The sequence below is a fragment of the Vidua macroura genome, chromosome 9, assembly GCF_024509145.1.
Source record: "Vidua macroura isolate BioBank_ID:100142 chromosome 9, ASM2450914v1, whole genome shotgun sequence".
NCBI classification, from domain to species: domain Eukaryota; kingdom Metazoa; phylum Chordata; class Aves; order Passeriformes; family Viduidae; genus Vidua; species Vidua macroura.
Window position 1 is genome coordinate 27973269 of NC_071579.1, and position 137493 is coordinate 28110761.

The following is a 137493-nucleotide window of genomic DNA, read 5'->3' on the forward strand; positions in this document are numbered from 1 at the left end:
TATGAAGCACTTAAGCACTAAGTATCTACGTGAGTCTCTCCTCAGCCCCTTAACAGAAGAGAGTAGGGAAAGAACACAGTGTGAAAAATAATGAAAGATCTGAGTGTCAAAATAACTCTGGCAATCTTAAATGTCATAGTCTTACCTAGAAAGAAGAACTGTCACTTTCTCATTTGTAAGTGATATTAAAAGAAGGCAAGATGAATTTTACAAGTTTTATTATACAAAAAATGATCCAAACCCATAGGAACTCTTCTACAGTTCTAGAAGTTTTGTTCTGCAACTTATACTTCCATATGCTTTTCCAAAAAGCCAAGGTACAAAGCCTCATTAGTCCCACTTTCTTCTTAGCAAGAGTCTTGAAAAAACCAACCGTAGCTGCATCCAAATTTATTCTTTGTACTCCAGGAATTGCTGAAGTCTTTTCTTATGTTCTGTAGACACTTGTACAGCACTAGAAACAAATGCAGAATATTTTACATTAAAAATAATACAGCACAAAAATAAAGTCTCATGCCAAAATTGAGTGTACATTGAAATCAATTACACTGAAGCTAAATTTTATGAAAAACCATCAATGTTCCAAGACAAAGAAGCATATTAACCCCTGAAACTGTCAATTCTTATTCCCAACAGCTTCTAAAAAATACCTATTCCAGGAAACCTTGCCCATTTCCTTACCTCTAAACAGCAACTGATTAACGTGCAAGGATGATTTAGGTAAGAAAGAATCTCCTAAAATGATCTCTCCCATATATTCAGCACTTCGAAACTGAGGAATATTTCATCCCCAGAGGGAGAGATGGGCAGATACTACAGGAAGTTTCAATCCCACATATTCTAAAGCCACGTATGGAAGTTTGCCTGTTGGGAGAGTGGCTGAGGAAGAGCTGTTGGACAAGCAGGCAGCAATGGAATTTCATTATTTGGACCCTTCATAGGATTTTCTCTCTGCAGAACAATTGCCTCTATTTGATTTATTTTCTTTTCAGCAGCTCAGATTTATTAAATAAGTGGTATTCACGAACTGCTTCTAAGGAGTTCATGAAAAGTCACTAAGAAAAATTGCCCAGAAATCCATGAATAATAAATTTCGAAGGGAGAACCATATATCTACACAGGAACTTTTTAAGGTTCCACAAATCGAAAAATACTAAAATACCACGTTATAATAATGACCAGAAGGGATTTTTTTTTTCCATAAACTTTGCTTTTCACAGGTCCTACAATAACATAATTTAAACTAAATTTAACAAGGAAGCAATCATGAGGAAGTTCTTACTTCAAGTGCTCTCCAAAGACAGTAGTTATCCGGTACAGGGCTGTTTTCAGAGATGCTCTAAGTGCAAATCGTAGTGTTTTGTAGGATGTGTCCACCAGACTCCCTGAAATCCGGGGAGGTTTGCTAGAAACATGTGGCAGTTTGAAATGTCTGTCTACGACCTGATTGAGAAAAACAAACAGATTCCTGTCATCTGTTCAATTATTTAATAAGTAACTAATGACATGTTTGTGTTAAATAAAGCAAAAACAAAGTGCAAGTTCAGAAATTACACCAAAACACACAAAAATGTTTTGGAGACTGAGCATTTCCCAGCCATCAACAGGAACACAGAACCAAGTTCTGTGAATAAGATTCTCTATTACTGAGTTTTAAGCTAAGAACATCACATGCTGCAGAAGAAACACAATTCTGTCCTGTATTATGACTTGTTTCTTTCACAAACAAGGGCATTGGCTTTTTTCTCCCCTGGTGCCTGTTCTTGGAATGGATGACTTACACTGAAGAACTTTAATAACCTCTAAATTCTTTCCAAGAACCTCCATTAGGGCAGTGTAAAATGGTTATGTTAATAGGACATGGATAGCCTTGGAAATAAATCTGGATTTTTTAAAAGACACATTACACAAGCATCAGTAATTTGAGAATAGTGTCTTACTATTAGCAGAGACACAGATTTTATCTCTTGAGATTTGCAATGTCTCCAAGTGCTCCATGTTGAACCAGGAATTGTGTACAACCAAATAAAGATTAAGTTCTAGCTCTGCAAAAGATATTGCATTAGAATTGCTGTATCCCTGAAATAAACTCTTCAACTGAGCACACAGCAGCATTTCTTTAAAATTAAACATTCCATATTTTCTCCTTCCACATTTTAAAAAACTAACAGGGTTTTTATTCAGCTGTTTCATAGTATACATAGTGGCAACCAGCTGTTTTGGTTAGGTTAGCTACAGAAGAGCTGTTTTAGTGGCAGCAACTTCAATGTTATGACTAGTCAGCAAGGTTATTATCTAAAATCAACAAGATGACTCCTCTCCTAAACTTGCCTTGTAGCAAGGAAAAGTTAACAGTTTTACCTCCTGAAGAGTCAGTAATGTGTTCAGGATAGCTGGCAGTGTAGTTTGGACAACTCCAAACTGGTCTTCAGTGAAGGAGGCTGCTACCAAGTGAGACAGACCTTTAAAACAAAAAGAAATTTGTTGTAACTAATGCTTCAAAAGGTGAGAATTCAGTATCAAAGATCATGGTGTTGCCTAAGATTCCACTAGCATGTTGGAATTCCTCAGAACTTGCTGCTGCCAGCTGAAAGTCACCTCAGCTGTGGCTCAAGGACTGAACCACTCACTGGTTTGACAGGTGTACAATAGCTTGAGGTTGGTAAAGCAAGAGAGATTATATAAAAATTATGTGTGATTCCCATCTCCAGACTCTATACATCCCAAGCCATCACCTTCAATCTGACACAGCATGGCACATCTGCCCATAAAACACATCAGCAAGGAAACTGATCAACTTTGCACAGTCAAATGTAATAGAAGATTCTATCAATACCACTATTTACTCGTGATTTTGAAAGAAACAATAAAAATCCAAAATGTAGTTTCACACTGTCATTGTTCTTCTAATTCTCTGCAAACCATCTTTTGTTTATTTGCTAAGTTATTATCTGAGTGCTTCCCTCAGCTCTCTGATAAACAGAGAAAGACCCAGAGCCTTTAGTCAGAAAAGCAGTTGTAAAAAGGCATCATCAACCTGTCACTAGAAAAAATGTAAAAGTGATACATGGGTTCACATGAGAGAGAAGCTCCAGAAATCAACTTTAAGAATCTGTACAGAACATAAAGTAAGAGATCTCACATGGGATCTCAAAACTAACAAGTGAATTAGACATTAGTCATGTTGGTGTCTGAAATGCAGTTGTGTTTTTGTCAAAAGCATTTCAAAGTTTTTTATTGTTACATTTATAAAGCACAGAGCCCAGAGAGTTTTCCATGAACCAACAGAGTGGATCACCTGGAAATCACTTACCTTCCAAAGCCCAGATGTGCATTTGGGCATCACAGAAGACAGCCTGGATGGAAGCTTCTGGGTGCTGAGAAAGAAACCAAAGTGTTGTGTGTGCAACAACATTATTTATATTATTGCAACAACATTATTTATAAATAATATTGCCAAACTTCCAGCTTTCAGAACAGACCTGCAAGGCCAACAGATCTTGGGAAATAGCCAGAAAATCTGATCTAAAGAAGTAAAATTCTTTTTGAACAGGAGCTGCCCACAATGCTACAGCTGTAATTGTGGAGGGGAAAAAAAAAGGAAAAAAAAGGATACACACTAGCTAGTTTTAAAGGGCTAAGAATGTCTTAAGTAAAATGCAGTTTCTAACCAGATGAGTTTAAAAAAGCATTGTTATTCTTACTTTCTGTCAGTATGGGACAATCCTGCTGTGAAACCCACAGCAAGCAAGAAGCTGTACTTATGGAAAGCTTTAGATGAAAATAAAGGTTTTAAAAACATTACCTGTGTCTTAAACACAGGACCACCCTTACCTTGCTGAAGAAATACATTATCAATGCCCGTTTGGACAAGAAGTTTTTTATCTGAAAAGAAACAAAGATTAAATATATCATCTGCATTTATTTAAGGCACACACAGTTGGCCCTTCTCAACCCTACCACCTTCACACAGCATAAGGACACTGGGAGCTGAGGGGAGGATTTGTGGTATATAAGCGAAGTAGAGAAGGAAGTATTCATTCCATAAAGGGGAAAATTCTTCCAGAGAGGTATCACCTAAGCTGCACCCCCTATGCACTGCAATTTTACTCCACCTGTTCTTGCTTGTTCTGAAGCCATGTGTAAATAAATCTTGGCTGCACTGCCTCGCTGCCAGTTCTTGCAGCAGAGGGCACTGGGGAGGATTCATGGTGGGAACCATTCATTTGCTGATCTGCAAGAAAAGAAATATAGTATCTCCAGAAAAACTGCTGTCACTTTAATCCTCACAACACTCTCCACTGACAAGGCTACTACACTTACAGCTGTGAGGCTCAAGGGCTGTGGAAGAATCCCTACCTGAAACCGACGTCCACAGCTTTGGTCCCCTTCTCATGACATGGGGACTTTGGACTGTTCCATGCCAAGGAGACTTTACATCCACAACTCCCATCTTGTGACTTAAAGCAGGAGAGCTGAAAGGTGAACCAACATCAGAGCCAGGAGATGTCTTCACAGGCATCAGGGATGGCTTAACCAGTGGAGACATGGAGGCTCTGAGAACAATGTTGGACCTCTGTGACTGGAACGACATGTCTTCTATCCCAACAGCTCCTAGTGACAAAGAACACACTGCATGAAGACAACAGGCTGGCACAATGACACAGGAGATGGGTTTGTTATCTGACTGCAATTTCAACAACTTCTGTGTCAGAGCTATTATGAAAGGACATGGTTAGCACTCTGCTCTTGCAAAGAAGTACACATCAACATAAGCATGAAGTGTTTTCAAAGTTCATCACCTTAAAAACAGCAGGTGATGAGAAAATAAATATAAAATATAAATATAAAAATAAATTTAAATAAATCTTGTGGATTTATTTCTTTTACTCCTGCTAGCCAACATTACAGCACCCTGCTATATATGTACATAAAGTGGGCTCTTAGCATTAAGTACTAGTAAAAAGGGCTGTCCACAGAAGAATGAAAAGTCATTCTGATTGGCATGTAAGAAAAGGCATGTCTGTCTCCAAATCCAAGGATCAGCAGCACGAGAAGAAATTCAGCTGTGACATACCAACAGTGCCTGCTGTTTCCAGGGCACTGCCTGCTAAGGGATTCCATTACCTGGCAGCCTTGTGCTAACACAGCCGTGCTGCCAGGAATGATGCCCAAGTCTGGCATGTAAAACACTCAAAATGCCTGGAGGCTGCTCACAGCTCAGGAGTCAGACTGGGCTTTCTTCACTCTACAGTGATATTAGTGAATCACACAAACATAAACAGAACCTAATTTTACCATCTTAAACTAATCATAAGAGCAGTTATGCAAATTAGAGCATCTCTTGGCAAGACTTAAATTCTCCCTGTGCTGTGTTGAACCATTTACTGAAACTGTGATAATCAGACTTTTTTTATTCATGCAAGTATGGAAAAAATACCGTATTGAACATAAAATCATGCAAGTAAACAAACTGAGTAAACATGATAATTGCAAGTTTTCTAGCTATTTTGGGATTACTTCAACAAAACACTTAGGATTAATTAGGGGAGGATCTTTTTTGTCTGTATTTCTTTGCAGATATCCCCCATTTTCCTCATAAAACTTAATTGAGACTAAGGTATCTATTGCTACCTTCATGGTTTACAAACCTTTATGAGCACTTCCTCACATACCTGGAGTCTGTGGAGGTACTTTCAGCTCTCCCACTGGTGGCTTTGCTCTCCCATTTGCTGCTGCTGCTTCCTGCTGTGCAATCAGCCTCTGAGTCAGGTCACTGAGGAGACTCAAACACTCCCGGGATATGGCAGTCCAGTTGTGTGGGTGCCCACCTGGCAGAGCACACAAAGAGCAGGGTTTAACCCAGCTGCTGCTCCCTGGATCTCTCTGACAGTGCCCACGTGCTCTCTGGAGCTTCACTGTCACAGCGCCACTCAGCTTCTAAAACGCCACAGGGCATTTCCACTGTGACAGCTTGTTTGTACTGAGAGAAGATGAAAACATGGACAGATTCAATGGATAACTCTAAAAAGACTTCAGTGAAACCTGCTAAACAAGCAGGCAACACAGGCAGTTCTGCCCATCAGATCTGAAATCACTGAACAGCTAAAATGAACAAATACCAGTGGTGATGTCAACACAGTTTTGAAGCAGTACAAACACTAGAATTCCTGATAAGGTGCTACAAAAAGTTCCTGAAGGCTTCTAAGCAGTTTTAATTGACCTCCTCTGCCACATCTGAGTACAGCAAAAGGACTGTGCACTAACTGAAGTTGCAGCCAGTGTTTGCTCTCACAGCTGCAGTGGTGACTCAGTTATTTGTACCTGATTTCCCCTCACTCACACCTCAACATTCAGCTTCCATACACATCTGTTAGGTTACCCAGTCTGGACTGTCAGACTGGTGGGGTGAAGTGGACCATGCTTTCAAAATCCTAAACCTGTGTTTCCTCCTGGCTGTCATTTAAATCAAACAGACACCACAACTGGTTGAGTTTAGCAGGTGAAACAATATGAATAGAGATAATTAAGCAGTCTTTTGGAAAAGGCACCACAGGGAAGAGGCTCCTGGCTTATGCAGCATACCTTACAACATTACATAATTTCTAAGAGTGTTTGACTAATGATTTTAAAAAAAAGGAATCAACACAAAATAATTTTTATAATTACCTGGCTGACTAAGGCTAAAGACTTCCTGTCGTCTAACAGGAGAATACTGGGAAAGTAACATCAAGTCTTGTAAGGCTAAAAACTGCAAAGAAAGGAAAATGTTTTAGTGCATGCAAAATCCAATGTATTTGCTTAAAAAATATGTAGTTATCCATACAAAAATCAATCCCTACCAAAGAATGAGTTCACACTGGCTAAAACCAGTCATGTAACACAAAGAGAATGGAGGCAAATCCCCAAAACCACCCTGGATGGGGCTGCAGAGCTATGAAGAGCTTTAGTGATATGTCAATTCTCAGGAGTTCAAGATGAACACTTGTTTGATTCTAATAGCTCAGGCAGAAAAATATTAAAAAGTCTAAGAAAAGAACTATTTTTGCAAACCAGAACTCAACTACAGTTTGAGGGTCAGTGCCTTATGGAACCAACCTACCTCTGCTTTTTCTCGTGATTAAGCAATTAATGTGCCAAACTAAAAATAACCAGATTTCTCACAATATTCAAAACCCTATTAAAAACTGGACATTTTAAAGACATCTGAGATCATGTATTAGATATCCTGTTCCTTTAACTGTTTGTACTCAACTCTTCCCCATCTATCCTCAGATAATGCAGGAAAGCTTAAAAATGTATTGCATCATATTATATCTCCAGCCTTATCAGAAATCTGTAAAATCAGTAAAGGCAGAATTTGCATGTGCAAGAGAACATTCTTATCTTTATTTACATAATACCTCTTAAATGAGGTCTCCAATTTCTAAGTGTTATAATCAGTAAGTCCTATTAATGTTTACCATAGACCAAAATTCCTCTTCTTTACTCACAGGTTTAAGTAACTTTTTACTATTGCCTTTTATAAAAAAAGAAACCCAACTTCCAACCTAAGTATGGATATATTTTTAATTTCAAGAGAGAACACACATGTTAAGAGCTCAAATATATGTTGCAGGGACAAGATGTTTAGAGTACAAAGGTTTGAGAAAACACCTGCTTATGTGACAAGACTCAAAGTTGAGTTACAAAACCCTGAATGCCACTAAGCTGCTGGTTTTGCATCAGTACACACCATGACATTTCTGTTCCACACAGATCTTACCTGCAACTAAATGAATCTTCAGCTAACAGCAACAGCGTGGTGAGCACCAGCAGATGTCACTACTAAACTAATTTTCATTATTAAATACAACAGCCTGTGAGTGCTCTGAGGCAGCTTTTCAAGGAACTAACACCTCAGTGAACAGGAAGATGTGACTGGATGCTCTGAAAAAGACCTTTTCAGCACACACCTGTCAGGGAAGAGGTAGGAGTTCAATTACCTTTATGAGGAGGGGAGGATTGCTGTTTAAGATTTTAGGCAGGCACTGGTCTGTCTCCTGAGCAAATGTTGGTTGAATGGGAAAATGATGACTCTAAATACAAACATCAAAACTTATGTTATACAGAGGAAGGCACAAGAAAATCTCATGAAAGACCAGTAAACTGGCCCGGAATTTCTAACATAGAAACAAAAAGAGTTTACTCCTTTCATTTAAAATTGAGAAATCTTAGAAAATCCAGATATCTTTATCTTCAAATAAATGTGCTCATGTGGGCTAATCTCACAATTTCTTTGCTGACTTTTCAGTTAACAAATGCAAATATTTAAAAGCAACTTTGGAAGTTTTTTGGATTATTAAGAAAAAACAAAACTGTGTGGATAAACAAATCTTTTTTCATCAGCCAAAAGGGCAAAGTCATTTCCTACTTTCACAGATGGATGATTTCTTTTGTCTTCCACAGTTTTATAAGCAATACAGTAATTAGAGATGTTGACAAGGTGTTCACTGGTGCTTGTTATTATCCTTTGAGACAGGTTGCTCACACCTCAGAGCTGTTGTCATGCTTGACTCATTGTTGATCTTTTCTCAATGAAGTCACAACAACTACACCTTTCTAATTAAAGCTAATTAAACACCCCAACAGCACTGTATTTGCCATTTCATTCCATGAGTACTTTGCACCAATACATTGAGCCAGGATTTAAACCTCACTTTTTTTCTCTTTTATCAAGAGTCTCATAGTGTTTTAATTAACAAAAAATAAAAATCAAGTTAGATGAACAATTTTTTCCTCTCTAAGGAAATATCTGGAAACAGAAGCTGAGGAGTAAGAGGAGGAGGTTGCAGTAACAAAACATGAATTTTGTAAGGAGCACAGGTCTTGCTATGAGAAGAAAAGGAAAGTCAATTAATGCCAGCCCTCTCTTGACTATTTAGTTATCAGTTACTATCTGTAGTGCAAATTCAAGAACTCACAATGAGTTATTTCCTAGTAGAACTGCTTTTGAAATGAAAGAATTATCTGTGCCACACTGATGATGCAACTGGAGCACTGTCACAAGTACTGACCTCTGTGGCATAGATTTTGAAGAGCAGCCAAGCAATGTACCAGGTCATCAGAAGGAACACACCACTCAGCCAGGTATGGTAAAACAAGGACAGATCCAGTAAGCCACTCAGAGTGTCAAGAGGATGTAATTTACTGCAGATAAAAAAACCAAGAGGATATAAGTATTTTAGTATTCTCATTAAGAAAAATTAATGAAATTAAGGAAAATAAAAATGAATTAATAATGACAACCGTTTTAGCCAATTAAGGTATTAAGACTCCAGCTTCCCTATTTTCAAACAAACAGCAGTCATAAAAAAAATAAGAATGTTCTCCCTCCCCCCTCCCACTAAAAAAAAAACACCATAGAAAATCAGATAAAACTCATAGATGCAATCTGGAGTGTTTACCTTTTCTAATACTTTAGAGACTTTTCTTTAGAGAAAAGAAAATAAAAGGTGATTTCCTAACTACTATCTTAATGACAAGATGGTTCCTACAAGGGGATGCTGGTTCCTTTAGGATTCATTTCAGAAATGGACAGAGCTCCCCACATTCCTTGTGGGGAGGCAAAAACTGAGTCCTGCTGCCAAGCTGCACTTCCTCAGCAAAGGAACCTCTCAACAATATTCCAAGTTTCCAGCACAATGTCCTACACCTACCTGTCTGTACGAAGACCCATCGTGGTACATATCCATACCTTTGGGATATAACCTAGGGGTTCAAAAAGAAACTCTGAAACAAATACAACACTACAAAACACACACAGTAGGCCAAAAAAAAAGAAGACAAGAATAGAATTCATGCAGAGACAAGAAGAGACTGGTCTTGTAACTCACATGGGCAAGGAAACAATCTGCCTTTGGGGTTACTTTGTTTCAAAAAACACAAAAAAGAATGAACAAAGGGTTCAGGCTAGCAGCTATACACTGAGAGATGTACACCTCCTCTTTTATTGCTGCTTCTCAGCAGTGAGTTAATTGTGTTTCCTCACTAACAAAAGAGGGTTAATAGTAATTTAATACTAATTTTCTCTACAGCCCAGGCAGCAGCAAAGTGCTTTAAAAGACTTAATGGAATCTGATATAGAACCACCATACTTCTAATTTATCCTTTGATGTAAATAAAGGAATAATAATTCTTGCCTATTTTGACATCATTTAGGAGGATAATTACAGCTCTAACAAACAATTCCTGATTTTTATCAAGTCCAGTGCAATCATCTTCATCAGCACAGATTTTTTTTTTTATTACAGACCAAACTCCATTTTAATATGGGAGGGAGCCATCCTGCCTTTGTTTCCCAAGCTCCCTGCAAATAATATAGAGAGCACTTGAGAGTAAAGCCAAAGTGCTGATCTTTGCCTAAAAAAATGGGATGGTACAGCAACATTACACACAGTGAAGTCCTGCCCACTGCTGGAGTGCCAGGTTCAGCTCTGGGACACATCTCCACTACCAGGCAATGGAAGGAGCATCCAAAGCCTGATGGATCAAAGTTTTCAAACACAGGAATTGCAAATAAAAATACAGGGAATTCCAGGAACCCTTACCTAAAAAGTAGTATGTGACACAGAAGTTTTTAACAAAATGTAGTGATTCCACACAGCTGTGTTTTATCAGGAGAGGCAAAGATCTTCTGAAACGTAAATACTTGTATTGCTAAAACCAAACAAAATAAATAGTTTAGTATTCCACATTCAGAACTAATCAATGAAACAGTTAATAAAAACAATACAACAAAAAAAGGACAAGGTACTTGAAAGCCTGAAGTTTAGATAAATTAAAAACTTAATTCAAGGTAATTCCAGGTGTTACATTTATTAATTATGGTCCCAATCTTCCCTAACATTTTACAATAATTTCTAGTTCTTCTCCTGTTTCCTGCTCGTAGCAGTGAAAATGAAGAATGGGGTAGACTGACTCAATACACAAGGGAACAAACCAAAATAACCCTGGCTGATGCAAAATAAAGAAAAGGGCATATTTAATCTACTATATTTCATTTACATTCTAAATGTTCAATTAAAATATAGAAAAAATTTAGACAAGCCTGAGTTCCAGAGCAAGTAATCCTCCAAGCAGCCAAAAACAACATAACACTGATGCTTTCCTCCAAATAAATAAACTATATATGTTTCCAAATGACTGAAGTAACCCAGATGGCAAATGAAAGCATGAAAATGAAACTATGCAAATGCAACCAAAGTGATTTAATTTTTATTTTACTAGCTTGCATTAGGGAAAAAAAAAAGAAAAAAGGGAAAAAACCAAAACCAAAACCATAAACAAACAAACAAACCAAAAACAAAGAAACAACAACAACAACAAAAAAAGAGGATCAACAATATTGAAATAGATTTAAAAAAAATATTCTAACTACAGCATTGCCAAAATGCTGCTTGGTTTGCTGATGAACTGAATGGTCAGCAAAATGCAGCACACATGTTCTCCACTAATACAACCAACCTTGGTTAAAGACATCTCTTGCCAAATTGGTTGGACTGTATCAGTCTGGGAATCAGGCAAAGTTCATGGCTGCTGTGAGGCTGCAGTTACAGAAGTATTTTTAAGGTGATGCTTCACACTGGTACAGATTTCTGCAGGACTCCTCCAGAGGAATTAATGGAATTTCAGTTTCCAGAGTGCTACACACACAAAAAGGCTTTGGATGTTGAGCTCTAAGCAAGATTTAATGTGCTATTTAGACTTGAAGTCGGTTGTTTGGTTTTTTTTTTTAATTGTCAAGATTTTCAGCTTTTAGGCGACCCTTGTTGTCAGTTCCTGAAGTTGATACCTAGTTTGTGCACATTGTCTTTTTCCTGTAGTTCACCTGCCACCTCAGCCAGCTTTTAACAGGCATCAGAGGGCTGTAGTCTAAATGTGAAGAGTCACAGCATCCCAGTTTCTGTGTTTATGTAAAAGGAGCTGAGCAGGAAGGAGTAGGATGAACACTGCTGGCATTTAAAGCTGGGAGTACACTTCATCTGTCAGTGACAGCAGCTGCACACAGGCAGCTCCTGCTGCCATACTCATAAATTATCCAAGCTTTTTTGAGCACTGTTTCACTTATACATGTCTTTCTACAAAGATGCTTAAACCTCTTACCTGTATGATTGGAAATGGCAAATAATTCATGTTGTTAATAAGAAAGAAAAGGCTGTAGCTGTATCCCAAAAAAGCTCCAGAAAGTAGAAAGAAGAGGTGATACTCATTTAGGCACATTTGAGGAACAGCATCTTCTAGGCTAAAATAGAAAACTTAGAATCAATTCTGAGTTCAAAACAAAAAGCTGTTCAAGCCTTAGGAAACTCAAATCAGAAGTCTGATTTTACTTTCCTGATCAGTACATCTGATGATATCTCAGCAAGTTTTTTGCTAAAGTAGGAATACCACCACCTGTTTTTGTAATTTATTCATGAAACACATGCCATTAACTACAAAACCAGGACTTAGTTCAAGTGACAATCAACTTGTCATCAAGAATGAAGAATCCATTAAGAATCCTGGAAATGTAGTTTTTCTGGTCCAGTTCTCTGTGCATTGTAACATTTACAAAGGGGGGCATTTTTTGTCCTTTAATAAAACAAATCAACGTATAATTGGTGGGCTTTGAGAATACCCAAATTCTTGGGATTCTTTTTGAAAGAAACAATCAGTAAAGACATTTTACAATAAAAGTTCTTTGTTTATCTTTGACACACACACACACAATTACCTTTCTGAAGGTGTGCAGGACACAGCAAGAAACTGGAACCTCCCTTTTGTCATGACTGTAGCACACCAAGCAACCAGCATTCCCATGATAGCATGAACAAAGGAATGGATCACTTGCTGAGGGTGAATAATTTTTCCTATCAGTGCTAATCGAGAGCATGGTATCGATGGCACAACTGTAAATAGAAGCAGGGAAATAATTTTCACGTCTTACTAATAAAATCATTAAAATAAAAAAGAGAAAAAAAACCACCATTGTCACTAAAGAATTTCTCACAGTCAGGATCAGGCACTAAATTATAAATGATAATTCTATTTAATTTAGGTATCAAAGACAGTTCAACAATGTACACAACCCACCTGCATAAAATTCAACGTTGAAGATGCTTATTACTATTATCACCAAAGACATCAGGAAGATACAAAAGATGACATAAGAAGTATACAAATCATTGAAAGAATCTAAAAAATAAAAAGAGTATTGTTTGGAAAATTGCAGTAACACAGCAGCAACACAGTAAGTAACAGAAAAGAGCACTTATGCAATGGAAAATATTCCACGGAATGCTTAAAGGGAGTAATGGTCAATGGACTTTGTAATCCCACAGAATGTCTGCCCAGCTACACAAAATTTCTGCACAAAAGCAAATTTAAACTTCATAGAAACTATTTTACACCCCTATAGCTGGTTTTCTTATAAGTGAACACTTAGAAGTTTGTTTAAAAAAACCCCAAAACATTAAACTGTGGCACAAATACCACATTTCCCTTCATTTAAGAAAAGCTGCAGCTTTTCTTAAATGTCACACCAAAAAGGGAAGAAATTTCTTACAGAGTGGTTCTTTTGGGCTTTTCTATTTTCAAGGGAGGAAGGAAGGAAGTCAATTCAGTCTGCCTGGAGCAGCTCAATGATCACAGGCATGGAGCTTCCAGCTAAACATCTCTCAATTTTCACTGCGGTACTCAGGGGAAGTTATTCTCACCATGCAGAGTGGCTGCTTCAGGAATTTCTCTTAGGATTCAGTGCACCAGAGAGAAAACTGAAGCTGTTTATGGAAACAGCAGCTGCACAGGGTGGAAGGGAAAGTGTGGCCAAGGACTCAGAACAGACAACTAAAGCACTTAACCTGTTTCTTTTAAATTCTGTGAGGGATAGACTCACATGAACTTGCAACACTCATTCCTAGCTAGGCTGGACTGTGGCTGCTGCAGCTGTAGCACAGAAACATTTCAAAGGCCAAAGGCTATTCGAAATACATCGAGTGTAACACGATGCCACCGTCAGCTCCCGCTATCTCGTACTGAACCCAAAACAACAGAGTGCAGAAAAAAAACCCAGAAACACAAACACGGGAGAGCAAAACCAGGAAAGCGCGGCCGGGCACCTACTCGAGATCCAGCGCACCGGGTGGAACGGGTCGAGGCCGCTGAGCACGATGAAGGCCGCAGTGCAGAAGGGCAGCAGCAGCACGGACCAGGTCACGGCGGCGGCCACTCGCCAGCCCAGAACCTGCGGGGACACAGCGTCAGGGGACCGGGACCCGCCAACCCTGTGCCTGCACGCTGACAATGGAGGGGACCGGGAGCGAAGACCGGGACCCGCCAGCCCAGCGCCTGAGGGGCGCGCAGGGTGAGGGGACCGGGGCTCAGCGCCCCAGAACCTGAGGGGAGACAGAGTGAGGAGGCCGGGGACCGACACCATCCGCCAGCCCAGCGCCTGCGGGGAGACAGCGGGATAGAACCGGGAGGGGAGAATGCGCCGCCAGGGAGCGCAGGCTGTGGGGGGCGCAGCCCGAGGACCGACCTGCCGGAGCAGCGCCCGCTGCCCGCCCGCCGCCGCCGCCTCCATGGCCGCGGCCCGGCCGCCCGTTCAAAGCCGCCGCCCAACGGCCCCACGTGCCGGCCCCGCGACACTTCCGCCGCGCGCCCAGGCGGCAGCCAATGGGAGGGCGCGCACGCCCGCTCCCCGGGAGCGCGCGAGTGACGCCACTCGCTGCGGAAACTACAAGTCCCGGCGTTCCCCGCGCGGCCATGGCGGCCTGAGGGGGCCTGGGGTCTCCTCCGTGTCTGAGGGGGGCAGAACGCAGCCCGGGGCGGCGAGGAAAGAAATTGTCACGTTAGTCCACATTACGTCCGTTTATTTACACTTTGAAAGCCTCGCTGGCGGCACGGGCCCACCTCAAGGGGGTCCAGTGCTGTCACAACACCATGCCTTGGACCAAACCCTCCCCACAGCTTCAGAGCGTTAAGATGCTTTGTGCACTGAACCTACATCTCACATCGCCTTCAGAGGACTTTATTCAGAGGCAAACAGTGTGGCGAGCATAGAATTAAAGAAAAACAAAACAAATCCCCCCAAAAAGCAAAAACAAAATAATCCCAAGGAAAACAAAAACAACCCCTTTCTGATCTAGACTGGGATCAATGGTTCACTCTCCTCCTGGAACAAGCCAGTGTCCAGTAAGCATGGAGATGTCCATATGTCCATGGGACATCACTGTCTGTCCTGCTGCAAAACACGTCCTTGTCCTTGACGTTTCCAAGGTCTTCAGTGAAAAAATAATCTAAAATAAAACTACTGTCTAGATGGAGAAACTGGTGCTGTCACCTGAAAGAAACAAATAACTCCAGTGAATATTTCAGCTCCTCACCAGACGACACAACAGGGCACATATTTCAGTCTCAACACTAAAATCCATTACTGTCATATTGATTCTTATTAGGCATCTGGAATGAAAAAACTGATTTTGCAGGATCAAATTGATTTGCATGATTAGATTGTGCAATTTTTTATGTGCCTTTCACTAGGCACATTTGGCTATTTTTTATATTATTTATTTTAAATCTAATATAGCTTCTATTCAGTAAATGCCCTGATTTTCACAAACACACTTGTGGCTGGTGTACTTGGCGTGGCGTGGCCTTTCCATGTCTATTAGCCTGTTCCTGGACCTCCTCCACAGAATTATCCAACAGAATTCAAATGTCATCTGCTGCTGGCAGCAGTCCTGGATGCCAGGAAGCAAATGTTCAAGCTATCCCACAGATGGAATGCAGTCCAGAGGGATGGATGGCTCAGGCTCTGAGTCAGCCCTGCCCAGAGCCTACACAGAAGTCCCCACACAGGGCTGCTGCTCTGGAACACTGTCTCAAACATCAAGGGGGAAAAACCCAATCTGCTTTTTGTATTAAAAGGAAAGAAAAATGAGAGTGTAAGTTTATTGCTTAAGTTTCACTTGTGCAAAAATAATTTAAATAAATGCTTTGGGGTTTCTGTAAAGGAATGGCCTCTGGGACTGATTATATTATTTATTTAAATGTGAGTTTCTTTGCCAAGAGCAAACCTTAAAGAAAATAACATATCTGTTCCTCAGAGTCTTTTCAGTTTTTACATCTGTACTTAAAACTTACAACTGAAACAAAGTTAATAAATGTTACTTATATATAGACCCCCCATTTAGCAAAATTAGTCTGTTAAACCCAGACTATTCATTCTGCCATTCAACCACAGTGATGGGGAAGTTTCAAGATGTCTGTGATGACTGCAGAAAAAGGAAGTTTAGACAGGGTTCTCACCTTATTTAGTGACTCTTTGTTATTACTGTTGTTCCATTGTGAGCGGGGATAATAGGTGCAGGAATATCCAGTTCAGGGGCATCAAAAAAGTATGCCTACATTATCAGAGAAAAAAAAAATTATATAGAGAGAAACATGCAGTGCTGTCTCATCCTAGCTCTTTCTTTCCACATCCATCAAACACAGGTACAAACACAGCACTGAAATGGCAGATTTGAATCTTTTTCTGTTTTTATCAGATTAGAAACGGTCAGTTAAAATGGTGCTCTGAACTGTACTTTAAATTTTAACTGTTAGCAGCCAAGGTCTTTGAACAAGACCTGTACTGGAAAGGGCTGGATTGCAGATCCAGGGAGAGCTGTGTTTTGCTGTCACCTCCCTGCACACTGAGCTGTGGGGAACCAGATCCATCTCCTCTGGAAGCTGTGGAAACTGAGGCCTGGCTGACACCCTTCTACCCACTATAATAAGGAAACAAATAATTTAAGTGTTCATTGTGTATTTCAGTGGCCTCAGGGTCTTCTGTTTTCTAACACTTACTGTGTGTGAAAAAATGTGCTAAAACTCCTAAGCACATGCTTTATATTGAACATTTAATCCTCCTGAAGGACTAATCACAGTACTCATTGGCACAAAGTGCAACTGGATACTATAAAGATTGATACTTTGCTGATACTATGATGAATTCCAGGTAAAGTCAAGACCATGAAGTTGGACTCGATGATCCTGATGGGTACCCTCCACCTTGGAGATATTCTATGACCCCATAATTGAATTTATTACCAGCACTGTCAGGATCACACTGGCATCAATTTTTGCTGTGTTTAAAGTAACTGCAATTTTTACATTGGATGTTTTCCAGTGACCAGCCAATCCTTCCTTCCCTGTCCCATAACATGCCACGTGTCCTAGGAAATAAGAGATTAGGGAAAAGGAATGGCAGTGTCCCACCAAACATCCAACAGCCAGCAGGGCGTGCAGCAGCAGGATGGTGGCCACGGTGGCCACTGCGATCCTGCGGTTGTCGTCACGGACCGCGGGCCAGAAGGTCATCACCAGCACGGAGCCCGAGACACACAGCGAGAACACCACCAGCACCCAGCGCACCACCTTCTGTGGGATGATCCACAAGATCTGGAAAAGGCAGGAAAAGGCTTGCAAAGAGGCTGCGTGTTCTGTGACACCGTCATCACTTCCATTGGCGCACAAAGGAACTCACGCCTTAATCTGACACGTCTCTTATTGGAGGAAAGAGCAAGAGCAGTGATGAGCTTTACTCCCAGACACAAGAGTGAATCCCAAGTTACACCACTCCCTCCAAGGCCTGTCCCCAGCCAGGGAAACTTGTCCTTGGAGCCATCAGCACTGCAGTCCTGCACAGCTATGTGTTCCCTGGGGACACAAACATCCTGATTGCTGAGGCTGCCTCGGGCTGCCTGCCAGGCTCACCAGCAGCACCTTGCTTGGTTTTGCTGCCTCTGGGGAAATGATGTGTCCTGGGCTTTTCCAGCACCCACAAGACACCTTGACACTAGAAAAGCTTCAAGAAAAAGAGCAAAAGATTCCCCCCAGTCTCTAAAATTTCAACAAATATCAACAATATTATGAGAAACAGCAAACCTTCTCAAGCAGGACTTGTGAGAGGGGCACTCTTTAGCCATACGTACCGCTGTGGGAATGTAAATGAAGAGGGAGTAGCCATATACACACACTATCTCCAGGAATGAGTAGGAGACAATGTTCATGACTTTACTGTTCCTCCACATCAGGAATCCCCAGAGAGCAAGGGGAACAAGCCAAGCGTATGCATAAATCGTTGTAGCTGCTATGGACACTGGAAACACAACAAAGGGTTTAATGTTCTACTTTGGATCCTGCCAGAATCAAAGGTGTAGGAGCATTCAGCATGAAAACTAGAAAGCTACCTGGGAAGATACTTCCAAAAGATGAAGTTTGAATTATTAATAAACTGAGAACTTTGCATTTGTATCTAGTTTACACCCAGTACCCTGCCAGGACTTCAAGTTAGTTTAAAAGTAAAGACTTCTGAAAAAAATCTCTAGGCAACTTCAATTGCTTTATTACATCTGGGTACAAAATGCTGTCAGTTTCAGTTGGAAAGGAAAAGCCACAGAGGCAGGAAAAACTTAGTTAAAAATAGAAATGCACCTACTAATAGCTAGTGTCAAATCTAAAATTATTCAAGTGACTGCATTCCCAAGTGGCAACATTCTTCCCAGTACACTAAGGATTTTGGAAAAAAGGAGAAGCTGTGTTCCTCTGCAGGGACAGCAGCCTCCCTCATAATACAAAGACAGATGTAGACAAACTGGCTCCTCACTCTAGTTCTTTGTGGAACAAATCCGTTGAGCATCTTCTGCTTATTTTTTAATTTGCCAGAAGGTAACAACTTCCAGCCCTTGGTAGGTGATATCAGTGATAATCTGATCTGGTAAATTTCTGCCTGAGGCCTGCAGGCTCTGGGAGGCAACAGATCCAGGAAAGCCCCACCTAAGTACCACAGTGGCCAGCACTGGGCTTTCACTCTCTGTACAAGGAGACACACACTAAGGCTAGAAAATAACTAATTACTCCTGCTTGCTCTTCTAAAACCCTGAAACTAGCTTATGCTCTGAAGAAATGGTTCTGCCAGTCACAGCCCATTTTAAGGGCTGGTTTCACAGGTCTAAAAATTTAAAGACCGTGATCAATCAATCAAAAGACTTGTTGTAAATCAAAGCCATGACCTGGTTTTATATTATCTCATTTGCACATTAAAAAAAAAGACAAAAAAAAACAACAAAAAAAAAAAAAAAAAAAAAAAAAAAAAAAAAAAACAACCACCAAACATCCAAAAAAAGCCCCACAAATGACTACTTACAAACCTTTTCTGAACTCAGGCACGTAGTGGTACGTTGGTTTGCCCAGATGGATGAAAAAATTTGAGAGATTGCCACTAACAGCAATGGTGAACACGAGTGTAGCACATATCCAAAATGGACCTTAAAAGGAAACAAAAATCAATAGCACCTCCTCTGCTCTTTTGCTTTCTCAGGCCAGCAAGTAAAAGGTAATACAGACTCAAAATACTTAGCACAGAAAATAACTTCTCCCACCTCACACCTACCATAAAGGTCAGGATTGCTGCGGATATAGAGCCTTACAAAGTTCTTCCCAGGGACTGGGAACACTGACCCTTTGATTCTGTCCAGGACCTGTGAAACATAAGGATCTGTCTGACTGACAATGCAAGAAGGAAAAAAACCTTAATGGATAAGGCATAATTCAGACAACAGTTCTCCTCTGGAGCAGAGTATTAACCTGGTACGTGTCCACATCGAAGAAGGTCTGGTAGTACTCAAAAGTCCAGAAAGGGGCACTTTTCTTCTGTCCTGCAAGCAGCTGGATGGGGGGAAAAGCAACATGGAAAGTGTTACAAGCACACAATTTATGCATTACTAGCTTATTTACACAGTAGTCACATGATTTTGGTATCCAAACTGAAAACAAATTTAAGAGGGTAGTGCTTCCTATGGATTATGTGATGGTTTCCCTCTTCCCCTCCAACAGCTGTTGGAAGCCAGTCGCTTTTCTCCCTGTAGGCAGAACCACAGCCTGATGTTGTAAAGAGCAGCCTGCTACTACCTGCTGCCACATCATATGGAACACACATCAACATGACAAGGTCCTTCTGCTGTCAGAACCACAGAATGGCCTGTGATTGAAGTGACCTTAAAGATCATCTCATTCCACCCCCCTGCCATGGGCAAGGACACTTTCCACTATCCCAGGTTGCTCCAAGCTCCAGCCTGGCCCACAGCTTCTCTGGGCAACCTGTGCCAGCACCTCACCACCCTCACAGGAGAGAATTTCTTCCTAATATCCAATCTAAACCTCTTCTCTTTTAGTCTGAATATCCGCTCCCCCTTGTCCTGTTCTCTACACGCTCTTGTAAGAAGTCCCTCTCCATCTTTCTCACAGGCCTCCACCATAGGGGTGAGAGCATTACCTCTGTTTTATCAGAGTCATCAGTGCCCAGTAACTCATCATCCTCTTCCCTCCCTGTCTCCTGCAGGTGGCTGTGCTGATTCTTGGGGATTTCGACTGGTTCATCAATGCTTATGGTGGTGGCATCAGGATTTGCTGCAAGCAAATTAGCTGCATCGTCAAATTCTGCAAATAAGTACATTACAAGACAGGAGATGATCAAGACGCTAAAATTTTTGTTCTCATGACTCAAATAAACACATAAAGACCCTGAGACAGAATAACCACTAGCTTAGGCATGTTGGGTATGATCTGTTTCCTGAAGACTGACACAGATCAAGCTGAACATTTAGTCAGTCAATAAAGTGTGAGTCTGCTTTTCCTGCCAATCCATCTGCAGGATGTTACACCGGCACCACTGGAGCCTGCCTTCAGGCTGTTGCCCTGCCAACAGCCCCGACCCGGGGGCCAGCAGGTCTCTGCAAGGGGAAGGGAAAGCTGCCTCGCTACAGAAGTGGGTACTTTTTTAAAAGTCTCCAAAAACTGACGTGAAGTTTTTAATGAAGAAGTAAGGAAGTCTGAAACCGGGGCCTTTTGCAGGTCACAGAGCGCTCTGCCCCTTTCCAGCTGTCACTTGGGTACCACAAAGGATTTCAGCCCACGATTTCCGTCAACACCGGTTACATTTTTTATCTCGCCAGCAGCACAATTCCATCTCAGAAAATTCAGGATACCTGACTCCATCCTGACCCCACAAACAAAACTCCCAGGACGTTTTTACTCCGCGAACGCCCAGAAACGCACCCAGAGCCTCCAGCGCCTGAGGGCTCCCCCAGCTGGGGCCCGGCCCCGCGTCCGCACCTGCGACACCGCCTTTACCTTGGAATTTGAGGTCGTCCGCCGTCGCCATTCATCCGCCTGGACGAGGATCAGCTCCCCGGGGCTCGACCCTCCTGCAAGAGGACAGGGGCAGCGCTGGGACGGGTGCGGTCCCCGCCCTGTGCCAGCGCTGCTGTGCCCCGCGGCCGCGCCCCCCGCGCCCCCGCAGCCCGCCCGGGCCCCGGGCAGGGGCAGCCCCGCACCTCGGCACCGCCACGGCCCCGCAGCCGCCGCTCCGCTCCCTTAAAGGCGCCGCGACCGCCGCGCGGCCGCGGCCAATCAGCGGCGCCGCCGGGCCCCTCTGCCCCCGCCCCTCGGGGAGCAACAGCCCCGCCAGCGACGCGCCTGGCACCGACCAATCAGAGCCCGCGCGGCGCTTCCGCGTGCGCGCCCGCCCGCCCCCTTAAAGGGCCCGCGGCAGCCCGAGCGCGGCGGGTCGGGTGTGGTGGCGGCTGCTGTCTGCGAATGTACCGGGGCTGTGGATGATCGTGCGCTTATACACCTGTTACAAACAGGTTTTGGTAACTGAGAGTTTTATCAGAGAAACACAGAACGGTTGGGCTTGGAAGGGACATTAAAGCTCATCTCGTTTCAGCTCCTTGCCATGGCAGGGACACCTCCCGCCAGAACGGGCTGGTACCAGCCGCGTCCAGCCTGGCCTTGGACACATCCAGGGATCCAGGGGCAGCCACAGCTTCTCTGGGCACCCTGTGCCAGGGCCTCACAGGAGAGAATTTCTTCTTCATACCTACTCTAATAAACCTGCCCTCTGTTGGTTTGCAGCCGTTCCCCCTTGTCCCATCACTGCTGGCCCTTGTCAGTTGCCTCTCTCCATCTGTCTTGTCTCCCTTCAGGTGCTGGAAGGCCCCAGTTAGGTCACCACAAAGCCTTCTCCACAAAGGCTGACCAATCCCAATTCTCCCAGCCCTTTCTCACAGCATCCCTCTGATCTTGGTGGCCCCTTGAGGCCTGGCTCCAACAGATCCATGTACTTCCTGTGCTGGAGACCAGCTGGCTATTGCATATACTGCAGTATATATATACTTTTTATATATATATTATTTTTTTAATCCTTCAGTCCCAAAATGCCAAACGCTGGAGTGCAGCAGAGCCCCAGAGCAGAAAGAACAGGGCACTGTTTGTACAGCATCTGCATCACTCAAGGCCTCAAGCATCAGCACCTTAGTCTTTGCTCTGGGATTCAGGGAGAACACCCTGATCCAGCTCCCCTCATTCGTAAAGCACAGACCACATTTGTGGGTGGATAAGCCTCAGAGGCCTGCAGTGAGCACCACACACTCACCCTGGCTGCACTTGATGCCTCTGGTGCAGCTGGCAGGAGCACAGCTGACAGGATCCTTGCTCACGCAGGGGCTGAAGTGCAGGGAGAGGACAGCGTGCAAGGCAAGGCAGAAACTCAATCAAACACGTGAACATTTTCCCTCCCCCTCACCCTCTACCTTTGCCCCTGCCTCGCATTGTGCTCCCATCGCGAGTGGCCAGACCTCTCCACCGTGATGTCGGGCATCAGGGTAGTGCTACAGAAAATCCTGATCCTTCTGCAGGTTACTCTGTCTGTTGTTGTGGGCAAAACACTGATGATACTGTTCCCCAATGCCATGAAAAGATACATCCTAAAGATGGGAGAAAAGAGCAGAATGAACCGGAATCCAAAGTTCAGCTACGAAAACTGGGGCCCGACTTTCTTCAGCTTCAAGTATTTGCAATTTGTGCTGAAGGTGAAGTGGAAGAGGCTGGAGGATGAAGCCTACGAGGGACACCCTGCTCCCAACACGCCTGTGGTGACCCTCGGCGGGGAAGTTCGTCACCTCCTGGATTTCATGAAAGGTCAGTAATTGAGTAGCTGGGCTGGGTTTGCTGAGAGCGTAAACGAGGAGATGCTGCTGAGGGAGCAGGGACAGGCAGCTGGCACCGGAGTGCATCATGTGCAGACCACCAGCACTCACTGCTGGAGAAGATGCAGCACGTTTACTCCAGCTGCTTCTTGCTTGTCAAAAGTAACCTGCATTTATCACCCTGTCTATGCTATCCCTTCACACCACAGAGCTTTTGCAGGAGCTGGCTCTGCCTAGAAACACTTTTTGCTGAAAGCCAAGGTAATAATTTGTTTTAGGGAGAGAAGGCCCAGAACTGAAATGTGTGCAATGATTCCTGAGTGTTGGCTGTCGTTCCCTGTCCATACAGAAAATTCCACACCAGCCCCCTTAGCTAGCCTAAAGCCTAGAAAGCACACAGTGGGTTTTTCCAGATCTAAAGTGTCTGGGAATAAAGCAGAAGTAGCTGCTTTGTACTTTGTCCACTGCCTCCCACTGAGATCTCAGCAGAACGTGGAATTAATCATTAAGCTGCAGCCTCCATCCCCACGGGAGGGATTACATCTTTCTCTCACTCTGCTTCCCTAATTATATATAGATATTTATGTAGAAAATGGGCTGCAAATTGGAGAAGAGATATACAGTATCTACAGGAAGGTACCACTGTTATTTAATTCTTTAGGATGTTAGCAGCAGCTTTTAAGTTAAGCCATGCCAGAAAGGTCTTGGACAAATTTAACCAGACTAAAAGAGGTGTTTAAAAATCCTGCAAGCTCTCTTAAATCAAGGCTTTGCAAACACATGCCAACACAAACACGGTAGTGTGTTAATTTGTAAGCAACTGCAGATACTTTTGCCAGTGTAAGGTTAGTTTCATAATAATATATAACCAGAGTTCTGTTTAGACAGGAAATTGCAGAAATACATTGAAAGCATGAAAGCCTGTGATGTATGACTGAAAAGCCTACAGTTTCCCCTCGGCTCAGCTTGAACTGACACATCTGAAAAAATCTGGACATGAAAAGGCACTGGGACTCTGTCCTCAACGCCCACCCCTGAACCATTGTCCCTGGATAACCTTGCAGAAGGCCGTCTTTAGGATTTTTAAAGTTGCTTCATACTAAGGATCTCAAGGAGGCTGAGATGCCCATTTTGGATCAGTACCCTATCCCAAATATGTTGGTAACTTGCAAATTTGCTCTTGTGATGAGGAAAAGAGAAGCTGTGTGACTGCTTGTACTGGGCAGGGTTCCCTCAGGTAAACTCCTTGCTGGATGCAGCACAGATAGAGCCAGGCTAGGAAAAAGACTTTTATGCCTGCTTTGCAGAGATGCAGAGGTTCTGGTGCTGATTTTACTGACCTAGGAGAAGTTTATGAAGTCACTTCATATGTAGTGTTGTCCAGGAATCCCTGCACCAGAGGCTCAGTTCAGTGTATTTAATTCTGTCCTTCCTCCCTTCACTTAACCATAAAACTTTTTTTTTTTTTTTTCCCTCCTAGATAACCGACCTTTAATCCTGAACTTTGGAAGTTGTACCTGACCTTCATTTATGCTAAAATTTGATGAGTTCAACAAGCTCATCAAAGATTTCAGCTCAATAGCAGATTTCCTTATCATCTACATTGAGGAAGCTCACGCAGTAGGTACAGTAAAACACCACAGTTTCAAATGTGTCACTTCCTTTAGGGGGAAAAAGTGTGCTAGCAAAGGAGGGGGCTGCAAACAGGACAGAAATCTTCAAATCAAGTGGCAACACCACATCTAGGCACCAGTTTGTGTCCCTAATTCTCCTAAGATTCTACTTACACTTCTGACTTTACACTGAGTTACTCGTGTCAAGGACACAGTTGTAGCTTTTAACAATTGCTTCTCAATGTTAGTACAGCTCCTTTTGGAAAGAGGAAGAAAAGACATAGAACAAAAGTGTACAATATGTTATGTGTTAACAGAAAAAAAAATTGGTTTTAATATTTTCCAAGAACAGGATGCAGACTCCAATTTGAAAAATTTAGCAAGCAAGCAAACAAACCACACTTGTTTATCTACACTGGATTCTAAGTAACACATTGGCACTGGTTTTATCCCAGGATTAAATGTTTTTCTAAAACCTAACATTTATCGTTTTGTAGCAATATGTCATTTTCAACAACTGAGAATCTGTTAATGACTAAGTCAGTCATCAAACCCTTTTACTAGTTTCTACTTTATTGGGAGGAGTTGTGTGCAAGTGTTTGTTTGCATAGATCTGAAAAACAAAGGTGTGTCCTGGCTCACATTTCGCTTCTCACAGACCTGTAATTTTGGTTTATAGGCTTAATGAGTACAATCAAGCAAAATGAACAACACTGACAAACCTTACCCAATACATGTTCCCCACCTGGTGTCTTTCTAGGGTAGATCTATGTGGGAAAATTTCAGCTAAAATCTATCAAATATTTCTGAATCCAGGGCAAGAGGAAAATACAGTTTGATGAGGGAAAAAAAAAAACAAACCAACAGATCTTGGGACCACTTATTGGAAAGCTCTAATGCTGCCATAATTTGAGGGGGGCTTTCACTTCATGGCAAGTTTTGATGTAAAGAATAAACTGCAAGATTGTTTTAACCTAGTTTTGGGATACGACACACAGTACATACCCACCCTTGCACCTATTCAAAACCTTCACTGCTATATCCCTTCCTCATTTGTTTTAGATGGATGGGCTTTTAAAAACAATGTTGTTATTAAAAATCACAGAAGCCTTGAAGATCGAAAAATTGCAGCACAATTTCTTCAGAAAAATAACCCTCTATGTCCAGTGGTTTTAGACACTATGGAAAACCTGAGCAGTTCAAAATATGCTGCGCTGCCAGAGCGACTCTACATGCTTCAAGGAGGGAAGGTCATCTACAAGGTAAAAAATATCAGTAGCAATGAGCACAGTATATAGAGATTTTTAAATTTCAAGGTAACTTGAGACTGCTGTACATTTAACAGTCAGTATTTCATTCTGTTTGAGAGCTAAACATTTCACAATGCATTGTAAATGTGGAGAGAAATGAAAATGCAGCAAAACCAGTCTGGGCCTTTATAATGTACATATTTGATGTACACCTCAGTCTTGCTTAAATATTTATCTTTTGGCTCACTAGTAACCCAAGGTACATCTAAGCTGTGAAATCCAGGAACACTTCCCACCTCCAGGATCCAGAGATTGGCTCTGTCCCAGTGACACAGCAGGGTGTAACCATCCCCCAGGGATGGCTCCAGTGGAAAGGGAGCCCAAGGCACACCTGCCCACAGTTCTGGTGCAGCTCCTGTGCTCTGAAGGATTTCTGCTTGAGCATCACTGTGTCATTTTATTGCCTTTGCAGGGAGGAGTGGGGCCTTGGAACTACCACCCCCAGGAAATACGTGCCATCCTGGAAAAACTGAAATAGAAAAAGAAGAGGACTTTGAAGCAAAAACTATTTGGACAGAGAAGTTTAAAAATAATTTATGACAGACCTAAGTCTAAGGAACAAAAATAGAATTTAAAAATTAGCCATAGAGACAAGAAGAAGAATGTTGTATATGCAATGTATATGCATTGTTTTAGATGCAAGGAGCATCTGGTTCATTATGTTTGTCCAGAAGCTTTCAGTTCATCCCTACAACACCAACTTCTGTTCTGTAGTAAATTACTACTCTTATACCATATGCAGTAATGTGGGAGCTGAGCCCATTGAGCTCTGGATACCAACATTTACATTTGTAATATCCTGCAGGATAAACTTCAGGGTGGTGGCATTTGCAAGAGTCCGCTAGCATGCAGAGCAACTGATTTCACATTACTATACACATTGCACTTGCATATATAAAATGTTCCCTTTCACTGACTTCAGGAGGCTTCTGAGCAAGACAATCCCTATCAACATCTGTTTCCATGAATATTTGTTATGATGGTCCCAGCCTAAAGCACTGCCGGCTGTGACCTGATTCTAGAGAATATTTATAGAAACAAGGGATTGATGTACAATTATTAAAAGTCTATCAAAACACTTCATTTGGCTTCTGATGATTTCCATTCCTGCCCTGCCTCTCTCCTCCAGGTTATTTCTAAGCATTAGCAGACATTTATATTCATTCTAATAATCTCTGGGTTTGAGCTGATCAGAAAGCTAGCAACTTAAGGACTTTTGAAAGACTTGTTTGACAGTAGGAAGTAATACATCCCACTTAAGTAGCTCATACTTTTTTTCCTATTTAACTCAGAGTGCAAGGGAAACATTTTACAGGAAATTGAGTTATAATTAATGTATTTTGTAAACCTGATATAAATATACTACCTTAAATGGACTCAGTTACGCTCAGGTGTTCTAGGCTGACAGTTTAGGTTACAAAATGAAAGAGCTGTTACTACAATTAACAACTGCAATGTGTTGTGGTTGGACTTGATGATCTTAAAAGTCTTTTCCAACCTAAATGATTCTATATTCTTCTATCCTATTCCATACATTAAACCAACAAGAAATACATACCACATCCATACCTTCAAAAACCACTTTAATACAAGGTTCTAATAATAAACATTCTCTGCAGTGCAGCTATTGAAATGTAACTTCCTTATAAAAAAATAAAGTGGGGGCCCAAACTTAAGCTGGGCTCAAGTGTTCTCTGCTGTGCCCTCTGCCATCACCCGGTGCACTGACACGAAATGATCAAAGGCAGATTTGATGATGAAACGCAAGTAAGTGGCTTGGAACTCAGGAAGCTGCAGAAGGAATAAAAATAACATTATTGCATTCTCTGTAGTAACAAAACCACCAAACCACATTTGCAGAAGTTTGTTAAACACGAGGATCTGCATACTCCAGTGTTCATTTTTGAACTGCACATAAATCAAGTTCTCAGACCTGCAACTCAAAAAAAATCCCATCACCTCCTGAATTCTGCAACCTTAAAGGCAGCAACTGAAGAAGGGAAAATTGCCACATTTCTGGAAAGGGCCCTTGCACTTCGTTAGGAGCACTAGGCAGGTGCAATTTCATAGCATAATCTACAGAGGAGCTGCTGGGAAGTGCAATTTCACACCACAATCTACAAATTCCTCCCTTTAACACCAACTGAACAATAATTGTAAATAAAGAAATGTTTGGTTTTTTTATGGTTTCTCCCCACTTAATCCAGACATGTCATTTCATGAACCACTACTGATGTACATTGCAAATACTCACTATAAATTCTTCCATTTGGAGCTGTCCTTCTCTGTGCTGCAAATCTGGAAAATATATTTTAAGGTAAATAATGAAGAATAATGTGCAATGCAGTGAAGTTTTCACTGGACTCAGAGTTCAAGTGAGTTCAAGGACAATGAATTTACACTGCATATAGACATTGTTCTTTTTTATTTTTACAGGTGATTTAATACTTTTTTGCAATATCCCAGTGTCTGTGTGTATATATATCCTACTCATTATAGTGATATAAAAAGTCACCCAAGAGGCACTAAAAAAAGCCAATCCCCAAGCCAAACAATGCAGGAAATGGCACTCTATTATACTATGTAAGCCTGTTTTTAATTTTTGGAACATAAAGTGCACAAGTAGTGCTTTTAGCCCTTATACAGCATTTTACTCTCCGAACTGCTGCAGAGACCAGCAGTGCTAACAAAATTCACTTAAACGTGACTGTTACATCAATGTCTAATAAAATATCATCACCCCACACTTTACTCAACAAATAGATGAGGGGTTACAGCGATTCACTGAAAAAGACCAACACTGCTCCCAAAAAACCCACAAACTCAAGTCTTACCTTTTTCAACACACTGTTCAAAACCCACAGGGTCTTTAGATGTGCTTCTTTCAATCCTTAAGGTCCGCACTAAAACATATATCAATTCAAAATATCAACACAAGTTCTGATTCTTTACTGACACTGATATTTATTCCATCACTTTACAACTACAAAACACTTTCAGAGCATTAACTAATTTATTTTTTCTCTAAGCTATGGGGATTGTGGATACAAAGGACGATTGCTTTGTGAAAATGGATCTTCATGCAAAATTAAATCTTTATGTGAAGTTAAATGTTTATGAATCTCTTAAAAGTGGCTACATACAGACTATGACACTCCTGTGGGAACGTTTATTAAAGCACAGACACACATTTTAGTATAGCAATATTACCTACGGCAAGACACAAAGTCTTACCCAAATAACACTGGATGGCGACTTTGCTGATTTTTACACATTTGGGAAAACCAATAATCAATTCCTGTGGGAACATGCCCGTAGTCGTCCAAAATGTTTTGGAACTTCTGTAGAGAGAACAGGACAAAATCTTCAACTGCAGCTTCCATCTATAACTATCTTGAATTAAATATATCACAGAAAAATATGGAGGGGAAAGGAAGGGGGAAAGCGGAGGGGAAGAAAGGTGAAAAAGGAAGGGTGGATAAACATGGGGACAGCGAGGAAGGGGAGGGACGAGGAGAAGGAGGGGAAAGAGGGGGGGAAAAGGAAGGGGGATGCATTTTTATTTGGGGTACTTTCAGCAGTGCCCTGTGTAAGGACGGGGCAGCTCTCTGGAGGTATTTACACCGGGCGGCCCCACACAGGAGCGCGCAATGGCGGCGGGCCCCGGGCGCTTCCACCCTGTGGCGACTGCAGCGTGAGGGCGAAGCGCCGAGCCCGGGCCAGCCCCGGCGGGCTCCGTGCGGGAGGAGCCGCTCCCGCCGCCCGCGCCCCCGCCCGGCCCTCACCCGTCCGCCACGCTCTCGGCGGGGTGCTCGGCATCGCTGGACGTGGCCAGGACCAGGGCGGCCCCCGCCGAGCTCCGGCACCAGTCGGCGGCTCTCATCGCCCGCCGCGGGGCTGCCGCTCCCGGGCAACGGCGGCAGCTCCTCCCCTACGGCCGCTCCCGGTGCGGGAACCCGAGCTCGCCCCTGTCCGGCCCCGCTCCGCCCCGCCCGCCGCCCGCCCCCCGCGCGGCCCCGCCCGCCGCCCGCGGGCGCTGCGGGACGGGCGGCGGGAGCGCCGAGCCCCGGCCCGGCTGACGGCGCGGCCCTTCCCGGGGCAGGTAGGTGGGGGCCGGGGGGATCGGGGAACCAGCGGGATTCTGGCCTCCCTGCCCGGGCGGGGAGGGGCGGGCACCCTTCCCCTTGTGCCCCTTCCCCTTGTGCCCCTTCCCCTTGTGCCCCTTCCCCTGGCACCCGTTCCCCTGGCGCCCCTCGGGGCTGTGCCCGCTCACGGCGCGCTCACCCCCGGGCACAAGCCGGTCCCTTCACAGACCCTTCCCAACGTAGCCCGTGACCCCTCTCCGGGTTGGGCCCGATCCCTTCGCACCCGCCTCCCCATCCCTTCCGATACCCCCGGCCCCCCTCGGGCAGGGCCCGATCTCCCCCCGCCCCGCAGGACCCGATCGCCAGCCCCGCAGGCCGGGAGGTGAGAGGATCCTGTCCCTGCCCTGCCCCTCGCCATGGCAGCTCTGAGCTCTCCTGCCCCCCGCCAGGACCCCGCTCACCAACCAGAGCCCCCCGGCACCGGCTGGGGAGGGGCACCGGGAGATGCTCACCCTCCCCGGGAGGGAGGTTCCAGCAGGCTCCATTGCCCAGCTGCAGTCAGACATGTGCCCTCCTCTTCCTCCTTCTGCTCCTGCCTGCAGCAGAGCCAGGCCTGGTTGTGGGGGGCACTTCCCGCTCAACCCCAGCCGCTCTCCCGCTGCCCCTGTCTCCATCCCGGGCCTGGGATCTATCCCGGGCCTCTCAGCCAGCCCGGGGTCCAGCTCCCACTCGGATGGGCTGTGTGGTTTGGTGGCAGGCAGCTCACACCCCTGCTCCACACAGCCTGCCCTCCTTGCTACGTGGCCATGCTCAGGACTCTAAGGGGAGCTGCCAGCTTCGGGGGCTTCCCTAGGTCATGTTTTCCTCTGTGGCTGTTCTTCACCTGTCTGTGATTTGTTTTTGCAGAGCTGGTCGAGGGGAATGTCGTACTGTCTCCACTCAGAAAGCCATTTGGATACTGGGCCAATATACGTGCGTGAAAATGGGAAGCTGCACGTGGTAAATCGGGGTGCAGGCGGCGTACAGAATGTCACTCCCAAAGCAAGACCTTTTAGTCTGTTTTCCAGAACTTTTTCAGTGGAGCTTTGCATGAACAGGGAGGATGATAGGGCAAGGAGGCAGAGGACTGATCATTTCATCTTCACATACACCAAGGAGGGGAACCTCCGCTACTCGGCCAAGTCCCTCTTCAGCCTAGTGCTGGGTTACATTTCTGACAATGTAGATCACATTGACTCGTTGATTGGTTTCCCAGAGCAGATTGCTGAAAAGCTCTTTTCGGCAGCAGAAGCAAGACAAAAGTTCACAGAGCCAGTGACAGGACTGAGAGCTCTGCAGAAATTCACTGAAGCCTATGGCAGTTTGGTGCTGTGCTCACTGTGCTTGCGGAACAGGTAAGTGTGTCCCCTAACAAATCTTGTCTTCTGCTAGCACGCTTCTAGCTTCCCCTAAATTAAATTAAATAAAAATACATTTTGGGCTTATAACACCACCTAATTTTAATGAAATGCCCTGAGCACTATCTGATTCTTGTGCTTGCTGCCTTTTATCCCATCCCCTTCCTACAAGTGCAGCTGTATGTTTCATTTTAAGATACAAATCATAACAGAGGTAACAGACTACATCTGTTTTAGCCAACAGGGGATCTTATGTGGAAGATTAAACCTGCAACTATTTTTAACAATAATAATGTAGAAATCCATGTGCTTAGTGCCTTTTCAGGCATTTCATGGGATGTTTCTGTAATTGCTGTTTAAAAGCTTTTCAACACACTTAGCTGACTGTACAGATAAAATACACCCCTGCAAATTGTTCGGGTTTACTAACTATAAGCTTGCTGTCATGTCTCATTTTGAGGGCTCAGAAGAAGATACAGACTTGTGGGTAAGTTGCAGGCTTTGAAAATGAGTCAGGTTTTACCTTACTGTTGTTGCCACCCCCATAGTGGCTGTACTTTAACAAGGTCCTGATTACAGACCGGCACTAGTTTTTCTATCTTCTCAGTGCCCACATCTTTAACTGAAAGAGTCTTGCCAAGTTTAAAACTGGATTATGCTTTTAAAGCCTTGCTCCTACTGAAGTCTTTCTCAGTAATAGAACCCTTCTCTTCCATCTCTACACTTGAAAAAGGGATGGTTTAAAACCAAAGTACTGGCATATTCATCTGAAGTGCCAAGGGTGTTCTGAGCACAGTAGGAATGTTTGAGTAGAAGTCAATTATCCTTTGTTTTATCCTTTAAACCTACTCCCTTTTTATCTCTAGCACAGATAATTTTATGGGCTTAATTTAGAAATTAAGCTACTTCTGGCATCTTTTGCCATTACAGAAAGCTGAGTTAAGCATCAAGTCTTTGAAATCCAGGAAGTAAGGCATTAAGGCATTTTCTGATTAATTTTATTTCTAAAAGAGCCCACTCTCCTCTCCAGAACCCCCCTGAGCTAATAATCTCTCTCAAGAACTGGCTTATGCTCTGACTGTTTGTTGTGCTTTTTGCAGAGCCAAATTGCACAGGCAAGGGGTGTGAGTGGGGTGAAATTACACTGGGAGGATATTAAGGTCCTCTTATTTGCATGGACAAGGAGGTGTTCCTGGAGGGATCAAATTAATAATCACCCCCAGTTTATGCAGTGAAGATGCTGACCTCAGGGTGTGTCTTGCCGTGGGGAATACGAGGTAAATTCAGGAGAGATCAGTGAATTTGGAGCTTGTCTTGCCACAGGGACAGCAAGAGGTGACTGCAGGGGAGGTACTGAGGGCTACGTGCTCATTACTGCATACTCATGCCTGCCATTCTTCAGTGGTTTGTTCCCATCTCTGAACCTCCTACTGAATAGCTCCAGCACAGATGTTTGCGTGGCTGCTGAGTGAATCAGACCAGGGAACCAGCACAGCTGAAAAAAACCCCACTGAGTAACTGCTGCCCAGGGTGTAGCCACAGCTCTGGCAGTCCTGGACGTCTACCTCTAGTCAAGCATTTTATCGACATATATAAAAAATCAAATTTTGCTGCTGAAAGTCTATCCTGTCCTGTTTAAAATCCACGTTTGAGGTGGATTTGAAACCTGGATGAATGTGGGTTTGTCTGTACCCTCCCTAGGCACTGAGGAAGAGCAGTTTGTGAAACTGACTTGGGATAAACTGAGACATTTTGCATTATTCTGAAATAATACAGCAATAATCTGTAAAGAAGCGCCTAACAGCAATATTTGCAAGTTGAAGTCTTGTTAGTCCAATATTTTGCATCAAATCTAAACCATGACAGTGATTTAAGGAGAAGACTGGGAATTCAGGCTTGTGTGCCAGCTGCACATAAAGAGGTACTTAGTGCAGCTGGGTAATTTCTGTCAATTTTCACATAGGTACTTAGCAGAAACGAGTGCATTGTGCTTATGGCACTTGGGGATGTAGACTTACATGCCTGAGCACTGATGGCTTTTTTTTTTTTTTTTTTTTTTTTTTGTTTTGTTTTGTTTTGTTTTGTTTTGTTTTTTTGTTTTTTTGTTTTTTTTGTTTTTTTTTGGCTTTGCAGATACCTGGTTATCTCTGAAAAGCTTGAAGAAATTAAGTCTTTCCGGGAGCTGACGTGTTTGGATCTCTCCTGCTGTAAACTTGGAGATGAACATGAGCTGCTGGAACACCTCACCAAAGAGGCCCTGTCTAGGTACCAATTTCTTGAGCTAAAAATGACACTTTCTTTCCTACCACTAAGCAGTTCAAAGAATCAGGCTGAGATTTAAAGGGAAGTTTCACAGGCTACGGAGTGTAAGGTTGAAGATTTTGCTTGTTCATAAAACCTGTTCTGCAGGTAAAAAAAATACAGAATTTATTGTACACAAAGCACATACGGATTCATAAAAAGTACTAAAATTATGCCAGATAATTTACTGTTTAATGTTTTATATAAACTTTTTATAATTTTCATTGTCTGGGTAAAAAAACGCATCTTTAACATTTGGAACAGTTTTACATTTCCTATTTTTAAGGGGGAATTTTTCAGCCAAAATTTTAACCAAACTAGTGTTCTACACGAAGATTTCTGCAAGCAGGATGTTGATTATTTGGTTAGTTGACATCTCAAACCAGTAAATTTTATAATTTGTTTGGTATAAAAAAATGACAAGTAGATAATTTTGGAAGCATTATGCAGGATGACTGCTAATTAAGGATATTATGTTACTGTAAGATTTTGGTGCATTTTGCATCAAGGTTTTATCTTGAAGTGTTCTGAAGAGAGCACTTTAATGTGATGTTTTTTCCTGAATTTTGTTAATCTATGTTATAAAACCTCATTATCTTCTTAAAATCATTGATTATGATCACTTATCGAATCTGCCCTCTCTCAGTCTGGCAAGCATTTTTTCTTAGTTTTGAGTGCATTTCAGTTTGGCAGCCTTGGTATAAAGAGCTTCAGGGTATAAAGAAGCTTATTGTCTCTGTTGGCAAATGTTTGGCTCTAGGATCAGTTTGTCACTGGAGCTGTGGGAATAGCTGCTCAAGTGGTGCTTCTGTTGAGCTAGCAGGGAAATATAAAGATATTTGTTACTCCTGCTAACCCAGGCTCCTTCCTCACTGATTGTTACAGTGAGCCTGTAGGGGCTGGCACAGGATGACCCTTCTGACACAGAGTTTTAGGACATTTTTCAAAACTCTCAGAAATAATGGCCTTAAACTCCATGTTTGTATCTCTGCTGCCAGTGTGAAAAGGCTTCTCCTGAAGGACAACTCCCTGTCAGATGCCGGCCTGCGCAGGATGACGGCGCCCGTCCGTGTGCTGAAAAAGGGGCTTGAGAATCTGCTGGTGCTGGACTTGTCCTGTAAGTGCTCCATGGTCTCATGACAGAAAGAACCTGTGTCCTTTCTGATAAAGAATTTATCCTCCTTAGCACTGAAGGAATACAATTAATTTGTTGATTCCCATGAGCCAAGTGCTCAACCCCAGATTTGACCAGCAGCCTCCCAGAAGGCAGGGGGCAGATCTGAGGTCTCAGGCATTTGCTACTTACAGAAATATTTGTAGTAGTTTGAGAATTGGTATTGTAAATATTTGTATTTTGATAATTAGAGGGGCAAAGTCAGTCTTGTTCCAGTATTAGCTTTTGGAATAAATACTTCCATGCTATTTTGATAATCTTTTTCCACATCATACAGCTTAATTAATTTTACTTGGCCTTACAGGTAACCCTAAAATCACAGATGTGGGAATTGGATACCTTCTTTCTTTCAAGAAATTGAATTGTTTGGACATTTCTGGCACAGGTCTCAAGGTAAAAATCATTCGAAAAAGTTTACTGGACAAGTGTAATAAAAATTCTTGCCCTCTGACTGCTTTATTTCCCCTTTTTCCCAGGATGTTGATGCTGTCATAAAGAGGCTTCAAATGCAGATAGGCCTGGTTCACTCAAAAGTGCCTCTGAAAGAATTTGATCACAGTAACTGCAAGACAGAGGGATGGGCAGAGCAGGTAAGTGGGGGGGAGGTTAAACCTCTTGTACTCTCTAAAAATTTGCCTTCAAGAATACAAAATCTCTGAATAGGAAAGAACAAGGGATGGAGTTGTTCCCAATGATATTTCTGTAAATTTTACAAGACACACTTTAACTGCTTCATCTGCTCTTTCAGACAGTTCTGCAGTGGGAGCAGGCAGTTATGGAGGCCATGAAGCCCCAGGACAATTTGAGATCCAGAGTAGCAGCTCTTCGCTTCTGTACGTAACTGCATGGACACCACAGAGCCGATTTATTTTATTTTCTACAGGGACTATTTCCATACTCTTTGGGGTTATAGTAAAAATAACATCTCAGGTGTGCAATTCCAGCCCTTTGTGTAACTGCATTACAATGTACGTGAGTTTTTTAGTTTGTTAGACTCCCAGATAAAAAACTCTGAGTCCAAAATATAAATTATATTTTTTCCTCTGCACATTTCCAAGTTGGCTTGGCCAAAACAATTTGTACCAAAAAGTTAGGCATTTTACAGCATAATTCTGTTTCTCCCAAAATCTAAACTTGATTTTTTTTTTGCTTGTAGATGGCAAGACACGCAGAATAGAGGAAGTAGTCAAATGCACACTGGTGGAGCCAGAAACTAGAGCATCTGGAAACTTGCAGTTTTATAAGGAAAACGTTGAAAATTGCCATTTACCTTTGAAAAAGGAGGTTGCAGGCAGCCATGAATTAAAGAACAATAGAAAAAGAGCTTTGGCTGAACAAGAGAGAGAAAGGACTTCCAAACAGAAGCATCTGTGCCTCACTGTGGAGGACTGGGATTTGTTAAATACCTACTGAGTCAGAAAGAAGTGGGTCTTTTGTTTGTTGTTCTCTTGCTGATGACAGGATTTGGACATATTGAGAGGGAGTGACAAAGTACTGTTAAATCTGGTTGCTGTGCCATGCCTGTGGGGTAACCTGTGCTGGGGGAGGGATAGAGACAAGAAGGTTGGTTATGCTACTGTATATTTTCAATACATAATAAGTTTTTCAAATAAAGTTTTTGTTGTCATCCTTAACTAAGTCTTCTGATGAAGGTATCTGTCACCAAAACAGCTGGTCCTATCCCTGCTCCTCTCCTGCCTCTCAAGGGGCAGGACACAAATCACTGCAGCTCATCTGAATTGAAGCTGCACTGGACTTGTCAAGTGCCATGGGGTGTTTACAGTGCTGCTGGAACAGAAACCTCAGCCTGAAAGCACCAAGCTGTGCTGATGGGGCTGTGCAGAGGGAGGGAGCACAAAGGATAAGCACAGACCTCTGGGAAGGGAGGCAGAGGCAGTAACACCTCACCAACAGCCATTGCAGATGCCCAAAGTGGAACACAAGTGCCCTTCCTTTCTCATTTTGGCCCAGGAAATGAGAGCTGGAATGAGGTTACTGTAGAGATGATCTGCAGTTGTAATATATTCTCCCTTACAAGCAAATTCACTGCATTTGAGATCATTCTGTGGTTTAAAACCCATTTTCAGTGTGCCTGCAACACACCAATTGTGCTTCTCCATCTGAAAATACTGAGGGGCATTTATAATTCAAATATTAATGATGCAGATCAGCTGTAAATCACCTGGGCACTCAGAAATGTTCTGTGTTGGTCTGTGCAGCTGTAATGCTGCAGGTAACTGTTAAACATTGAACTCCTGCCCTGAGGGTTTCCATCAAAACTGGCTGAGGTGCACAGTGCTCATCAGTGTCCTCTTAGGCCTCATGAGGCCAAGGATTTTCTCCAGGTTTCCCCTACAGTGCTTCTTCAGAGGGTGTCTTCCTTTTACACTGTTGTTTACTATACTTCATCACCAAGAAAAGCAGCACATCCTTGGAAACCATGAAGAGGCCAAGAAAATGAACTTCAGCTCAGAAATGCCTAAAGAATAAAACCCCTTGTCTTTTCCTTACTGCTGAATTTTCCTCAAAAAAGGACTACACACAAACAAAACAAGCACACTTGCACTGAAATCCTACTTTCTTTTCCCAGAAACTCAAAGCTATTAATACCTTCCCCTAACAACTACATCAGCTCTCTTCTGAGACAAATTATGGCACAAACTGTGACTCAAAACAGTGGCTCAGTGGGGAGGAAGATGTGCAGCCTTCCCCCTCAGGCTGCCTCTGGTGCAATTGCCACCATGGAATTTTTGGCCACCCCTTTCACCACTGGAGATATGCACATTTTTTTACCAATCCTAATTTTACCAAACCCATTACCTGGGCCCTGTGCTGAGCATGAGGGTTCCTGTATCTTTTTTTTTTTAACAGCTGATTAGATCCTTATTGCACTGGGATGACATTTTATAGGCACAGAGAAAACAAGCTGTGCACCCTGGCCAGGCCTGGAGAGAGACAGGTGAGTAAAAGCAGCTTTAACATTCCCCCATGCAGAGTTTTGCCATCTCGTTCCAGGCAGAGTGTGAGTCACAATACTGTAAAGCTATTTATAAAAAGATCTCTCAGATTTCCAGCTATATCCCAGTGACAAATTGGAAGCAACATTCACCATTGATCTGAGTTACAGTGACAGGCAGAGCTGCAGATCACAGGACTGAGAAGAAATGAGTGAACAGGGGTTTATTTTTAAATATCTATGGCCTGAGGTGGCAATGGGAAGAAGATCACCTCATGTTTTTTTTGGGCCTAGAAAAGTAAGAGTACTCACTGTAAATGTGGGGTTTTCCTCGATGTTTTAGACACAGGTGAGATTTTCAAAGGAACAGAGAAAACCTCATCTTTCTTAAATTTCAGTGTCATGTCTGTACCTGCATCCTGAGGACTGCTTTGAAGGCTTGGCTGCCTGATTGTACCCTGCTGGCAGAGGAGCAAAACAAGCAGCAAACACATCCAGTGTCATCCCACACCACCCCAGGAGCAGCACTTGATTTTTTGCTGCTCTCTGCTCCAAGGCTGAGACTTCCTTTTCCTCCTTTCTTTGACAACTTCAGTGAGACCCATCCCAGCTCCATGGCTGTTCTCAACCTGCTGCTGCAAAGCTGCACAGCCCTGGGTGAAGGGCAGGTTGTTTACATGCTGGTTCCTGCCCTGGCTGTCAGGGACAGCTACTCTGTCACAGGGACATGATTTATCTCCCTAAGCCCTGAAGCTTCTCCAGTTTTCCATGCCATTACACTCTCTGTGCTGGCCTTCATGGTTTGAGAAGAGAGCGGGAGGTGGCCTGAGCAGCATCTCCCCACGGTGTCACTGCCAGCACAGCACTCCCAAGGAAGTGTCCCAGGAGCATCAACACAGAGCCCTCAAAGTCACTGCTGAAACCATCTGCAGATGTGTTCCTTCTCCTGCCAGTGAAGATCAGGACTATGAAGGTGTGTTCACCTCACCTCACTCAGCTCCTGCTCCTCGGGGCAGCTCTCAGTGTGGCTGCCTGCAGAGGCCCCAGGATGTCCACAGAGGAGGAACCCCTGGCCCAGGGCTGTGCCAGCCGTGGCTGGTGAAGCATCTCCAGCCCAGCATCGAGTCAGTGCTGCCCAGGAAGGAAGTGTCACCTTCACATGGCACAGACTCCTGGCAGCTGTCCCGCAGCCAGCGTCCAGCTGAGGGCTGCCACACGCCCTCGGTCCCTGCTCGGTGTCACTGCGCTGCTGGGGAGGATTTGCTTGGGCTGGAGCTTCCCAAGCAGGTGGCAGGGCAGGACCCCGAGGCTGCTGAGTGGGAAGCACCCTGCTGTCCCCAGCAGGGACAGGATTCAGGCTGTGCAGACGAACTCGTCGGACCAGTCCAGGCAGTGCTGGGTTCCATCCCGGCACAGCCTCCTGGGGATGCAGGAGCAGAACTCGAAGTGCACAGGGCTGCAGCTCCACCACTCCTGCCCACACGGGGGGCAGGCGGCCGCTGGAAGGACAGAAAACAGGGAACTGAAATGCTTCTGTTGCACTGACCCCCTCCCTCCTTCCTTCCATGGGTAAAATCCTTTCATTCCCCCAGCAGAAAAGCCACTGGTCACAACCCTGTGACTGTGAGCCCACCAAAGCAGACACTGGCTTGGTGCTACTTGTCACAAGCAGAGTGTGACATTGCAATGACCTTCATGGCAGAGAGGCCAACCGGGGGGGAACAGCTAACTGTAATTTCTTTCCCCCCCCCCCTTTTTTTTTTTTTTTTGGTCCAAAACCATGGGGGTGACTTAGGAGCAAATCTGCTGCTCGTTTTAGCAAGACTCAGCTCCTGCACAGCTTGGAGATCCACCCATCTGCTGACCAGCTACCAAAGGCCAGTTTGAATGGTTACTACTAACTACAGCCACACATCCTGATGAAACTGCTCCACATCAGCAAGCCACGCAGGAAGAGCAATTTCTGGGACTGGGAGCAAAGCATAGAGCCTTTCCTCTCCCAGGTGTAACCAGGCTTTGATGCAGAAGCCTTGGCAGCCAGGGGGACTGAGCCTGCATGGCTCACACTCACACCCTATCCCAGCTATTTTGTGTTTCAGTGGTGGGTGCCAGCCTCCAGGCATTTCCAGCAGCATCCACGAGCACCACACCTGTAGAAGCTGTTGCAACCCATCAGCAGAGGAGACAGGAGCCAGCAGACAGACTTACAGCCCCACGTCTCGTCAGAGCAGTCCCCGCACTCGTTCATCCCGTTACACCTCTGGTCAGCATAAACCCAGGATCTGGGGTTACTGCAGTAGAAAACCAGGTATCCTGGGAGGCTGTGGGGCAAGTCACCTGCAAGGGCACACACACAGGACTGCTGAACTCCCCCAGGCACAGACACACCGGCTAAAACAGGGATGGCATGCACCAAAGGCTGCTGCCAGGACACCTCCCCTGCAGTATCAAATGAACATGAACCAATGGGGAAGTTCTGCCCCAGGTTTCTGCTTTATTTAGTTTTTCCCCAGGGTGACTGAACAATAAATTACCCATGTAGGCATACAGCTTCACTGATGGAGGAAAACTACATCATGGTTTAAAAAAAAAAAAAACCTAGGAAGATCAGACGAGCTTGGAGTCTTTAATTCCTGGCATTCCTGCCAGGTTTTGGGCAGTGCCATCTCTCAGCATCTGCCCTACAAAGGCTCTACCAGGCCTATCTGCTCACGTAGGCAGCTAGAAGCACAGAGCAGGGCTAGAGGAACGCTGGCTGCTGTCTCACAACTGGAAGACCAGTGCAGGGGGGATGCTCACAACAAAACCACTCACCACAGAGCTGCTCCTGCTCATCCTCTCCGTTCCTGCAGTTGCTGACTCTGTCACAGACCCAGCTGGCTGGGACACAAGTCACTCTGTCGTCACACAAGAAGCCTGTCCTGTTATTCGGGGCTGTGCAGAGGCGGTTCACTGAGGGGAAAGCAAGAAACCTTTATTTTCCAGCATTTTTGTGATACAAGGAGTAGATCAAAGAAAGTAAAGGGGGCGTTTCTGAAATTAACTTTTTGTTCTGGAAATAACCAGGGGCCAGGATTAATTTCTGGTAGGTTCATGGCAGAATCTGAAAACCACACCAGTAGTCTTAAGTATGACAGTGCTACCCAGAGTTATCCCAGCCCTACGGAGCAGGACAGCAGAGCCAGGGAATAGCTGGTGGCCATTGGGGCTGAGCAAAGCTGGTACAGCTGTGCTCATGCAGCACCATTTCTGCCTCCCTTACCGAAAAAACAACCACTCTTGGGATACAACCTGGTGCCCGTGGCAGGAGTGCCAGGGCTGCCACCACCGAGGCCACGGCGGCCGCGAGGACGAGCAGCGCCACGGCAGAGATGCAGAGGTGTCTCTGTGTGCAGCCAGTGCAGGCACCACATGGATGGCAGCGGCCTGGGGGAGGCAAGAGAGAGAGTGAGGGACTCAGGAAGGGTCTGGGGTGTTTCAGAGGGGAACAGTGCAGGGACACGAGGCTGACGTTTTGGGGTTTCTGCATGCGAGGCTGATGGGGGCTGCTGGGGGTTAGGGGTTGATAGTTGAGTTTAAAGAGCCAAACTCCACCATTAAACACCTCCTGGTGGGGAATTTTGCTGCTTGCAGTGTGGAAGAACTTGTGCTGCTGCTACAGAGCACTGGGGTCCAATGGCACAAACCCCACATCTCCATGGAGCTCATCCTGTGGCTCAGATGCAGAAGGATGAAGGCCAAACCCCTGCCCACCCCTGTGGGACAGCAGTGACACTGAAACACAGGGCAGGTTGGTGTAAGGCTGGGGAAGGTGCCCTCCCAGAGCCCATAACAAAACTCCCCAAGAGGTAAGATTTCATTTTACAGCACTTCAGGCTTTCTGCCCCAAGCAGGACTCACACTCTCATGGAACAAGGCTGGATTATCAGCACAGAACAGTGAGAAGGAACCAAAGAGCTGCCCTTTCCCTCCCTAACAACATCTCCAGGGCACAGCAACCTTCCAGGGACTCCAGCTTTCAGAAAGTCAGGTACATAAATCAAACCAGCTGCAGAAACTAAAGGCCAAACCCACAGTCACTGCAACACAATGGGAGCACAGGGAGGAGCCACACCAGGCACCTGCCCTCACCTCAGCAACCTGCACCTGCAGCTTTGCCTCTAAACCAACTGACCAATAGCAAAAAATATTGGTGTGGTCATCTCAGAAACATGAAACCAGTCACTTAAGACCATCCTGCCTGTATCATTGATTTTGGTGTATCTGAACTTTAAAATCTTTAATTAGAATTTTAAAAAGCTTTCAGGAACAGAAAGAACTTTTAAGTTAGTATTTGTCTTAGCTGTGCTTTGTGTTTACTTAGTTGTTTTATTAGTGTTCAAACTCAAGGGAAGGGACAGCCTTTGCTCAACAGCAAAAGGATCCTGATTCCAGCAACCTCCCCCTCTGTCATGCTCAAGCAGGAGCCAAACAGAGAAGATTTCAGCTCAGAAGAGAAATGATGAATTATAGCTTGTCTGTGTCTACAAAACACCTCTGACTACAAAGCACAACAATTACAAACAGACTTGAGTATAAAATAACGGTGGTGATGAAATGTTGCAAGCTGATCTACAGGCTTGCTATTTGGTTCTGTTTGATCTCACCTCATCCTTCAGAGTATGGGCAAAATTTGCTGAAGTTTGGCTATTAAGACATAGGGAAAGGCCACAGCAAGCTCATTATGAGCCTTTCTGTGACAGACAAGGATCACCTATGATACCACTATACATATGACTGCCAGCTCCAGGCCAGCACAGAACAGCTGAAGTTTATTAATTTTATAGTCTGGACATTTCACTACACAGAAAAGAGGGAAAATCAGTCCAAACAGACCATAAATAGTGGTTGTATTTTGTATTACATTGATAGTTTCCATTGATTTATACTTTATTAATAGAACTCCGCATTTTATTCATTACCTCTTTCTCCAGAGAAGGACTCTGTTGAACCAAAAGTAGCTGCATCACCATTTCTCTAGAAGGAAAGGGATAAAAGGGATTTACAGCCACACAAACTTCACCTTTCTAGTTCTCACATCTTACCCAGGAATACCTCATGTACTCCATTATTGTTACATACAAGCAAAAATTGCCTCGGTGAAAACACGGCCCACCTTTAATTCCCAAAACAATCAACCATATCCCTTTTTAAACCTTAATTACCCATTTGTAAAACAAACACTAACCAAGTCCAGCACTTTATATCAACTCTTTTGTATCAAGGTAGGTAGAAATAACTCAGAATCTCAGAGAAAGCAGTGATAAAGAGGTCAGGCAAACAGCACTGACAAGAACACATGTACTTCAGGGAACAGCTGTATGTAGGATTTTTCTGAAGAACTGTACCTGGGGATGAGTTTTGTTCATGCTTCCCAGAGCTCCAGGGACCGCAGGGAGTTCTCTGCACCTGAGCACAAGGGAAGTTACCAGGATACAAATCCAACAGAGGCAGGAGAGCAAGGAGAGCACCTCACAGACAGGAGGGGCTTGGCAGGGCAGTGCCGAGCCTCTGCTCCAGCCCCCAGTGAAAGCCAACCACAAACTCTCTCATTGTCTCAAACATGGTTTCGCAACAGGGCATTAGACAGCTCAGAGTAAACAGAGATTTAGGAAGCTGAAGCCCTGCTGACAGGTTGGAAGACAAGCACTCACCTCTAGCTCACACTGAGTGCATCTACCCTTGTGCTGGTCATGGCAAACCCCTTCAAAGTAGAGCTTGAGGGAAGTTAAAGTCTCATCTTCCTGAAAGTCTCCTCTCTCCACACCTCCTTCCCAAGACAGAGCTGTCACACTGCCCTTGTGGCAGCACCAGCCCAGGCTCCTGCCAGATATGAGATCTCAGGAGAGCTGTGCAGGATACAACCATCTGGAACAGCTTCCTTGCTTGGGCAATGAGCACAGGCACAGGAAATCCTCCAGGGTCCTTTTTTACTTGAGTGCTTGAATTTCCAGGCCTGCAGGAAGGCTTAGCAGCTCAGCCTGCAGCAAACATGAACTTACAAATACACTGGAGCCTTCTGAACTGGCTGCAGGCCTCAGCACAGCTCCCACAGAGAGGAGTTTTACAGCTTCAAGGATGAAATTTCATGAGCAGGCAGCTTTTCCATGGGGGTAGTGGGGAAAAAAAGCATCAAGTTTTTGAAGAACCTGGGTTATTCTTGCAAGAGGGTCCACAGGACTCAAGTGCTTCCAAATTGTTGCCACCCCACAGGCCATGACTTCTCCTCAAGCAAGACAGTCCCACCAGGGCTGTGGAAGAGAGGCTGGCAGCCAGATTGTCTCTGAGCTGGCATTGCCTTGAATTGACTCAAAGCACCACGTAATGCCTACATGGAGGAACAACTACAGCTCCAACTTCCCTCTCCATCCCCACACATAGCCCCACCCCCAATTATCCTGAGTTAATGCACTCTTCATGGCCAGGGCATCTCCAACCCTGCCCAGACCAGCCAGAACTAAACACGCTCTTGTAGGAGCTCCTCCTCCAGTACAGCAGCACCAATTTGTCCAAAACAGAAGCTTCTCACAGGAATACATCACTACTAAAGGTGGTGCTAGAAAATTCCCGTTTCAAGAAGGATTTTGGGTGAAAACATCCAATACCAAGTAGCAAAGAGTCTGCAAGTCCAGGCAGCTGCTGCAATGTGGAAAAATGTCAGACTAAGCAGATCTTAAATTCTGGATCTCTTGCTCTTTAAAGAAGTTTCCGTTTCTAATCAGACTTGATACAGGACTATTTTGAGCTTTCATAAAGCTTATTAGGTGATTAGGAGTTTGGTAACAGCCCTGTGTAAGAGCCAGGTAAAGCAGGCCAGCTGTGCATACCCTGCAAAACAATCTACAGTGAAGAGTTTAAAATGTGGAGTCAACCCACCCTTGGAGACAAATGTCTGTAAGAGATGTCCAGAGAAGGGCAACAGAGCTGAGGAAGGCTCGGGAGCACAAGTGTGATGAGAAACAGCTGAGGGAGCTGGGGTGGCTCAGCCTGGAGAAAAGGAGGCTCAGGAGGGACCTTCTCACTCTCTGTAACTCCCTGAAAAGAGGTTGGAGCCAGGTGGGGTCAGGCTCTTTTCCTCCCATTAACAAGCAACAGGACGAGAGGAAACAGCCTCAAATTGCACCAGAGGAGGTTTAGATTGGATAGCACAAAAAAAAAAAAAAAATCTTTACTGGAAGAGTTGTCAGGCATTGGATCAGGCTGCCTGGGGCAGTGGTGGAGTAATTCCCCTAAAGCCATGTGGATGTGGCACTTGGGGGCATGGGTTACTGGTGGCATTGGCAGTGCTGGGGAAATGCTTGGACTCATTCTTGGAGGTCTTTTTCAAGCTAAAAAATTTGATGATTCTACAACCTGACATCTACCACCATCTGTTTCCTGCTCCAGGATTATCAAGCTCAGCTGTAGCCAACCAGGCAGTTGGATTTTAGAGCAGTTACCCCACATCAAAGACTGCTTAGAGTTCAGAAAAATGAGTTCATGGCAGCGATGTAAGAAACATAAGCAAGCTCTTCTGAAGTTAGAAAAAAAAAAATTTAAAAATGACAAATATCAGAAAAGCTGAAGAGGCAACAGATATCAAGGTATCCAGTATTATAGAAGGTTATTGTTAATTCTAGCACCTAAAAATTCCCCAATTTCCCCCAAATGTACCTTGGCTATTTCTGCCAGCAGTGAATTGCACACACTTAAGAGGGTCACCTCATTTGTGTCCAGATGATTTAATTCTAAACCCAATACAAGTTCAGTTGAACACATGCCTAAAGAGAATATAAAATGCTTTCCTCCTGCAATTTCAATAATTTAAGGCCCTTCATTTAAACAGAGGTTTTGAGCAGAGATCAAACCCAAATTGCAGCCTCTGAAAATGGAGATGTCAGTAAGTCAAACATTTAACAAAAAATGAATAGGAAATGACATTTTGCAAAGCAAAATGCCAAGACAGCTTAAAGAGTCCATTTAGATTAGAAATCTTGAGAAACAGTTCAATTACTTGCTATTTGATTTTACTGAGGGAAGATCTTTTGACAAGTTTACAAGTACAACACTCACCAAATTCCTCAGGCTCTGGCTCGCTCTGGATACAGCAGTGCCAAGTGCCAGAGTGCCACAGGCACAGAGCTCTCTGTGACCCAAGAGCACATTGCTGAATCACTGGCTGCACTGCACAGATCACTCAGCTGAAATGCCATTAAACAGCAAACAAAAGACAAAACACCCAATGCAAGCACAAGTTGTTTGCTTAACTCGAGCCCAGGGCTGTAAGCAATGGAGTTTTGAAGAGAAAGTTTTGTGAAATCAAGTCATCAGCCTAACAGAGGTTGTACTGTCCATGCTGGAACAGGCAGAGCCACGTGTGCACAGAGCTGCTCCCTCTGCAACCACGTGTAATGGTAAAGGAAAACATTTAAACAGACTTGCAAACATTTCTATAAGCAATTCAGTTAGAAAACCGGGGATTGCTGCAGTCTCTTCTGGAAATCCCAAACACCACAGTGCTAAGGTGGGCACTAATCCCTGAAGTAAAGCCAGCAGTGGCAGAGTGATTGCTGAACAGGGTTGCAGGTATCACATCTGAGCTCTGGCATCCTTTGCCTGTGCCAGCAGGAACATGCCTGCAGCATCACTGACAGAGGCATCTCCTGCCCCTGCCCAGTGAGCAGTGTCCCCAAACACCACCCTGTCCCTTCTCACAGCAAGGCCTCTGCAATGACACCTACACAGAGGGCAAGGCTGCTGGCACCCAAATTTCTGGGCTGTCCCACTGAAGAGTTCAGCATGAAGAAGTACCGATAATTTAAGACTTGAGATTGCAGTTCCTGCAGGCTGGTAGAAACCTACTTAAAACAAACATCCTCAACGATCTGAAAGCTCCTGACGGCCACACTGCTGGGCTGGGGTCTGCACAGTCCTGCCCGATGGCCCCTGAAAGGCTCCATCAGCTGCAGTCACACAACCTGCTCACAGACAAGTTGGGAATGACCCCTGAGGCAGGTTTAAGTAAGGGAATACATCACTGTATCACCCAGAATCTCCACAGTTCTTCGTTACATTTTTTCAAACCTTGGAGGAAATTCTGTCTAATCAACGAAAAAATGACAGTGAATTGAAGACTGTGTGTTCTAGCCAGCATTCCCTTAGACACCCTAAAATAAATCACCAATACCCCCAACTTGCCAACACTGTGGGAACCAGCATATAATAAGATCCACAAAAAATAGGTTAGACATGAGGGACATTGTTCATTGTTGCTGTGTTAGTAAATCACAGCAAAATCAGGTCACATTGCCCATGAGGAAGGCTACAGACAGGCTTTCACACTGAGCCTGTTGTGGTTAATAATTAACCATAGCAAAAAGCTATATAGTCAACATTTTCTATACAGTCAATTTTATTTGTCTGCTCTCATTTCTCAGGAATCAACTTGTTTCTGTAAATGAAGTTACAAGACCAGAATAGTTAATCAAGAACAGAAAGTAGAAGTTTTCAGAAAACACAGGTGCTAACTTTACAAGCAATTTAAGACTTAAAGGCTAAAGTTTGACAAAATAACTGACCATGTAATGTTCTGCATGTGAAGGGATATGTCTGTAAATTTTAACACGTTTCTGTCTTTCACAAGCTGAGTTCTAGCTTACAGTACCTCACAAATGCTTTCCACCTAAAGTATTGCCACACCGTAGAAAAAATATATTTCTATTTTTGAAGACAGGGTTGTTTGTGCATGGACATTAACAAGTACAAAAAAATTCAGCAGATAATTTTATAATATTTTCTCTTAACTACAACAGAAAGTGCAACACTAGAAAGGCATGTCCTGCCTACTTAAAACGTCTTATACCTTTACAAAGCTAACTCTGTACACATTACATCCTAGAACACACAAGTAAGTTTGAAAGTGTCCTGGCAGAAGTATGAAAAGCATGCTTACAACTTGTGTAAGCAAAAAGACACAATAGCAAACACCAGTGAAGAGTGATTATACCTGGAAACAAACAAATTCATGTCTGAATGTCTGAATCTTCTCTACTAGCTGAAAACAAAATCCCATGACATTTGTTGATTTTGCAACTTTATTTGCATTTAAAGACTGGCTGCTAAGCTTCTCATCTGAGGAACCACCACAATCAATCAGGAGTTTCTAGCTCTGTTAGAATTAGTCTATCAGATCCAATGGATTTAAATTGCAGATTGATCCAGATTGACTTTTGTAGGAAGAGGTCCTGCTTCTTCATGCTCCTCAGTCTTGCATCTAACCACAACAAGTGCAGAGGGTGGGTATCTGTTGAGTTTTTGCTCATTCATGTATTCCAAATCTCCATAGATGCTCAGCTTCTGAAATATTTAAACAAGGTACTTTAAGACAAAGACTCTCCATATTGCGAATAAAATTCATTTTGTTATGCAGCTGCATTCCAGGTTCTGATGGCTGCAGCCCTGCAACACAAGGCTTTCTGTAACAGCTGAAATTCAGGGTTGGAACTAGACTTGCATCCAGAAGAAATGTATGAAATCTGCCAGAACAAGGGCAGATACAGTGTGTGTGTAACAGCTCCTTTGGTGTGCTAAGACTGAGTCAGGACTCTCTGGGCACTGGGAGAGCGCCCGTTCCCCTCCATGAGACTCTGCACTCACCAATAACTGCTGTCACTCTGTTCTCACTACTGATCCTCCTGCATTAAACCCATACTGGATCCCCCCTACACCACCCAACCCTCGGAATAGCTTCATTCCCAGAGCAATGAGAATCAGCCTCCATTTGTTCAGAGCACCCTGAAGGTTGTTGAGAGTACAGCACTACAAACCAAAAGACATCGTGTCTGAATAAGGCTCAGAGCTCCTGTGAGCCACAGGAATGAGCAAGAATGCTCAGCTATAAAACCATCATTTAAATAAACAAAATTGGTTTGCCATCCACAGCCGTGGACTGCAAATAAGAAAACCCTCCTTAACTGAACCTCCCCCAAATATTACTTAGTCTCGGGACAGCTGTAACATAAAAGCAATATAATGAAAAATTCCAAACACTGTAGTTCTGAAATGCAGTACCTCAGATGGAACATACTGCTCTACAGCTGTAGCTACAGTTGCACAACAAATCCAGAGCAGCACCAGCACTGACAGGACGAGTGTAGTGGTTAAAATCCAACTGGAATTTCTGAAATGAGAAGAATGTTGATAGATTTCATAGACTGAATACAAGACAATGGACCTCTAAAAAGTTTGGCTCATTTTTGAGTGCCTTTCCTGCCAATTCATTAGTCTCTGGTCCTTCCAGCTACACAGCCCACCGCAGACTCCTGGGTACTCTAATGCCTGTTTGACATCACAAAAGACTTGCAGAATTCTGTTATGGGGCCCTAAGAATCCTCTTGTTTACAGATTTAAAACCAGATTTTTCTGTTATTCATCTGCGGGACAACTCACTGATACTTCATGTGTGAACTTTTAAAGAGAAAATAAAAAAGCTTTAATAAATACATACTGAGTATTTTCAGCCTGGAAACAAGACATACCAGTGTGCTACATAACACAATCCCAAAACAAAGTGCTTTGCCCTAAAACACATCCAGAGCTAATGAACAGGCAAAACACAGTATTGATTAAACAGTTCCCAGAACACACTCAAAAAACAGTGCAGGAAATTATCAATATGTTGTTCACTAGAAATGGAAAGGAAAAATCAAAGTTGGCAGGACAGCATGCAGAAAATACAGGGCCAGCACAGCAAAGCAGCACTAATGGTCAGATACAAAATTGCGATGCTGTGCCTCCTGAGCCTACAGACCTTGAGACCTCCCAATTGGGCTGCACAGCCAGAGGAAAGGCCTTTACCCTCCCCAGGGGGCACAGACAGCTCAGGACATACGTACATGGAGAGACACTTGAAGAAGCTGTCGTTGGCTCGCTCCTCGAAGAGCCCCCGGAACGTCTGCGAGCTCCCTGGACGTCCGTCTGCTGAGGCACAACAGCACAAGGAGAGGGCATGAGAGCAAGGGAAGGGAAAACCCACAGCCCACACACTTTGTCTGTACAGACAGCATAAAAGGAAGCTTTTAAAACAGCCCCAGCTTGCAGGCTCCCATTTGCAGCAGAGCTCGGTTTCTACCGCACTTTGCCAAGTGTATGCAGTGCGCTCCGCACAGTAAATAATTACATTGCAGCTTTCTAAAAATTTGCTTTCATGTGCCACCTGTAACGTAATTTTTAGAGTTTGCATGACAGGGAACATTTACATTTACTCTTCCAAAGCACAAAAAAACAACTTACAGGCTGTTTTACTCAGTGACAAGGATCCTTTTGCATCTCCAGTTTCCTGATCAAGCTGTGGAACATACTGCACTTCTGGCTTTGACTAAAACAAAATAAGGAGTTAGGAGATCCTGCTAGAAAGCTTTCACTAGTTTTGATAATTTACACTTGCAGAACTAATACAGAAATTAACCTTACGACATGCTCCATTCTTTGAATTTTAAAATGGCTCTAAAGGCAGTGAAACACTAGGAAAAACTAAACACTTTTGATGGTGCTCTTAGAGTCTTTTCTCTGGCTGAAAGAAGAGGAGTTGAAATCAGCAACCAGGACACCTTAATCTCAATAAAAAAAGGAAGTACCTGGAATATGACAATTTTGCCATCATCTGCTTGAAGGTAGAAAGTCCATGAGGATGTTATGAAGCTCTGAGCTGAGTCCATCATGTCACTCCAGAATGATCTCACCAGTGTCAGAGGAAAGAGGAGATGAATTCGTGGCATCAGGGACATTAACTGCAAGCACAACATTAACACTTTTTCCATTTGTTTCTACATGAAAAGGACAGAAGTTACATTCTTGCTCACTCCTCACCTCATGTCTAGATTTCAGTCCTTAGGAAGATTTATTTTCCATTTGAAGAAATTTAAAAAAGAGACGACACACACTGAACAGAAACAAGTAGGTGGTATTTGAAAAACATGTCACCTACTTACTTGCTCTTGCCTTAACTCAGCAAATGGCAACTGGTTCTGGCATCCAAGATGGCAAGCATATTGTTCATCAGATTGGGAGTATGCTTCAGTGCAGGCTGCAAGGGAGAAGTTCCCCAAATGAGATGATAAATTCTGCATTTTAGTTAAGAAAACATTCTCAGTGTAAGTTGGATCAGAAACAAAGCAGCAGTTGACAATCCCATTTTGCAGGGGAAGATATGGCAATCCCAGGGTAGCATTTGCTCTGAGGTCTAATGACAGAATCAGAGCTTCAACAGAGCAGGGAGTTGAAATCTGGCTGCAATCAGAGCAAATGATCACCAATGTTACCCTGGCTGAGCTCAGGGATGCAAGCTCTCATTGATCCTCCCACCACCACTATAGCTTTCCTCTACATATCACACAGAACATCAGAGAACAGAGATGGAATCCTACAGAGAACAGAAGGATCATCAGTCCATTAAATCCCTTTGAGGTAACAGCAGAAACCATGGTATCACAGGAAAATCAAAGGAGCATTTCCTGCTAATACAGAAACTGCACTGAAATCATTATGGAATAATTTCTTATGAGAAATGAAGCTAACTCTTTGTTTTAGAGAGAGCTTCTATTAATTGCTCACTAGAGATCACAAAGACCAAGAAACCTAAATTATTTGGAGAGAATAACTTAGTTTATTCTGCCCATGGACAAATCAGGCAGATGATACACAGGCACAGCTCTCCTGCATGATTCTAAAGCTTAGGTGGACAGTGTTTCAGTAGTACCTGAACTAAAGAATCCAACCAAAAAGCAACACAGAGGACAGGAGCTCTCCCAGTTTTCCAGAGGAGCAAATGAACCATTGTAAGGACTAAGAAGCTAGCAGGAAGCATGGCAGCAGCAGCTAAACATTTGAGTGCTCAGCTCATGGCACCTGAGCAGCCATTCCATGCTACAACTGCCACCGAGTCAGTGTTTGCAGGAAGCGCCAGAGACAGAACTGAGCAGGGCAGCCAAGATGGATCTGCCAAGCACAGAACACTCACTCAGGGCACCCACCAGCAGATTACAGAACATAAGCCAGCAAAGACAACAGCCCCAGGAAGAAGAGTTAAACCAGAAATAAGCAACTGTTCCATTACTCTACATGTGCTCTATTGCCACATTACCCTGCTTTATGGCACTCTTTCGTGTGTGGTTTGACAACTACACTGACAGGCTGTATCACAGCTACACTGTGTGACAGACTGGAGCATTAGCCCATGTCTGGAGTATTTACTGCACTTTTGTAACACATTAGCATCTTTGCATGACAGGCTTTCTGTCTCCCTACCTGAGCTGGCCACAAGCTCTCTTGCTTTCAGGAGCTACTGAGAGGACAAAAGCCTCCCCTGAGTGCTGGCCTGGTGCTTAATTGTATTGGTGGTAAAGGTGGAGAGTTCCTGCCTTTCCTTTCTGAATAAAACTGTGACTCAGCTTCCTCAATATTACTGGAACAAAGTTCTATAAAATTCCAAATCCACTATTAATTGGCCTGTATCACACACAACCATGGATGGACATAAAGGTGTGGCACCTGGGGACATTGTTTAGTGGTGGGCTTGGCAATGCTGGAGGAATGGTTGAACTTGATGATCTTAAAGGTCTTCTCCAGCTGAAATGATTCCTTATTTCATTTTCACTGCTACATCTTCGCTCTAACACAGATAGCCTGAGAGAATTAGTAACCAGTACTTAAAGGCCTATTCCAAACAAAGCTGTACCTCATTCCCAAGGGGTTAGCTGCAGGAAAAGCTTAGGATGTAGGTCAGACCACAAGTTACAAGGCACAGTGAGATCTGTGCCCTTGCTCCACTGAACAATTCACTTCTATACACAGATTTGTCAGGAATGGCAAATGGGACTGATTGTCACAGGAAATTATTAAAAGACAAGTGTTATTTGCCTGGACTTCCCCCCCAGGCATTTTGTGTTTTCTATGACAAACTGTTTATAGTAAAATGCACTATTTCTAATTTAGTTACAGACATTGATTATACTTGAGAAATCCAGGAAAACAGCAACACTGAGGAGAAACTCACAGACAACAACCTTCCCATAAGACTTTTTTTTTATATACCCTGCATATAGACTTTAAGAAGCTGTTAAACAAGCCCAAAGCAATTGAAAGGATGCCGCCAACCCAACACCACCCTTTCAGACACTGCAGCTGTGCCCTCCACTGTGTGCTCAGCTGCTGGGATGCTGCAGGGCTCTGAGGGCTCACCAGAGTCACATTCCTGTTTGGTGCGATTCAAATCGGCGCCGTCGTCCACGAACTGGCAGATGGAGAAGAGTCGGCAGCCGCGCTGGCAGGCGTACAGCTCCTCTTCCTGGGGAGGCACAAGGAGAGGCTTGCAAACCTCCAGTCCACAACAAATTGACAGAAAACAACACATTTTTCTGTTCTTTGGTTGGGTGTTTTTGTCCTCCCTCCCTCCACCAGACGTGCAGCCCAGCCCAGTGTGAAACGGGATGAGCTGCAGTAAACCCGAGCCAAGCAGCACTAACAGCCCAAACCTGGAACAGCAAATGCTATTTTGTAATTCCACAACTCACAAGCAAAATGAATGTTTTAGAAAGTGCTGTGTCTGAAATTAAGACAGTGCTGTAAAAGATTTATTGATGTTTAACCCTACAAAGAGTAGGAAATCTTCATTTTCAGAACTTAAATGGTAAAACCCAGCAGGAAAGGACCAAAATCCTCTAATTTTGACAGTGGAATACAATGTATCTAAACAGACTAATGACTCTAATCAGAGCTACAACAGAACTATCAGAAAAAGAGATTATTTTCTGATGTCCTACATAGCATCCTGGTTATTTGCCTACAGCCAGCTCCACAAACACAAATGTTTATTTATTATATTGAACTGAAGGGCAAAAGTGCTTCCCCACTGCCAACTATTAAAATTAGGCAAATACAGAAATCCTACACCTAGTATTTCTTCTGTCCACAACTCCAGGGGGATGGATTTGAAGCCTCTGTGACAGGAGTGTCCCACTGACCACACCCTGCCACTGACCCATGAATCAGAACTTCAAAGCCAGCAGCCACTCAGACTGCACAGGTGCAGAACGGGCTCTGAATTCATTTAACAACAACCAAACACACCACACCTCTTGTACAACCTGCTGTAAATGACCTGGCCATTGGAACTGAGACCATTTGAGTTCATCTGCTTTAAAGGCACAAGAGTAGAAAACTAAGAATATAAACTATAACTCAAATCTAACACTGACAAGGTGGGTGATGCTGTAGCAGAAAACGTTTTGTAATTTGATATCCAGATAAATGAGCTGTACAGATATATTTCCATCACAGTCTCAATGAAGTTTGTCTCATTTTCCACTCAGAACTAAAACAAATTTCTTTCAATTCCACCAGCAGTTTTGTGACAAACAGAACAAACACTATATGTAAAAGATGTGACTGTATCAGTGAACAGCTCCAACAACACATGACAAAATTCTTATTCAAAAAGTAAAGTAACAAAATTCAAAAGTGCAATATACCAAAACAAGCTGTGTAAATTTACTCATATTCCACACAAGTCCCTGTTACTTTCCAGCCACAAAAGCCAAGTGAATTCCATGGGGAAGCAGACAAAGCCCTGTTACCTGATCCTGGCACTGCTCCACTTGCCTGCTGCCTTCCTGTGAAATCCCAAACACGGGGTAAGAGTTGCACCTGCTACACAGCTGCAGCTGATAATGAAGTTTATTGCCAACAAAGAACAAGGATATATGAGATTTGTGATCTGGGATTTTCCAAATTTAAGCCCGTAGCTCAAAGGCGTGCAAGCATGAACCAACAGCAAACCCTGGGGGATGAAATTAAATTCCTATCAGACACAATTTCAGTATTTTATCATGAGATAAAAAGTTCCCATGAAGGCCCTGACGAGCTACTTGTCATCATTTATGCTTCACCCTTCAACATCCAAGCGCCGCACCGACGCCCTGAGTCAGGATCTCTGCCCTGCCACGAACACAGCACTGTTTCAGTGCCCAAAATATGGAGCAGCCCAAGTCAAATTACAGCTGCCTTTTTAAGAACAGGAAGAAAAAAAGAGCAACCAAACGCCCAAAACCCACAAAAGCCCCAGCACTGACAAAGCTGTACTTTGACAACAGCGCTTCCCTGGCAAGCGGCAGCCTACCCATGTATTTACATAACGAAGTATCTGTCTTTAGAGAAGAGACGGAGCTGCAGGGGGAGAGGGGCAAAGGAAGGGCCGTGCCAGCCCCGGGGGAGGCGGAGGGAAGCGGCGCAGGTGCGGGGAAGGGCCCGCCCGTACCTTGGGGTAGGTGTGCAGGGGGTAGGTCAGCTGGCAGGCGTGGTGACACGATGCCGTGTTGCCCAGCACGGAGTCGAAGGCCTCGGAGGAGGCGGCGGGGAGCTGTCCCGAGGCGGCTCCCGCCTGGATCACCAGGAACAGCGGCAGGAGCAGGAGGAGGACGGCGAGGCCTCCCCGCCGCACCGCCATCTTCGCTCCTCCGCCCCGGCACCGGCCGCCGGCAGCCTCTCGCGAGATGTGCCACTCACGGAGCTTGCTGGGAGATGTAGTCCGCGCCGCGGGGCATCCCCGCCCATTCCATAGAGCCTCGCCTCCGGCGGAAACTACCGTGCGGAAAGGGCGAGGCAGTGGAATAGTCTTCCGCGCGAGGCCTGCTGGGAAGTGTAGTCAGCACCGCGGGGTACCCCCGGCCATCCCATAGGGCCTCGCCCCTGGAGGGAACTACCGGGCGGAAATGGCGGGGCCGTGTTGGCGGCTTCCGTGAGGGAAGGCGGCGGGGCGAACATGGATCGGTTCGTGGTGCGCTGCGCCCGCGCCCCGCAGAGCCCCCGCCGGGCCGCGCCCGGGCCCCGCGTCTGCCGGCAGGTCACCCTCGAGTCCCTCAAGGCAGGTCACCGGTGGGAGGGAGCGGGGGCACGGCCCGGCCCGGCCTCCCGCGGCACCGGCTGCGGCACGGGCGGGGCGGCGCGGGGCGGCGGTGTGTGAACACCGGTTCTGCACCGAAATCTTTGCAGCGCTGCGGTGGGATCCGAACGGGGAAGTGGTTGTCCAGTGCAGAGGGCTCTGCTGCCTTGGAAGGGGTTCCGTGGGTTATAACTCGGCGTGGTGCAGGGTCAGGCTGGGCACACGACTCGAGGACAGCCCGGTGACACCGCCAGCCTCAGTATTTCCAGCTGGCTCTCATCCCTTTCCAGCAAGGGAAACCTTTCCGTTCATTTCATGGATGTCGTGCGTGAGACCTGCACGAGAGCTGAACCCCTCTTGGTCACCTGCTGGTAGAAACACAGCAGCAAAACATTTGCTGCACCAAAAAGTTCATCGAGTGTGGCAAAAATCAAAAGAATGGGGCATAAAGCACTGCAGTTGTCTGACCTGCGCTGCTGGATAAGATGCTTCACATCCAAAATATGAGACTGGCACTGTTTGCAGTCTGTTCTGTGGCAAAACCAGTGAAAAACACTGCAACTGTGCAGTGTATTCGTGTTTACATTCGTGTTCCCTAAGGCTTTGTTTCTCACCTTGCATTGTTTTACTTCTATAGTCAATCTGAGCTGGATTCTAAGGATAATTAGCCACCTCCCTCTTAATCCCTTTTCCTCTTTGGAAACATTTATACAATGGATTCCTTAAATTCAGAACACTTCTAGGAGGAGTTTGCTGTTGTGTGTGCAGAGTTTGGCAGACCAGGGTGAAGGTTCTCACTTTGTTTGCTGGTTACTTCAGTCTTGATTTGCAGGAGTTTTCTAATTCCAAGCAAGTACCCATCATATATTCTGTGCCATGATCAATAATTCATGTATTGATAACAGCCCCATTAGCTGAGATGAAGGTGGTGTCCTTACTTACCGTAACAATATTCCACTTTGATAAGGAGCTTTTCTCTTTCCCAGAGAGTTGTGGTTGTGGAAGACATAAAACGATGGAAGTCTATACTTGAGCTTCCTGGGCAATCAAAAGAGAACCTGATGGAAGCTTTGGAGGAGCTGAAGAAGAAGATACCTTCCAAGGAGGTGTTACTTTCCACTAAAATAGGTACATCTGGTCTATCTAAACTGTGAATATTAGGCTGTCTTGTGTCTGCTTGGCTTGTCAGTACACTAGAGATTAGTTTGGAAGCTTTTTAAGAAATGAAGAAATTGCTGGCAATGAAATATTGTTGATATCAAGCCTGCAGTTTTCACAGCTGGTACTGAAAAAGTCAGCTGTCCTCTGATTCCTCCCAGGAAATACTGCATCACCCCTTTTGTGGTCAGAGCTTTGAAGAGCTCTCCTTGGTAACTCTGTGGTTTATTCCTTCTCCCGCTGTCAGTGCTCATTTATCTGATTTGGCTGAATCCCCTGAAGGTGTGAGAAAATCTCAGAGTGGCCCAGAACTGCTTCCTGCATCCTCACGCTGAGGAATCCCCAGCAGATGGGCAGCTCCATGCAAATGGCACAGCCCGATGCCTGCCTCTTCTCCACAGGACCTGGGGGAGGGATAACAGTGACCACATGGTCCTTTCCTGAACGGGGAGGGCATCCCGGCCTTTGTTTGCCATCAGAGCCCTGGAAAAGGAGCTGCAATCTGCCCCTTTCCCCATCCTTCTGATCTGTCATTTCATTTGCCATGTTTATTCAGGCTTTTCCCAGGATTTTTCCCAATGCCTGCCTGAACAGCGCCGGCCTGGAAGAGGCACTGAAGCCTAACAGTGACATCTCCTGGCCAACAGCGCTCCTGGCCAGGGAAAAACACCCCTCTGGAAGCAGGAAGGTCCCTTTGTCTCCTCGCAGGGGAAAGCCTCTTCTGCACTGCCAGGCCCTCTGGATGGGAAAGAGTCTGCTTGGAGTCATCGTGGTGTTCCCATGTTTAAATGCTACAGCCATCACCAGCAACATCTCCTTCCTTAATGGGGTTCCCAGCTAAAAACCAGCACTTTTTGTAGGCCAAGCTTAAAAACCTTCACCAGATCCAGGATCAGTGTAAACAACTACCGTAGCCTGTGTTAAATAAGTGTCGCTCCACACCTGGGTGACTTGGGGAGGTGATTTTCACAATTCCTTGCTAATTTCTCAAGCTCCATGCTGAAATCCTAGTCATTTTCTGTTTATGTTTGTGTCAGTGCTTTGGTTGTTTTGCTGAGACTGCCCGAGTTAAGAAGGTGTGCGGCTGCTTTAGCACCGATACGATTTGACCCGTGTCAGTTGTATTTTTCCCCAGCTGCCAGTCCCACAGGAGCTGTTCCTGTTTTCCAGGTCACACGGTGAACAAGATGCGCAAGCACCCTGACCCCGAGGTGTCCGGCCTCGCCAAGGACATCTGCAGGGAGTGGCGAGCCTTCATCAGGGAGCACTCCAACAGGCCCTCCATCGAGGTCAGGAGCGACCCCAGGACCGAGGCTTTCAGGAGGAACGCTCGGAAGCTGCTCTGTGCAGCCCTGGAATTAGAGGTACAGTTCTGTGGTTCCAAAAGTCCCTTCTTGTGGGAACAAGTTAAACCTTTTCCAGCCAAGCTGGTCCTGCCTGCTGAGTGGGGACAAGACCAGGTGATCTGTTCCTATTTTTAGGGATTCACAGCACATCCCTATTTATAAGTAACTTCATTTGCAAGGTAGATAATGGTTTTTGGTTGTTAACCAAGTGAACCTGCTAATTGTGAGTGAGGTGTATTTGTTGTCATTTCCATAACCTGTGAACAGATTACTTGTGTGGCCGCTGCAGTTGGGCTGTACAAGGAGGAAATTAATAGAACATGAAGTTTGTCCTACTAAACAGCTATGAAAGCAACAATGGGACTTTTTGGGTGTTTCCTAATTAAATATTTGTAAATTAAAATCTATAGGAAAAACAGAGAGGCAAGGTTGACAGTATATAAAGTGGTGATAAATACCAGATCCCTCAGGTATGTTTAACTAAACGAACAAGGCTCTGCTGTAAGGCTTAATAACTAGTTTGCTTGGTCTCTGAAATGCCATAATAATTTTAATTTTCAATTTATTCATTAATTATCCTTTCAATGACAAATCAGGTGATAAACATTCCAGAGTTTGAAAGCTGTGTGTTTGAGAACAACCTCTCCAGCTTCCAGTCTGGGGGCAGCATAGAAGGATGGTTTGCTGTAGGAATGCCTCAGAAAGGTGGGAGCTCGCCTTTGGTGAGTCAAGCTTAATTCTTAGAAAGCACAGCTATGCATGGTAATTATCGTGGCAGTAAAGTCTAAATCTGTGGAACATAAAGATTTTGGTACCACTCTAAAATGAGCAGGATTGGGTAAAGCAGAATTGTTTCTGAACAGGACTCACCTGAAAACACCTGCAGCCAGCACATGTGCAAGCAGAGGGCACAGCAGTTGAACTGCTTATAAAGACAGGGAAGCCACAGCTGCTGCACTGACACCTGAGAGGCTGACAAAAGAGAGAAGGGAGGGAAGGTAGGACTGAGTGGATCCAAGGGGCTTTTTAGTGATGGGTAGCAAAACTTGTGTAGTGGAGGGCTTGCAGGAATACTACTTAGCTCACTGGAATCTCCTGCAAGCAATGCATGGAAGATTCCCCATCACAAAAGGCAGGAGTGAAATTAAAACCATTTCTTGAAAGGTGGGGGATTTCTTCCTAAACTGTGCTGAATTACAGGTTTTGGCACATGTTGAAGCAATAATGACATAATTAACATTTAGCAAATCCCTTTCTGCGTTCTTAATTACACCTCCTTCTACAGACAGAGATCCCACATTTCCCTTTATAGCACGAGGCAGAGTTGCCAAGTGTTTGGCATGTCTTAGAGTTGCTGTTGGAATCAAGTTTAAAATAGTATCCAAGGTACCTTATATCAGCCAGATCAAAAGTGAGCTTTATGGAGACGCTACAGCATAGCTTATAATTGCAGTGAGCTTGATACCCAAAGCTTGTCACAGATTAGTTTCCTGTTGTGATGGCAAAGTACTGTCACCCAGCTGGAGGTGGGGATATGTTCCCTGCCACTGACCACGTTGCCTTGTCCCTTAATTGCTAGGGTGGAATTAAATTGCTCTTCCTGTTACACTTGTGATGGGAAGCAGATTTCCTTGAATCTAAGCTGATTAATGAAGAAACACTGAAAGGCACCAAACTCCAATTTCAATCAGCTGGCCTCCTTATTAAATGTAAAGATCTAATTTTATACTTTGCTGTTTTCAGATTGATCACCCACTGGCTGAAAATATTGAGCGCGAAGCTTTTCATCTGTGTTCCCGCCTCATTAGCGCTCCGTACCGCCGGGCCGTGCGAGCCCTTGTCTTCTCATTAAAGCACAAGCCTGAGACCCGAGCAGGAGTCAAGGATGGCACACTCACTGTCCCTGCCTTTGTACAGAGCCATAAAAAGTGAGGTGTTGTGCTTGATCCTGAGGGAGAATTCCTGTGCCTGCATCTCCGTGGAACTGGGAGCCCTTCCCGCAGTGAGGGAGTGCAGGAGGGCTGACTGGCACCACTCCACAAACAGGGCTGCTGAAGGGAAGAACTAATGATGGAATGGGTGCTGGAAATGTGATTTGCTGGAAATTCATGTGGGCTTCTTGCAAGGAAAGTTTCTTCTACTCTTCTGTGTATTTTCCATCCTTGCTGACTCACCTGTTTCTCTCTTCTGCCCATTTGTTGTAGCTCCATTTAGCTCGATCCCTGATGTGGATCTTCAGGTGTAATCAGCTGAATAACCCTTTTAAAGGAGCAGCTCTGTGCTCTGCTGGCTGGAAATACTGGTAATTATGGGTAATTGGTCCATGGGAGGGGATTCCTGGGGGATAATTGCAAACTCTAGTTAGCCCTAAATCAGCCACGTCTGCTGCAGCTGGGCCTGGCCTGTGGCAAGAGCTCTTGCCACGGTGATTTCCCTTTGCTGCATTCCAGAGCTGGATGCAAAATGGATTTCAGTAACTTCCATCTTCTCAGTCATCCTGTGATTTGGGGCATTTTCTAAAGCCCCAGGGTAAAGGTGCTGTTTAATGCCTCTGCTGTTCAAGGAGCAGCCCGTTCAGCCTTCCAAACCTCATTCATGATGTTAATATGGTGCTTGTTTTTACTGTAATGTGAAAAAAAACTTGAATTATCTAAATAAAACTAAATACTCCCTTTAAAGGCTCTTTTTCTCTAAAAGGAACAGGGTTCAGAATGATTGCGTGAACAAATCTAAGCAACAAACTATTGTTTAAATTCTTTCTAGTTACTGAAAATTCAAATTCTTGCCTCTGTATTTGCTCTGATTTCTTCTGTGCCACAAGTTGTCTTGTTCTCTATAAGCTGTTATCAAAGCTATTCCAGGCATGGTGTTCATATCTGTACCTAAAAAAGGACTGACTATCATTACTTGGACCTGCTAGATACTTTTTCATCTGTAGACCCTTAGCAGAATCACCCAAAACTTACCTGAGATGTTGAACTCCATAAATTTAATTAGATAATTGCAGGTTCTCTTAAGAATATCTTAAACTCTGTTTTGTTTGCTTGGGCCAGCGCAAGACCAGTTTTGCCTGTGCACATTGAAGGTGTCCTCAAACAGCTGAACACAGAGGTTTTATTTGTAGGAAGTTAAAGTCAGGTGTGTTGGAGGCAGAAGCTGGCAGATCCATGTGTGGTGATGGTGTGGGTAATACTCAGTAACATGTAACACTTGTTGACCAGGATGTAGCAAAAAATGGGAAAACTCTCAATTTCTTACAAGCAATCAGCTCCATTTCCCATTTAAATAGCTTCAAACTGCACAGCTGTAATTGAATTTTTGTATCCTGGACCATCAGGAGGTGTTCAGGATCAATGAATGACACAGCTTTGGCATCAGAGCTGCAACACCAAGGCCTGCAGTTATTTATTTTCAGCTTCCTGTTTCTGGTGCCAGGATGTGTTTTCTCTATTTGGGTAACGTGAGAAGCAAAATTCCTGAAAATGAGGAACTTCTGGTCTAATGAGAACCAAGCCAAAGAAGTTTCCCACACAGGTCAGATACAGTCTGGCTGTGCTAAATATTTTTCATTTAGAAAGTAACTTCAGGGATGCAGAGTTGCTGCACACGAGCAGAAAACTCTCCTATAAATTTCCTCTATTTAATGGTTGATGTTTTTGCCCAGCTTGATTCAAAGGAACCCAAGTGTAAAGCTCTGGGTCCAGTTCTTTTATCTTGATGTTAAAGCTAGCAGTAACATTTGGGCTGAGGATTCAGCTTTGCAGAAAACTGACTGGAGGAACTGGAAAAGAGTCTGGAGAGTTGGACTCAAGACCCACAACAGGAAGAATTCATGGAACCAGGGAAGGTTTTAAGGACAAAAACAGAAAGGAAGGTGGGGAAAGAAAACAAAAACAGAGAAAGGAAAGCAACAGGCCAAAAAGGGCTTCATTTTCCCAAAGGGTGATGCTGAATGTGACAACAGGATACTTGATACCTGGCACTAATGAAGTTTTTAATTAGTCTATAAAAACCAGATTCCCTCCATGGAGCAGCCTCACCTGCACACTGTGTTTATGCCTTGGGTTAGCTGCTGAATCAGTTTGCTGCTCCTTGGCTCTTCCTTCCCTCCTGTGGCTGATGCAGCCTGGTCTTCATGCTGGGGAAACCCTTCTAGATTAAAAGGGAGGATGAAAGTGGCTCCTTTGTGCTTGCTTTCTCTGGCATGGAGACTGAAATTCCTTTTAGCAGGGAAATGTTAAATGAGGGAAGCACCCAATCTAGAGGAAAGTTCTTATTTTCCCCCTTTTTCTTCCAGATTAAGCCTATCCCACAGATTGTTTTCAGCAAAGAAATACATACATAAAGCTGGCAGACCTCTAGAGACCTGCTGCACCCATCAAAGAGAGGAAGGAAGCAACTTCTGGAGGTGTCACCTCCTGATCCCCTTCCCCACACGTGGGGAATACAGGGTGGGCTCAGGGCAGCACCAGGAGGGATGGAAAAGGGAATTCACTCCTGCCAGAGCTGACTTCTGACCCTGGCTTTGAAGAGCAAATTTGGGAAGGCAGTAGGTGACAGCTTGCTCTGTTCCCCATCAGCAGGCACAGCTCAGGAGAGCTTTGTCCTGCTGCAAATTACTTGGGTGAAAGAAGATGGGAGTAGACAAGACCCTCCCTGTTCTTTGGAAAAGAGAGAGCTCAGCAGCTCACCAGTTTTCATCTTTCAAGAGGCTCTTCAAAGGTTTCTTCACAAAGAACCCAAACTTTTAGATCTCATTTACTTCCCTGGCAGCCCTGTAATATGAAGGGTTGGCTAAACTGGCCCTGGATTAAAATACATTAAGACAAGAAAATGCCACAGAAGTCACAGAAATCCTTGGAGCCCAAAGGATGCTCCAGGAACTTCCCTCCCAGGGTATGTTATGGAGCAGAAGTAGGAGGCTGGAGCAGTGGAGGGACAGAGGGAAGCAAAAGAGAAGAGGTAGAGGGAGGGAAACACATGAGGGAATTCCCCAGCCCAGTTGACCACAACCAGCAAAACCTTGCTCCTCCATGCAGGGCACAGCAACATTCAGATGGGTGAACTGGCACCCCACAGGAGGGGAAACTGAGACACAAAGGAGCTCTGACATGTCACAGTAAGGAAAAAAAAAAAAAAAAAAAAAGGGAAGCCCATGCCAGGGTTACACTGCAATTAATGATGCTCCAATTCTTGTGCTGGCAGTCCCCTGAACCACATCCATGGTCTCTGTCAATTAAACTAGATTATGGAATGATCCTTGTTAATTATATATTATTATCTAGCAAGCAGTTATCTTGCTATAAAGGGTGCTCCTTTAATGGACAAACACTGTTCCTCTAGCACAGCCAGCCCCAATGGCAAGAAAAATATATAAGCCAAAATCATTTCTGCTGTGGCCAATATTTTGCCTGAGCTGGAACGTTCACATTGCAAACACTGCATCCTGTCCCAGAGAGAGGGAAGAGGAGGGGGAGGAGGGCTGCAACATGCAGAACCAGCCAGAGGAAGAAGGCAGGATCAAATCTGTACCCCCAAAGCTGCCACAAAGACATGACTGTAAAAAACTCAAAATCCAGCTGTGAACTCTCCCACCCATCATCGAGCACAGCCTCCACACACCAAAATCCCCACGAGCAGGGCCCTCGCTGTCCCCGGGGCTGTGATGATCAGGAAACTGGGCTTAAAATAAGCTTGGAAAACAACTCCTGCTAAATGCCGTCATTGCATTTTTAATTGTCCATATGCTTGATCCATTATGTTTTCCCAGATGGCTGGGCTGCCTGACTACTGCCTCCTCATCTGTGCCACTGTGGCCAGGGTCTCCAGCAGGTACCTGGATCCCCAAGGCAGGGACACCCTCGTGGCAGGCTCTGTGTCACTGTGGCCAGGGTCTCCAGTAGGTACCTGTGAGCTCCATCCTTCCCAGCACAAAACCCAAAACCACACCCACTGACCTATCTGTGCCAAGCTCCTGGGGAGCCATGACTGGCTCGATGGCAAAAGTGGCTGGTGGCCTCCTGGCCTTACACACCAACCCCCAAGAAAACTACCCTGAGGAGCAGCAAACCTGACCCTGCTCCAGCCCATGAACTGCCCTTGTGCTTGCCCAAGGGCCAGTCCCTGTTAAATTACCCAAAAATGTTTGAGGAGAGGATGCAGAGGATGCACACCACCAGCATCCTCAGTCATGGGCTCAGCTCCAGCACTGGCTCCCTGGCCATCACAAGCACCTCATTCCCCGACTGAGATTAGAATATAAAAACTGAAAAGACCCAAATAACCCTCTGAGCAGAGCAGTGGGGGAAGGTCCACCCATGGAGGACCGTGAGTGTCACCACAGTTCACTTCCAGTGAACGTTACATAGAATAAATTGCCTGGGAAGGGGTGGATCACACACCCTGTACTTGCTGGGCTCCCCAGTGGGATGCCCAGTCCTGCCCAGTGCCCAGGGTCTCTGGGCAGAGGGAGCAGTGCCCATTTTGGGGCACTTCCACCATCATTCTCTTGTCCAGTGCAGCAGCACAAAAGCACATCCCCCAGCAGCACACCCTCACAGTGTGACACATCAGGAAAACCTTCCTGGTAAATAGAGAAAACACAGAGAGCATGGCTGAGATTTTTCGGATATTTTAGCACAGCTTCTCTCCAGTAGGAGCGATCTCCCCAGGGAAGGAGAGGAATGAACCAACTGATCCCCTGGGGGTTCTTGCAGTCCTGTTTTCTATGATCTACAATTTTCCAACAGTTCTTCACTGGCTTTGCAGGCAGACGTTTGCAGAGGGATAACAGAGGCTCTCCCTCCCGCACAACAGCCAAGCCTTCGCTTCAGGGAGACACGACTCCATGTCTATAAGCAAAGCCAGGAAATGGGGAGGCTGCATCCAGCCCGGCTCAATCCAGCCATCGTGCTCTAAATAAATAATCAGATGGGCAACGGGAGCACTGCCCGTGCCCGCTGCTCTCCCGCTTGCTCGGGAAGCACTGGGCAAACACTAAGGAGGGGAACTGAGGCCTGATGTGTGAGGACCACAGGCATGGTGGAGGGAAGGAGTGCTGGTGATGGATTCTTGATAGCTGTTTGCCACTCATCTGAGCAGCTTTTGCATGAGAAGAAGGGTTTTTTCAGGAAATTACCTGAGCAGTCCTCCTCCCCTGCTGGGCTCCATCCCCAGCTACTGGCAGTACGTCAGGGAAGACCTGGTTTAACAGAGGATGCCAGTGAGCAAATTCCTGCAGGGCAGGGAGAGACCAGATGCCTAAATCTAGTGGAGAGGCTGAGACATGGTGAAGGAGGACTGGAGGCTGAGGAGGGCTGGTGTTTGGTGAGCACCAGAGGCTTTCCTTGCTCCAAGTGAGATGACTGGCTTGAGCGGCTCACTGCTGGTGGCAGATGCAGCTGTGAATGCCATCAGAAACAAGTGGGTAAAGGGCTTTTGGAGCCATTCAAGTTGCATTAATCACCCTGTCCATGACTCCTGGATAATACCCTGCAGACTTGGGGCAGCTAGGGATCCCCTTGACTCGAGCAAAGCTGCTCCCACAGCACCAGTCCTGCATCCACAGGGATGTGTGCAGGGGAGCACTTCACTCAGGGATGCTTGGGTGGCTGTGAACTGGAGCCAGAGCTGGAAACCCTCCCTGGGGTGACCAGGTCCAACTCCTTACTTGAGTGCAACACCAAGAGCTATCCAGAAAAGCCTTTTCCCCTGCAAATCACAGGGTTCTGGAGGCTCCAGCTGGGCAAGGAGTGCCTGTCCTGCAGACAAGGGCTGGATGCTGCTGGGTGCTGTGGGCTCCCTGCCAGGCACGAGCAGCCGCAGTGCTCACCTGTTTCAGCAAAATCTGGGCCACCAAGAAGGTTAATTATATCTTTAAGTTTCTTTCAGTTGTCAAATCTTGTAACTATGGTCTCAAGCTGACAGTTCTATACCCAGCAATTAACCGGCAGTGAGGCTTTGCAAGCAGCGGGGGAGGCTGGCCTTGTTTACCATCTCTGCACACAACAGGCTCTCAAAACATTCCCTTAATGGAGCTTAACAGTGCTGGCAAATATTTCCCTCGGAAATCTCGCATTTGCCGATGTGTTGCACCAACAAACGCCAAATCAATCCGGGCTCTGATAACGAAGGCTCCTCGTTAGGAGGCATGCGCAGCCCTGTGCCTTCCTCCCTCCCTAGACACTCTCTCAGGGCTGGCGCAATCCAGGAGGAAAAGCTGCTCAATCATCATCCTATTCCTTTGCTGCTGCTTCCTCTGATGCCCTGATGAACAGAGCTGTCCCAGAGGGAAGCAGGACATCAGTCAGGGCAGCCTCTCACCAAAGGGACTCTTCTACCAGTCCTGGCTAAATGCTGAATTTAACAGCACGAGGGGTTTGCTGTGCCCCTGAATGACCACACTGGGATGCTTTAAAATCTCTCTCTGCACTGCAGTGTGTTTCACTAAGGCTGGAGGAGGAGGGGTGGCCTCCTTCCATAGCAAGATTTCATGTGGCTTTGACACACTCTGGCTCTGACCCACAGGGATGAACACAGGCTGCTCTGTGACAGCCACCCCCTCTTTGATGCTGAAGGAGAATGTCCTTTGTGCTGGGGTGGCACAAGAGGCAGGCAGAGGTCATTCAGCCGTCTAGCAGGGCTCTTGGCGAGGATCCCCAGTTTTCTAGAGGGGCAGATGATCACAGGACTCTTCTTTTCATGCTCTCAGGTGCTGAGCTTATCTTCTGCAGGGACCATGAGAGATCTGGTGTTACTGAAGTCCCAGCCCCTCCTGCCAAGGTTGTCTTTACAGGGCTACCAAAACCTCCACACTCCGACATCTCCCCAAGCTGTAGCAGGATTTGCCCATGTTTTCAAACTTCAGGAGTAATGCTGGTAGAGAATTCACAGCTGTGGATGCCTGGATATGCTGGAAAGGAGGAAAACACAGAGGAGAAGAGAATTATTCTCCTCCCCTCCAGCTGCTGGTGGCTGAGGCACTCAGGTGAGTCCTGCAAGAAGGTGAGACAACCTGAGAAGATCAAACGAGGAGCTCCAGGGCACAGCAAATGCATCACATCACCCACAGACACCCAGAAACATCACCTGGGAGCACCTACATGAGCTACATCTGTGTGTGCCAGGTGGAGATCCCTGTAACACAGCTCCACAGTTCCCCCCCAAGCATGGGCTGGGAGCATGGAGAACATTTGTTGGGAATATAGCTACATTTGGGGATGGTTTGTACCTCCAAGAATTCAGCTAGAAATAATTGACAGGAAGATTTGCAGCCATCGGCAAACAACGTTTCTTTCCTGAAAGCAGCAGCACTACAGGGAAAACAAATTGAAGCAGGTGCGGGAAGAGTTAGGGAGCACAGGAATTGCATTCCTGAGCCAAATGGACAGATTGAGACAGAGGAAAACAAATTGGGAAGGGAAATGGCTGCCTATCGCCCAGATTTTTCAGGCACTAAGAGAAGGTGGAGGTTGGGCTCAGGCTCAGTTTCAGGGCCTGAGAGCTGTGTCTCTGTTTGGTCAGCTGTGTTAGGGCTCAGCCCTGGGGTGAGGGTGGATTTTGAGGTGCCTTTCTGCCCTGGGCAGGACTGGGTCTGCAATCCCTGGAGTCTGGAAGGAACATCCTACAGAAGCACCAGCCCCACCACTGCGATGACCATGAGGAGCCCAGCCAGGATGCAGATGCTGATGAAGACGATGTCGCTGGTGTCCTGGCTCTTGATTTCACGGGCATCAATTGCTTCCCCCTCCCACTTCTGGGCATCCACCAGGTTTTCTGCCTGGCTGAGCCTGGATGGATCAGGGCCAGCAATAAGGGTCACTGAGGCTTCTTTCCTCTTTGGCTCACACTGCACCTCGTACTGGTGGATGTCCTCCTGGTCTCCCACTGAAAAATCAATGTAGAGGGTGCTGACGATGACAGACGTGTTGTTGCGTCTCTGCAAGACAAGGGACATGGCTCATCAGGGCTTTGTGCAGCTCCTTTTCACTGCTGAGGTGTGGAGGGGTTGGCCAGGAATCAGGCCAGTATCTACTGGGAAAATGTGACAGGGACTGGGAATACCTCTCTGCAGCCAGCACAGGGCTAACCATTTACACAGCTTGCTGTAAAGGAGGGTGTGCTGATCACTTACCTGGGATTCAGTGCCACAGGTGTCGAACCTGGTGTGTATTTTAAAGTTCCTGCCAACCACCTGGGCTGCACAGGAGGGGGTCCCCAAATAAATCCTATTCCTCTCCAGCTGGGGCAGGGACTGCACAGGGATCTGGATGTGGAAGTCTGTCCGGGTGCAGCTGACGTTCATGGGCACAACTGTTGGGACAGAAAACAGGGTGCATGTGTAGGACTCGTGTGGGGGGCTTTCAGGAAAAAAGCTACCTCCAGAATGCAGAAAGCAATCAATATCAGTATTTTAGCCCTGTCCCATGCCAAGGGCACTTATGGATGGCTCCCAGGCGCTGCTCTGCTTTCTGTCCAAGGGAGAGATCTCACCATCAACCCTCTTGAACCCCATCCTCCTCCTAGGGTCCTTCTAGGGTCTCCAAATGACACATAAGTGCCATTACAGGCAACACCATCCTGCTGTCACTGCCTCTCTCCATCACTGCAAAGCCAGCAGGACATTTGAGTTGCTGCCCAGGACCAGACCAACAAGAGCTTTGTGGATGGCTTGCCATGGGCACAGAATTCCCCTGCATCCTCCAACACCTCTGCAAGAGACACTCCATTGATGAAACAGGGGAGACATATCTTGGAGGGACCCCATGCACACCCTGGAGTGAGGCAGCTTCGTGGCTGTCACATGGCCCTCCTGAAAGGGTGAGCTGGGTCCAAGGCCCTGGGGCATCCTCCTGGGGAACAGCCCAGCTCAGGCACAGTTCCAAGCATCAGCAGTCCTCCACTGTCCTCAGAACGCTAATTTTGATGGGGAGCTGGTGAGCAGTGTATTGAGGGAGCTGCTGTTGGGCTGCCCACGATGCCAAGATGAAGAGCAAGGCAATGGTGACTCCAGCCCCTCTCCATCACTCTCCTTCTGGCACTGTGTTTGGCCTCTCTGAATGTAGAAAGCATCCACACAGGGAAAGAAGCAGAGAGGAAAAATACCCCCCTCTTTAAAGTGAATCCTTGCTCAGCATGAACTAACCACTTGGGCAATATGAATTATTGAATTATTCCTGCTCCCTCTGAATCTCAGCCTTATGAAACTGGGAAGATGCAATAAAATCAATACAAAAAAATAGTGTCACTTTGCTTCGCTTAGTGCATTATAAAACCATTAGAAGATTTACCAAATAACTAAAGTGCATTAGATCAAGAGGAGGAGAAAGTGGATCCTCTCTCCTGGCATGAAGGCTTTCATTTCAATGGCCATAAATCACACGTGCCCCACCCAAGCCTTGTCTTTTGGTGGGCCTGAAAGGGAAATACATGCATGGCTGAAGGGCTGTGGGTGTGGATGCAGAGACTGAGGTGTCCCTTTGCCTCTGTGGGTTCCTGAGGAAGCTGCTGGCAGGGAGAGGCTGGTGTGCCCAGTGGGAGCAGCCGCTCTCCTGGCAGTGCTGGCAGCTGGGTGTGACATGCAGGGCATTAATCACAAGCAGATGCTGGAATCACTGGGCAAACACAGCCAGCACGCTCAGCTCTGTGGAGGGAGGCTCAGTTTCACATCCAAGCCTTTGTCCTCCTCTAGCATTCATCTGGCAGCGTGTATCAGGGGATGCAGGAGCCTTGGGCAGTTGCAGATGTCACACCCCTCTCTGTGATGGGACACCCCCATTCTTCAGCAGCACCCCATCTATCTGTCTGCACACAGATAGATGCTCCCTCTGGAGCAGTGACACCAAGATTTTCTCCCTGCACACAGCTGTAAAGCAGTGAGAAATCAGCAGGATATGGACAGGGACAGACCTGCAGTGCACACTACAGCCCTACTAGATGTTCAGTACTACCTCTCTCCCTCCAGAGGCTGCAGAGGCTCAGGACTAAACCCTATCCCATCTCTAACTCCAAGAGCCACATACCTCCAAATCTGTTCTGCTGTGCTGGAAGTGAAGAAGGATTTTGCAGCTGAGGGATAAAACCCAGGGCCAGCGTCCCCAGCGCCTGTGCTGCCAGTCCAGCAGCCCTGCTCTGGCCCCAGCCTCTGGATAGGCTGCCCCTGGCTGAATCATGCCTGACCCACGGGTCAGCTCGGATGTAATTATACTGAAATACAACAAACGCCATAAATTTGCTGGCGTTTGAGGTGCAAAGGCTGGCAAATAGAGCAGGAAGGTTACACACTGCTCCTCCCACCAGCTGCAGACATGCCAGACACGCTGGCTGGGACAAGGCAGGTCAGCAGCAGGGGTGTGCCAGGCAGGGCTGGCCGGGTGGATTTGGGAATGCTGTGCCCCGGGGGTCCTGCCCTCCCTCCCGTGCTGCTGCCAGTGGAGGAGGAGACACAGTTTATTCCTGCCTGCTCAGCCGTGTGCTGGCAAGGCTGGAGCATCCAGGGGAGCGGGGAACAAGGTTGTGATGCTTGAGCTGGTCACCTGCTCTGGGGTTTTGGCCCATTAAAAACCACCAGGTTTTCTCTCCCTCACACCCTGAGAGAGGAACAGGAACATGGCAGTGGCAGACACATATGAATTTGAAACTGGAAAGCATCTCCTGAATACTAAACATAACGTGCAGCTCACTCGCCACGTCTTCCTCCGCCCCACCCCTAAGGAGCCACGGGATCTGCTCCTGCAGACAGGAACCTGCACTGATGATCCTTCTGGAAATTACATGGTCTCAGGCATGTCCCAGTGGAACCACAGCACTGAGGAGCACCCAAATGGAACCTTACCTCCCACGTAGGAGATGGAGAAGCCCCTCTTGGCCGTGTTGCGGTCGGTGTGGAGGACCAGGAGCAGCCGGTTGCTGCGGGAGGTGACGGGTGCCAGGCTCTCCCACCCGCACCACCGGCCCAGCAGGGATCCATTCTCGGTGCCACCATCAAAGGCAGACAAGTGATCATAGTCACAGCCACCCGTCAGGCTGCTCCGGCCCTCCAGCTCCATGTCCAGGAAGAAGACCTTGACCCGGTAGCCCGGGGGCAGTTGGATGCTCCACTGGCACTCGAGGTTGTTGGGGTAGAAGTTGGGGTACTGAGGGCTGGAGAAATTCCCTTTGATGGTGGTGAACACCTCCTGGCACTCGCCTGCTCAGGGAAAAAGGGGAAAGGAACAATCAAAAGCAAACCTGAAGCCTCCTGGGTGTGGATGAGTGATCACTTGTTTTATTGCTAAGGGATGCTCTGCCCTTCACCTCACTGCTCCCAGCCTTGTGTGTGGCCAATGGACAGCTAGCAATTTTGGGGGATGGAAACTCCCAAGGCAGTCAAAGTCCTACAGGAGCAACCCATGTCCCCAGGGAATGGCATGAGCAAGGGTGACTCCTGCACAAGAGGGCAACCCAGGGCTTGGGATAGCCACAGTGATGCCATTTGCACTGTGTGGTGGTTTACACTCCACAACATCATCTCATGGGCTCTCCCCAAAGGGATCCCCTGCCGTGATCATCTCTTCTTGCTGATGTGGGAGGGAGAGAATCACCAGCCCAACCCAGTGCCTGTCCCCACATCCTTCCCATTGCCCCACCACCCTGAGACCCCCGTACCTGAGTAGAAATGGGCTTTGAAGCCCCTGCCACCAATGTTGAAGTCCGACTTGAAGATGATCAGGAGGTGGGGAGTGGAGGAGACGGTGCGGGGCGGGCGGGCGCTGCCGCAGTAGCGTCCCAGGCCGGGGGCAGTGATGGTGGGGCCATCAAAAAGGGCCACGTAGTCAAAGCCACAGCCTTGGCCCCCCTCCATCTGGAAGTCAGCAAACACCAGGGTGAGGGGGCCACCCCCGCTGGCCCCCCCGATGCTCCAGCGGCACTCGGCATCGTTGGGGTAACTCTCGGGGTAGCGGGGGCTGGTGATCTCCCCAGAGAGCCCTGTCAGCTGCCCACCGCAGGCATCTGCAAGGAGGCAAGGATGATGAGGGCAGTGGGAGAGGATAGATGGAGGGATGCTCAGCGACCACCACACCTCCCTGCTACCTTTCCTGTAGGCAGCGGCGAAGCCGCGCTTGGCCACGTGGCGGTCGGAGTGGAAGACCACGGCCATGACGTGCCAGGCAGAGGAGAAGGGTGGCGGGAGCCTGTGGCCACAGAAGGTGCCCAGGAGGTTGCCCCGGTCCCGGGCAGCCCCGTTGTAGACCTGGAGGTAGTCGTAGGCACAGGTGTCATGGTACTCCAGCTCGAAGTGGCTGAAGGAGAGCAGGACGGAGGAGCCCTCGGCCACCACGATGAGCCACGTGCACTCTGTCTCGTAGGGATACAGCCCCGGGAAGTTGGGGCTGGAGAAGTTGCCAGAGGGTGCTGAAAGTACTCCCCCACATTTGATGCCTGGGGGACACAGAAGGGGGTGTGATGTCCCCTTTCCAGGGGAAGCCTAAAAGAATGGAGACAGGATGCACAACACCAGCTCCATCCCACCATCACAGTACCAGAACACCAGCATCCTGCAGAACTCCACTGGGCTTGTCCACCCACTCTCCCTGGAGGGCACGTGTGCCCCCATCACCTTTCATCCCTCCCTTTTCCCCGTGCTGCCCTGTGGGGGCTGCAGCAGGGCTCAGCTGTGCCCTTGAGCTTGTCCTGCCTGTGCCAGCACAGCATCCCCACCTGTTTATGGCTGGGAAAAAGGAAGTTGGGAGTGAGTTTTAAAGGCTCAGTGGTACCAGGCTCGGTGGTGCCCCAGCTGCCCAGCCCTTCAGCTTTGAGCCTCCCACTGACCCAACTCCCTCCATATAAGGGTGGTATCAGAGAATTCGAGCTGGGAGAAGCAGGGGTGAAGGGCTCAATGTGCTGAACAATGAGTTATGCATGTAGGGATCGATTTCCTAATGAAATCTTTATACTGAGACATGGTTATTATAAAATAAGGCTGAGAGGGGCCGGCTGTCACCTGCCCCTGGGTCTGATTAGGGCTGGGGTGAAGAGGCTGATACAGGGGGAACATACATCATGTCTGGGAGGGATGCAGACCCTGCACAGCCCCCAGGAGACATGTGTGGGTTCCCAAACAAGGCTGGGCATTCGCTGCCATCAATCTGGGCCAAGTATATTGCAAATCAATAGTCAGCCTGTGCACATTGCTTTTCATCGTGCTCACTGGCACAGTGACCTCCCAGCAAGGGGGTCCTGGGATGTGTGGGATGCAGCACCACGAGTGTGTTTCTGGCCAGATCTAAAATCACCTTGCTAATTACTAGGGATAGGCAGTGAAGTAATATGGGGCTGGTACTGAAGGAATAAAGTTGTTGAAATAAATACCCAAGGGGGGAGCCTGTGGGGGAGGTGAGTAGCCACAGTGAAGACAGATGGACGGATTAAGGGCCTTGGGGTGCTCTGGAAAGCCCATAGGGGTGTACGTGGGGGATGAGCAGGCACCACAGGGCAGTGGTGTGGCCTCAGGAGCACCTGTACCAGGGCCAGGGATGGGTTTTGATTTCTGGCTCAGCCCTTCTGTGAGAAAGGCACTGCTGTTTTGGGATGGGGGATTGCTTGGGCCACCCTATCCCCTGAATTACTGTGTCATCTGCTAACCCTGCCCTGCATCCTGGGGAACCTTTTATCTGGGTGAGAGATTAATTGCATGCCTGCCACATACACATACATGCGTACATTCACATATAAATGTATATGTGTATAAAGATTTATACAGGCAAGGGCAACTCCAGAAGCTAACAAACCCTTCACCAAAGCACCTGTACACCACAACAGGACAACCCCTACCTGCACTCCTCAGTACGGTAAGCATGAAGCAGAAACCCAAGCACAGAACAGTGTCCCACACTTGCTGCCACCACAACAGTGACTCCAGATCCCAGCTCCTTGCCCCTGGCCTGAGCCAGCCCCTCTCCCTGCAGGAGAGCTGGAGCCCACTTGCACCCCAGAGCCACTGTGGCACTGCAAATGGCCCTCCCCTCCTCAGGAACCATGGGTGCCCATCCAGCCCACCAGGAGCTGGGTCCAGGCTCTTACCTCTGCTGGGAGCATCCCCGAGAGCTCTGCAGAGCATGGCCAGCACTGCCAGACAGCCCAGCCCTGTGCACCCCATCCTCCAGCAGGCAAATCTCCCCTCACCAGTGCCCGAGCATCCTTTTGGAGCTGTCTATCTGGGAGGAAAAAAACAAATAAAGAGAGAAATAAATAAAAAGCAGGAGGACTGTAGAATTAATAGCGGAATGAATAATTCATCACTTGTTTGAATTAAGAGCAGCAAGGTAACTTGATCTATTCCTCCCTTCCTTCACTCAGTTTTAATGATCTGGATCAAATGTCCCAAGGATTTACACTATACCAGATACCTTGTCAATACACTATATTTAGAAGAGATATTAATGTTTCAGAAATGGTGTATAACGGCAATAAGTCTGGGTTGACAATACGCCCTTAAGGGGCTATGAAAATAATTTAGTTCGCCAGGCAAGCCAGTGAACCAAAATGGGAATTTCAGACTTACCGCGGAAAAGCATCTCAGAATTAACATGATTTATACTGCGGCACCCACTGCACAAAGCCAGCTGGTGGTGAGGGCTAGAGAAACAGGGAGCAGGGTTGAAACGCGGCCGCGTCTCTGCGCCAGGTCAGCATCCCTGCAGCAGGAGTCCAGGCTCAGCAGGATGCTCAGCCCGGGAAAGCAGCAGTCGTGAGCACTAAAGATAGCAAATCCCACCTCCCCCGAGGAAGATTACAGATGAATTGTGACTCATGGGCAAAAAACATTGATTATTATAGAACCTGCTAAGGCCTTGGAGAATTGCCACGTTCTTCCACGCTGGCTCACGCTACTTCTCGCCCAGGCTCTTGGATGCACTCAGCTGAAGGTAAGCAAGCCTTTGGGTTTGGTGGGAAAGATGTGCTCCTTGTGCCGTGCCACATTAGCTGGAGAAATCCCAAACCCAACAGCAGCTCAGTTCCTTCCCTCCCGCCCAGGAGAGAAAATACTTTCCTGCTGCCACAGCCCACACCCACATGAATGCCAGGAAACAAAATCCCACGAGGGCCTCCCAGCGTGAGGGACCTGTGCTAAAAAAGTCACCTTCAAAGCAGCAGGGAGAGAAGCAGTGAGTATCTCTAAATCTCAGGCAGGAGGCAAGTTGCATTTATTAATTAAGCAATGAGGATCGATGCCCGAGACATTTCCTGTGGATTAATGATGGGCTGGGAGGAGCTGATGGCCTGAGGTGCAGCTAAAGACCATTAACACCAACTGGTCATGAATCCCCAGGAAGTGCTCCATGCCAAGGTCGTTAAGTGCCTGCATACATTTATGGGGAATAACAACAACAATAATATTTGTACAGGCTCTCTCCCCACTGCCCAGCCTTGCTGGAGCCATGCCAAGGGCTGCTGGGAGTTTTGGGACATCCCAGCCAGAAGCCCGCTATCCTAAGCCCAGCTGAGGCAGGGGACATTGGGTTCTGTCCTGGGGCATTGAGCACTGCATCACACCACCAGCACCAGGACTAAGAGCACAACAGAATGAGGAGGAGCACGGCAGCTCCCCATATCCCTGGGCACTCTGGGAAGATCCTGCACCAGTGCAGGCTCTGGGAGATGCTGCAGCGCTGGCACATCTCCTGCTGACATCCCAGGAACATTACAGAGCTTAATTAGCTGCTTCCCTCGTGGCTTGGAGAGGAGGTCTGTCCTCATCAACAAGTGTGGGCCCACACAGCAAAGATGCAGGTGAGGTCTGGCCATGGCACAGGAGCCTCTCCTGGGTATTTTCCATTGCCACAACCCTGGTTCATCCCGGAGGAGTGCTCAGCTCTCCCAGCCACCATTTCCTGGGCTCAGGAACAAAGTGCTCCCTGACTTCTGCATCACTGCACTATGGGGCAACATGTTTATCCTCATCATATCCATCCTGGGCAACACCCACTGTCTTCCAGCCTTTCCACCACTGCCTCAGCACCAAGTCAGTGCCTGGGACCCCGGTACCTGCACAGCTGCTCCTCTCCCTGCCCTTAGCTGTGCTCTGCATCAGCAATCCCTGGGAGATGGGGGGCCGGGGCTGTGCAGCACAGCAGCTGTGCCCCGCTCCCAGGGGACAGCATCCATCAACCACCAGCACATTCACCCTTCTCTTGACCCGGGGATGGCCATTCCAGGCTGGGCCTGTGCCCAGACAACCCGGTTGTCAGCTGAAGCGTTGGGTGGGAGGGCAGAGGAAGGCAGGGGGAGAGTGACATGCAGCAGGGAAGCAGAGGAGCCAGGAACAGAGGTATGGCTGGAAGGTGCTCTGGATCAGGCCAGGGTACTTTGGCTCCAGCCACAGATATGGTGGGTGATTTCAAGGTGTGCCTCTGTTCCTCTGTGGGCAAATTTATAAATCATGAGTCAAAAAGGCATTTGATTCATTTAAACAGAAAGGACGTGATCAGGACTGTGAGACTTCAGAGAAGATCAAAGGTTTAAAAACGGTCCCCAGGAGAAACGGGAATTATTTAGGCAGGAAATAATGAGATGAAATTAAAAAGGTATTTAGGCTGCACACGAGGAAGAAAAAAGGAAGTGAAGCAAAGCCCCTCTGCCCTGCACAGTGCTGCATGGGTGGCAGGGGCTTCCTGGGGGCAGCCAGAGATGAGGAGCATCCCACCAGCACCCCCCTGCCTGGCAGGAGAGGCAGGACGTGAGCCCCTGCCCTGGCTGGGCATCGACCACCCACCCGAGCTCACACACACACCTCCAGCTCCAGAGATGCCCCAGTCACCAACAGCCCCGACACCGATTCCCCACGAAACTGCCACCACGGGGTGGTTCTGGGCCTCCAAAGGGAAGGAAACCTCTCATCTTCCCCTGGCAAGGAATATTCTGCACCAGAGCCTTTCCACTCCACATCCCTGCGTTTGCAGAAATCCACGCCATCCTCTGAAAGGGGCTGTCCCCATGGGGGATGGTTGGGATGAGGGGACTCGTGTTAGAGCCAGCCTGAGAAACAACAAAAGGCGGGAGGGGGAAGGGAGAGAAGGGCAGAAAATAGAGAACAAAGTGCCCGCGGGCGGTTTAAAGCCTCCTTCGAGTTCCTGCTTCCAAGGACATCATCTCCCCCGTGGAGAATGTCTCGCAAAGCCCCTGTCCCCTCGGGCGGGACATGCCCCGCTCCTCCCGCTCGGCCGCAGCCCGCCCTTGCAGGATGGCAACCCGCAGCACTCACAGCTTGCTCCGTCTCTCACCACCCTCCCTTTGAGCCACGAACAAAGACGGAGCTGCGCGGCAGAACGGCCGGACCAGCTGGGTAGGGTTTAACCATCGTGGCCCATATGTGCTGAAATACCCAGACATATTGGGGTTGTGTTTAAAGGAACAGTCCCAGCTTTCACGCTGAAAGCCGGCGCTTTTCCAAGGCAAGCGTGAAGTTTTTTACCTTGGGCCTGTGCAAAAAGGTGGGGTGTGGTTTTAGCAAAATCTCAAAAAGACATAATAGTTAAAGCTAGAGGACTAGAAGCAAGGTTTTCAAATACTTAATATCTGACAAAAAATATTTTCTCCATATTCCTAGCTAAGACCAAAGTAGGGAGAGTAACTGGAGAAAGCATCTCATTATTTTATCAGCCTGTGTGCTAAGAAGCACCTTCACTACACAGTGACTTAGGGAGGCTAAAGCACAGCATGGATTGGAGATGAGAGCTTGCCTTGGACTGACAATGGACAACTTCCCTGGATCTCCATGCCTTTAAAACCAGAACCCCAGTTTGGGTTTGGAAGTTGGCTTTCTTGTCAGCCCTGTCTTCAAGGAAGTTAACATGAAAGCTGCAGCTATGCTTGATTAATTCCAGGCATTTGGTAACTGGAGACAAATCTCAGCAGTGCAAAGGGAACTTACACTCCCTCCCAAATGTGTGAATCAAGCCACCACTTCAGTGTACGCTGTGTTTTTTGTGTAACAAATTACATTTTCTTTCTGTAAGGTGTAGTGTTAGACACAGGTACAAAAGAAGCATGAATGATAATGCAATAATCATCTGACACAGCCTGGAAAACCCCAACACAGGATGAACTGGGAATGAACAGAAAAACACAAAGTGTGCAGGACTGTTGTATTTCCAGGTGTAGATACTAAACACACCAGTCTGAAAAGATAAAAGAGTGGATAGCACATACCTCAGAGGAGAAGTAGCAGCATTTTGGACTGAAAAAAAGAGGAAGAGGCCCAGGTGCCCAGGCTGTGTGTTGTGCCAGGCTGCCATCCCTGAGGCAGCTCCCCGGCTCTGCTCCCTGCCCCACAGGAAAGCACCCCAGCAGACTCCATGCAGCTTTCCCTCCTCAGGTGGTGTTCCTGTATGCTTAGGGAACCTCCTCAGGCACCTGAGAGGGTCCTGTGACAACATCAAACACCTGCTTATTTGTAAAGAGGTTCAATTTAATGAGCCAGGGTTATGATACAACACTTAGGGGACGCAGAAAGCAAATAACCATCCTCCCTGACAAACAGCAGCCACCACCCAGCCACACTCTCCCAGATTTAGGACATGCTCTTTGTGTCCCCAGGTAGCATTTCAAGGGCTAAGCACAGGGTAGGTAACACAGGCTGTGCCAGGGCAGGAGCTCAGCCTGCCTAGGTTCTCACTAGACAGAATGTATCATTCCATCCTTGTGGATACTGTTTCCATATATAGTTGGAATGGTTGTTTTCAGAGATAAGTGCCACCTCCTCTGTATTAATGTACAATGGGGCAACTGAGGCACAGTGAGCTTGAAGGGACTTGCCTGACATCAGCCTGCACACGACAGCACCAAAGTGATCCCAACTCTGTGATCCCCTTGGCCTGGCAAAGATCCCTGAGGATTGTAACTCTCCTCTGGACACCTAACAGGGCACAACGCCAGTGCAGAATAACACAGACTGCAAAGCAAGTCACCAATCCTCATGTTACAGCAGAGCTGTGTGCATGGATGCTTTCTAATACCCCCTTAGGAGATGTCTCTGTTAAAATTGCACTTGAAGACTTCCATTAAAATTGCCATGCAGGTCCCTGAGGTATGGGTGGCACACCATGTACCAGCCACTCTGGAATACCACCTGCTCCTTAAAACACCCTGGAGTGAGGATCAACAAATAGCTGCTCAGAGTCTTCTGAGCAGGCCCATTTTGTGCAATGTCTGCAAAGAAAGAAGGACATCCAAGGCTCAGCCTAAGGTTCCTCAGGTCAGGAACGTACTGCTAAAAGACAAAACAGGAATTTTCTTCAATTCCTACAGCTTTCAAGTATCTACTCATATCTTCATTGAATGCAGAGGAGCCACAAATTAATACAAATGGCTTTCTTCGACAGGAATTTACTATTGTCTTCATCAAGTCTTCATTGAGACGACCAGTGTACGTGTTTTCCTGATAGCTCCAAGGAAGTTTTTCCAGTGAAGTTTCCTGGAAAGGTAAAAGGTTTGCTGTGTGTGATGTTAAAAAGGACAACATTCCCTAGAACTGAATCTCCCTCCTCCCTTCAGAGTGGTGCACAGGATGATTTTCACCTTTGTGACACCATGTGGGTGACACTGACCCTCCCTGAGAGCTGCATTCCTCTTCCCAAGCCCAGATGAAATCTTTCCCTGCCACAGGACCCGGCCACTCACTCAGAGGGGACTGAACAAAACCACAGTGTAATAAATGCTGCAGAACCTTTTCCATTGAGAACCATATCCCAGGGCACCTTTCCTATTCCCAAATCCCAAGTCTATTCCTCTCCATTGCCTCTCCCATTCCCAAGTCTCTTTCAGTCCCATTTCCCTTGACCAAAACTGAAAGAATCCAGCTCTGCTCCAAAGACAGCTCTGATCCCATGAGATGTGTCAGCTCCTGTGGTGCTGGATCCAGCAGGGACTCCTGCTGCAATTAATCAGGAGCAGAAGGTGCTCAGATGTGGTGGTGACAGGCAGCACAATGAAATACAGACAGATACACAATCCCAAGAGGGAGGATGCATGAGCCAGCCTTGGACTACCACAAACCTGCTAAGAGAAGAGGAAAAAGAGAGAGAGGAGGGGCAGACAGTGTTGACAGGGGTCAGGTGGGTTTCGTGCCCTTCGCTGATTGAATTTCAAGACCTCCTCATGCTCTTGAGACAGCAGTCAAAGAGTTTAAACACCCTGAAAAGGGTATTTAAGCCGTGTCACCAGAGACAATTATGGTTATGCTCCTACAGAGTAGCTGAGGAGGTGCCCAAGTTACCAGCACTTTTCCCTCTACCAAATCTCATCTTGCCAAGGCCACGTGTGGAACAGAATGTATGAGGCAACTCCACTGTGAGAGATACAAGAAATGATTCATCTGAGAAACTAAAAATGCAATGGGATTCACTCCCTTAGCATAAATAATTCTTTCTCTATCCTCCCAGCAATGAATCCTCATTTCTGACAGAAATAATTTTTAACCACCAAATCCATGCAGAACACGGGCAACTTTGGGACCAAATGGAAATGAAAAAGACTGCTCAACATGTAAGACCATTGAGAGGCATGCCCTCATCCCATGAATGTGGCAGAAAAGAAATTTTACAGAGAGGGAGACAACTTTTAGAAGTTTAAAAATGGGTCAGCAAGGAAAAATAATTGCTGGGAAGTCGGTGCTAGCACACCAGAGGAGAGCTCTAGCCACGAGCAAAGAATGGAAGATAAGGAGAGATTAAGGCACTGGCATTAGGAAGAAAAAAACCAGCTTATTTGCTGTTTAGGTGCAACAACAACTGTCTGAAATGGGGGAGAATAACCAACAATGACTACAGAACAGCAGGTCCATTCCAACAGAACAGGGAGGCAAAGCAGAACAGTGATGGCCATTCCCCAAAATTCTCCAGACCAGTAGCAGTGTGAGTACATGTAGCAGATTTAAGAACAGCAGCTACTGGATCACAAATTAGGCCAGATGACTGGGAAAGAAATAAGCTCTTGCTTATGGAAAAGTGGAGGAGGCAGAGGCTCATCCAGCACACAGAACCCTCACACAAACACACTTCATATCCATTTATTTACCTGGCTTAGGACATAAAATATTCTAATATTCCAGTACCGAGCCAAATCCTGCAGAAGAGGTTTTAAATAAATTTTGTCAAAGGTAGGGAAGCAGCCAACAAGAGTTACAAAGGTTTCATCCTCTTCATCATCTGTTATGGACTGGAGGATGGGAATCATTGGTGCAAGGCCGGTGCCAGAGGCCAGCATGAGGAGTTCTCCATGCTAACAACAAAACAGAGAATTTGGAATGAGCTGTGGTGGGTGGAAATGGGTGTGCTCATGGTCAGTTCCTCTTGCTGCCACCCTGGTAAAGGGTCTCTTGAGAAACAACATACCAGAAGGTCATGAACTGGTAAATTCAGATCCCAAAATGTGTTTTTCTGCAAAGGATTACAGATAGCACTTAAAGAGTTTACATATCAGATCTAACAAAACTGGATTTTACCCAAATATGATTTACCCTAACTTTAGCCTTGATTTCAATTAATTCATGTTTCAGTTTCAATTCTGCAGTACACTTTGCTGACCCACTGTGTGTTTTCCTCCACTGGAAATGCTCCCTGGGTTTCTCTTGGTTGCTGCAAAGTAAAATCCTGAATGTCCTCTGGAGGAAACAAGTGTGTCAGGAAGCAGGACACAACTGCTCTGCATAGAGCTTGGCCACTCAGATTTTACTTATTTTTGTTGGGGAGAATAAACCAACCAAACAAAAACAAATCCACCAAAAACCCCAAAAGGCCTTGGGATCTTTATGACCAGTGTTTCAAATTTGCTCCTCATTTGAAAGGTCAGAATTAAGTAACTGAATTAGTGTGTATGAGAAGCCTCCCCCTGAAACCAGATCTGCCTTTCCCTGCAGCCAGCCTGGTATTGGCAGGTGGGATCAGCGTTTGGGGAGCGACCTGACACCTCAACAGCTCAGGGAATACCCGAGAGAGGAGAAGATTAACACCTGCCCTTCACCCCTACTCAGTCACAACACAGAGATGTGGGTCAAATCAGGCAAAAACCCATCCACACTCATTGCTGGTGCAAAGAAAGTTCCCTTTTTTAGGCACATCAGGAACTCTTAATGCAAGTGATGAACACAGAGCCTCGCTAATATTTTCCTGTCTCCCTCCCATCCATCTCCTCTTCCCTCTTAAATATTCTGCAGTTCAAGAAAGTGCTCCAACTGACTACTAATGCTGTCACACTGTACAGTAACCCAGGAAGTCTCTAAAAGAATCATGAAAACAGTAATCAAATTGATGTCTTCCCTTCAGAGTATTGAACAAAGCTTGCTGCCACAGGCTGAAGCATCCTATGGCTCTTAGGAACTAACCTTATTAGGTTGGTATGGGAACCCTCCAAACGGCCCACGCCAAAAGACCACGTCTCCTCTTTTCCACGTTTTTATGTATTGTGACATTAGCCCAGCTTCATAGCACTAATAAAAAACATTGCACAAAAGAAAAGAATAATTATACTCCATTGGAAAGTTTCCCAGCTTAAAGTTGATTATAAAGTTATCTACATTTAAACGAAAAGGGGACAAAAAAGCATTTCATGTATTTAAAAAAGAAAGAATGATCTGTTTGAAAAATAACTCAAAGTTATACCCAAAACAAAGACATTTAAATTAAATCATATTGGAACCACTCCAGCTTGACTATAATGTAAACACAACCCCCTTCTCACGCAGCCTGAATTTCCAAAACTGGAAAAAGCTTATCAGAGTTCTTGCTTACAAAGCACACAGAGAAGAGTGTCTTGAATGCAAAGCACAGTGCAGGCCTTCAAGTGTTCTCCAAATCTCAGGGTATGGGGGTCTGGAAATGCCCTCTGGGTACTCTTAGTTATATAAACACTGCACAGCTCTTGCTTTGTTTCAGTCTCTCAGATGCTGCACTGATACAATTAGTGACCCAAAGTCAGGTTTCTCATTTGTAAAACTCTTTGTTTTCAGACCAGATCATCTGGATGCTGAGGAATGCCTCCACAGTTCCAAAAGAATATGTTAATGTTGGCCCCATGGAAGAAAAACAGGAGCAAAAACCTGCTTCACTTTCCACCAGGCACAAACAACATTATCCAGGCTGTTGCCTGCAGGAATGCTGATCTCACTCATGACTGAGGAGAAAGGCTCAGTGCTTGCTGGAAACAGAGAAGGGACGAGAGGTTGGAAAATGAAGGGCTTGTCCAAGCAGTCGTGTTGCCACCCATGCCCTAAATGTGAGACCACTGAATGTTTTAAGAGAGAAATGTGAGGAAAAGAGTGGCCATGGTCTGGGATGTGGCCAGAGAACCAGGATTGGCCCAAGCAGCAAGAGTTGAAAGCCCAAAGCTGCAGCACACAATGGGTCTCATAGGATAAGCTTGGGGAAGAGCAACACAACCAGGGGTCAGAGGTGGGATGTGATACAAGCCCTTGGCAACTCCAGCCCACACAAAAGAAGTGTATCTGGGGGTATTTCCTGCACAGGCATTGGAGAGAAGCCTGGCTCCACACCCCAGTGCCTTGGCTGGCCACCAAGCTGCACTGCAGGCAAACAAAATTGGTGAACCACAAAGCAGCTCAGAAAAAGCGAGTGAGGGAGCCTGTGCTTGTGACTGCAAGCAGTGTTAGCTAAGAAAGAACACAGATGCTCCTCCTCTCCCAGCCTCTCACTTAAAACCTGAAATATGAAGAAGTATTAGCACCAGTTGTTACATTCAAAAGGTAAATCACACACACATCCAGGCTCTGAGTTATTGTCAGAATTCTTTCATGTTCAGAGGGCTCTGGGCAGGTGCTAAGTCTCATGCAAAGAGTGTGCATTTGCTTCAGAGAAGCAAATTTTATACCTCCCTTCTTCAAATACATCCGGAAACCCAAGGCAAGAGCAGAAAAGTTCACTTACTACCTATTCCCAAAGGACAGGGGTAATGGAAACTAAACCAATCCTTCTTTCACCAAAATTATTAAAAAAAAAAAAAATTGAAGTGAAAAGTGATTGAGTGGGTTTAAAATGAGTTTTTCTAAATAAAAAGAAAAAAAAAAATCTCCTGGGGGAAAACGTCCACACCCCGTTTTACATGAAGAGAAACCCTAACATTATAAAATCACTCAAAAAGAGGGTTATGCTCTGTAAATGGCAACTCCCTCACTCTTAACTGTAGTATCACAAATGCAATGCCATAATAACAGGAGACAGAAAGGTTTGAACAGTGCTTGGATTGCATAGTAATAATAATATACTACTTTCCAAAATTGCCTCAATAGTGTGAAATATACCACAACCTACAGAGTGAGTTATAAAAATGGCTGCTTTACACTGGGTGTTACCAACCTCTTTTGTCACTGCCAAAGAATAACTATAGCGCCTTTTGGGAAGAAAGGTTCTATATAAAGGAAAGGTATCATTACAATCATTACTATTATTATTGAAATGCAAAACCTGTGAGTAATGAGCCGCTATACATGAAATTTCACAGTCATCCTGTGAATGTATCCTATTAATGCAACGTTTCTCTCCCCTACCACACACCAATTGCCACAAGAATGGGGAAATGACCCTCCCATAGGTGTCCTAGAGAAGCTGTTCACTTTTCTAAAGAGCAGGGTTTGTGTTAGAACATACAATGCATAATAAACCCCAGAAACATGAAATCCTGGAAGACAGGCAGAGAACAAGTGGCCCTTCTCTGCAAGCCACCTGGGATACCCAGCACTCTGAATTTCACACCTGTACTGAAGTCTGTGTCTGCCCTGAGGAGTCCCTAGAGACATACAGATGCACTACTGGAAAAATGTTCAAGTCAGTATTTGCCATACAAAACAATAATTTATGAGCACCCTGAAGACTTACATGAGACAAATTTCTAGCCAAATCTCCTATAAAATCCTTTTTAACTCAACCAGCCTTTTTTGTGGTTGACTCCATAAAGGTGAGGACATTTGTCAAAATGGGCTCTGCCACCATGTCCACCTCAACAGATGTAGCCTGTGCCTATGGGACACCTCTCTGCCCTGTGGGCCACAAAGTCCCTCTCAGACTGCAGCTCCAGAGCCCTTTCTGCACACCAGGGGCAGCTGCCCACTGACAGAGGGGTGTTCTTCAAGTAAAATACAGAGGGGAGGATAAGAGCAAACATTTCCCAAAATCAGTGTTAGCTGGGCTGACAAATGGGTGTGATTTCAAAGACAGCCTGAAAAAGCAAAATGAAAGGAGAGAAGTGGAATGGACACATCTTTCCATCCCAGGGGCTCTCCCAGGTGATCCCAGGGCTTCTGCTGCAAAGCACTTGTTTGTGTGTCAACTTATTCTGCTTTCAGTTTTGTGGGAAAAACTGCAATTTTTATCAGCAAAGCAAAAACGCTTCAAAACAACAGAGAAACAGTCCATGAGGGATTTGAGACAGTCTCACTTGAAACACTGACAGCATGCTTGGTTCCTAAAGAAAACATCTTATACTCTAATGCATATTGTCCAGGCTTACTTACTTTAATTAGAACTTCAAAGTAACCTTCTGCATTCCTGGGGCTAATTGGAGTATAGGCTCTCTGGACCTCCAAACCATTCACCACTCCTCTGAGAAGAGAAACAGAAAATCCCTGTGACTTGGGACATTTGGGGGGCTCCTGCAGCTCTCTGGGAGACAGGTCCTCTGCCCACTGGCCCAGCCTGTGCACAGATACAAAACATTTCCCTTCCAGAGGCAGAAATCCAGGGGGAACTTAATGGCTAACAGCACCTTTTGTTTTCCCAGTGGTAGCCTCAGCTGTACCACATCCAACTCCTGGACACACCCCTGAAAGGGATTTTGTAAGAACATGCATGAGTGGCAAAGGGGAGAGAAAACACTTAAGTTTGCTGTTCCTTTTGAGCTGGGGTCACTTTCTGCATCCAGTCAGCATCTGGTAATCAAATAACAAAAACCAAGGCACAGCTTTGACCTCAGGCCTTGTCAATACAGACTGTGTTTTCCTGTAAGTCCTCCCTTTCCATGGAATTATCCACCCTGCTCTTTGCTACTGACCATGGGAATTGATTGAAGTGACCAAACCTTTTTCTGTGCTGTGTGATGAGCCAGGGCTGGAGGGAGGAGCGTGTGCTGTCAGCAGAGCCAGCTGCACACACCAGCCCTGAACGTACCAGGGACGTCAACAGATGCACATCAATGGCATCCTAACAGGACTTTCTCTATCTGGCAATGATCACCACAGATGGCTGAGAGACAGAAACTTTCCCCAAGTGGCCCCTTTCTGGCAAGCAGCAAACTACACAGGAGGGTTGTTTTGCTAGAAATCAGTCAGGCAGTGCCTGGTTACTGGGGTGCTGAGTTACCCCAAGGTACAGGGCCTAAAATACCCAGCTCTGGGGCAAGTGCAGCTCATTGTCTTAATTCCAACACAGTGGAGTAAATAATCTGTTGTAAGATCTATTATTTTAAATCTTTCTTTCTGCAAATGTATTTTCTTAACCTAGTTCTTTCTGAGCCACCAACGCAGGGATAATGCTGAAGAAAACTACAGCTTTTACCATAGAATTAGTAGAGGCAGTGAGCTCACGAGCTCTTTCATCTGTGTCATTGTGGAGGTACAGAAATCATGATTTGCCTGCTATGAAGCCTTTGTCTATTGACAAAACCCTACGTGTTAGGTTACATAATGCAGACTGTTTAACTAGCACAGAGAACAATACCTTAACACGATATGTTGTCCTAAACTCAATTGCAGGCTGCTATTTCCCGGTAATTCAAATTTGTACTGGTAGGTGTCCTCTGTCAGCTGCTCCACCGAGCTCACGCTGAATGCAGTGAATGTATCTGGATTCAGCTCTGAATTATTGCTCTGCAAGAACAACAATAAATAATTACTTGGTTAGATGGTGTCTTTTATTATTTCATTTTTCTCTGGAAGCAAACGTGTGTGCTCATTTAGTGCCAGAGATACTCAGGACGTATATTAAACACTGAGGGCCGGCGCAAATTCCAGCTCTCTGCTGATTCATTATCATGTTCTGCAGCATGCACTTTGGGATCTTGCATTTCTCCCCACCACCACCTTTTTAAATTACATTTTTTTATACCTTACAGCAAGGTCATCCTATTATGACTCACTGTGATCATTTCCTCACGTCTGGAAACAAACAGAAATAATTGTGCTAAAAAAGCCAAGTGCTGCTTTGGGGACAACTTTGCAACCTGCTGATGGCCACAGTGAACAGAAAATATTGTCAGTTGTTTCAGCTGATCTTTTTTGCTTGACCCAGCATAGTTAATCTAATGTAAAAGGGCACTGACAGGCTTAAAAACTGCACTCTGAAGACAACTGCTCGACCACACACAACGCAGTTTTTTTTCTCGGTATCAAAATACGAGTCTAAAAATCAGGCAAAGATGAGAAAGGTGAGGAAAACAAAGCTTCTCCGAGGAAATTCGGAGAGGAGAATCTGCAGAGCCAGAGCTGTAATGCGACACCAGGGAGAACTCTACACTTGGAAAATCACATTACAGCAGGGAGAGTGGCCAAGGGGGAGGGTGAAGGCTGACTTTGGGGAATTGCATTTACAGCCCTCTCTTAAGGCACCACTTGAATTTATCCCTGCATCCTCACCCAACACCACCACCCCACACTCAAACAAGTATGATCAAAGCACAGGCTCCAGGATGCGAGGAAGAGAAATCGACCTGCTCCTTCTTTCCCATGAGAAGGCTTTTGTCTTGCATTGCTTTGGCTCTCTCCCACTGTGCAAGCTCCTTCTCGTACACATCGTAGATGCAGGGCTTGCAGCCGCTGCCGCAGCACTGGGATGGAGAAGGTTCCTGGGGCCTCAGAGCCAGCCAGTCCTCCTCGTTGTCACTCATTGCCTGCAAAACACAAGACCTGCATCAAACCCAGCACGATGAAAAGCAGCGCGGGCTCATCAGCTGGGTGTTTTCGGAGAAGGACAGAAAATCTCTCTTGAGCATCTTGTGTGTGTGTTAAACTGAAAACCTGGAGCTGGTCTTTGTCTGCAACACCCCATTTTTGCTCGAGTGCTCAATGCCCCTGCACAAACGGCAGATCTCGCAGTCACCAGCCCAGCCTCGGGCCCTCCTCCCCAGACAGGCTGCCCAGGCAAAGCTACACCCTTTAATCCTGCTCGTTCCGCTGTGGTGATTTCCTACAATAGAGCCGCTTGGTCACCCGGAGCAGAAACATCTTAAAAATCTGCTGCTCGGTCCAGGAGAAAGGGTGACAAACCCAACCACCAGGACAATGGGTAACAAACCCAGCCACCAGATGCGGCCTGAGTTTTGTGCAGCTTTGGAACGGGGGAAGGGCAGCGAGCTGAAAGCGGCGTTCAGAGCCAAGAGACTTGAGGCAAAGAGGGCAAAGTCTCAGGGAAACAACCACTTTGGTTATGGGCTTTGAATATACGGCTTTAAACGCACAGGTAGGGGAGGCCAGGAAGCACAGGATTTTATCTCTTGCTCCCGTTGCTTCCCAATGAGTTGTACCCATTGAACACTCCTCAGGTCAAAACCGTGCTGCAGACCTCGCGGGGCCCCTCTACTCTTACACATGGCCTGAGTGAAGGCTGCTCACAACGCACTTGTGTCTGCATCCCTTGGACACAAAGCGGTCCACAGGAAATTATGAAGCCACGGGTGATGAAGCGGAGGAAGCGAACATTTAGCACTTCCAGCAGTTTCACTGTCAAGGTCAATTAATTAACTAACCTTCACCCCTGTAACAGAAACACACTCATTTCAAGGAGGGGGGCGGGGAACGGAACCAAAGGCGACTGGCCCGGCTTCCTACCGCTGTGTCCGGGGACCCGGAGCACCCACGGGCTATGAACGGGGGATAATCCGACGTGGCCGCGGGTGAGTCCGAGACGCCCGGGCTCGGGGCTAGGCAGATTTACAGAGTTTCGAGCACTTACTGTTCGCGCCCGGGGGCTCGGACAGGCCGGCCCGGGGCAGAGCCGCCCCAGCCCCGGGACACCAGAGCTGGCCCCGCCGGCTCCCGCCCAGGGACGATCCCTCAAGTGCCCCCGCCCCACAGGCGATGAGGCGCCTCTCCCCGCCCACCTCGCCACTCACCAACCCAGCGCCTGCCCTCACCCGCCAGGCAATTTGCCGACCCTCCCTTACCGCGGGGCGCGCCTGCCCGCCATTGGCCGCCGCCGCCGTCAGTCACCGGGGGTGACGGTGGGGGACGAGCCCTCGCCAAGATGGCGGCGGGCGGGCGCTGAGGCGGCGGCGGGAGGAGGATGGCGGCGATGGCGGCGGGGCCGATGGCGCTGAGGCGGGCGGGGGTGGCGGCGGCGGCGGCGGCGGCGGCGGCGGCGCGGGGCCTCACCCGCCGCATCGTCACCCGCGCGGGGCGGCCCCGCCACCGCTCGCCGCTTCCGCGCACGCCCTGGACCGTGCGCGGGCCGCCGCCGGAGGCGGTGGCGGTGGAGCCGCGGTCGGTGCGGGAGCAGGTGGAGCTGGACACCGTCACGTACGCGGAACGGCTGCACTACGTGCCCGGCCTGGCCCGGCCGCGCTTCCCGCCCTGGGACCGCGGCTGGCGCGACCCCTGGCACTCGCCGGGGCCGCGCTACGAGGAGATGCCGCTGTACAAGGAGCGCGGGTGCTACATCTGCCATCAGGGTGTCCGCATGCTGGAAGGTACCCGACACCCCGCGCTGTCCCCTTCCCAAGCACTCGCCCTGCTCCTCCTGCCAAGGGTTCTCCTCGCACAGAGTGTAAAACACGGGCTGTGAAGAGCCTGCCCAGCCCCATGAGCTGCCAGGCAGCCTCGGTCACATGGAATGGCTTGGGTTGGAAGGGGGCCTTGAGCATCACCACTGTGACCCTGTGGTAGATAGATCGCGTTGGGTTGTGTTTCCAGGAGTGCGGCAGGCGCAGTGGCTCACCAAGACGAAGCTCGTGGAAGGTTTGCCCCCAGCCGTGCAGGGCATTATGGATAACCCGGCTCTTGGGCTCCAGGAGCTCGAGGAGAGGGCGAAACACATGGTGTCCCACGCGCGGCTCTGGGACACGGCAGAGGTTGCTCCCAGGAGGGAACGATACTGGTGAGTGCTCAGCTGTAGGGGAGGTTTTAAACACTACAGAGAAAATTCATACGCAGCTCTTCTGTGGAAAGAGGGTCTGCTGTGCAAGACCTTCTTCTTCAGATTGTCAAACAAAAAAAGCAACAACCAAAGCAACAAATAAAACCCAATTCTGAATATTGGCAGTAGCACTGACATAAATACTACACTAGATCAAAGCTTCTTTCAGGCCAACGTCTCTCTGTTTCAACTCAAGATCTACTTCTAGCTGATGCAGAGTATCAGTTTTTAAAATAATTGTAAGCATTACCTCTGCCAACTTGAAACAGGCCTGGTGTGTGTGAGATACCAATCTGCAATCTCTGTTAACTGTTTGGGAGTGTTATGCCATTATATGTTTTACATACAGTAATTTTACAGCATTTGTGCCCCAGAAGCATCTGCCTGCTATTATGATCTCATTTTTATATAACTGTTTCTTTTCTTGTTTTACAGCCCAATGCTGTTTGAAAACCTGATACATATATGCCGGTTAATGTCTGGGAAGTTTCCTTCTCTGAGTAAAAGGATGTTGGCTAGAAACTGCAGGATAGCAGCAACGTGGGAAAGAGGTCAGTTGCTGCTGTGGTGGAAGCATTTAGCTCTGTAAGATAAGAGGGGTAGCAAAGCTCCTGGCTTTAAGGCTGAGGACTTGGAATGAAACAATTTCTGGAACCAGGTAATTCTTTCTGGTTTAAATAGCGCTGTTGGCATGGGCAGCCGTGGATGATGGCAGGATGCTGTCCCTGAGGAGATTATTAGCTGTTAATCAATATTGACAAGGTGGTGGGAGAAGGGAATCAGTGTCTTAGACCTGATTGTTTATTTTCTTGTGTCCTAAATCAGTGCTGTTGTTTTTCTAAGGATATTTAGTTAAGAACTTAGCCTTAGCAATTAACGTCGGCATTTCAGAAGAAGAACCTACACATGAGTTACTATTTAAGATGGGTTTGGAGGTGAGGGGGAGAGAGTGAGCCTTGCAGAACAGATTGGCAAAAGGAAATGTACATCTTTCCCTGATGTTATTTCACCAGTGTTTGACTGTAGCCTAATTTCCCTCTCCAGAATCCATCCTCCTTCAGGTCCGTGGCCTGAGTGGAATACTCATGAACTCTATGACCCCAATACCACCAGTAGCCTCCAAGGAGGAGATACTGGCCACCAAAGAGCATATTCTGGAGACCTTCTATCCCATTGCACCTACAATCGATCTTCAGGAGGTGAATGTGTACAAAGAGCTCAATGATACAGGTCAGTGTTGATGATGATTATCTATGTCTGGGTTAACTTGAGAGTCCTTGTCCTTCTGGGGGCACCTGAGAGTAGGGACTGTGTGGGAATGAGGGGACAGAGGAATGGGCACAGGTTTGCAGTGCAAGTGCTCCAGACCTGTGGTGTGTATATTGTTGCCTAAGCAGGACTGAGGACAAGAACTCAAACCCCAGCAAACTACTTGAGCAGTTCCTGAAGATAATGGGAGAAAACCTTGGCTGCATAGTGTCTTCCTGAGCGGTTTCTGACATGAGTGTGTGCCCTTTAGGTTTCAGAGATGGTTATCCTTACTCTCATCCTCACACCCTGTTCTTCCTGGAGTCTGCCAACGTTCGCATGGACAGGTTCAGACCAGAGCAGCTCCGTGCTAAAATGCTGATGTTTGCTTTTGGCAACGCGCTGGCCAAGGCCAAGGCGCTCCACGGGGTACGTATGGGAGCCTGCTGCTGGGCCTCTCTTCTTCCTCTGCTGCTGCAGCCAGTGCAGGGAGGCCTGAAAGCCCCCTACAGTAATTTTCACATCCAAGCTTCCCAGTCCAGAGGTGAAAACCCCAACCTTCAGAAATCCAGAAATCCAGTGCTCAGCAATGAGCGTGTTTGTGATGCAGTGGGGTGGTATGGGCAGGAACCAGGGAATAAGTTCAGCTGTAAAACTCTAACCCGTCCCACAGCTCAGTATGTAAATTGACAGTTCATTGCTGGCTGAAGGAGGAATTTTAATTAAAATACAAAATCTACATTCAAAACTTGTTTGACTAGAGTAATTTTCTGGGCAAGGTAACAATATATTTATTAAAATCTTGGCTTTAAACCAACCCAAAGATGCAGAATCAGCAAGTACTCATACAGTTTCTGTTGTAACTAGGTTTTGAAACATTCTCCCCCACATGCCCCTTCTTTTCCTAGAACGATCCCAAGGTTTTGGAACAGCCAGTAGTGGTGCAAAGCATTGGCACAGATGGACAGCTCTTCCAGTTCATGGTGTTCCAGTTAAATACAACAGACCTTGTCTCTAATGATGGCATAAAAAATCTAGTCTGGATTGACTCTGATCAGAACCTGTATGAGAGAGCCCAGTGTGTCCCCGAAGTCAAGAAGAGAGTTGTTACGGTAAGGAAAACTTGGGAAATGGTGGTGGAAATGCTGCCCTTTCACCACAGCTGGGGTCTGGGAGCTGGCACAGAGCTGCAGCAGGTTTTAAACTGTCTGGAGGGACCTGAAGGGGACATTGGCCTCATTTTTACCTAAGCAGGCGTTTCTGAGGGTACCAGTTCCTGAGTATTTGTAGTGCTGATGTGTGACATGCCAAGCTTAACATGAACTCCTCCATACTGTAATCCACCATCTCATAATGTGCTTGTTCAAAGCCAGCTCTGAGGAAAGGAACTTTCACAAGAGACAATCAGCCTCTCTGGGGAGTGAATAGAGCACGGGGCTGCCAGTACTGGTTATACTGTGAGGGCATCTCACTCAGAGGCAAAGGGGTTCTGCCCTCTGAGATTGACACCAGTGGAAGTACCCCCACACAAACCCTTCTGGGGAGGGAGAGCAAAATTTGGAAGCTGCCATGCCTGAAAGTCTTATTCAAGCATGTTTAAAGCCGTTGTTTGTCTACATTAATCACTTCACTGCAAACTGAGCATCCGTGTCTTTTTCTCTGCAGAAGCCCGCTGGAATTTCTGGCTTTCAGCCAGACACATTCAAGAAGTTTCTGGCACTGTATCTGCATGGAACTGTGTGAAATTCAGCTCAAATGAAAATACTTCACCAACTGTACCTGCTGCTTCTCTTTGCCAGACCCGTCATATAATTAAAGAAAGGTGGATTAATTTACTTTAAAAAATAAATTATATTGCTACTGAAAGTAAAATCTTTTTTTTTTTTTAACTAAATAGTGCATGAAGAAACTCTTTCATTTTAGGGGCTCACCTCTGGATTTGGGTTAGAGAAGTCGTCAGATGCATCCTCCTGCACTCTTCCTCCATTGCCTGGGAAGAACATAAGCCAGTCATTATTCCTCTGCGCAGGCTCTGCTCTCAGTGTGCTTCTGCACAGAGCCAGACTCAAACCTGTTCCCGAGGTTGCTTTGAGTCCCTCTGAATGCAGAAGAGACTTACAAAGCTTCAAGGGGAAAGCCTGAGCCACGAGGCTTTTTCATTCTGCCTGGCTTTGACTTTGTTTTACTCCTGGCTGCCGTGGGATGCGTCGTGCTGCCCTGTGCTTAGTTCCCAAAGCACTTAATCGGAGGGATTGCTTTGTTGGATCTGTAGAACCACGGTCCTTTTATCCCCCAATCCTGGATGAAGAGACCTGTGCATTTGGGGAAAGTGGTGTGGAATGTAGCGGGAAACTTTGGTGCCTGTAGCTGGTATTTGCTGCTAAAAATACAAAGGAAGAATTTCTTCCTGCCACACAGAGTTAACTGAGCAGGAAGCATATTCTTTTTAACATGGGGGGATTAGTGTGGGTTTTATAAAACGAAAGCTAAATTAGCTGCAGCCAAATGTAGAATGTTTTACAGTTCTGGTACCCTCCAGCACATGGGAAGGGAGAGGACAGCCTGCGCTATTTTAGGGTGTGGAAGAGCACATTTCCAAGAAATTCATCTCACTTCAGTGTCTTGTGTCAGAGGCTGGTCTGTGCTTTGTGATCCCTGGCCATCTGGATGAACACCCCAGTTGTGTGTTCCAGCCCTAGCCCATCAGGCAGCTCCACTCTGCAGCTTTCAGGAATGTTCACCAGTCACATTTGAGATCAACAATTGCACCCCGTAAATTGGGGATGCAGTGGCTGCAAGCTAAATTAACAAATCCCTCCCCAGTTAGCAGAAGTGCTTGAAAGAGGAAAAAACCTCATAAGCTTTGCATTGCTCTGCATCATCTTAATCCTGCCTGCTCGAGGGATGCCTAATTCAGCTCAATGGAGTAAATCTGTTCAGGTCTGTGATTTGCACCCAGGTGTTTGGGAATACATTTGAACAGAGCTGTGCTCTGTGGAGCCTGTCACGCGCAGTGGGTGTTTCTTTTTCGGGCTGTTGGCTCCCTGCTGTGTCACACGGACCCTGCTTGACATCCCCTCGCTCTTCCAGCTTCGGGTCATTACCCGTCCTAGGGAGGAAGCCCTGTAGGGCAGCCAGCTGCCCCTTAGCATTCCTGAGGAGAGAATTTCCCTGAGGAAGCCTGGTGGAAGAGCAGCTGTGGTGGAGAGGGGTTGTGTAGAGGTGAAACACCTCATGTGCTTCTAGTAGATGTGGGAATTTGTGGGGATGGTCTGTCTGGAAGAGGCAGAGTCCCTTCAGCTGCTTTTACCTCTCAACAAAGACATCTCTGTCAGGGCAGAGAGTTGAAGGGGAGAGACTGAGGGAAGCTGGAACCCTGCTGTGTCCAAGCTGAGCTGAGACAAAGCACAAGCACAGGGAAGGATGGACAAAGGCAGAGCAAAGGCAGTTTTGAAAAACAGCGGAAGCAGGGAGACGTGGGATGGTCAGCAGGAAAACAAGGCTTCAGGGGTTGTGTGAGGCATCAGGAAGCTGCTGCAGGCGAGGGGATCATACACAAGGCTGTGAGGCCGTGTCCCTGCTTTGCTGAGGCACAGCCACTCTCACCTGAGGCCGGGGGGAAGCGGTACCCGTGTGTCGCTGGAAGGAGCAGCTGATCCTCGTGCAGGGAATGCTCCTCTGAGGGCCTGGAGGGGAGCTCAAGGTGGGGGCGAGTGGAGCTCCCAGCGTGGCACCTGGCACCACGCTCAGGTTAGTCCATCGTGGTCCTCGAACCAGGCAGCCCCTACCACCTGTCCTTGGTGTCCTGCTGTGCTTCCCAAGTACTCTGTGCATGGCTCAGCTCTCCCAGTTCCTCCAGTGGGCCTGCTGGAACTGGCCCAGCTGAGGGAGGTGGGATGGGGAGCCCAACAGCGGGTCACAGAAGCACATCTGGGTTGGCATCAATAAGTTATAAAGGCTTGTCAGCAGACAAATGGTGTTACCTCAGCACGGACCAGGGCCAGGCATTAACTTTTCATGAACAGCAGCCAGGGAAGCAGAGCATGCAAGAATGGGGTGGCAGGAGCCTGAGATGAGGAGGCAGAGGAGCCTGGCTGCCCGCAGGAGAGCTCTGGAGGACCCAGAGGAGCCTGGCTGCCCACAGGAGAGCTCTCCACCACTCCACACTCCCCTCCCCTGAACCGCTCCCACTGCAAAATCCAGCTCCACAGGCTGCACACATCATGCCAACAAGTACACACTGTGCTCAGCCTGGAGCCCCTGGTTGTTCTGATCCTCCTCCTGCATTTAATTTAATGAAAACTAATGGGGGAGACAATTATCCCTGAGGCTGGGCTCAGGAGACATTTCGTGGAGGGAACTTGGCAGTTTCATGGTGATATTTAATAATACCAGCCTGTAACCCTTAAGAACCAACAGGAAGGACTTTTCTATGCCCCACAATAAAAATACAACAGGCAGCAGTGCAGGAGCCTGCTGCTCTGGGCAGCTGAGCAGGCCCTGGGTAGGCAGGGATGGCCCCAGGGGTCTGGGAGGGCAGGATTTCCTCATCAGGGGTCATGAAACCAAGTGATTGACAACACTCACCCTCTGCTTTCTGCAAGGCACAGGGGGATGTGATTGCCTGGACCAAAATCCACACTGGGGATGGCTGCGGGCCCTGCACATGGACACCTGTGCTGTTACCCTGGAAGCAAACCTGCCCAGGCAGCAAAGGGTGCAAACACACCCTGCTCCTCTGCCGATGGGCTGTGCAGGCACGATGGTGATTCCCAAACCCAGGAGCCATCCACTGCACTGCCCCCCTGCCCTTCTCCAGGAGCATCCACCACCACACGGTGCTCGCCCCTGGAATTCCAGCAGTGACGTGGCTGTGGGTGCCAGTGCCAGGTGGGAGCATTCCCCAGGAGCAGCAGAGCTCCAGGATGGCCCACAGCCCCCCGAGCCCACAGTCCACGCTTGAACATTCCCACAAGGAGGGAGAGAGCTCACAGCCAACCATGTCCTGCCCCAACTAGTCAAAGGTAGAGAACAAGTCTCACACAGCAGCTCCTGGGAGCGTTTCAGGCACCTGGCACTTGCAGCCACCCATCCAAAGGCCTAAAATTTTCCCAATCTTTCCCCCAGCCTCTGATGCTGCCCCTTGGGGAACCAGGTTGGGTTGCCTGGATTTCTCCACCCCCAGTAGCTCCTGGAGCTGTTTGCTCCTGTGTGGGTGCACACACCCACCCAGCACTGCAGCTCTGGCCCAAGGAGGGGGTCACAGACCCCACTGCAAGCTCAGTATTTACATATTTGAAAACAACACTCATGTATTCCCTTCCCTTTCTTACCTCCCAGCAGTGCAGGACTCTGGCAAAGGGAAGTAGCAGCACCCAGCTCCTGGCCCAGGGAGCTGCTGCAGGGCAGACCAGCCTCCATCATCACGCTGGTATCCCAACTCCTCCAGCCTCTAACGAGCAAAGCCTCGGTGTACCAAAAATTCCCTTTTTAGCCCCTAAAACACCTCTCTCTGCCTGCAGCCTGATGGGCTGGGTGTGGGGAGGGCAAGCATCCAGCCAGAACATCCTCAGCCTGGTGCAGACAACTCTGACCATTTTCTAGGCTAAATTTTCAAAATGCTTTAAAAAACCCAAAAATTCCAAGAAGCAAACAGGCATCACTAAACCTCACCCAGGTCCTGAGCTGCATCCTGAATGGTCCTGAATCCCTTTGTGATTTTGAATTCCCAGGCTTAGCCAGCCCCCCTAAAATGCCACCTCAGCTCTGCATCACCTCTACTCCTGCACCCCAAATCTGGGGTTTGGCCCTTGATAAAGGCTGGAAAAAAATACCCAACTCCCACCCTGGGTCTGGCAGCAAACACCAGGAACAAACTGCAGAGCACTGAAATCAAATGTTTATGTTGATATTTATTACAGCAGGGGGAGGGGGGAGGAGGAGGGGGAACCGTTTCATTCAAAAAACCATCCCATACCAATGAAGACAATAATTTAGCTATTCATTTTAAAATACATTAAAACCGGTCCTTTCATTTCCTCACATCAGAACAAAAAACCTAAAACAAAAAAACAAAAAAAAAAAAAAAAAGGAAAAAACCCCCCACACCTGAATAAGATGTAAAGTGGAAAAGGTAAAAATTTGACCCCTTGGGGAGCCCCTGGGTATGCAATGCAACAAATCTGCATTAATTGGAAAATATTAACCTGACTGTAACTATGAGACTGACACCCTCAGACCCCCCATCCCACCCGCCCTTCCCTCCCTCCTGACTTTCTACAGGTAAAGCAGAATGAAAATGCCTAGGAAAAAAAAGGCAAACATAAAAAAAATATTATTCGTATTACACACTAAAAAAAAAAAAATTGTCATCTCATGTCTTGCAGTCAGAATAATAAAAACAAGCCAAATGTCCCCCAAAAACATTTCAATGAAGGGGTGCGGAAAAAAGACATCCCTTTAATAAAACATTATCAACAAATATCGTACACAAACTACAATGTATAATAATTATTTTTTTTTCCCTCTCGGTAATTTTCGAACCAGACTACAAGGTAAGAAAAAACACTGAAACAAGATACAATGCTTTCAATAATCCGCACAAAGGTCAAATCCAAGGGAGAGAATATTTTACAGAATATGATATACATGGAGCAGAAATGGGAGCTGGAGAAAAACCAAGACCAAACTACAGGGTAGTGTCATGTACAGAGATCCCAACCCGCCGCCTTGGCTCGTCCCTTCCTCTCCCACCAGAAGGAAGGGCCTTCGATGCTTGCCATTAATTTTTATTTTCTTATTACAGAGCGAGCCTACAGAATAGCAAGGTTACATTTTAACAACAAGAATTCCTTAAAAAATATCTCCATCCAGTTCCAAATCATAGATAAGTGAAATCCTGACAAGAGCACATCTCTAAAGAAAAGAAACCCCCCCACAAAATACCCCCAAAAGCAAATAAAACCCCCAGAAAATCCCAAAGTTAGCTGGAGATCACAGTTTCAAAGTCCCAGGTCAGATTAACCTCTTTTTTTTTTTTTTTTTTTTTTGGTGGATTTAAAAAAAATTATTAAAAAAAAATCTATTTTTGCAGTGAACCAGCTGAAGGATTCTGGGGAAGGGAGGGAGAAGAGATTTCTTCTTGTACTCAGAGGAGGGGGAAAGACTAACACAGTGCATGCCACAGTCACAGAGAGCAAGATCACGATTCATTCGAGGATGTGATCCTAGAAGGGGTCACCTGCGTTAACAAGTTTATAACGAGGTGGTGGAGTCTCTTCCCCAAAGCAGATCTTGTTAACTGGAGGAGGAAGCGTTGTGCTGCAAACGAACAAAAAAAAAAAAAAAAAACAAAACCAAAAAAAACAACAACCCCAAAAAATACACGGGAAAAAAACCCCCAAAACCAAAAAAAACCCCAAAAAAAGGGAAAAAAAAAAAGAAAAACAGGCCTTCTGAACGAAAACCACCATTGTAAACTGTCCAGTTTATTTAAAAAAATGACTACAACAGAGACAACATGATTTCATATCTAGACTAGCTTCCTGGTGTCGCACGGCACAAACATACAACAGGTTCGGTTTCTGTCTTTATTTAAAAGAACAAAGCAAAGAGATCGGAGTTGGGTGCTAGAGGCTTCCGTTTGTTTCCAAAAAGAAGTGTCATGTACATATATAAACCCTTCTGCACAAAGAAGGGTCTTGTCATGTCTTGAAATATTTTAAGTTTTGTCCTTCATGTTTTATGGAATAAAAAGTTCAGCCTTTTTATTGCATGAAACTAAACCTGGGGTTTTGGCCCCCGCCACGCGTGTCCCTGCCCATACACCTAGCTTCTTCTTCTTCTTCTTCTTCTTGCATAATTCGTTGAGATCCTCCGAACGGCAGCTGACTCTCTTGATCCTGGAGAGGAGGAGGGGGAGGGAAATCACACACTCATCGTCATGCTGGGGGAATACTGCAAGAGAGACAGAGCCACGGTGAGAAACCAGGCGGGTCAGAGCCCCGGACATCGAAGAGAGGGATGCAAAAGGAGGCTGATGATGACTACACAGCAACCTAATTGGATCTAATAAACCAGGAAGAGAGGAGATGCTGGAGACTCCAATTTTTCAGGGCCTAATCTGCGCTGTAACTTGCTTTTCCAGGAAGAAAATCAGCAGAACAGTATGGGGTGAGATGCAATTTGAAACAAATAATTAACATGCACGTGTGTATATGCTGCTAATAGAGGGAGAACAGGAGGGATGTCTGCAGCCACCCACAGAGCCTCAAATGGGCCAGGACAGCACAGGCACCTCTGCACCGGCTCCTCTCCACCTCACCTGTGCACTCCATCCCACCACAGACCCCAAACTTCCACCCACTGTCTTATTTCCTTCCTGCCCTCTTTTCTGTCCTGCAGCAGCTCCCACACGGCACAACCCAAGCCCACACTGTGCCAAGCCCACCCATCCCAGTGCTGGGACACCTCGGGGACTGTCCCCCCATCCCCAGGCAGGCACTCACTCACATTGTCATTTTGGAAGGAATGGAGAAAGTTGCCTCCCAGCTCCCCGTCGTCTCTTGGAGTGCCCGGGGGATTGCTAATGCCACTTATGTTGTTTGGAGAATTCTGTGGGAGATGGGAGGGGAGGTGGTGAGCAGGTCCCCAGAGCCCCCCGAAATGCCACAGGGGCAGGACAATGCCATGGGGCGGGGCACAGCCCTGCCCACCCCAGTCACGTTCCCCGTGTCCCCATCCACCAGGGTCACAGCAGCACCCCAGTGCTGCGGGAAGGGGAGAGCCCAGACACCCACCCTGCAACCAACCCCACTTACTTTTGGAAGTCCATCTATGTCTCCTGACCCTGCAGAGAGGGGAGAGAAAGGAGAAGAGCCTTACTGGGCCTGCAGCCAAGGCCCTGTGGCTCCCACAGCCCCGCTGACTTCCACCCAAAGGCTCTGCTTTGAGCACTGGTGTGAACTGGGGGCTGATCCCAAGATGGGAACAGGTACTGGGATGCTCTGCCAGTGTCCCCAGGGAATGAAGGACCATCAAGGCTCACCTAACGATCCGTTCATGTGATGGGGCTCCATCCCGCCCATGCCGCCCATGGGGCCGTCAGAGCCGGGGCCCATCGGGAACTGCGGAAGAAAAAGGTGACAAAACCAAAATCAGCCACAGAACAACCCCAAGCAGCTGCCACGGTGGTTCCTGAGGACTGTCCCTGCCCCAGCCATGCCTCTGCAGCAGGGCAAGGAGGGAGGTACTGCAGAATCACTGAATTGTTGAGGTTGCAAAAGTCCTTTGAGATCACCAAGTCCAACAGTCAATGCAGCACCCCCACTAAACCATACCCTGAAGTGCCAGATCCACATATTTCTTGGACAATTCCAGGGATGGTGACTCCACCACTGCCCTGGGCAGCACATTCCAATGCTTGGCAACCCCTCTGATGAAAAAAAAAATTCTGAATATCCAATCTAAACATTCCCTGGCGCAATCTGAGGCTGCATCACCTCCCGAGTCTGTGGGGCTCATGGTCCTCTGGGTTCACCTATAAAATTTGGCTGAAGGGCCGACCCAGAGCTGCAGCACAGCATTCCAACCAGCATTCCACAGGATTTAAGGTTGCCCATATCCCACAAAACCCAGCACCTTGGCCGGAGCAGCAGGACCGCTGCTCTCTTAATAAGCATAAAAAATTAACAAAGTCGCCCAAGAGTTAATCGCTTTTTGATGGTTTGTTTTATTTCTGTTTTGTAACAAATGGCTGAAATCAATTAAACTGCTTTACTCTCAACTGATGAAGTTAATTATGATTTGTTATGGTATCTGATATGTAAATTATTAGAAAGCAGACTTACATTCGATCGACTGCCTGCGGGCGGTACTGGATTAATCATTGTGTAGATGTTGTCACTTGAATTTGTTGAATCTGTGAAACATTGAAGCCCAGTAAGTCGGGTGATTAATTCATTTCTTAATTAAAACAAACTCATGCCACTTGAACTCATTCTTTTGTATTTTATCACCCAAAATTCCCTCTAACTACCACCATTTTCTGGCTAATTTGTATTTAATGAAGATCCACAAAGTTTTTAATCACAGAAATTCAACTGTGAAAAATAATTTAACTCCTGGCTGGAAAGGGTGGGGAGGTAATTCCTCACCTTCCTGAGCCCCACAGCATCCAAAACCACAGGGGGATGTAGGAACATCCCCAAATGCAATCCCAAAGTCAAGAAGCCCATGCCACTCACTTCCCAGAAAGCCAAAAGCCACAAAAATTGGTCATTACCAACAGGGCAGGGATAGCCCTGGAGAGAGAGGGGTCTCAGAGGGCTCGTACCTGCAGGACTGGGCATGATGGGTGTCCCTGGAGGGCCACCGCCGCCGGGCGGACCCTGCAGAAACAAAGTTGGTGTCAGATGTGTAAATACGAGCATTGCCCACCTTTCCAAGTTTTCAAACTCCTCCCCCAACTCCCAACCCCCAAACACAGGCCCAGTGCCACCTCCCATGGCACTGACTCCCCCCAAACCACATGAACTCCTGACGAAAGGACAGACAGCAGGGGCAGGAGGACTCACCACGTATGTACCAGGCGATGAAGAAGAGTATGGGATCTGTAGGGACAAGAGAGACAGGTTCAGCCATGGGCTGGATCCCATCAGGGCACAGCTAAAACCCCCAGAGCCCCTTCAGCCTGGCCAGATTAGGAGTCCCAGCAGCCTAAGCAAGAGGCTCCTCTCATTAGCAGGGCCCAGCTAATGGGGAATGATCCCATTTGCAGGACACTTCCCAACCAACCCAAGATACTCACTGAGTTAGCACTGCTGGGGTTCGGCCACGGTCGACCGGCGCCCGGCCCCCTGGGGACAAAATTAAACAGGGGAAAAAATAAATGTTGTGTTTTTCTGCAGACAGTCCCGAGTCAGTGGTGAAACCTCCCTGTGTGGGGATTGCCTTACATGTTAATTCCAGGCATGCCAGGACCTAGGGAGTTGGGTGGAGGTCTCATGCCGCTGCCGTAGTTCTGCAACGATAACCAAGGGTCAGTCTACCGTAACGGGAAGGGACACCAGAGAGACAAGAGAAAGGGGAAAACAAGCCAATAAACAAACAAAAAACAAGCGGTTCTGTGTGCAAAAATGAGCTTTAAAAAAAAAAATTAATGACGATGAACATAAGAGGCAATTGTGTTTATTAAAAAAAAAAACCAAAAAAACAGGCAGCTGAATATGGACGGGAGCCAGGCTGAGCCCCAAAGTTCCCCCTTCCTGCTCTCTGTGGAGGGAAAACATCCCCCTCCCAGCTCCACAAGACAATTCTGTTCACAGCCCCCAGCGCCAGCAACAGCCTTTTGGATTCTTCCCTTTGTGCAGGAGAAAACAGGGGCAGGAGGAGGAGAAAAAGCACCACTTGGAAGGTTCCTGCTGCAGTGTCAGGATGTGGAAAGGCTGCATGAGCTCCCCCAGAGATGGAGCGCTCCTTGCTCCCTGGATGACTGCTGGAGAAGGGAATACCAAGCCAGGCTTGTTTTTCTGTTGCTCCCCATCCCTCTGCTCCATCCCCCGGAGCGGATCTGCAGCTGCGGGGAGCGGGTGAGGGCAGGCAGCCCCCTGGGCCCCCTCTCCTGCCTTATTCCTCCCGGGCTTAGCCTCCAGCTGGGACTGGGAGCCTCAGATCTGCATCCCTCATCTCCTAAAACCAGCTCTAGTACAAAGCCAAGCCCAAGGCAGTGGAGGAAGAGGAATCCCCCGAATGCTGCGCTCCATTTGGTCTGTGCTTTGCTCCGTGTGCCCTCCAGGCGACGTGCAGCCAGATTTAGGTCGCGTTGCCACTCTTCCCCTCCCACCTCCCTCTCTTCTGTAATGCATCTTTTTGGACTGTGTTTCTGCCATTTAAAGAAAAAACTGCTACAGCAGGAGGAGGGGTGGCTGGCCACTTCCTACACCACAGCCCCTTGGAGTGCTCCAAACTGGATTTTAAGTACAGTACTTTAGCGTTGTCAATTTTTACCTGAATTTACAGTGCACCAGTGCATGGTGCACTGCTGAGGGCATCACCAAAGTTTGTTTTGAAGAGGCAGAAAAGGGTTTTCCCCAAACAAATTACCAGCAAGTCCTTAATTGATAGAAATTTCAGCCATTTACACTGAATAGCAGCATCAAGCCCCTTGTTTAAAAAAAAAAAAAAAAAAAAAAAAAGGCTCAGCATTTTTAATTGGAGCTGAAAGGCTGGAAAACGAAGCCAGCTGAAAGATGCTCAGGGAGGGTGAGGAGGGAACGCAGCTGTGCCGAGCGACCTGGGCAAGGCACCACCAAAACCCAGAGAGCTACAAACCCTCTTCATATTGGTGCTGGCAAACCCTGTCCTGGCTTCTGCAGAGCTACCACTGGGACTCAAAAGGGAAAAAGGCAGCGGCAATCAGCTGAAAGGGATGATTCATCACTGCTGTGTAATAAGGAGCTGCTGTCAGGACTCCAGGATGTCCTGGCTAGATGTTCTGAAGCCCTCTGGAATAGTTTGAGAAGTATTTAGGAAGGTCCCAATGCAAACCTTAAAGGAAAACAAGCCCTGGGCACACAAGGTGTGAGGGGCTGCTGGGTCTGGGTCGTTATTTTTGGTGGCTGCCTGCGCAGGCGCCGATTCCTGGACGGCTGCAGGGAGGCAGCGCCTGCGGGTGCCAGATTGGGAAGCCCAGCGCTTCTCCAGGGAAAGGCTGCCTCTTAAAAAACCTCTCCCTAATGTACATACACAGGGAGTGGTGGAGTCAAAAATAAAGCTCTGAACATTTCACAACTCCTGCCGGCTCCCAGAGCCGCCGCCATCCCACGCGGCGCTCAGCGCGCGCTCGCCGCTTCCAAGTTTTGCGGCGAGCTCTGGAAGTGGGAAGCAGCCTCCCCCGGGCAAGCCGCCGCCGCTCGCCTTGGCGCAGGCCACGCTTGCAAATGCCTTTGTTTTTTTTGGTTTTTTTCTTTTTTTTTTTTTTTTTTCTTTTTGGGTGTGATCCTCCAGGAAAGGAGGATTTCAAGCACAGCAGCAGCGCTATGGGAGGGCTTGCCTGTGAAACGATGCTCGTGCAGGTTTTTTGTCCCCTGCCCTAGGATGGATCCGGGTGCCGGTGGCCGAGCACCCCCGAGCAGCATCCTCAGGTTGGTGCCAAAGACATGACACAACTCCCTCTTTACACAACGTTCACTTATCTCAACAGTCTCCAGGGGAAAAACAAAACAAAACTCCAGCGCACCCGCTCATCTCCTGACAGACTCTGATCCTCGCGCTACAAACTCCACGTAGGCGACGATGCAGAGAGGATAAACCTCCAACCAAAATATGGTAATCTGGTTTTGAAGTCTCGTAGAAGGAACAAACAGGAGTGAGTCAACAACGAGCCACTCCATAAAGTGAATCAACGAAACGACAGCATATATTAACCCAGATCTGCTTAATTTCAAGTTTACTCCCCTTTCCTGAAATAGAGAGCTCAAGCAGGCAGCAGGAAGGGCAGGTGGAGGGGAACCTCGCAGGGGAAAGCCTTATTCCCTTTGCTAAAGGGATCTTTGCCATTTCTTTTTATTTATTAATTTCAAATGCAAGCCTCCTTTCCCTTTCCTGCAGTTAGGGTTGCAACTGTTTCCCAGGCAGGCAGTGTAATGCACTCAAAGGCTGCTCCGGCATGGAGCTAAGTGCCATCCCCTCTGACAGAAGGGCAGGAGGGAGGCTGTAATACCCTTAATGAGCTCTGAGGACCTCACTCCTGTTAAAAGGAGGGATTTCCAGATGCAAGACTAATGTAAAACACATTAACACTAATGGGGGGCCAGGGCGTGGGGGGAACTCCCAGCCCTCTGAGCCCCAGGAGGTTGTTCCCATGGTTTGTAGGATGTGCTTTGGCACCGGGCTTACCTGCGGACCGGGACCCATGGGGCCCATCCCTCGCGGAGGATTCATCCTTTGCATGGGGCCGCCCATGTTAGGGTGCCCTGTTGGGAGGGAAGCAGGGGTGTTACACAGCACCACAGCCACTCTGGGTCCCGAATTAACAGCTAATTAAGGACATCAGCGCTTGACCCTCCTCTGCTGGGTTTACCTTGCTGTCGCGTGGGATCCATCGAATTGGGCAGCAATGGCTGTGTACCGGGAACAGCACCCGGGGGCTGTGAAAGCAAGGGGGCAAGATTAAAAAAGTAAATCCTGCATCCCCCTGCATCCCCCATCCCACTGCTACAGCCTCCAGGTCTTTGCCTCCCTCATCCTTCTGCAAACCCTCTCTAAACCCCAAACAAGGTGTTTCCCCCTCCCCCTGGGCCAAATGCTGCTGTATTTTAGGAAAGCAGGGAAAACCTCAGGGGGCTGAGCAGGGCAGCGGTGTCAAATCCAGCAGGGAAAGGTGAGGAGCAGCATGGCACCCTGGTGACACACAGCACCAGGGCTAAACCAGGCAGTGATTCACTGGCTGTGCTGGGGAGACGCTCCATGCGCAGCAGAGCAAGGCCCCCTCCCCAAACTCACATTCCACTCGGGCAATGCTGCTATTTAAGCTTCAAAGGCTACTCCAAACAGATAAAGGGGAAGAAAAATGCAGATATTGTCTGCCTGAGGGAAGCAAACTGTAAACAGCTTTGCTACGCTGGATGCCAACACGGAGGATTCCCGTGCTGGAGCACAGCACAGGCCCTGGGTGCACACGGCTGTGCCGAGGCAGAATCAGCCCAATCCCAAGATTTTTGCAGGCTGGAAGCAGGAGGAAGATAAACCAGGAGGGTTGCAGGGGTGGATATTTACACTTCTGCTGCCTGACCTTCCTGCCTGCCTATTTATTCCTCTTGTCCCTCAGGATGTGACCATAACCTCGCTGAGCTCTGCCTAGGTACAAACATGTGTTTTTTATGTGGTGTTTGAGGGGAAAAAAATGAAATCCTTCTAATTAACTTTACCCACTCCTGGACACTTGATCCTGCTGTGGGAACAGCCTCCTCAAACCAGTTCCCCCTGCCTCTCCTGCCTGCCCAGATCACTGTGCTCAACTGCAGCAGAGCTTGGGATGAGTCAAGAACCACTGCAGGATGGGGTCCTGTTAAAACTGACCCATGAGGAGGTGCAGCGAATTAATACCTCGTTAGATCATCAGTGCCCTGGGTGCAAGGCTCTTCCAGCCATGGGGGTCCTCCATTAGCCCCTTCTGGGTTTTTCTCAGCTACATCTCAGCTGTCTCAGCACCAGTTAGCAAACTCCAAAGATTCAAGTCTCAAACCCAGCCAGCACAAACCCAGAGCAAGCTGGTACATCCTACTTCCTGACTATCCTGCTCTTTCTGCTAATTAGACCTACAGAAGAATCACACTGACAGCCAAAAAACAAGCTCCCTAGATAATTTTTGAACAGACATCTTTGCTACTCAAAGGAATTACAGTTTTCCTTTAATTTCCCTTACAAATAACCTCTGGCTTGGCCATTACCCTATGGATCTGCATGGCATCATTGGCAAGGAGATGAATTCCTAACCAAAGGCCACGCATGCGTCCAGGCAGGGCGTGGGGTAGAAGCCTCCGTCCGCAAGGCCAGAAACAAACTGCCCTTGTATAAGCTGGGATAAGAGGATAAATCCAACCCAAAAAATTCAGCAGTGACCTGCCCCGCTTGACCCCGCCGCTGATCTAAACGCTCGGTCAAGCCAGCAGCAGGATTATCTCCATCACTTTAATTTTCTGCGCTTGCAGGGAAAATCCAGCCAGGCAGCGAGCATGCAGCGTGGCACAGCCCTGCTGGGAACACCACGGCTGGAAAGCAGCACATTCCCCACTGCTGTTTCCACCCTGGATAGGCCCAAACCTCAAAGTAAAATTAAACCATCACTGTTAAGTGACACCTGATGATCCGGCACCAGGAAAAAGGAGGGTGACCAAGGAGGTGATGCTTGCCACCCAAACCCAAGGAGTGTCTGCAGGACGCCTGGCCCTCACCCCCCTTCCCAAATAACAGCTATCCCTAGGAAATCCAGAACCCCGGGAGCGCAGTACCTGGTTGCCCATCCTGATGGGGGGCCGGGGACCTCCGGCGTAGCGCGGCGACATGAACGGCTGCGGGGACACAAAAGGGGGTCAGGGCTGAGGCCTGGGGAGGCAGCACACTCCCCACGCACGCTGGTTAGCCTGTACACACTGCTTTTTTTTTTTTTTTTTTTTCTTTTTTTTTCTGGAGACATCCTTTTTAAAAAAGTTATGTTTCAAAAGGGAAAAAAAAAAAAAGAGAAAGGTGTCTGGAGTCCATTTTCTAGACATTTTCTCTGTAGGTTTATTGTTTGAGAGCGTGTTTGGCATCGGCAATACTAGGTGAGGCTGTTAAAATTAGTGCATGGGAAACCCTGAGTGTTAGATAATGTTCAAGTTTAATATATAGAGATATATTAAAAAAAAGTGGCAAATAAGCACATACAGACACGCACACACAAAAAACCCCAGTGCTAAGTACTGAAAAAAAAAAAAAAGAAGAAAGGCTTAACGTTACTTCTTTTTACAACTGCTGCTACTAACAGAAGCTTAAAAATCCACATCAAGTTAAATTTCTCAGGCTACCTTGGGAAGGTAAAACAGTCTGATACCCACGATTGACTTCTCAGTCCATTGACAACTGCATATCCAAAAAACACCAAAAAAAAAAAAAAAAAAAAAAAAAAAGAAAAAAAGAGAGAAAGAAAAAAAAAAAAAAAAGAAAAAAAAAAAGGGAAAAAACCCAACATTTTGCTTCGGAGCTGGGGTGCCCGGGGGGATGCTCCCCGGGGAGTGGGTACCCGCTGCCCAGCATTGCTTACAGAGGGGGAAAAAAGGAGTAAATCGAGCGCACGTCCCGGTTCACAGCCCTACCCATCACTAGTGTCTTTACCTGACTGTGGGGTCCCATCATGCTGTTAGGATTGTGGGGTGGAGGCTGTGCGTGTGGCGAGGGCTGTGACCCAGGCGGTCCCTGTGAGGTCAGACAGTAGAAGGAGGTTATAGATTAGCACATGAAAGCGCAGAAAGAGCTAAAAAAAGGATTCACAGGTGGACCTGTTCAGTCGGGGAGTCAGTTCTCCCGGTTTTAAATAATTTTTTTTCCTTTTTTTTTTTTTTTTTTTTAATTGATTTTCTATTCATTTGTAGCTGAACAATGAGTAATGATATATGCGGAAAAAAATATATATTCAAAATCAGAACATCTGTCAAAATACAGTGGCCACATTGAGAGTAAACAGTCCAGTGGTTCAACCAAGTCTGCAATGATAAACACACAGGGAAACACTTTGCAGGGGCGTGCAACGAGGGAAAAAAAATATGCAGGAGAGGACCAGAGAGGTTGGGGGAAATAGAAAAACTACCCCCAAACCAAAAAAAAAGAAAAAAAAAAGAAAAAAAATTTAAAAAAAAATTTAAAAAAATTAAAAAAAAAAAAAAATTAAATTTAAAATAAATTTTTTAAAAAATTATTTTTTTCCTCTCTCATCCCAAAGGTTGGAAACACCTCTGGGTTTGTGTTTTGACCGTGGTTCACTGGAGGTGCTGGAGCGCGCGCGGAGGACGAGGAGCACGTCCCAGCTCATGCTTGGGCAGCGTTTGGCCGGCACAACCGGGGCTGCACCGCCACGCTGAAGGGATGCAACATCCTTCCTCGAGGTGGATTCCCTAAGGATGCGAGTAAAATGGCTTGCGAGCAAAGAAAGGATGTCTAGGGGAAAAAAGGAGAGATTAGTTGGTGCAGGTTTAAGACTGCAATGCAGCAGTCGCTGACATTTTGGGCTTGAACACCCACTTTAATTTTTTTTTTTTTTTTTTAAATTTCCCTTAAAAGCACAAAATGAAAATTTGCTTGGAAAAACCGTGAGCTCGGTGCAAGAAATATACCGGTGCGTGTTAACGTGAGGAAAAGGAAAAAAAGGAAAAAAAAAAAAAAAAAAAAAAAAAAAAAGTATTTTTTGAGTCAAAGGAGGTGTAATTGGTAGAGAAAGCACAGGAGCTCTGTCAGTAGGTGATGGGAAGCGACGGCAGGCTCCAGGACCGGCGCCGGAGCAGATGTTCTCTACCTGCCTCGTTACTAATTTCAACAAGTGTTCGCCTTCTAGCTGCTGCCAGCAATGGCATGGTTTGTTACCATGAGCAATTTTCTTAATTAACAGACATTAATTAGCCATTTAGCAATTTTGCAAGCATTTGTTTAGCAGCTTTCCTAAACATGAATACCACTGTGATAATGGTACTGATTAGAGGGTCCCCTAATTAACAGTACAGGGAAGGAAAATTGAAATCACATAAATTAAAAAGGGAGGGGAAGTTAATGAAGGCAGGACATATTTGCACCTGCAAATCTTTTGTACAGCGGAAACTTGAGTGCAATGTAAATAAAGTGAGAGGGTGGGTTTTTTCTTCTTTTTTTTTTTTTTTTTTTTTTTTTTTAAATTTTTTTTTTTTTTTAATTTGAATGGTTCAGTGGCGAGATGGAGCCAAGCAGACTTAAACCAACAGCCTCCTGCCAGCTTCTCTGCTCCAGCCGCTGGAATCCCACCACTTACACCACCATTTATTTTCCAGGTGCCAAAAGGAACCAGCCCCTGCCCTTAGTTCCTGGCCAACCTCATATGGACGAGGTCACAGCACCTCAAGACAACCCTCCCCACTGCCTTCTCCATCCATGTCCCACCAGAGCGGAGAAGACAAACCTCTGAGGTCCAACTGCAGCATCAACCTCCTTTAGCAGAAGTCCTCTCCAGGCATGGAAGTTGACTTATTTTTGCTTCTGAGTTGCTAACTCTGTCTGTGAACGCAAAGTGCAGCAGGGGCAGCAGACACCTCCCACCATCCCCCAGTAAGGTCTGGACACCCCCAAAGCCCTTCCTACACATCTCAGCTGCAAGAATTGGGGTAGGGAAGATCAGAAGAGGTGAATGAGTGATGAAACCAAGTGGAAGGTAAAAACCAGGGCTGGTAGAGGCCAAACCTCAAGCCCCATCAATGCAAGAGCCAGTGTCCTCCACAATGCCTGCCTTGTGCTGCAGGAGGGGGTCATTGCTGTCCAGGTACTGATGTCCTTCCCTCAATATCCCGCAGCAGGTGAGGGTGTGGGCTGAACAGGTACCAAACACACGCGGGACACGGCCACCTGAAGGCACCCTGGCTGGGCCTGAAGGTGATGCTTGGAGTCTGCATTTAGAGCCGGAGAGCAGACACTCTTTGATTATTGGAGAAAAAGCATCTATGAGACACTGCAGCACTTCCACCAGAGAAAAATCCCCTGGGGCAGCTGGACCCAGAGAGCATCCGTTGTTTGTGCTGCTGAGTGCATCCTCTGGAGCGTGCTCCTGCCCTGACACCAAGGCTGCTCCCGGGATGCTCCAGGCTCGGCGCCGCAGCATCCTTGCCTTGCATTATCCCATGTGGTACCGTTCCCAGAGGACACTTCTGGATAAGGTGACGCCCAGCTTGTGCAAACATTTGGCAGTCAGGGAGGAGCTGAAAGCAGCTTTTTCTAATATTCCTGTTTTTCTTGCTTTTTCTGTGCAGCAGCATCCAAAATGTTCGCTCCAAGCTGCCACCACCGCAGCCCCCTGGGCAGGGCTGCCCTGCTCTGTCAGAAAGAAGTCCCTCTGGATACTGTTATCTCCATAAATACTTGCAGATGTTTCAGGGCTGGGACCCGTGTTGGGCCGGGAACGCCTGCTGGAGTGGTTGGCTTTTTGCACGGGATTGCCTCGCTGCAGAGGGAGCAGCAGATGATCCCGATGGATCACGGCAGTTGAGACAAGTGTTTTGCAGAGATGACATGTGGGCTCCAACCAACAGAACATCCCTTTTTTCTTAAAAAAGTGTGTGTTTAGCAGTTAATAACTACTCCTGTTAAAGGAGGGGGCTGAACACATGCTGTCCTGCTTCCTCCACATCCCTCCATCCAGCCCTGGAGTCGCATCCCTGCGGCACAGCTCCTTGACACGCCATGCTGGGTGAGCAGGACCTGCTCTGCAGTTGTTTCACTCTCATCTCCAGACCAGCACTCTCCCCAGCCACAGAAACCCCATCATCTCTCAAGTTTTTCCTTTTTCTCCTCAAACTGGACGCTCTTTGTGTGGGGTTATTCTTCATCTTCCTGTAGCTGCCTCAGAAAACCCCCAAAAAAGCACCCCAACAGCTAAAATGGTGTTAGAGGAAACTGTTTCCAACAGCTCTTGGTGCCCCAACCTCCACTCTGCTTCATTTCTTTCTCCCCTCTAAACTCCAGGGACTTTAAAAGCCCAACCTGGCCCGCCGGACAGCCAAAGTTTGCTGCCACAGCTGCTTCCTTCAGGGAGCTTCCAGGAGATCAGGTTATTTCCACTCTGTCTTTCATGAGCTCGACTCCTCAAACTTCTTGTAAAATATTAAAGATGGAAAATGGCACGAGCGATCATAGCTCTGTGTGTGTCAATTTATGTTTCCAGCGTAATTCACCACAAATGGATCATGTTTTATGGGCTACATACTTTCAGCTAATGGGGGAGTTTTGCTATTTAAAAACATTTTCAAGCACCTCTGGGGGTGGCAGAACAAGGCAGGATGGTATGAGAAGGCAAAGCATCACTGCCACGAGACACTGATGGTTTCGAGTTAGCAATAGGAAGGCATCTTGTGTTTAAAATACCTGCCCCTGCCTGCCAGTTTTGAGTTTAGAAAATACTAAAATAAATTAGATGGATATTAATTAAAGCCATGCCTGGGTTTATTGGAGAGGAGATTTATTTCTACTGAAGGAGAAAGATGTTTTGCAAGTTGACAAGGAAAAAAAGAGCTATCTCTGAAGGAGCCTTTAGGAGAGATGTTCCAGTTGCCTTCAAAGACAAAGACCCCGGTTGACTTCTAGCACGTGGTGCTGGGTGAGAACCTTCCCGAGACAGGGCAAAGTGAGGCCAGGAGAGGTTAGACAAGGCAAGGCAAGGCAAAGCAAGGCAAGGCAAAGCCAGGCAAGGTTAGGCAAGGCAAGGCAAGGCAAGGCAGCAAGGCGAGGCGAGGCGAGGCGGGCCAAATTCCCCCCGCAGACAGCGAAAGGCAGTCGTGGGCAGGAGCTCTGCCTCGCCTGCAGCTGGGGCTCCCAACTGCAGAAGCCTGGTTTTAAGGAATATGTTTAACACAAGCTCTTCAGGAAACAAACCCGTGTCAGCCAGAGCCAAGAACAGTCACCTCCATCTGGCTGGAGCACCCGAGAGAAAGTTGACTGCAAATCCCACCATATGCTCCAGACGCTCGGTACAAAAGCCTCGGGCATCCTACTAAACTTCCAGAAAAAAACTTTCTCTGATGCTTGCTTTTCCTTTCCTCCTAGCTTGTAGGCTACCTTCCCTCAAACCCTGCCTGTTGCAGGCTAGTACCAAGTTCTACCCCGTGATTTTGGGAAGAGCAGCCTGGTTTTATGGCTCTTGTGCTGCTTCACTGGAACTGGCTGGCCAGAGCTGGTGGCACCCGCCGAGCAGTGGGAAATCCCACCGAGACATCAGGACAGCAGGGGGAAAATGGTGGCATCCAAGGAGGGAGCAGGACAACATGGACCCCTTCCTATTGTCCCTGGCTTCACCATCCTCACCCCACGGGCGACCTCACCCAAAGGGGGAGGTCTCCAGGACGCGGGGAGGAGAGCTGGGGAGGGCAGGGGATGTGGTGGGGGGAGCCCCCCGGGCTCTGGAGCCCCCGTCCTCCCCAGCTCTCGAGGTCTGTCTGCATTAGGGGGCAGTGTGGGAACACGGAGCAGCCGGCGCTTTGTTTTGGTGCATCTCGGCGCCGAGCCGCTGATGCATAGCTAACGCAGCGCCGACATTGATTTATGGTCAACTTTCCATTTCATCAGCGCGGGGTACGGGGCGGCGCGGGGACTCTGCGCTGGGGACAGCAGGCATGGCTGGGGGGGGGGGGGGGCTGCTGCTGACTCGGCCCCCCGTTTGTTTAGTGGTATAAAGGTGTGGTATTAATTGCTTTCAATTTTTGTTTTCCTTCCTGTATTTCCCTGGCATCCCCCCATCCCTCTTGCGAGGGATCTGCACCCCAGCATCAATCCAGCTTTCAAAACAAAAGCAGGAACGCCTCTGATGACCTTTAGGACGATGAGCAGAGGGTTTGTTTGCTCATCTCAACGGGACAAAGAGAGAGATTTAAATAAAAGCATCTACCCATGCTGGCCGTCAACCCAGCCAACCTTTTGTCAGGAGCACAGCCGAGGCTGTGCCGCTGGCTGGCACCATGAAATGCCCCAGCAACCCAAGAGCGCCATGGGCCTCTCCTTTCCCATCATTTTGGGAGATTCTGCAGGCTGCACTTCTCTTGGCCCCTAACCTGAAGAGCACTGCAGCCTGGAGTCCTCCTTGCTTCTCCCTTTCCTGGAGCACTCCTTCTCCTCCAAGCTCACTCACATGTGTTCGGGCTACAGAATCCCAGAAATGGTCCATATCATTTTTTCCCTATGCCTGCAGTGGACGTCCTCACATGCAGGGCTGGGGGGGTTTGTGCACCCCCAGGGTGGCAGTGCAGAGTTTCTGCTACCTGAGCTTTGCTGGTGACTCACTCCTCAGCTCCCTGTGTGACTCCCCACCATGCCTGGACATGATCAGGCTCTCTAAATCCTCTCAAAAACTATCTGCCCATGCCTGCTGCCCTTGGGGATATCCCTTGCAGGTCCCTGGTGCAGAAGAGCAAGGTGCTGAAAACCCCTGAGCCCTCTCCTGGCATGAGGATGGCACTGGCTGAGGTGGCACCACCTCACTCCCAGGGCTGGCATACCAAGGGTTGGGGAGAAGTCCTTTCTATCTTCTGTGACCTTTTTGGTTTTGCCCTCTGATTTTAGGCATTTTAATCTCCTACAGTTAGGAAATTACCCCCAAGCTGTGACTGGCTCAACACTGAGCCTCCAGCCCATCTCTGCAAGAGCTGCTCTCCAGCATCTCCTGAAGCTGGAATGAGCTCCAGCACCCGCAATAAATCAGACAGGCTTTCATGGAGGCAATGTTCAGACTGTGTTAAAAGGTGGGATTTTTCTTCTGCTTTCCATCCCAAGGGCTGGGAGGAGAAACCAGATGTTGGAGGGCTTTCAGGAAAGGCAAGCTCTTCAGATGTCACATGTGAGCCATATGCACCAGCACTCATCCTCTCTTCCCTCTGGCAGTGCTGGGGATGGGCAGCATAACCTGTCCTGGTGTTATTACATTGTCTGGGATTTCAGGATCCACTCCTGCTTCTGAGCCACCCCATTCCCCAGTGGCTCCTGGGCCAGCTGCATGGGAGGCAGGGAGCTAAGATGGGTTGTTTGCTCCTGAATCAGACCTTCAGTGCAAAAGTGCTACAGGAGGGCAGAAAGGAAAGAAGGGGGGACAGCTTGGAGGCTGTCAACGGGAAGAGTCAAGACGGCAGCATGAACAGTAAAAGTCTGGAGAGATGTGACTCCTCTTCCTCACCTTTCCCACTCTGGGAAAGCCAACCCATACTCTCGATGCCTTGCCCTAAATTCATGCCAGTTTTGCAGCCCTCGCAGCTCGGCGTGAAGCAGAAGCCCCAAAGGACAGTCAGCTTCACCGCGGGGCGAGATCAGGACGTTTTGGAGACACATTTGTTGGAAGCAGCAGCTTGGCACTCGGATTGCTGGCAGCAGCTATGACCTGCGAGATTGCATCTCCCCCGTTGGCTTCACCCCCTGCCACCAAGCGCTGCTACAGGATCCGCCTGTTTTAGGGTTCCCGATCAATATCGGATATTCTTACTTTGTCAGAAGCATGTTCAGGAAATGGGATCTCTCCTTCTCTCTCAAAAAAAAGACGGGACCCTCCTTCCCCCTTCCCACACAAATGCAATCGCCGATATCGGGCTCAGATATCGCCACAATAAATCACAAGCTCCTTATCGAGCTCGCCTGTCTACTGCCCGAGAAGTTCTCCCATATACAAATCACAAGCTCAGATTAAAAAAAGCCCAGCTTGCCAAAACAAATATTCCTTTCAACTCTTATCCCATTTTTTACACGAACAAGTGTTTCATCCTCAAGCAGGAGGATTTTAAAGCACCAAAAGCTTATGTTGCTGCAAACCAGTGCAGCTCAATCTGGGCGAAGAGATTCCTGAGAAAAACCCCCAAGGTTCAAGGTTTGAAAACTCCTTTTCTTTGTGCTTGGTGATATCCTCTCTGTCAGCGTCACTCCGAACACGTTACCCCCCTCCTCTGTCAGAGCTTGTTGTGGGATAAGGAAGGAGCGAGGGGACTTTGGGGACTTTGCAGGGTATTTGCTTACAAGGTGCCTCCACGGCATTCGGGGATTTGGCTGGAGCCCACTCCTGCCTGCAGCCGCAGCCAGGGTTTGTTAATGCATTCAGTGATTGCATTTGGAAAAAATCAAGTGGTTAACCAGAGGAGGGGGAAAAAGTTTCAGGAATCAAAATCCAGAATGTTTTCAATTACACACGTCTGTTAGGACTGGAGAACAAATACAATCCCAACCCAAACACAAACCAAGCAGTTTGGAAAAAAAACATTGGTTGTAAATACACAGTAACCTCTTCGAGCAAAAAAGGAATTTGCTTTAAGGCCACAAAAGATAGAAAGCAAATGTGGAAGGACAGCAGAACACAAGTTATTCCTAGACAGGTCAGCTGTGCAGGCATGCTGCTTCCCTAGCATCCTCTTGGGGAAAAAAAAAACAAAACAAAACAAAACACAGGCACGACAGCGCTGACACCCAGAGCGAAAGCAAACACGTGCGCGGTGTGGAGGGAGCACCGGGAGGAGCCGCAGCCTACCTGGAAGAACCCGGGCGGGATGGGGCCCCCGGGCATCCCGTCATTCGGGGGAATGTTTCCAAGCACGGGACTCGGGGCAGCAGCTGCGCTCTGCGGGGAACAAAAGCAGGGCAAACATGGTCAGAGTTATGACAAAAGCACGTTAAAAATGCCACATCCCACTGAGCGGATCGGCCTTGTATCTCCGGAGCCCTGAGCATCTTCCCCCGTGCAGGAACCGGCGGAGGATGCTCGCAGCTGGAGGGACACCGGCCTCTGTGACTCACCCACGGAGGAGATGGCCACACAGAACCTGGACATGATTCTGGGGTTTGTTTATTCATCTACCCAGGCACTGAGTCTTGTTAATCCACCAAGGAGCCACATCCAACGAGTAATTTTAGGCAGAAGCTGTTTGAAAGCTTTAAAATGCTTCTCTCCCCACCTCCCCACCATGTTCGCTGGTTTAGCCCTGTCCTTTGAAAATTATGTTTCCCTGACTTCACCAACATGCCAAGGCTTTATTATTCATTTCCAAATTCATTGTATTCCATCTGTGGAGTCACATTCCCCCTCGTGCCTCCCTAGAATGAGCCACCAGCACAGCTCCAGGCCCAAAAAGAGAGACAGGGACAGACATGGGACACCCCACTCACTCCTGTCAGCACCCCTATTTGCATTTATTCACTTCTGGGAAAGCACCAGTGTGATGGGAAGCTCTTACTCTGAAGGAAAAGGTAAGAAAAAGATCTTTCTCTAAAAGCCACTGCTGGTGACACATCCCTGTGAGATTAGGAGCAGTACCTAAGTGTCCAAGTGCTCCCCAGCTTGCCCAACACCAAGTGACCCCCATTCCAGTTATAGGGCAGTTATAAAGGCACCTCAGTGGTGTTAATTGGATTTGGATTGCTGAACTACTCCCTCCACCAATTTTTATGATGGCCGTACCCACCTAAAACCATAGTGGAAAAAACTTCCACAGAGGAAATCCCATGAACAGATGGGGTACATGTGAGCCTGCTCAGGCTTGGTTTCACCCAACAAACCCCAGGTCCCAACAGCAGCCGAGCCAGCCCTGGCTCTCGACCGCATCCGATGCAGCAACAACCACAAGATGTGAGCAGAGGGGGAAGCCAGGCTGTCAGGGCAGCCTGGAAAATTAAGGATTACTACTAAGGACTAAAGATTGCCAAGATAGGATCCCCATGTTTGGTCGGCAATCCTGCTATTCCTGACCAGAAAGCCTTGCAGAGGCAGGGGAGCACCAGACTAATCATTGCCTTGTGCCTTCCCAGGGCATCCCCTGTGCCCCTCACCACGCTCTCCAGCAGGAGCTGGTGTGCAGGATGTGGGATGAAGGCCAGGACCATGCCAGATGAGTGGTTGGTTTTCCCACCCCAGTATCTCAAAGCTGCAAGTGTCACAGACAGCAGTGGAGGCTGATTCCCCAATGAGAGCCTCCCTTCATGACATAAACAATTCCCCTGAGGCTACAGGGTCCTGCACCCCCAGGCACACCCCATGCCACGCTCCCTCCCATGCCCCTGAACAAGGCATCCTGAACAGCCTTCCCTCCATCAGCAGCAAAGGCCAGATCTGAGTGTTTTTACAGTTAATAAAAAAAAAAAGTCCTGGCAGGAAAAATAACCCTGCCCATTCCAGGCTCTTTTTATACATCAGACGGCAGCAAAAATAGATGGGAGAGGGAGTGAACCCACTTCTCCCCCTCCCTCCATCCCCCCAAGTGGGTCAGCTATAAAAGTAAAACCAAATCTTAATCCAAGGCCATGAACATATTGCAGTTTCTCTGCAAAGCAGATGACGGTTCTTAATGCAAAAATATATAAGACTGAGCCCCAAACTGCAGCGAGCCCATTTGGAATTTCCTTTATTAAACCCTCTATCACGCAAAACGCTTCTCTCCCAAGGCGGCAAGCGCTGCAATAAAGCTGCCAAGGTGATATTTTATGGTTTCAAGAGATTTCCAGCACACTATAATCCTTTGCTTGGGGAATCTCCCAAAGCGAAATGGATCCCAAAGTGGTGGGGAGTGAGGAGGAACAACATGGATTTGAGGATCTGGGGGGAAAGGACACTGCTCTTCTCCTCCCCTCTGCAACAGGGAGCAGAGGAGCCAAAGAAAATCTTGAAGCAAATGCCCATTTTTCCACAAAACCACAGAGTATTTTTCCGTGTTAAACACCCTGAAACCTCACCTATGCCTTCGCAGCGTAAACGGGGATTTAAAGTTCCTCGCACATGTGGCGCTTGGCAGAACTTGGTAATTAAAAACCCACAAGTACCCTGAGCATATTGTAGGATGAGAGCCAAATTGGTCAGCCCTTGATGAATGATTTACAAGGCTGCGAAGTGACATTTTATTTCTTTTTTTATTCCCCTCCCCATCACCGCTGCTAAGGTAAACACTGAGGCACCTTTAGCCCTGGTGAAGCAATGGGAGCACAGCTGTGGCTGGAGCAGCTCTGTAAAACACTTGGGCATGCCAGAAATGAAAGGAAAACGGCAAAAACAGACAGAAGGAACAACTTTTCTAAACCTTAAGGGTGAGCACCCAAACCCTAAGGGTCAGCGCACAAACCCAAGGGCTTTCTAGCACCCATTTCCAGGACTTTTCTGGCCACACAGCTCCTCCCACATGATTTATTTTCAACATTTTGTCCCAGAAACTCTTTTTAGGGACTCTTGGTTGCAGTTTGCTTTCCAAAGCTCTTCCCTTAGGTGAACATCTAAAACCCATCGAAGCTCCCTGGTGAAGGTACAGACAATGTGCAGTTGCCATGGAAGATGGCAGAAAATAGGCATGGAACTGCTGTGCCACCACATCCAAGCTGGAGCTGAACCAGAAGCACATCAGCCACACGAAGGTCCCCATTGGCATGTGACACCCCGAATTTCCTTCCACTGAAACATGTGGAAACCACTGCCAGAAACGAGCCAGGACAATGCTGGCGTGCCAGCTCATTTGCCTTTTGTGAGATGGCAAATTTTCCCCACATTGGAAATCAATATATATGTGTTCCTGGGGCGCACATGTATAGCTATATACACAAACACACATATGTATTTTTAATTCCCTGCCACATACGTTGGTATTTTTCCTCTTTTTTTGGTGGAAGCCAGTGGAATGATGACAATCTGGATCACCGTGTTTCGCTTCCAAACCGAAGCTCTCAGTTAACACACCGGCCTGGTACGCCAGCAGATGCCGTCTAAGCCTTTAAATCGCACACTAATTGCACTAATTGAGCTAACAGTCTCTGTTTCGTCTCCCTACCCTGAGTCAACCAGCATCTTCTGGTACTGCTGTAGAGATCCAAGCTGTTGACTGTAGTGTTATTTTGTCAGCCATTAAACGATTCATCAGAGTCATTAATTGATTTATTACCGCTGCCTGCGAGTATAGCTTTGCAAATAAAGAAGGATGGAGGTCAGGAGGCAATGGAAATCGGACAAAACAGCACAGCCAGGAGCTGGGCACTTGAATTATCGATAGGAGCCCACTTGCGCAGGACCACTGGCATCAGGTTGTGGAGGGGGAAAAAAAGGGAAAAAAGGAAAAGATGTGCTGTCTGGCTGTGCTACAATGCTGGTTAGGGTCTTCAGCTACAATCTATGCAGGATGTAAAAGGGCTATTAAAACCATCTTGTTTTCTTAACCTAATCCTCCAGGAGAAACCAGGTTATTCTGCTGTATTAACTGTGCTGAAGAGCAGCAGGGAAGAAGCACTGGCCTGGCTGCCCCACACCGCTCCCCAGCCTCTGGCGCATCCCCACCAGCACTTCGGTGTCACCCAGATTTGCTTTCCCAGGCCGGCTGAGCCGGGAACACAACTCACCTCCGCTGTCCCACGGCCCTGGGAGGAGCTGCGGTCCAGTGCTTTTATTTATTTACTTTCTTTACTGCAGCGTTGAGGTCTTTGCTGGGCGTGAGGGTTTGCTGCGAGCAGGGTGCGGCGAGCCGTTTCCTGCCCCCCGCCCTGCCGCACGCTCGGCCCCAGAGCAGCCGTGAGGCACCGCCGAGGCCCCGCGAGGGTTTTGGGGGCTGAATTTAGAAACCAGAGCAGGTGGGTTGAAATTACCGTCGCTGCCAGAATGTGTCTGCTCCCAGCTCCCAGGCACCTGCCTAATAAAAGGCAGCACCCTATGAGAGAGGGCTTGGGAAGTCAAGGAGCTTTCTGCATGTGCTGTCCACACACGGGGCTGCTGCAAGGGATTCTTCCTCCTCATCCCCATTTGTGGACCTTGAAGAGCAGCCTAAAGGTGGGCTAAGGCACTAGAATTCTTCCTGCAAGGCTCTCAGTGTCATAATGGTGGCAGGGCACTAGCCAAGCTCACCACCCACCCAAACCTGCCATGTTTCACCAACACCAGCAGTGGTTCCTATTAACCATCTATGAAAAATGGGTTCCAACTGGTGGTAGTAACTCTGCTATTAAATGCAAGCTGGTGTCCCCACCACACACTCCAGGCGAGCAGCTTGCCCCAGCATCCCATGCTGGCTTTCACCAAACACTTATTTTAATAAAAATAACATGCCAAGAGTGGTAGGGAGCAGAGAGGATGCTCCACTCGTGGGAAGAACCACCAGCACTGGCTGTTTGGCCAGGCACAGCCCCCAGCAACCCAGCAGTGAGATGGGGAGAGCAAAAGTATCTTCATGGCACAGACCTAAAACCCAAACTAAGGATGGCTGGGTATTTCCTTTTTGAGCTTCAGCTGGTTTTGCCCGTGGACCAGAGAATTTTGGCTGATCTCACACCTTGCAGCCACTGTGGTAGCAGCACAAGACTTAAGGGCAGCTGCTTCTGGTAGGAGCACGCGAGGGTGCTCAGGACATGCTGGTGATCTGGTATCTATCTGTCTCCTTTGATTTTACTTTTTTGCCTAGAGCACAGGCTTTGGAGCCTAAAGAAGAAACCAGCGTGAGGGTCAGGACTTAAGCAGGCTGCGTAAACAGGTAATACAGAATTTAATTGGACTCCAGTTAAGCCTTTTCATCTCGTTAAAGCTGCCTTCATCTTATATAGCCAGGTTTTAAATTTAATAATAGAACCCTCCCACACCTCACAGTAACCCGATTAACGCCAGGGAGGACGACACGCCGACCGCTTCCTCTGGACCCAGCCCTCAGATCCTCTCCCCCACCAGTCCCCTCCACGGGTCGGTGCCAGGGCCTGTGTTGTATCAACGTGCACCAAAATAAATAGAACACCAGCCTGCTGCAGGTTCTGAGAGTGTGACTGCTGGCCCACGTGCCAGCAGCGGGCACCCACTGTGGCACCCACCTCAAAACCGTGGTGCCTGCGGAGCCTCTCAGATGGGCTCAGCATTTTTTGGGGGCATACCGTGCTCTCCAGCCAGGGTATGCCAGAGTCCATCCTGCTTTCTCCAGTGCAAGCCACTTGGCTGGATGCTCCAGAAGACAAAGCAAACCAGCTTTGGTTTATTTTAGGGTAAGAGAAGGTAAAAGAATGCTGGGTTGAAGCTTTGTGTATTCCCAAGATATAAAAAAAAAACCCCAAAACAGATTAAATGGGCTCATAGCAGTATCACCAAACCACCCAAAAGCCATCGCTGTGCTCCCATAGGACACCAAGCTGTGCATATAAGTTCAGCTTAATTATACTTCTACAACAGCACAAGCCTTTTGTGCTTATTTTAAATCCATCACCTGTGAGCTGCCCAGCACACAAAGCTCCAGCACACACCCTGGACAGGAACAGCCACGCTCGGCAACTTTTCCCCTCTCCTTTATGGAGAAAGAAACAACCCCCAGCCCCGTATTTTCCTTGAGCCTTAAAAAAAACCCCAGACCATTAAAAAAAAAGGCACAACACTTGAATGGTGTTTCAAGCTAATACGGGTTTTTTTGTTGTGGTTTTTTTTTTTTTTTTCCCTCCTCCCTTGTAAAGGATAATCTGAGACAGCAGCTCCGGCCATGAAACAATAGGATTTTAATCTCTTAAGTCGGCGTCCCCCTTATCCCCGGGAAGGAAACCCCTTCAGTCATTTACAAGTTTGTAAATAAGGCTCTTGGTAGCATCTCGCGGACATCTGCTCCGCCAGCCCGCCAGCGTTCCTGCTAACATTTACAAACATCCTTCCACAAACACCCAGCGCGCTCTGCTGAGCTGGCTTTCTCTAAATATATCCCAAGGAAATAACTTGGCAGGGCTGCAAAAATTTCACAGCGACCGAATTAAAGGGGGGTGGGGAGCGGGGTGGGGGGGACAAGCATGGGAGGTGTAAAACAGACTAAATGCAATTAGGCTCCGTTTTGCACACGCGTGTGTACAGGGAGCGAGGTTTACAAAGGGAAACTTGTGGGAAGTGAAGCTGGGCTTGCTGGAAGTGCTTCTCCTGACTCAGGAAGGGCTTTGCAGAGGAGAGCTCTCCAGGGCTTCACACCATGTGGTCGGGTGTACAGATTCACCCCAACCCTGGCATTTAGGGATGCTTTGCCATGGGCAGCCCCATGGAGTGGCCCCTATCCCTGGCTTGGAGTGAAGGTGAAGCTGATGGTCCTGGCTTTCCCACTGCCAGCATCTTCCCTGGCACAAGATCCACGTCCAGCTACACCTTAAAAACCAGTGTATGAGAACCAGTGTATGAACCCTCCCCACTGCCAAACAGCTTAAATGGATCCCATGCAATTAGCACCCTGGAAAATGCTGTAAATACACAGGAATTAATTACTACCAATTCTCCTCTAATAATTCCAGCAACAGACAGGCCAGGCTCTTTTCCAGCAATCAATACCATCCATTTCGGGGTCTACCTGCCAAAAAAGTTATATAAAATAATTATATAAAATTTTCATTAGATAATGCAATTGCTTAGGACTATTAATCTACTGCTCATCTATCGGTGTGGGAAGCTCAGCTCTGTGAGGGACACCCAGCAGCTCCTTGCACCAACAACCTGCATTCCCTTCTGCACTTGACACTCAGTGGTTCTATCTAAATGTGCTCCTGATGTACCCACCCAAGACTTTATGGAAAGCTCACAGATTAATTTCAGATTTTAAAAAACATCACAGTCCTTAAACCAAAAGGGAAATGTTCCCAGCAAGCAAAGCTGGAAAGGTAATTTCCTGGAGTTCGCTACAAAGTTGCGATGGTTTCAAGTTCCACAGGACTTTACTCCCAGTGATGTCCCTTGCTCCATGCTGCAGTTTCTGGGGTGCAACTATGTGGGACTGCACGGCTGGATGCTCAGTGCCATGTGCACCAGCTCACCTTCCATCCTTCCATGGCTAAAATCAAGTTTTCTCTGTTACCAGCCTTTGAAAAGACAGGATTAAGGAAAATACTGCCTACCCTCTCAGAAAACTAGTAATAATGTGGTGATGAGGTGCAGGGGAAGCTGCAGCTGGCAGCTGGACTCCTGCTTCGCAGTGTCTGCTGCTCTGCACTCCTCTGCCTCCTCTTCCAGATCAAAACTGCCAAGTGCATTTTGGAAGGGGTTGTAAGAAAAGCTAGATTTAAATTGGTAATCCAATTCAAGAAGGAAAAATAATAATAACTCGTGACTTTAGAAAAATGCCACGCCACTGCACCACGTGCATTTGAAGAAAACTAGTTTTAACTTGTCCAAAGGATTTACTGACAACTAATGAGGATATTGCCAATCCCATTGGCAAAACACCCCGGAGCCCGGCAGCGATTTCTCCATTAAAGATGGGTGCTGATTCCAAATATATTTTTCAATTTTTTTTTTCAAATTTTTGCCACCTTGTGTTTCAGCCAGTTGATCGCATCATTTGCTCTTTGCAATCAAAAATAACACAAAACAAGCTGTGAGTTTGCACGGGGAGTCAGTGATGTCTGATAACTGAATCCAGGGAAGAGGGTGAGACCCCCTTTCCCGGCAACTGCCTTTGCAGTGCAGGGGGAAACACCGTGACCTCCCTGGAAAAACATCCTTTTCCATTGTCTGGGCAGTTGGATGCTGTGGGATGGAGCACTGACACCCCAGCACAGCATCCAGCACTTCCCACCCCCAATCCAGCCAGAGAAGACCAAGCTCTGGCTTTACCCCACGGGAAAACATCCCAGTTTTCTCCATCCTCTCCCGCCGCAGGGAAAGAGAGGAGAGAATTAATGCAAATACTCCCATTCTTGTCGTGCACTTGAATGCCAAAATATCCCATTTGCTTAAGCCTATTTTACTGCGAGCAGCTGCCCCGGCATTATTCCCCGACACCAAAGGCAAAGGGCGAAAGAAGTTGGTCCGGAGCAGGTGAACACCATCTGCCCGTCCCTGACAAGATGCTCGTGGCCACCATCTTCGTGTAATAACACAAAGCCTGTTTGAACGCCTGTGAAAGGTTACGGCGGCGCTTTCCGAGCAGTGCCGTAACCTTTCGCGGGCGCTCGGGCGGGTTTTGTGTACCTACGGAGGCGGCCGAGCATCCAGCCCCGCTCGCAGTGGCCCCTGATGGATTTGCCTGCTGATCTGTGAAGTTTTACCACAGCCAGCCCTTAAAAAAAGAAATAATTTAAAAAAAACCCAAGAAAAAATAAGAAAAAAATCCCTTTCTCTAACAAAGCAGCAGGTTAACAAAAAAGAAATCAGTATTGTTTAAAAAGGCGGCTCTGTTGATGTTTGATGGTGCTTTGTAGCACCTCCTCTGCACAGCATCTTCCATGAAAAATGCTGTTGAAGGAGTGGAAATGCCTTAAATTGAGGCAGAGGTGGCAGCTGAACTTATCTAAGGGCTGTGACTTGCTGCACAGGGACAAAGTCCGGCACATCCTATAAACCCTGGCGAGGCGGATGGGGAGGAAGGCGGTGGACTTTGCACGGGAGCAGCCGGCACCGCTGTGGCCAGACCCGGGGCAGCCCTTCAGGGCTCCGAATTAACTGGGATGGAGGGACTCAGAGCAGAATTGAGGACTGCTGTATTCAGTAACAATGATGGCTACAGGCTTTTGTCCTTGTCACTACCTAAGTGACACCCATCCTATAGGACCCACCCTCCTGGGAGCATTGCCATGAGTAACCCTCCATGCTTCTGCACCCTTGATTCATCCCAAGAAGCCATTAAGGGTTTAGACATCCTTCATGAGGCTGCAGTTGCACTCCAAGAGCCAACCCAGTTCTCAACGAGCCATTGCTGGGACAGCAACACTGGAGCACCACGAGGAAAGCTGCTGGCAAACCCCAATCCCAAGCAAGATGGGTTTTGCGACTGAGTGATGGTGGAGAAAAGCCATCATTCCTTGGCCTGATTCCCACGATTTCCAGGGTGATGTCTGAAAAATGGTGAAAATATTCTGCCCTCCATGCAGACCTTTTCACTGACATCCTGCCTTAGGAAAGGAGCCACAAAACATCTTGTGTCCTGGCATCCCTGCAGTGTTTTGCTGTGCAGCAATGGAGCTGTGGTGCATCCTGGATCCCTGCAGTGTTTCACTGCCCAGTCTGGAGCTGCAGAGCACCACCCTGCATCCCCACATCCCACAGAAGCGGTGGTAACCCTCACCAACCAGTGCATGGCCACCAACAAGGTCACAACACACATGACTTCCCAAGCGCTGTGTCCCGGGCTCATCCATCCCTGGGGAGCGGGTTTGCCCACGCAGCACAGACTGAGCACCACTGATACTCTTTCCAGGCAAGCTGAAAGCTTGAGCAAGCAGCTGAGGTTGGAAATCAAGCACAGGGGAAGGTGCAAGATGTGGGTGTGAGGCGGTGGCAGGAGGAAAATCCCAGCTTTCCTCACCACCTGCCAGCACAGGATCCCAGCCCAGGCCATGGGCATCACTTTACCCCAGCAGCACCGAGACCGAGCTGTGACTCCAGGAGCACAGACAAACCCAAAGCAATGCTAATCGTCCCCAGAAATCATCTTTGTGCATCTGCCAGGGGTCAGAGATGAGGATTTTTGGGGAGGGGGGGATTGCAGCAACTTTCCCCTCCTCTCCACTCATCTAATCCCCCAGGCTAATCCCTTCCAGCCATATGGAGCCCTCACATCCCAAACCTGCTCCAAGGCTGCCCCTTCGCACCCTCTATGCCCCTGGGAATAATGCTTTGGACCTCAAAAGTGGTGTATGGGTGGGGAAAGGGTGTGATTCCCCCTCCAGACCCCCAACCACTCTACACACACGGCTTCTGATGAAAATTCACATTAAAACACTTGAAATCCAGGCAAGCACAGCCCCATGTCTGGTGTTCTCTCCCCTTTTTCAACAGTATGGTTTATTGCAGTTATTTGTGGGTGTTGCCCCCCAAAAACAGTGTTTCCCAGGTTTGATAATTGCTTAAGGCATATCAAAATTAATAGAGCAGCTAGAGCAAAGGACAGGAGGAGTAAATCTGACGTAAGCCACTGTGTAATTCAGTGTTGCTCCCAAGAACTGGTGGTTTCTCCACTGCCAAAAAAAGCCAGGGGCTAAGCTAGCTTGGAGGGGGTGCAGATCTCCCCTGGTAGGCTGGGATTTCTTGGGAGGGGGAGGGTGAACAGGAAGAGGCATTTTAACCATTTCAGCATGCTCTGGAGGAGAAGAGGTACACATCCATGGGATAAGAGGGAATTCACCACACCACTCCCCCTCCGTCTCTGCTGCCTCTCACCTGCCTTAACCTGGGGATTGGAAACATCACTCCGAATTGGCCTCATGTTTTATTTACCTTAACACCAACTCTCTGCATTGCTTTGGTGCTGCTGGCACTAGTGATCCAGGCACAGCTGAGCTGCAGGACTTCCCCATGGAAAAGTCCTCCTGGGGTTGCACAACTGACAAGGTGCACATTGGGATAGGGGAGGATTTCTGATAAAAATACGGGTTTTAAAAAAATCACTGTTTTCTGCACAGAGTGGTTTTGTTAGAGGCAACTCCAAGCTACATCACCCTTAAAGCTTACAAAATATTAATTATTTCTCTTCTAAGAGCAGCTCTCCCTGTCAAAACACTGTGGTTAATACAAACCCCCCATTTATGAACTGGGAGCTTTTTGAAGCCAGCTCTGGAGGGACCCTATAAAACCAGCATGCAAACCCCTGCCCCCTGACCCAGCAATAAACTGGTACGTGAGGCAGGAAAACTTAAAGTCTGGAGAGTAAGGGGGAAAAAAAAAAAGAAAAAAGAGCCCCAGGCTTTCAGACAGCAGAGAGGGGGAGGGAGCGATGTGAGAGAGCTGAGCATCACTGCAGGGTCTTGTTTAGACTGGCAGTGCTGGGAAACACCTGGCTACAGAGCCGGTGAGTGGAGTTCAAGGGATGGACCGGGATGAGGAGTGGAGGCAGCACAGGCATGGTGGTCATGGCCACGAATTGCTGGAGGAAACTTCCTGATAGGCTTTTTCTCTTTTGCTTTTTTCACATCCACCATTTGATATCCATAGGTAAGATCAGCTCCTTCACTCCCCACACTCAGAGCTGCTCTTGCAACACCCTGACACAAACCCAGGCACGACACCGGCGGCACAGCCCCCCCAGCACCCTCCACGGTGACATTCCTACGAGCACCAGCTTGTGATGCTGACCATCCTCAGTCCCCAAAGCTGAGCATCCCAAAACCTTCCAGACTTGAGAGCTGCTGCAGCCTCACCTCCCTGAGAGCAAAACCTCCGAAACTCCACAGGGAGCTACAGGCAGACCCCGAGCTCCCCAAAAGGCAGAGGATGGCCCACAGTATTCCAGTTAGTTTTTCTAGGTCTTTGTAAAAGCTGGAGAGAACCCCCCTCCTGGTGCACCCTGCAGATTCCCAAGTACTGGTGAAGCTCCAGGGCTCTTTGGGGGTCCTCCCTGCCTTTATCCCGGTGGGACAGAGCACCCACCACAGCAGCCCCCAGCACCCACCAGGCTTTCAGTGGGCAACAGCCTCTCCTGGGAAAACTCTTTCCCAGCTGCAGCATGGAACTGACACGAGGGATGAGAGGCCTTTGTGCAGGCAGCACCCTGCTAAGCTGCACAAAGCTGGGAGCAGGGGGTTCAAAGGCTCCTGGTGCAGGGAAGGGGCCCCTCCATCTTCCCCCCTCCCCGGGCACCGGCTTTTGTATCGCCTTGGCCGGATTCGTTAACTCCCCTGCCGGAGCTGGCTGGGGCCTCCTCCGCCTGCAATCCCTGCGGATTTTACCTCCGGGCAAGAGCAAGGGGGGGAGAAAAGGGGGGGCAGCCCAGTGCCTTAAAAGAGCCTGGTAAAAACAACAGACTGCAGTTGGGGGATAGATACACGATGGCTTTAAAAAAGCACACCGCCGAGGAGAGTTTGATGGCTCTGCCAAAAGGAAAGAAGTGTCTTCCCACTTGCAAACAAGAGTTAATTATAGAAAAAAAGGCCCAGGAAAGTGTTAAAACCATCTGTGCCACGAGGAAGAGGCTGGGGCTGGGCGGGTGAAGGCAGCAGCGCTGACAGCTGCTGTGTACAGGCAGCCTGGACCGCTCCCTCGGCACTGCACCGTGCCCTGCCATCCTCCTGCCCTGCCATCCTTGCTGTGACATCCTCCCACCCTGCCATCCTTGCCCTGCCATCCTTGTCATGCCATCCTCCTGCCCTGCCATTCCTGCTGTTCCATCCCTGTCATGCCATCCTTGTCGTGCCATCCTCCCTAGCAAGCCACAGCTCCTACCTGCCCTGGCATGCACTGGGGGTCCCCAGAAGGATCCCCCCCAGCAGCCTCCCTCCTGCAGGGGTGCACAGGGCAGGAGCTCCAGGTTCATCAGGAAAAGGCACCACCAACCCCCAGAAGTAGCCTGGATGGCACAGAAGGGACATCCCTGGGATGCACAGTGCAGCCTTGCCAGGAGACCTGCTCTAAACATGTCCCTCTGAAGCATCACACGGGTACACCCCAGGAGAGAGACCTCTACGCACCCGTTTTTACCCCACACCCTAGAGAAACGTGGCCCAAGGGATGATGCCAAGTGCCCTGCACTGCCCCCACCATCTCCTAGGCAGGGGTGAGGATGGACAATGCCTCCTGCTGTGGGAAGGACGGGATCCACAGGAGGCCAGGCCAGCCCGCAGGGCCGCGCACAGCGCCTGACCCCGCAGCCGGATCCCAAGCGCTTCACAAATATTTACCTAGCTGGTTTTTAAACAAACCCCAAATGCCAGAGAGTTTAAAGTCCATGTCCTAAACAGCTCCTGTCTTGCTCTTTCCTGCCCTCGGGTCCCTAGCTGCCTGCCCAGGGAGCCTCCAAGCCCCTGCACCCTGCCCTGACCGCCAGGCTTAAGGAAACTGCAGGCAGCAGGCTCCTGCCTGGTCAGGCAGCTGGGCTGGAGGCAACACTTCTGTCTCTGATTTTATTAGGGACATTCAGGCTGGACGATGCCTGAACACGCAATCGGTGCATTTCAGAGGAGCCCTCATGTTGAGGAGCTTCCATATAGATTCATTGCAGAAAATAATTGGCCATAATTAAGGGCTTCTGGTTTATGGCTCCAACAATTGTTTAAACAGCAGAGCCCTGTTCAAATTAAGTTCAGGGCTCACCAATTAATATTTCTTTACCCTGCCATGGGTTTATTTTCAAACTTCTGCTCAGAGAGCAGCCTGGTCTGCTTAGATCACGGTTGCCACTCCTGTGAGCAGGCAAAGGAGCTGCGTGGTTGGGCCCGACCCCAAAATCACTTTATTTTGAAGCAAAAACCAGTTGAGGGTAAGAGAAGGGAAGGAACGGAAGGATAAAACTGACGGGAGCTGGAGAACATGACAGCGGATGAAGAGCAAGAAGGTGCTGCCAGACTGTAGATGGCTCTGAGACGTGACATGGCACCAATGCCCATGGCACAGACAGATCAGCTGCAATCTTGGCTCACCAAGTCTGTTTGAGGCAGTTTCAGGCTCTTCTTTGTAGCAACTACCCACCAGGCCAGCCCCCACCCCACCTGTGGCACTCCCTCCCTATGGACAACATATGGCACGTCTCACCTCATTAGAGACATAACTAGCAGAAATAATAAGCAAGTCTTTACACAAAATCTGAACTAGTGCACCAGAACAGGCTCTTCAGCCCTGAGGTTTTTGGTGTGTCCCACCAAACCCTGATCCAAAATCCAGCTGTGCGTCCTCCACGCCACCAGCCTGGGCAATACCAACTGGGCAAAGCAGAGTTAAATGTGGAGATCAATATTCATATCAAGGCAGCTTCTGAGAGGTTTCAGTTGGTTAAGTAGCCTTGAGATTTTGGCTGTGAAAGGCAGTGCTGCTGACGTGGCCGTAGGTGCACTCCGGGGTCATCCATACAATTGCGATCTCCGGAGGAAGTTGCTGACGAGAGGGAATCATAGAATCATTTATGTCAGAAAAGACCTCTAAGAACATCGAGTCCAACCGTTCCCCCAGCACTGCCAAGCTCACCACTAAACCACGTCCCCAAGGGCCACATCTACACAGCTTTTAAATCCCTCCAGGGATGGTGACTCCATCACTGCCCTGAGCAGCCTGTTCCAAGGCTTGACAAGCTTTTCAGTGAAGAAATTTTTCCTAATATCCAATCTAAACCTCCTCTGGTGCAACTTGAGGTCATTTCCTCTCATCCTGCCTGTTACAGCTGCTGGGATAGGATGCAGGAACCCCTCATGGGTGGAAACATGCAAGCAGCTCCACAACACATACACTAAAACTTTACTTTTTTCCACTTTTTAATTAACACCAGCCTTCTGCCACCGTCTACCACGAGGGACCACATTGTGACACGTGTCCCGTCACGCAGTCCCACCACGCTGGACCAGGTAAAGGACAAGAAAAGAGGAGCCCATACAATGGCCTGCTAGGAGTTTTGTCTCCAACATGGTGGGGACATCACATGAGGATGCTGCCCCTCAGCCTAGACAGTTTCTCTTCTCCAAGACAGGTCCTGAAGCCACCCCAGGGCCACCAAGGAAAGGCCAGATGATGCTGCAAATCAGTAGAAGTCTTCCCACTGTTTTCTTTGAAGGAAAAATTATGTTTTCCCCTGTGTGTGCTTCCTCCAGCAGAAAAAACTTTAGAGACTCCTAGGAGCAAAACCCCAATGCTCCTTTGTCACCCAAAAGGGCATCCTCCTAGACATGTGGTGCCTGCCCAGAGGCACAAACTGGGCAACTGTTGGCAATCCCTGCCAACTGCAAGGATTTTCCCAGTATGATCAAGGAGCACCGTGGGAAGCGTGCATGGACAACAGCCATATCATAAACCAACTCAACTTCATGACCTGAACGTTTTAAGACGTAGCAGGAGCCTTTGTACTGCGGCCGTAACTGCAATCTATCAGTTAGCCATCGCTTCCACCAAGATCTAGTGCTCCAGATCTCACAGCAAATGCTGACTTAAAGACCCATATCAAATACATTATGATACCACTGTTTCCCGTTACCCACGCTGATGATTCAATTAATTTAAAAACAGCAGTGAAATTTAATTTCACCGTTAACCCTGAAATCCCCAGCAAACGCCAGCTGGGAAGGCAGCAGCCACCTGCCCAAGTTTGGATGGACCAGAGGGGTAGGAACAAAGTGAAGGGGTAAAAGATTAGGAAATAGAGATGTGAGAAGCAAAATAGGGCAAAGCAAGTTCTTTTCTAAACCCTCTGATGGGGTAGAAAGTATAGGAAAGTTTGCAGGAGAGACAGATGAGGGGTTGCAGAGCAGCATCTGCAAAGGGTTTCATTAAGAATAGGCTCTTGCAAGAAAGGCTCACTCTTCTCCTTTCACTTCCTTCCATCAGCACCAGTCAAACTCACAGGGTCCTGCCCAACTCCAAAGACAAATGCCATGCAGAGCACAAAGTACACTGGCAGACGCCCTCGGAAAGGGCAGCCCCCGGAGCCTGCCCAAGCCTTGCCTCGGATCCATCAGCAGGGCCAAGGGTTAACAAGAACCATCAAATGGAGCGCAATCTGTTCTTCCACAGGGGTAAAAGGCTGCCCTTTCGAGATCTGCAGGGATGGTCTGCACGTAGGCTCAGGCCTCAGGTCAAGTGGGGTTCACCCTGGGCTTCAGCAGGCAGCCCAGCTCACCACAGAGGAGCAGCACAGAAGGGACACGGCCGCCCGACGAGCTTCCCTCCCCGACACGTGGCCGGAGAAGAATAGTTAGCCCAAGCAGAGCTCTCCCATCTGCTTTTGTTTTCCACTCTTCAGTCCTGGGCTCTGCTAAAGCCCCTGAAGTCACCGGGCATCTGTTCTCCTCCACCCATCGCAATCTGCCAGCCACCACCGCTCTGACAGCCATCCATCACGCCGTAATACGCTGACCACGAGACCCAGTGGGACATCATTTTCAAGTCAAATGCTGCAGTTAGCATAAAATAAAGCATCGCCCTGGTTTGTTTTTTTCCTTTTTCTCCCCCTTCCCGACGATCCCGCAGCTGCAGCAAGGGATTCGGTATGCAACAAAAGTGAAGGGGGGAAAAAAGGCACAGGAAAATGGCAATTCTACTCTTCTGAGTCATAACAATTATGACGTTGTGATAAGAAACGTTTTCTATGAATTTTTAAGTACCAGTAATCCTGTTTTGCAATTGTCCCCCGGGAACAAGGCGACAGATTGAATGGGGCTGACAGTTATTTCCATCCTGACGAACGCGGCTCCGACGCGCCGTCCCCTCCCTCCAAACTTCCCGGCCCAGCGCTCAACCCACCGCTCCAGCTCGTTTGGTGCAAGCGACGTGGAGCTGGCTTGGCCACTGGTGTGACTGAGGACATCCCCAAACACCCTCTGAAACTGGCTCCAAGCCCCAAGCATACACTCTTCTGTGCACCCATAGAGCAGAGCTGCCCTCCAACAGCACAAGCAAGGAGGAGATGCACCTTTTGAAGCCCCTTTTCCCTGGACACACAGCCATGCCCTCAAGAAACCTTCAGCTGAGAGCTACGAGGTGAGTTGAGCATCTTGGTTCCCCCCAGTCCTCCCACAGCAAACACCCTTGGAAGTCCAGGAAAGATGGGGACCAACAGGGAAAGCACTGCTCAACTGTTTTGCTGCTTGAGATTCCAAAATTTTCACCACCGCTCTAAAACTCTGCAGATTTATCTCACTGATACAGGCGGGAAGGCGGCAGGAAACACCTTTTTGTTCAAGTCTTTCAGACTGGGAACAAAACCAGCTCCTTTTACCTCTTTTGTAAAATGAGCACCGTCATCAGAATCAGTGCCGAGGAGCGAATTTGTTTTGCAGAGGATCAAATAAATAATGGATGACGAAGGAAAGCTGCCACGGCGAGACTGCTCGGGAGATGCTCTGCTCTAGGCAGCCTTTCCCGAAATACTCCTAACAGATCCTCACACTGGCTCCAGCTCCAGCAGTGCTCCCCAAATCCAGGTACCAAGGGGTGCTCTGGCCAAAGTGACACTCTCCAAGACATCAGTGACTCGTGGCTGTTGTCTTTGGCAACCTGTACCAACGATGGGAATGTGTTTTAATTGCTGCCAGGCAAGGGAAGAGATGTGGGATGTGCTCCTGCACAGGACACTGCGTGGGCCCTGGAATCCAACAGCCAGGCACAGAGCAGCTTCCCTACAGGAAAACCCAGTTTGCTGTCCTGTGCTGGCCATTCTCAGCCACCAGCCTCTCAGTAAGTCTCACTCCTTAATAAAATCTGTTTTTTTTTTTTTTTAAAAAAAAAGGAAATACTAAGTTCCTAAGTTTCTGCTTCCCTGCAAGCAGTCACCCCATGCCTCTGCCACCTCCACCCTGGGAATGGCTCTGTTGTCACCATGCCAGAGCTCAGCAAGTGTGGGGACCATGCCACATGCCCACCTACAATGGAAGCCTGGGCCTTCAGTGCTCTATAGCCAGGAGACATTAAAATCAGCCTGTCAATTTACATGCAAATTTATTTTAGATGCGACAGAGGGCTTACAAAAGAAGGTGTACTAGATGCTGTTTGCTTCTGCTAAGGCTGTTGTGGTTTGGCTCCCAAGGGTATTGGATGGGTGAGCTCGAGAGGCAGGTACTGGGATGCAGAGGCTTTCACCTCTGGCTCAGTGTCTGGCTGAAACTCAGCTCCCCAAGGACCAAAAGCCCTCAGTGTGAGGGCAGTGCCAGCTGCTGCTGGTGGAGCAGTGCAAGCACAGAAGCGTGCCCACCACCACTGCCCCTCTGCCTGGCAAGCCCTGCTTGGTACGATTCCCCCTTGGTAAGATTCCCCCACATCCTTTGTCTTGTGCTTTGTTTGCCTTCCCTGAGCCTGGGGAAGCCTTCCTCCCGCCCTCCTCCCCTCCTCCCCATCCCCAGCACCCAGCAGGTCCCCGGGGCGGTTTCTCAGAAAGCGCAACCGTTTCTGCAGAAACTTTGGCACTTCGGGCCAATGGCAGGAGTTTCTTTAATCAACTCAAATGGCATTTTCTGCAGATAAGTCTCCCACTCTCGGCCGCCAAGAAAAAGCCAGTCGGACAGCAGCAAAGGAAAAAAAAAAAAACCCCAACACAACCCCCCCACACCCAACACAGGCTGCAAAGTCACCGCACAAGCTCGCAGGGTGATTATTTATAGCCTTTCCCTCTGCAAAAGCCAAAAATAATTGTTCCAGCCCAATTAATGAATTTCTGAACGCTGGGCTCAGGGGTAGCCACCGAAGTGCAGCACTTTGAGCTACTTGCAATGTATTGGGCTCTAGAATAATGTATTTAAGAAGGGAGAAAACTTATTGTGCAGGAGCAACTGCAGACAGAGAAGAGAGGAGTGAGAACATGTGAGAGAAACAGCCCTGCAGACCCCAAGGTCAGTGGGGAAGGAGGAGGAGGAGGAGGAGGAGGAGGAGGAGGAGGAGGTGCTCCAGGCACCGGAGCAGAGATTCCCCTGCAGCCTGTGGTGCAGACCATGGTGAGGCAGCTGTGGCCCTGTAGCCCATGGAGCTCCCTGGTAGAACTGAGATCCCCCTGCAGCCCATGGAGCTCCCTGGTAGAACTGAGATCCCCCTGCAGCCCATGGAGCTCCCTGGTGGAGCTGGGATCCCCCTGCAGCCCATGGAGCTCCCTGGTGGAGCTGGGATCCCCCTGCAGCCCATGGAGCTCCCTGGTGGAGCTGGGATCCCCCTGCAGCCCACAGGGAACGCCACACTGGAGCAGGGGGATGCCCAAAGGAGGCTGTGAGCCCATGGAAGGGACCCACACTGAAGCAGTTTGGGAAGAACTGCAGCCCTGGAGAAGGACCCATGTTGGAGAATTTTGTGGAAGACTGTCTCTCATGGAAAGAACCTCATGCTGGAGCAGGGGAAGAGTGGGAGGAGTCCTTTCTCTGAGGAGGAAGGAGCAGCAGAGACAGCTGTGATGAACTGACCACAGCCCCCGTTCCCTGTCCCCTGGAGCCACTGGTGGAAAGGAGGGAGAGAAAATGGGGAGTGAAGTTGGGCCCAGAAAGAAGGGAAGGGTAGGGGGAAGGGCTTTTAAGATTTAGTTTGTATTTCTCATTATCATTTTCTAATTTGATTGGAAATAAATTAAATTAATTTTTACTCAAGTTGAGTCAGTTTTGCCTGTGACGGTAGCTGGTGAGTGATGTTTCCCTGTCCTTATCCGACCCATGGGGCTTTCGTGGTATTTCCTCTCTCCTGTCCAGCTGAGGAGTGACAGAGTGGCTTTGGGGGGCACCTGGCAGCCAGGTGGGGCCAGCTCACCACCTGAAGTGGGATCTGGTGAGGTGGGATGGCTAAAGGCCGTGGGCAGCTCTGGAGAGCCAACAGGCTGTGGGCACGGCAGCGCTTCCTGGAGGCCAGGGCTTGGTGAGGGGGACGTGTCTTCCCAACTCATCTCCATGGGGTTGAACTGGAGCTCCCAAGAGCTTCCCCAAGAAAGGGCTGGGCTCTAACAAGGTTTAACTACAGCCAGTGCTGAACCCCAGAAACCCCTGTGAAGGTCTGACCGTGCTCACTAGCTGGGAACAAGTGCGGGAAAACACTGAGTTGGGATCCTTCCACCCTGCCCCAAAGCCCAGCAAGACCAAAAGCCTTCTGCAGCCCCTCCTCAAACATTTCTACCCTCCCTCAGTTTTCCATTTCTCCTCACAAGCTCTCTGGTTTTGTTTGGAGAGCATTATCCCTTCTCCACAAACTCAACCCACTCACACCACCGCTGCCTTTTCTACCAGCAGGAGAAGAGGAGCAACTGCATTTGCATGGGAAGAGAAGGGGGGGAAAGCACCAGACACATCCTCTCCAAGCTCCCAAGCTCTGCAAGAAAACCTTCTCTAATATAAAATAAAATATATATTACATTGTCCTGGTTTTGTCTGGGATAGAGTTAATTTTCTTCCTAGTAGCTGGTACAGTGCTGTGTTATGAGAACAGCGTTGATAACACACTGGTGTTTTTGCTGTTGCTAAGTAGTGCTTACTCCGAGTCAAGGACTTCTCAGCTTCCCGTGTTCTGCCAGTGAGGAGGTGCACAAGAAACCATGAGGGAGAACAGCCAGGAGAGTGGACACAAACTGGCCAAAGGGTTACTCCATACCACAGAATGTCATATCCAGTCCATAAACTGGGGGAATTTGGCCAGGAAGCTCGGGGGCAGGCTGGGCATTAGCAGCAGGTAGTGAGGAATTATGTAGTGCATCAGTTATCTGTATTATTATGTTTTACTTCTCTCTATCATGTCCATTTTCATTCCTATGATTATATTTTATTTCAATTAATAAACTATTCTTATTGCAATCCATGGGTTTTACTTTCCCCTTCTGCCCCCCATCCCACTGGGGCGGAGGTCTAAGCAAGATATATGGTACTTAGTGTGGTTTAATCTCAATCAGCAAATTTTATATATATATATACCCCATATATGACAAACATCCACAGACCAAAACTGCTGCTGGTGGAGCCAAGCCAAGGGGTAGTTCAGGGCTCCACATTTGCTGTCCCTGCAGTCAGAACTGATCTCCTAGATTGGGTATCACACACCCTGGGAATATTCATCTCTTGGCTACCCTCTAGACAAGCCAACCACCCACAACCCAGCATGAGCCCCAGACACAGCTGCTGAGGACATGGCTGCCTTTTGATGGAGAAAGCCTGGGTTCCCTCTGCATCCCATCTCTGTCTGTTGGCTTGACCCACTGAGGAGTCTCAAAGAAATACCAGTTTTGTAAAAATTGGTAAAGCAGAAACCCAA

General features: G+C 47.6%; 11 protein-coding genes across 22 annotated transcripts in view; 4 read left to right on the top strand and 7 right to left on the bottom strand.

Annotated features, from left to right (window-relative positions):
• Positions 1-201: 201 nt before the first annotated feature.
• On the bottom strand, positions 202-14621 carry NDC1 (NDC1 transmembrane nucleoporin). Of its 2 annotated transcripts, XM_053985348.1 has the most exons (18): positions 14558-14621; positions 14143-14263; positions 13114-13215; positions 12755-12929; positions 12145-12283; positions 10590-10698; positions 9699-9750; positions 9057-9189; positions 7986-8078; positions 6670-6751; positions 5676-5831; positions 4360-4614; positions 4116-4234; positions 3835-3885; positions 3314-3377; positions 2362-2462; positions 1283-1443; positions 202-454 (listed from the first exon to the last, which is right to left on the bottom strand). In XM_053985348.1, exons 1-18 carry the CDS (start codon positions 14600-14602, stop codon positions 391-393), a joined length of 2022 nt encoding a protein of 673 aa, XP_053841323.1. In that variant the 5' UTR covers positions 14603-14621; the 3' UTR covers positions 202-390. The 2 variants fall into 2 exon arrangements, with proteins under 2 accessions (XP_053841323.1, XP_053841324.1); XM_053985349.1 differs by lacking the exon at positions 13114-13215.
• Positions 14622-14874: 253 nt separating this feature from the next.
• YIPF1 (Yip1 domain family member 1) lies at positions 14875-22517 on the bottom strand. 4 transcript variants are annotated; one of them, XM_053984772.1, is made up of 10 exons: positions 22499-22517; positions 21196-21269; positions 20339-20502; positions 19651-19731; positions 19457-19544; positions 19215-19331; positions 17997-18163; positions 17281-17463; positions 16330-16424; positions 14875-15361 (listed from the first exon to the last, which is right to left on the bottom strand). In XM_053984772.1, the coding sequence occupies exons 2-9, from the start codon at positions 21224-21226 to the stop codon at positions 16335-16337; spliced, it is 921 nt and encodes a 306-aa protein (XP_053840747.1). In that variant the 5' UTR covers positions 21227-21269; positions 22499-22517; the 3' UTR covers positions 14875-15361; positions 16330-16334. The 4 variants fall into 4 exon arrangements, with proteins under 4 accessions (XP_053840747.1, XP_053840748.1, XP_053840745.1 ...); XM_053984773.1 differs by lacking the exon at positions 22499-22517 and adding an exon at positions 21399-21501 and having other exon boundaries at positions 20339-20472; XM_053984770.1 differs by lacking the exon at positions 22499-22517 and adding an exon at positions 21399-21501.
• Positions 22518-22555: 38 nt separating this feature from the next.
• Positions 22556-26787, top strand: DIO1 (iodothyronine deiodinase 1). Its single transcript, XM_053984775.1, has 4 exons — positions 22556-23043; positions 24532-24675; positions 25727-25926; positions 26387-26787. The coding sequence occupies exons 1-4, from the start codon at positions 22713-22715 to the stop codon at positions 26450-26452; spliced, it is 741 nt and encodes a 246-aa protein (XP_053840750.1). The 5' UTR covers positions 22556-22712; the 3' UTR covers positions 26453-26787.
• A 753-nt stretch (positions 26788-27540) lies between these two features.
• Positions 27541-29965, bottom strand: IFT25 (intraflagellar transport 25). Its single transcript, XM_053984776.1, has 5 exons — positions 29760-29965; positions 29209-29315; positions 28809-28877; positions 28229-28272; positions 27541-27765 (listed from the first exon to the last, which is right to left on the bottom strand). Exons 1-5 carry the CDS (start codon positions 29855-29857, stop codon positions 27658-27660), a joined length of 426 nt encoding a protein of 141 aa, XP_053840751.1. The 5' UTR covers positions 29858-29965; the 3' UTR covers positions 27541-27657.
• Positions 29966-29971: 6 nt separating this feature from the next.
• On the top strand, positions 29972-36565 carry LRRC42 (leucine rich repeat containing 42). The gene is made up of 8 exons (XM_053984769.1): positions 29972-30076; positions 30966-31453; positions 33590-33721; positions 34756-34874; positions 35236-35324; positions 35408-35521; positions 35680-35764; positions 36088-36565. The coding sequence occupies exons 2-8, from the start codon at positions 30981-30983 to the stop codon at positions 36342-36344; spliced, it is 1269 nt and encodes a 422-aa protein (XP_053840744.1). The 5' UTR covers positions 29972-30076; positions 30966-30980; the 3' UTR covers positions 36345-36565.
• Positions 36566-39113: 2548 nt separating this feature from the next.
• LDLRAD1 (low density lipoprotein receptor class A domain containing 1) lies at positions 39114-43295 on the bottom strand. The gene is made up of 6 exons (XM_053985323.1): positions 43275-43295; positions 42849-42903; positions 41179-41313; positions 40702-40839; positions 40096-40224; positions 39114-39386 (listed from the first exon to the last, which is right to left on the bottom strand). The coding sequence occupies exons 1-6, from the start codon at positions 43293-43295 to the stop codon at positions 39241-39243; spliced, it is 624 nt and encodes a 207-aa protein (XP_053841298.1). The 3' UTR covers positions 39114-39240.
• A 3993-nt stretch (positions 43296-47288) lies between these two features.
• On the bottom strand, positions 47289-55444 carry TMEM59 (transmembrane protein 59). Of its 2 annotated transcripts, none has more exons than XM_053984953.1 (8): positions 55217-55444; positions 53143-53248; positions 50895-50989; positions 50541-50693; positions 50197-50281; positions 49800-49881; positions 48976-49084; positions 47289-48261 (listed from the first exon to the last, which is right to left on the bottom strand). In XM_053984953.1, the coding sequence occupies exons 1-8, from the start codon at positions 55403-55405 to the stop codon at positions 48106-48108; spliced, it is 975 nt and encodes a 324-aa protein (XP_053840928.1). In that variant the 5' UTR covers positions 55406-55444; the 3' UTR covers positions 47289-48105. The 2 variants fall into 2 exon arrangements, with proteins under 2 accessions (XP_053840928.1, XP_053840927.1); XM_053984952.1 differs by having other exon boundaries at positions 49800-49884; positions 55217-55443.
• A 90-nt stretch (positions 55445-55534) lies between these two features.
• Positions 55535-61022, top strand: TCEANC2 (transcription elongation factor A N-terminal and central domain containing 2). The gene is made up of 4 exons (XM_053984954.1): positions 55535-55826; positions 56831-56968; positions 58169-58362; positions 60088-61022. The coding sequence occupies exons 1-4, from the start codon at positions 55721-55723 to the stop codon at positions 60274-60276; spliced, it is 627 nt and encodes a 208-aa protein (XP_053840929.1). The 5' UTR covers positions 55535-55720; the 3' UTR covers positions 60277-61022.
• A 3970-nt stretch (positions 61023-64992) lies between these two features.
• Positions 64993-94502, bottom strand: LOC128811542 (NADH-cytochrome b5 reductase-like). Of its 5 annotated transcripts, XM_053985235.1 has the most exons (11): positions 93632-94502; positions 88033-88212; positions 87045-87193; positions 85844-85931; positions 82703-82807; positions 74404-74533; positions 72415-72762; positions 71989-72333; positions 71177-71530; positions 68477-68655; positions 64993-68281 (listed from the first exon to the last, which is right to left on the bottom strand). In XM_053985235.1, exons 1-11 carry the CDS (start codon positions 93701-93703, stop codon positions 67967-67969), a joined length of 2265 nt encoding a protein of 754 aa, XP_053841210.1. In that variant the 5' UTR covers positions 93704-94502; the 3' UTR covers positions 64993-67966. The 5 variants fall into 5 exon arrangements, with proteins under 5 accessions (XP_053841210.1, XP_053841208.1, XP_053841207.1 ...); XM_053985233.1 differs by lacking the exon at positions 93632-94502 and adding an exon at positions 89485-89548 and having other exon boundaries at positions 71989-72762; XM_053985232.1 differs by lacking the exon at positions 93632-94502 and adding an exon at positions 89274-89345 and having other exon boundaries at positions 71989-72762.
• MRPL37 (mitochondrial ribosomal protein L37) lies at positions 89604-93570 on the top strand. Its single transcript, XM_053985237.1, has 7 exons — positions 89604-90006; positions 90230-90413; positions 90888-91003; positions 91497-91682; positions 91972-92129; positions 92609-92812; positions 93366-93570. The coding sequence occupies exons 1-7, from the start codon at positions 89604-89606 to the stop codon at positions 93441-93443; spliced, it is 1329 nt and encodes a 442-aa protein (XP_053841212.1). The 3' UTR covers positions 93444-93570.
• A 3637-nt stretch (positions 94503-98139) lies between the features above and the next one.
• Positions 98140-137493, bottom strand: part of SSBP3 (single stranded DNA binding protein 3) — a 55732-nt gene continuing 16378 nt past the window's right edge. Inside the window, exons 5-18 of one of the 3 annotated variants that reach the window (XM_053984570.1) lie at positions 116458-116547; positions 108573-108653; positions 107711-107770; positions 105781-105847; positions 105597-105673; positions 102656-102720; positions 102508-102556; positions 102275-102310; positions 102034-102088; positions 101549-101619; positions 100747-100825; positions 100520-100548; positions 100212-100313; positions 98140-99656 (exon numbers count right to left, since the gene is read on the bottom strand). In XM_053984570.1, the coding sequence (XP_053840545.1) occupies positions 99627-99656; positions 100212-100313; positions 100520-100548; positions 100747-100825; positions 101549-101619; positions 102034-102088; positions 102275-102310; positions 102508-102556; positions 102656-102720; positions 105597-105673; positions 105781-105847; positions 107711-107770; positions 108573-108653; positions 116458-116547 (891 nt within the window). In that variant the 3' untranslated portion in view covers positions 98140-99626. The remainder of the gene's footprint in view (positions 99657-100211; positions 100314-100519; positions 100549-100746; positions 100826-101548; positions 101620-102033; positions 102089-102274; positions 102311-102507; positions 102557-102655; positions 102721-105596; positions 105674-105780; positions 105848-107710; positions 107771-108572; positions 108654-116457; positions 116548-137493) is intronic. The other 2 variants (XM_053984571.1, XM_053984572.1) reach the window with 2 other exon arrangements.

Excerpts from the sequence above, each read along its gene's own strand:
- NDC1 (XM_053985348.1), bottom strand. The coding sequence starts at position 14,602 with ATGGAGGCGGCGGCGGCGGGCGGGCAGCGGGCGCTGCTCCGGCAG. Across the intron at positions 9,751-10,589 it reads TGTCACATACTACTTTTTAG|GTTATATCCCAAAGGTATGG; the intron begins GTAAGGGTTCCT and ends TTGAACCCCTAG. Across the intron at positions 4,235-4,359 it reads GCTGTGGACGTCGGTTTCAG|ATCAGCAAATGAATGGTTCC; the intron begins GTAGGGATTCTT and ends CTTTTCTTGCAG.
- YIPF1 (XM_053984772.1), bottom strand. The coding sequence starts at position 21,226 with ATGGCGACGGCGGACGACCTCAAATTCCAAG. Across the intron at positions 19,732-20,338 it reads ATGACTCTGATAAAACAGAG|CTGCTTGCAGGACAGAAGAA; the intron begins GTAATGCTCTCA and ends CCCCCCATCCAG. Across the intron at positions 18,164-19,214 it reads CGTGCCTGAGTTCAGAAAAG|TGTCCATAGCAGCTACAACG; the intron begins GTTTGTAAGTAG and ends TTGTGTTTCCAG.
- IFT25 (XM_053984776.1), bottom strand. The coding sequence starts at position 29,857 with ATGAGAGCCGCCGACTGGTGCCGGAGCTCGGCGGGGGCCGCCCTGGTC. Across the intron at positions 29,316-29,759 it reads GCCGAGAGCGTGGCGGACGG|AAGTTCCAAAACATTTTGGA; the intron begins GTGAGGGCCGGG and ends TTCTCTCTACAG. Across the intron at positions 28,273-28,808 it reads TGAACAGTGTGTTGAAAAAG|ATTTGCAGCACAGAGAAGGA; the intron begins GTAAGACTTGAG and ends TATATTTTCCAG.
- LRRC42 (XM_053984769.1), top strand. The coding sequence starts at position 30,981 with ATGTCGTACTGTCTCCACTCAGAAAGCCATTTGGATACTGGGCCAATA. Across the intron at positions 35,522-35,679 it reads CAGAGGGATGGGCAGAGCAG|ACAGTTCTGCAGTGGGAGCA; the intron begins GTAAGTGGGGGG and ends CTGCTCTTTCAG. Across the intron at positions 35,765-36,087 it reads AGTAGCAGCTCTTCGCTTCT|ATGGCAAGACACGCAGAATA; the intron begins GTACGTAACTGC and ends TTTTGCTTGTAG.
- LDLRAD1 (XM_053985323.1), bottom strand. The coding sequence starts at position 43,295 with ATGAACAAAACTCATCCCCAG. Across the intron at positions 42,904-43,274 it reads TGAACAAAACTCATCCCCAG|AGAAATGGTGATGCAGCTAC; the intron begins GTACAGTTCTTC and ends CTTTCCTTCTAG. Across the intron at positions 40,225-40,701 it reads TGAGCAGGAGCAGCTCTGTG|GTGACTTGCCCCACAGCCTC; the intron begins GTGAGTGGTTTT and ends GTGCCCTTGCAG.
- TMEM59 (XM_053984952.1), bottom strand. The coding sequence starts at position 55,405 with ATGGCGGTGCGGCGGGGAGGCCTCGCCGTCCTCCTCCTGCTCCTGCCG. Across the intron at positions 50,694-50,894 it reads CTGAGTTAAGGCAAGAGCAA|TTAATGTCCCTGATGCCACG; the intron begins GTAAGTAGGTGA and ends TTGTGCTTGCAG. Across the intron at positions 48,262-48,975 it reads AGCAGTATGTTCCATCTGAG|AAGCTGAGCATCTATGGAGA; the intron begins GTACTGCATTTC and ends TAAATATTTCAG.
- TCEANC2 (XM_053984954.1), top strand. The coding sequence starts at position 55,721 with ATGGATCGGTTCGTGGTGCGCTGCGCCCGCGCCCCGCAGAGCCCCCGC. Across the intron at positions 55,827-56,830 it reads CCTCGAGTCCCTCAAGGCAG|TTGTGGTTGTGGAAGACATA; the intron begins GTCACCGGTGGG and ends TTTCCCAGAGAG. Across the intron at positions 58,363-60,087 it reads GTGCAGCCCTGGAATTAGAG|ATTGATCACCCACTGGCTGA; the intron begins GTACAGTTCTGT and ends TGCTGTTTTCAG.
- LOC128811542 (XM_053985233.1), bottom strand. The coding sequence starts at position 88,209 with ATGAGTGACAACGAGGAGGACTGGCTGGCTCTGAGGCCCCAGGAACCT. Across the intron at positions 74,534-82,702 it reads TCCCATACCAACCTAATAAG|ACAGCTCCAAAAGGATGCTC; the intron begins GTTAGTTCCTAA and ends CCTCCCAGATAG. Across the intron at positions 72,763-74,403 it reads CGGGGATGCTCCCAGCAGAG|GCATCAAATGTGGGGGAGTA; the intron begins GTAAGAGCCTGG and ends TGTGTCCCCCAG.
- MRPL37 (XM_053985237.1), top strand. The coding sequence starts at position 89,604 with ATGGCGGCGATGGCGGCGGGGCCGATGGCGCTGAGGCGGGCGGGGGTG. Across the intron at positions 90,007-90,229 it reads GGGTGTCCGCATGCTGGAAG|GAGTGCGGCAGGCGCAGTGG; the intron begins GTACCCGACACC and ends TTGTGTTTCCAG. Across the intron at positions 91,004-91,496 it reads AGCAGCAACGTGGGAAAGAG|AATCCATCCTCCTTCAGGTC; the intron begins GTCAGTTGCTGC and ends TTCCCTCTCCAG.